The sequence below is a fragment of the Talpa europaea genome, assembly GCF_964194135.1.
Source record: "Talpa europaea genome assembly, chromosome: 16".
Taxonomy (NCBI): Eukaryota; Metazoa; Chordata; class Mammalia; order Eulipotyphla; family Talpidae; genus Talpa; species Talpa europaea.
In genome coordinates, this window is record NC_140084.1 from 20187223 (window position 1) to 20312854 (window position 125632).

General features: G+C 50.6%; 3 protein-coding genes across 3 annotated transcripts in view; 1 reads left to right on the forward strand and 2 right to left on the reverse strand.

The window, feature by feature from the left end:
- MEAK7 (MTOR associated protein, eak-7 homolog) overlaps positions 1–7704 on the reverse strand; it is a gene marked incomplete at both ends in the record, with an annotated part of 10916 nt that extends 3212 nt beyond the window's left edge. The window contains 4 exons of the mRNA XM_084257459.1: positions 2783–3211; positions 5278–5422; positions 5747–5977; positions 7552–7704. Coding sequence (XP_084113585.1) covers positions 2783–3211; positions 5278–5422; positions 5747–5977; positions 7552–7704 — 958 coding nt within the window. The remainder of the gene's footprint in view (positions 1–2782; positions 3212–5277; positions 5423–5746; positions 5978–7551) is intronic.
- A 47076-nt stretch (positions 7705–54780) lies between these two features.
- On the reverse strand, positions 54781–94190 carry COTL1 (coactosin like F-actin binding protein 1; the record flags this gene model as incomplete). Its single annotated transcript, XM_084257460.1, has 4 exons — positions 54781–54923; positions 71785–71942; positions 93809–93891; positions 94114–94190. The coding sequence occupies 4 exons, from the start codon at positions 94188–94190 to the stop codon at positions 54813–54815; spliced, it is 429 nt and encodes a 142-aa protein (XP_084113586.1). The 3' UTR covers positions 54781–54812.
- A 14235-nt stretch (positions 94191–108425) lies between these two features.
- Positions 108426–119610, forward strand: KLHL36 (kelch like family member 36; the record flags this gene model as incomplete). Its single annotated transcript, XM_084257344.1, is given in 5 exon segments — positions 108426–108444; positions 108447–108556; positions 114215–115288; positions 116768–116925; positions 119055–119610. Coding segments are annotated over 5 exon segments (1917 nt in total).
- Positions 119611–125632: the final 6022 nt, after the last annotated feature.

Consider the following 125632-nt stretch of genomic DNA (forward strand, 5'->3'; position numbering starts at 1 on the left):
GCCTGGAGATGCAAAGGGCAGGACTGAGAGCTGCTCAGGCAAGGAAGGACCACGAGGATACAGGCGCAGGTCTGCAGTAACAGGGGGCCACACAGGAGGGACGGTGAGTGCTGGCGTGGGGGAAGAGGGGAGCAGGGCTGGAGTGGTGACCTGGGGCCCACAGAGGGCTTCCCTCCAGGCTAAAGACTTGGACTTAATTCCCTGGACTCAGCAGCCCAGAAGGTGGGGGGTGATTCTAGACACTATTACCTGCCTGATTCCCACCCTGCTGCCCCCCCTCCCGGGCCTGTGGTTCCAGAGTATCACTGCGCTTTGCAATTCTAAGCTCGCCTTTTGACCGACATTTACAGGGTCCCACATGCTAAAGGAGTGGATAGACCACAAAGATGGGCCCCTCAGCTGTAAGGGACCCTCACTCTGGTCTCTTAGGGCCTGCTGTCAGTGGGGAAAGTCACATTCTTGATTCAGGGGCAAGGACCCAAGGGGTCATTTTCACCTGCCCAGCAGCCAGGCCCACAGTGAGCGACCCTCATGTGAGGCTCCCTATCACGGTGCCTGAAAAGCTCAGGGCCAAGGTCATCAGCACCAGTCTCTAAGGTGCTTCCCAGCACAAGAGACACTTCACATCTCCCAGGGGAACTGCAGTCCCTGGCCCAGCCTGGCGCCCAGTCTGAGGCCGCTGCTCAGTCCAGAACCACTGGTAGAAACAGCAGCAGAAATGAAGCAGCTGTGACTTCACTTCTAGTCCTGCAGGTCAGAAATGGCTGTTTCCTTGAGGAAGGATCAGACTGGCCCCAACCTCGACCTGATCTGAGGCAAGTCTGCCCTCTGCTGGAATTCCACCGCACAGTTCAGAGCAGAAAGAACTCAGGCCTGAAATCTTGGTAACCCCAGTTTTCTACCATTCTATGGGAACATTTATTCTGCTTGCTAATAAACCATGAAGACCCTGCAGGGTCACCCTGAACAAAGTTAAAATTGAAGAAGGTTCCTTCCCACATCACTGTGACAGGGTAGGGGGTGCAGAGACAGCCCACAGTGACTGAGACGGCCATCCAGAGAGATAAACTGTGAGCTGGACCCTGGGCTGTGGTCTGGGGACTTGGATTTAAACAGAGTCCCATCACCCCCAGAACTGGTTAAAAGTGGCCCCAATGCTGTGTCTGTACAAATCATGTGGCTGATGCTGAACCCCTGTTTTCCTTCTGGGGGTCTGGAATTTGGAGGGTGTGCCAGGCGGAAGGGCCTTAGGGACCAGCCCCCACCCCCAACCCTGGGAGCTGACTCTGCAGGGAGCATCTCTGCTAGACACACTTATTGGGGAGCTAATTAGTTATGAGTCGACTAGATGCAGAGCCCTCAGAATAACTGAAGTGTCAGGTGTCACCCCCTGACATCATGGGGAAGGATTGGTAGCAGCAACTGGATAAAAGATCTGAAACATTCTGAAACACTGAGAAAATCAAATCCCAAAAACAACAAGGTAGAGGAAGACAAGTCTTCATTTCATGCTTCCTTCCACCATCCCAAGCAAATGGCCACCCAGGCTCCAAGAGCTGACATCTCCTCAGTGCTGGTATACTGCCCCAGGACCCAGGTCCCTGACCAAAGATGCTCTGCCTAGCAGAGGGGCGACAGAGACCACTCCAAGGTAAGTGGCACCACAGGGAAGACATGGCCCTCAGGGGGTTGGGAAGGCTTCCTGGAGGAGGTGACCCTGACTAAGTTCCCACAAGGAGCTGGTGGTACACACACAGGTTGGAGAGGGAGGGAAGGCAGCATGTGCCAAGTCGCCACCTGCCCCAGAGCCCAAAGAAGAACAGGAAGACAGCCTCAAGAGGCAGATCAGGCACTCAGGTTTGCTGGGATATGACAAAGGGATGAGGGCAGCTAGAAGGTGTCATGCATGCTAGAGTGAGACGGTGAGAAGAGGCTGAAGGGACAGGGCTAATGGTCACCAGTCTCTGTGCCAGAGGAGCAGGCAGCCTTTCTCCCCATCTCCTGAGTCTCAGAACCCGGGGTCCTCCATCCATGGACCCAGCCAGGGGTGGGGAGCATTAGCACATGAGAGAGAGCAGGCCTGGATCTGGTCTCTCTTGGAGACGCAAGACAGAAGCCCCCACACCATAGCACATAGGGCCTCTGAGCAAACAGACTGGGCGGCCGGCTGCACCCAGCGCCAGAAGCTCAGTGCCCAGGAGGGGAGTGCTTCTGGAACGTATCTCTAAACATGTTCATCAAAGTATTTTTCTTGGAGGAAGAGGAAGAATTTACTCAGAGCCCTTTTTCCTAGGACATTTAAAAGGTCAACCAAAGAGCTTCCAACTTTCAACAAAAGTCTTAAACCACAAAAAATAGCAAAAGAGAAAGACAAAAACAGCAGAGGAGCTACCACCAGGGATCAGTCCCAAGAAAGGAAGATGTGTGAGGGAGACAATTGAGGTCCCAGGGTCCCTAACAAGGCATCAACCACCCAGCCTCTCCCACAGCCGGGACCTGGCTCCATTGGCCATGCCGAGCTGCTGTCTCCTCTCCGGAAATGCAGGGTGAGAATACCTGACTTGCTCAACTCACCCTGCTGGCAGGACCAAAAAAAAAAAATTCTTGAAGCATCGAATCACCACAAAGAGGGCAGTCTGACACCAAGAAGAGCCCCACGAAGGGAAGATGCAAGCTACCCTTTCACTCAGGCCCTTCATCCTTGCCGAGGCTCCATGAAGCAACCGTCTCACCACACCCCTCAAGAGCGCCGCTACCACCTCGGGTCCGGGGCCAGTCTTACCTTGAAATTGAGGCTTGACCTCCCAGGAGCAGGAGGCAAACCCACCAAACACATGGCCGTCATGATCCTCCAGGAGTGTCACGCAGGGCCCCTGATGCACGATGTGCCCAAGGAGCTGGGCGAAGCTGTGCCCATGGAGCTCGGATGCAAAGAGCAGACGCCAGCGGTGCCGCCGCTCCGCGGGCAGGTGGGAGTTGATGTACAGAAGCGATGGCACATCCAAGAGGCTTTCAAACTCCCTCCCTTGGGCCACCTGGCGCTCAGGGACCAGGGTGGCCAGGTTGAGGGACGAGGGCAGGAGGGAAAAGCCTCTACGAATGACCACGCTCAGGAAGGTGGCCACGTGGGGGACCCTGAACACCCAGTCCTCGATCACAGCTTGGTCACAGTCACAGTCCTGCCACTGGGGCCCCGCAAGCTTCTTGCCACCTAGAGAGGGGGAAACAGCGCAGGTGAGGCGAGACCCACTGTCTGATCTGCACTGGCCACCGCAGGCGCCACACACAGCTTCTGAGCCTCGGCACAAGGCTTGTCTGAGCTGAGAGGGGCAGTGAGTACAAAACACTCACCCGATTTCAACAACCAGTGCAAAAAAAAATGCAAACTTTCTCAAAGCTAAAATATTGACCACAAAGTGAATTTATATTTTGGACATATTCTTTTTTTTTTTTTTAAGATTTATTTATACAAGAGCCAGGGTACAGGCCAGATGCACGGGAAGGTGAGAGGTTTCAGCAGAGACAGAGTGGTAACAGAACAGGCAGACTGACGAAATACACTGCTGAGGGGAGCAGCGGGTGACACAGGAGAGGTCTGCTCGCCATGTGGGTTGCTCCAAGGCCGGCGGGGATCGAACCGGCACTGCAGAGGCTGTGGATTGCTTCACAGCGCTGCGCTCAACCACCTGCGCCACCAGGGAGGCCCTATTTTGGACATATTCTCAAAATTAATTGAGTCCTCCCACTATTTGAATCCTGTCATTGGAATGTTTAGATTGCGTGTGTGGCGGGCAGTGCTCATACTTAATCTCTGGGGGACAAAGCACCCATGTCAACGCTCTTCTCTGTTCTCTCTGATCAGGCCCAGGGGACAACTATGCCCTCACCCCTGAGCCAGGCCCAAGGCCCCCTTTTCAAGACTTCCTTAGACCACTATCTCGTTGCAGGCTTCTGCGCCAACACAGCCACTTGGGGAGGCGGTAGAGGTGTGCTACTCTTCGTGCCAGTTGGGGCAGTAGCTGCCACTTACTGGGCACCCCTCTAGTCTATCTGGGAAGAACAGGCTTTACTAACCACAGGTCACACCTAATTGTTCTCAAACAACAGCCACAGTCCTCTTCCTACTAAGAGTGAAGGTGGCCTAGTTTGTGGTCAGGGGGTCTACCTCGTGGTCACCTACTGCATCGTGGTCAGGGGAGCCTGAGGCCTCCAACCCTGTCTCCAACTATGTCTCACCTACTAAGAGTGGAGGTGGCCTGGTGGTGAGGCTGCCGAATCAAATATACAAAACAGTGCATACTACGTAAATTTATAAAATGTAAAAAATAGATACACGCATTATTAAATGTTCTACTGTGTCATTCTTTCCAAATTCTAAATACCTTACTTAAATGTTTTTTTTGAAATAACCTATTTTTAAACTACATTTAAAAATCCAGTGTTGTAATAAAGTTGTACCACTTTTACAAAACAAGTCTGTTTAACAAGAGATTCAACGGGAAGTACTTCTCACACCCAAGTGAACTGACATGTATACCCATTTCTCACCCCCCAACATAACACACTCTCTTGCACACACGAGTGTTCTCCAGGACAGACCCCCAATCAGACCATGAAACACGCCTCAGTAAAGGCAAATGGAAATCATGCAAACTATGTTCTTCATCCAGAATGGTATGAAATTGCACATCAATAACAGAAGGCAACTTGGGAAAACTCACAAACATGCAGAAGTTAAACAACCACTGCTTAGTCAGGTTTAGGGGGCATTTATGATCATAAATGCCGAGATTGAAAAGAGAGAGAGATGGCAAATCTACAACCTAAGTGTCCACCTTCAGAAACAAGATCAAACTAAACCTAAAAGAAGCAGAAGGAGGGAAATAAGACATGAGCCAAGAAAAATGAAAGAGACCAGACAAACAACAGAGAAAAATCCACAAAGTCAAAAGTTGGCTCTTTGAAGATATCAACAAAAAATTGATACACCTTAACCTAGGCTGGCCAAAAAAAAAAAAAAAAAAGACCAAAACAAATGAAGTCAGGAATGAGCGTGGACCCATCGCGGCCGGACTGGCAGAATCAGGATTACAAGGAAAAACCATGAACCACTGCCTGCCAACCCGCTAGCTCAGCCACAACAGGGTTGAAGGCCTCAGGCCCCCCAACCACGATGCAGTAGGTGACCACGATGCAGGCTCCCTGACCACAAACTACGGTAGTTGAGACAGAAAGGCTCCGCCCACAACATGCAGGTCCACATCACTGGGCACTTGCCTTGAAGCTTCACCTCGGAGAGCAGCTGTGCGGCCAGCACCGGGATGCGGGAGTTGGCATCTGTCATGTCCCCCCCAGCCCAGCCTCTCAGCAACTTCCTGTAGTGCAGCACGTGCACTACAGAGCCGACCAGGTCCTCTGCAAACTGGAGACACAATTTCACCATTAGCAGCATTTCCACCGGGACCTGACACCTACCTCTGACCAATGTGGGGATGATCAACGTGGGGATGGGCATTTACTTCTTTAATGCCAACTGTGATGATGGGGCACAAGGTGGGAAAAGTCATTTGGGTCTGTACTTATTTTCCTAATGATGCCCTCGACTGCTCTGACCTCAACCAGTCAGCTATGCTGTCAAGGCGCTCCTCCCCGCCATGCCTCCACCGGCTGCTAACTCATCCTCAGTGCCCCATTTAGGGTTGCCCAGACTGCCCGGGATGGCTGGGAGGGGCCCATGGCCAAATACCTTCTGCACTTGTCCTGCTTTCACAGGATCTTCTGTGGCAGAAATCATCTTCAGGATCACCAGGCCCTTCTCCTCAGAGCTCCCTTTCAGCAGGTGGGACATCGACACTGTGAACTGCTCCTGGGAGATGCCGTCACTGGGCCTCTGCACCTTGCCCAACAGGTCAAGGGACTTCATACCATTATACAGCCTGGTGACCATCTCTGGGGGAAGGGCTTTCCCGACATGCCTCTGTTGGGGACAGAGAAAAGGCTGGATTTAAAGGTGGTAGAATCACAGGAAAGGAACTCATTAGGAGTCCATGGCTTCCACCAGCCTTAACCTTCCTACATCCCACAAGCCTCTCCCCCAGGGAACGACACACCACACAAGGACCACGACCTAACTGGTCCTGACTTCGCCACTCTCCCCGCCTGCCCTGCAAACTTCCCAGTCTCCTGAGGGGCCACGTCTTTCCCCGTCTGCTCTGCACTCTGCTCAGAACATCTCCTTCTATCTAGACTCCGACTGCTGCCAAGTGCATGTGCAAGTTTATTAACATCCAGAACAGAACAGAATGTCTGTAGATAGCTGATGGCGTATCTTCTCCAATCAGGGCCTTCTAGACATACCAGAGAACTTCCAATTCTTATCCTCCGAGTTCTTTGTGCTCAAAATACATTTTTAATTCATCTTGCTTTAAATCAAATCTAATTTTTAGTGTCGTGACAGTGACATTCTGTAAGCACAGTTCTCCTTTTAGGCCCCCACGTCAAATCTGACTTGGTGCAGGGATTACAAATAAACGAGCAAGAGCAAGTAACAGACTACAACTTGTGTCTGGGATGGGGCTGAACCCCAGGTTCTCCCGTCCTAAGTCGCATGGAGGGGTCTGCACAGTGACAAGATCTGTGGCCTTGTCCTCATAAAGCAGTGTCCACTCTCACTGCTGTGAAGAGCATCCCCATTTCTAGGGTGTGCTCACTGGAAAAGCAACACTTCACCCCTCCCCAGAGGAAACTTGAGTTGCCAAAGCCCTCCCATCGACTTTTAGTCATATTTCTCTTGATCAACACTGTGGATGTTGTCACCCACTGAGGTCCAGCCTTCCATTGGCCTGTCTGGTCCTGTTTGTTCCAGATTAGTGAGTTAGAAGACCAGGGGTCTTCTAATGGAAACACACAGATGCATACCTGCACACGTGCACCACAGCTGTGACTGTGATAACTTTCCTGGTGGTTTCTCATCTGTGAGGTGAGCTTGACCCACCTCCTTCTCACTCCCAGGAAGATGAGCTGATGTCTCTTTGCCAGTGTCCTGCTTCAGTCTACTCACCCAAACAAGCAGTTAAAAGCCCCATAGAATGGGATAGGGTGACAGTCCTAACTCCTTGTCAGATGAGCCTTGAATGTGAAACCTCATTGTTTTGTTGGGAGCACCCTAAAATCTCTAGGACAGCAAATACATCCAAATCCTTTTAAACGCAAAGGTGCACTGGGGACTGCAGTCGCTGAGCCCAGGAGCCTGGCTCAGGCAGCTGGTCACAGTCTTGGGCTCGGAGGGTGTGTGGGAGAGTAGTGATTCCAATGACAGGAAGCAGGGCAGACCCAGGTTCAGGCTGCAATAAGAATGGTCCCCAAGCATCTCCCTGCTAAGGCAGAGGGGAGCAGAGCCAATAACCGTGGACCCCCCACTGAAGCACTATGTACAATCTGCCCTTACTGGAAACAGACCATGTGGAGTCCACAAGAGGGTCTAAACAGGACAGCGAGGTGGCCGAGGGCCAGCGTGTGCAGACCCCTTCTGCAGGTGGAGGCTGCGCTGACCTTGAGGGCCTTCAGAGAGAAGGTTCGGAGCGGGGACCTGGGGCTGGCTTCCTCCGCCGAGAGCACATGGAACAATCTGTCGACCTCTGCCTGCTCCTCAGGGAGAAACTGGGAAGTGAATTTGTGCTGCAAGCCACTTCTGCTGTTCCCCATCTTCCCTCTGATCCGGGGGGGGCCTATGCAGAAGGAAAAGATGCCACATTAGAGAGAAAGTTCAAGGCACGGTTGTAGCCTGGAAAACAGATCTCAGATGGGCTGCAAGATGCAGTGGGAACACAAGAGTTATGTCACAGGTTTCAGCATGGTGGGACCTTGACACACAGGGGGCGGGAGAACGGATACCGGGCCCCATGATCCCAAAGCATCATGAGCCACTGCCCACCACGGGTATGTTCTTTGACAATAGTCTCCGAGCTGAAGCAACTAAAAGGTACAAAAAAGTCAGTAGTTTCATCCAAAAAGTTGTCTAAATAAACAGGTGTGAAAAAAAAAAATCTGTAAAGCTGAACCAGTGCCTTGCAAACACCCGGCAAAGCCAGCCTGCCGTCCATTGAGTGTCTCCTCTGTCATACGGCTCTACTTCCCTACAAGCTTCTTGAACAAGCCACTCAGATTCGACTTACCCATCTCTAAATTGGGAGTCACCACGGATCTACCTCACAGTGCACCAGGACAGTTTAGTGAGTTAATCATCACTGGAGATGCTAGCAGAGAATGGCACCCAAAGCCAAGTGACCTTTGGTGACCTTTGTTCATAGTCACAGACGTCACTACAGAAAGGAAGCAGGTACCCACAGACTGAGAGACTTGCAGGGAAGAGCACAGTAAGGGAAGATCTCCTACAAGGCGAGGCAGGTGCTGTGCTCCTCAACCCATCCTCAGACCTGACCTGCACACTCGCAGCAGTGAGCCTGCTGGAGAGACAAGCACAGTCTCCCCGTCTTTCACTGAGATAAGATTCACCTAACATCAAGTCCATGGAGTTCACCATGTTCTCGTGAGGCCTACAGCTCATTCTCAGTGTTGTGCAGCCACTATCTCTATGCAGTTCTGGAATATTCCACTACCCCCATAAGAAACCCCACACCCAACTCCTGAGGCCCTTGGGCATTTCATGGGGATGGGCTCCACATGCCTGGCTTCTCTCTCACAGAATGTTTCCAAGGTTCACCATGTGGTGGTATGTGGCTGCCCACCATTCCTTCTGTTGGCTGAACAATAGTCCAGTATGTGGAGACACCCCCATGGTCTGCCTCCTTGTCTCTGGATGGACTCGGGGTCTGTCACCCTCTGGGAACCATGAAAAGTGTTGCGGGCAGCTGCCAGGCACATGTCCTGGCTGGAGCCCCTGTTCTCAAAGGTGGAGGGCCTACACCATGGAGGAACTGCCAGATCACAGGATAATGCAGGATAATGCAGCATGTAACTTTAGAGGAATGGCCAAACGATCTTCCATTTCCCATTCAGCAGCAAAGTCTGGGCTTCTGATGTCTCCATATCCCCCACAACATGCCTGTTATTTTTCTGTCTTCTTTATCATCCCAGCGGGTCAGTGTCCACCCTGGACAGGGAGCCTCCAGCAGAGGTACCTGTGTGGGGCCACTGGCAAGGCACAAATGAGGGCTGATGCCACCCTGTCACTCCCAGGTTATGTGATTCCAGAAGCTTCCATTCATCGAGTTTCTCAACAGAGTAAGAGCCAAGAAGGGAACCCTCCCGCCCTGGGCTCAAAGCCCAGCCTGCATCAAGGCCCGGCTCCCTCATCTCTAAGGGAGTGGCACAGGGTGCCCTCTGGGGACTGGCTATCCTCTGTCCACTCTTCTGAGAGCTCCAAGAAACCATGGACATTTTAAGCTTGATTAGCCAAAGCTGTTATCATTTTACTTTTTACTGCCCACTGATTCTGGAGGAGAGTAGGGAAGCACACAAAGAGAAACAAGAGAGAGCAGGCATCATTCATTCCAAAGCTAACTTAACACAGTCACACCCCTCATAGTAACACACAGCTGGACCAGGCTGGACCACACAGCCCAGGCATGTGGGCAGCTGTGGCTCCTCCGTGTGTGTAGTTACTCTCTAGGCACGTTGACATCCCCGAGAATGTATTTCTCAGAAGGTTCTGGGCCCTGAAGTGAAGCATGAATGTGTAGTCTAACATGTGATGTGCCGGCCATGTGGCAAGCATCACTTACCATCCTCAGGCAGCACTCTGGAGCAACTACAGAAAACACATCGAGGGCCTCCCTGGTGGAGCAAGAGGTCTCAGCACTATGAAGCTATCACCAGCCACCAAAGCACAAGTTTGATCCCCAGCCAGGGAGGTGACCCACATGGTGCAGCAGACCTCTCCTGACTTACCTGCTGCTCCCCTCAGCAGTGCATTTCAGTCAATCCACCTGTTCTGCTCCCCACTCTGTCTCTGGTGAATTCTCTCACTCCCTGTACCTCTGGCCTACACCCTAGCTCTTGTATGCATAAATAAATAAATCTTCACCAAAAAAAAGGAAAGAAAGAAAACACATTGACGCCCACCAGGCAGGGACACGGGCTCATGAGGATAAGCCACAGCATGGAAATGTGGGCATCTCAATCAAAGTGTGGGGGTCAGGATGTCTTCTGTGATTTGGAGGAGGGGGCCAAGGAGGGAGACACTCTGGATGGGTACAATTTAGTGACTGGACATCATCATCATCTTTGTGAAAGATGCAGGAGAAGCAAGGAGGGGTGAAGCTGTAATTAGGAAGGACACAGTATGCCTAACACTGGTCAGGAAAGAGGGCTTGGGGTCCTCTGGGGAGCTTGCACCATGATCTTATCTTTGTGTATACAGTGTGGCCTTGATTTGCTTTGTTCCTTCATGGTGACCAGTGAGGCCATGATGGTGTTTGCATTCAAAGGACATCCTACAGTTACCCTGTGTGCCACCAAACACTGGCCAACACACCCAGTATTGGGGCTGCCTCCTCTCTGAAACATGCCACAGTCGCAGCTTTACCAGATCTCTGGTAAATCATACCAGCTTGAGCCAGAAGTAATTTCAGCTACATAATTGAAATTGAAGTTTTTTCTTAAAATCTCTGTGACTGTACCAAGTCACCAGAAAACACATTTTCTCCCTTGCCCCCACCCCTGCTAATATCCTGAAAGTGGTCAGTATATAAAAATTCACCTGAGTGAATTCTATTTCTATTCTATAGTCCATTCTATAGTCTATTCCGTTCTACAGTATTCTACAGTGTTCTGTTCTATTCAATTCCATTCTCTATGCTATTCTATTTGTATACTTGTCTTCATACCAAAGACACTTGCACTTCTAGAAAACATCAAGGTGAAAGAGGCTGGTCAGGAATCGAACTTGTGCTGCAGTGGCTGTGGATAGCTTCATAGGTTGCGTTCTTAACCCTTGCGCCACCAGGGAGGCCCCTGCCAATATTACTTTCAATGACAAAAAGCTGAAGGCCTTTCCTTTAAGATCAGGAACAAGACAAGGATGTCCTCTCTCACCACTGCTCTTCAATATACTACTGGGGGTCGTAGCCAGGGCAATAAAAGAAAGACATACAAGGACTCCAAATAGGGAAAGAAGAAGTAAAACTATCACTATTTGCAGACAATATGATAATATAGTAGAGAACCCTAAAAACTCCACAGAAAAACTACTCAAAATAATCAGCCAGTTCAGTAAAGCAGCAGGATACAAAATCAACACACAAAAATCAGTAGCCTTCCTAGACACAATCAATCTGAAGAAGAAGAAATCAAGAAAACCATCCCTTTTATAATTGAAACAACAACAACAACAACAAAAAAAAACACTTGGGAATAAACCTAACAAAAGAGGTGAAAGACCTATACAAAGAAAATTATAAAACACTGTTAAAAAAAATAGAAGACACAAAGAAATGGAAAGACATCCCCTACTCATGGATTGGAAGAATTAACATTATTAAAATGTACATCCTACCAAAAGCAATATACAGATTCAATGCTATTCCAATAAAAATCTTAATGATATTCTTCAAAGAAATAGAACAAATACTGATGAAATTATACGGAACCACAAAAAAACACAAAGAGCCAAAGCCCTATTGATGAAAACAAAGGAGAAAGGAGGTATCACACTTCCAAACTTCAAGCTATACTACAAAGCCATAATAATTAAAAGTTTGGTATTGGAACAGAAACAGACACACAGACCAATGAAACCGAACAGAGTCCAAAAATAAAACCACACTTGTACGGACAACTGATCTTTGACAAAGGAGCAAAGAACATGCAATGGAACATGGACAGTTTGCTCAATAAATGGTGCTGGGAAAACTGGACCACCACATGTGAAAAAATGAAACTAGACCACTACCTCTCACCATGCACAAAAAAATCAACTCATAATGGATAAGAGAACTGGACACAAGACCTGAAACCATAAAATATATTGAAGAAAATATAGGTAAAACACTACATTGCAATAACATCTTTAAAGACTAATCGCCCAAAGCAAAGAGAGTCAAGGAAAAGATAAACACCTGGGATTACATCAAACTGAAAAGCTTCTGTACAGCAAAAGAGACATTAACGAAAACAGAGAGACACTCCACTGATTGGGAAAAAATCTTTGTACTCCATTCAACGGATAAGAGACTGATCACAAAGATATACAAAGAACTCACACAACTCAACAAAAACAAAATAAATAATCCAGTCAAGAAATGGGCAGAAGAGGGGCCTCCCTGGTGGCGCAGTGGGTTAAGCACCACACTATGAAGCAGTCCGCAGCACCAGTTCCATCCCCAGCCGGCCAGGAAGCAACCCACATGGCACAGCAGACCTCTCCTGTTTCGCCCGCTGCTCCCTTCAGCAGTGTATTTCAGTCAGTCTGCCTGTTCTGCTCCCCACTCTGGCTCTGGTGAATTCTCTCACCCTCCCCCATCTCTGACCTGTACTCCAGCTCTTGTATGCCTAAATAAATAAATCTTTAAAAAAAATGAACAATGATGTAAAAAAATTAATAAAAAAAAAATGACAATGCCAAGGCTTGTAATATGGGGGAGGGGGGAGGGGCGGGGAGGCAGGACTCACCTAAACCGCTGTGAGAGATGGCAGTCTTCCCGAAACCTGGGAGGGGAAGGTTTTTGAGAGGTTAGCACAGCATCACCCCCCGGACCACCTGCACCCTCCAGGCCACCTGAGCACCAGGCCCCACAGGCAGGCATCCAAGGCCGGCCTTCCAGGTGCAGGGGTCCACTTGGACCTCAGACTCCAGTCCCTCTGGGTAGCTCCTTTCTGCACCTCTTCTGGCTCGGAAGCCCTTCCCACCTTGCACACCTCACCGCCCTACTCAGACTCGAACTGCCTACTGCCCTAATGGCCCCAGAGCAGGCCCTCCTTGCTGGCTTTGCACGCACCCCTCCCCACCCCCATCCATGCCCCACTCAACCCCATCCACTGACCCAGCACCTGGGCCACTCTGGCACATGGACATTTGTGTTCAATGCATCACTCTCAGGTGAGCTGGCACTCACCTGGCCTCCCAGGTGCAGATTTCAGGCCAGCCCGACCCAGGTCCTGAGAAAAACAGGTCCCTCTGTTTTTCTCCATTTTCTCTTGGATCTCCCACCCCAGGACCCGTCCCCTCAAGTATTTCCTTATCTCTGTTCCACAGCCCACGGTTGGGACAGGGCAGGGGATCAGAACTTTAAAGGCAGCGAGTGGCAGAGCACACCCCACCTTAGAAGAACAGAAGCCACCAGGGTGACTGACTGCAAGGACAGGACAGCAAGGACGGCAATGAGCTGATGCCACCTCTGGTCTCCTGTCATGAGAGGTCATTGAAATGCTGCACCCAGAAACCCCAACATTCCAAAAGCTTCTCCCTGACTCAAAACCTGGGGATACCAACCTCTCTAAGGGGGGATTTGGGCTAAAAGGCCACCACCATTTAAATGTCACTCCTCAGAAGCATATGGATGTACTGTGGTGATGGAATCGTTGTGCCCAGGGTTGTCCCTAAGAGCCTACGGCTCCACCTCCTCAGGGACACTGGCCCCTGATACCAGTCTGTACCTCTTTTCCTTCTATCAGTGGCTATGGGCATCTAGCCAGGACATCAAAGGATGGACAGAGATACTGTGGAGGTTAGTGGCCCACAGGGAAAGACACACGAGCTCTCTACAGAACTCCAGAAGACCTGGGGCAAAGTGGCCTGAAGGACATGTCCTGGATGGGTCTTCAGGTACCAACATGGTTCATCTGGGGAGTGGGGACAGGAGCCCAGAGACATGGGGGTGGAAATGAGGAACAGCGAGGTGAGTAAGGGAGGAGGGAGATTATATAAAGAGGGCTGAGGAATAAGAGGCACCCATGCAGTCAGTCACACCAGCCTCCTACACTGTTGTCTGCAAACAGAGCACAGGGAGGGCCAGACCTACCCAGGCCCCACAGGTTGTGAGAAAGCTGGGTGAGCCGCCAACAGGGAGGACAGAGGGCAGAAATGCACAGGAGAGGTGGCACCTGAGGTGGCACAGGGAAGCACCAGGAGCAGCCACCAGGAAAGGCTGGAAGCAGCTGGTGACACAGGGTTTTCAAGGAGGAGGAAATAGGTGTGCAGCAGCCTCAAGTCCCAGTGGTGGGAGGAAGGGCAGTTGCTAAGATCAGGCTCCTGCCCACCGTTCTTAACATCTGGGGGCCAGTGGGCAGGGGGCTTATTTCCAAAGAGCTCCATGGACCACTTGTCTCCTTTTATAGACTGCCCTGACAGGCAAGGCAAGAGGTACAAAGTATTCCCAGCTAATCCACCCTGCCCTCCATGCTTTAATCACACCAGAACTCTCTTTGATCAGCTTTGGGGAAGAAATGAAGGCCTTCAAGGCACACCAACTTCTCCCCAAATGCAGGCTCCTGAACTTTTCTCTGGCAACAGTTTCCTCACAGGCCTCCCTAGGCTCACACAGAACAGAGAACAGCCATTTTTCTGGAAAGTCATACTTGAGACAACCCCACGCTGGCCAGAGTCTTCTGGGGGTTTACACATATCAGGTTCGCTGAGTGTTGTTTAAAAATTGTTTACACCAGTGGATCTCAAGTGGGTGAGTGGGTGGAGAGTGATGATTTTTAGCTGCTGCACTGGGGTGCAGGTCCAACTAAATGTCCTAGGATGCACCAGGTAACCCCCACAACAAAGGGCTGTTTGGCCGCAAATGTCAGGCGGGCTTAGACTGAGATACCCCTGCGTCCAAGGACAAGGCTGTTGGCAGAGTGTGGGCATCCTGAGCTGAGGTTCTGAAGTCTGAGGAGAGCAAAGACGGGATCTGAGTTCATATTCTGCCTGTGGACTAGCTACTAAGCTTCCTTGAACCTTGGTAAAATTGGGGAGGCACTGCCAGGCCCACAGTGAGGTAGGAAGGATTAGATGAGGCGAGGAAGGACTCTGCTTTCTGGAAGCCAGAGACAGAAAGATGGTCCAAGACAACGGAGGCTTAGGACAGGCTCTAGGGTGGAAGCCAGTCTTTAGAGACAGGACTGCACTACCTGCTGGCACCTGGCTTAGCTGAGTCAACCCTCCTCAGCGTCCTGGGGGCACCCTCCACTCCTGCCTGCCAGTCTCTAACCCTCTGCCTCCAAGTGGCTGGCCTGGCCCTCAGCCCCCTCCCCTCTGGGGGAGACTCCAACAGCCTCATGTGGTCAGGACTCCAAGCCCTGCATGGGGCACAGGAACTGCAGCCCTTCTGTAAAGAGCCAGATTGGGCTGGGCCACCCTTGAGACAGCATAGAATCTCTGCTGGCCAGAAGGTGACCTGTCCAGGGCCTGTCCGAAACCTGCTTGCCCCCCCACCTCAGGCACCAATCTGCAGGGGTGTCAGCTGGGTGTGCTTTCTTTTCCTCTCCCTTGTCCTGAATTTGACTCAGGACCTGGGAAAAGCTAGTGAGTTGAGGTCAGAATACAAGAAGGAAGCCCACACCCGCCCCACACTCCAGTCACCCCCAGCCTGCCGCTTCACACGGCTGCTCCCCTGTCTATCCCGCGTCTATACCAGCTCTGTTGCTCAGGTCCCTCCCGGGACCCTCTGATCTGACCAGGCCCCTCTGAAGGTGCAGGGGAATCTGACCCGGCGACCACCCCAGCAGACCCTCTCTTCCCTCCCCCACCCAGACACCAGAGACAGGGCGGCAGCCGGAATGGGGCAGGGGCCGGGCCCCCTCAAGCTCCCTTCGCTCTAGCACCAGAGCCACGGCCCCCGAACCCTACCGGATTCGGGCTGCCGCTGCCCAGGCCGCCGGGCCAGCGCCTCCCACTCAGCTCACCGAGGCCCAGACCCCCTTCCGGTCCAACTGCCCGAGGATTTTCCCTGGAGTGGCCCGGCCCCAAGGCCAGGCGAGGGCACTGACGGGCGGCCCTTTGTCCCAATCACAGAAGCGGAAACTGAGGGGGCGGAGCCTTGTAAAGGAGTTGACCAATGACAACGCACCTCATGGAGCGTGCCAGCGTGGACTGGTGAGGGCGGAGACGCAGGCGGGGCCGTGGGCGGGGCCGTGGGCGGGGCCAGAGGGCTGTGCCGGCAGGAGCGCTGGGAGGCGTGGCCTTTCTGCAGGTGCAGCTGGGGCGGCGCTGGGAAAGGTGCAGGTGGCGAGGTATGGAGGCAGGTGGCGAAACAGTGGAGGCTGATTCAGTTGAGGAACCAGGGAAGAGCACCTGGAGAGAATGGGGGTGTCTGGGCTGAGGTAGAGAAGACTGGGTGGGTAGTAGGAGAAGCTGAGTGTGGCTGCAATGAGGGAGTAGCTGGGAGACAGGTGAGGGGGCCCAAGTGGACACAGTGAGAAAAGAGAGGCAGCTGATTGCTCCGTGGATTAAGACGGAGACACGGAGCCCCCCTGCCGGAGCCCCCTCTACTCTGCTCCAGGACCTCCTTCCATGGACTCAGTCCCCTTCCGGCATTCCCTCCTAATACCAGTCCTTCCCACTAGCATCTAAACAGGCCTATACTCCCCTGACCTCCAGGCCTTTCTCCAGTTAGTATTCACTCCCCCATTCACTCCAAAATGTTTCAACATTTCTTCACTTCCCATTCATTCCCCAAACCACTGAGACCAGGCCCCAGGACCCTACAAAAAAGCCAACACCACTTGCCGCCTGACATGTACTGGTTCTCAGCTGGCACTGCCCATCCTCCACAGTTCTCCTTCCTGGACTTCTGGGTCCAGCACTCCCAGCTTTCTCCCTCTCTCCCAGGAGTTCTTGCTCAGCCTTCACTGGCTTCTGCACCACCCAGCTCCTCATGCTGCCCTCTACAACCCCTCTTTTCACTCCACTTGTTGCCCTAGATAACGTGCTTCCTCATGACTTCAAGTCCTACCTGCCTGCTTCACTTGCCCCCAAACACATTCACCAGACATCTGCTTAAGACTGCACCTCTAACTCAGCTCAGCCAAGCCGAAACTCGGCCTCTTTCACCCAAAACCATTTACTTCCTTCCTCAGTGATGTCACCCACCTCCCATGGTCTGAGTTGGACACGTGGACTCCCTTGCTCCCATATGCCATGATTTATATCACCTGTTTTACTCCAAGGCATGACCTGGCCTCCCCTCTTCCATCCATTTCCCCAACAGCGAGGCCCCTCCACCCCACCCCGGTCCAGGCGAAACCAAAGTAATAACCTCTTTCTGGCTCCTTTGGCTCCTTTAGCCCTGCCCCCAACCCCTGCAATGCCATTAGTGTTCCTAATACAGGGATCAAATCCCTGCCTTGCTCCTACACTGAGTCACTGGACCAGTCATCATAAAGTCCCTGCAAAGCTCACAAGGGACCATGTTTCACCAGGACACATAGCTGCCCCTGGAAAAGGAAGGACTATTTACCTCCTCACTGTGAACTTGTCTCTAAAATCACAGAGGAGCAGAAGCTTGGCCATTTGACTTTCTGTCAGTCAGAATGAAACTGGGAAGCAAGCTGGCAGTCCACCCCAGGCCCAGAGCTGCAGAGAACAGCATGTCCTGAAACCAACATTGCAACTAGACACCTGGCAGCTGAGACCCTGGCAACCCAGATCCCCCTCTGCCCCTTCACAGGTAACCCTGCTGGGGACCTGACCTGAGTCATTTTGACACACCCACTCCTCCACATAAACTGTGAGAACAATACCTGACGAGGTGGGCTGTCCGAGGCTTCCTGGTGTGATGGGTTAAAGGAGCTGAGGTGTCAGACTGTGGGTTTAGGCTAGTGGGGCCAGGACACTGGAAGTTCCAGAAGGGCGAGGGCAGCACTTACTTGTGCCTAGAGATGCCTACTGAGCCAGCGATTAGACAGCAGGTGAGACAGTCCCTGCTCTCAGCACAGCCTGTGCTTCCTCATCAATCCCCACTCCCCCAAGGGGGACCACTAGATGAAGGGGGGGTGGCTGGGAGGGATGGTGGGGAGTGAAAGATTGTTTCAGGTTTGCTACTTTAACTGTCTCACACAAATATATGGGTATTCACTTTCTCCCTTTCTTCAAAGAACACATTAATGAATAATAAAGTATTCATCTGTCATCTTTTCCACTTTGGGGGCTGTAATATTTTAAATTTTTAAAAGGTTTCTACTGGGATGACAGATACAAAGTCAAAGGACATTCTTTACTCTCTTTATTTCCTCTTTGACCAGTATAATTATTCATTCCATTTCATGATTATCTCTGGAAGAAATTTTGTCAAATAGAGGAAGTGACATCACCCCGATGGCTGCAGATAACTTAGGTCCCCATGGGTGTAAATGGGCTGAGTGGCTACTCCTGAACTGCTGCCACACTGTTTAAGAAGTTCACAATCCCATCTGCTCACGGGCTAGGAAAGTCTTGACTTTTCTAAGTGGGAGAAATTAATATTACTTGAAATTTGACAAATGAAAAATTTGCCTTTGTTTTCTGTTTTCAGTATATCCTTCATGATTACATACCTCATCACCACTCCCTGGGATGTGGCTGCTGAGCTGCCCCCCAAGGCCAGGTCCTGTTTAGGGGCCTGTTTAGGGGCTGCTTCTGTTAGGGGGAAAAATGTCCTGAGCTAATCCCATACAGGCTTTGTGGACCCCACTCCCACTCCAGACCAAAGCCATCAGGACATTGGGAAAGACAAATCCCATCACCACCATAGGGAAGGTGGCTGGGACCTGAGGGTGGAGTTAAGCAGCCAGGTTGGGTATAAAAACCAAACACGTGGACCTTGGGGTCGCTCACTCAGTCTCTTGCCTCCTGGCTTCACAGCTCCTGGCTTGCGGCAGCTCTCAGAGTGCCATTTGGGATTCCAGATCGGCGGATTGGGTAGGACACATTTAAAACTCTGTCTCCCACTTTTCTCCCTGAGTTGTACATTTCCTCATTTCCCCTCCCCTTGTAAGTAAACCTTTTATTAACCTTCCGTGTGTGCCTGCAGTAGAGTATTGATAAGTCCTTATAAGCGCGCGGGTGAGGACCCACAGTCAGGCACCCCATTTTGTATCAGGGCTGCCCTATAACACTTCCTCTTAGTGCCCAGGGTCCTGTCATGTGTGGTGGTATCTCTGCCAGTGCCACCCAGTTGGGTCTTCCACCTAATTCTCCCACCTCCACAGAAGAGCCAGGGCTCCTGCCAATTTCCCTCTACAGCAGGGCACCCACCATTGCAGTCCTCAGGTGCCCACCTGAATGGTGCAGAGAACCCTGCGGTTTGAGCCACACAGATGGGACAGCTTCAGCCAGGTCCCTTCGGCCTATTCTTATTAGCCCCGCCTTTGTGCAGGCAGGCCCTTCCACGTGACCTGGAGCTCGCATCTCCATTCCTGTTAATCCCCCAGAGGCCCAGGAGGCAGCACTGGGCGAGGTCAGGGCACAGACTTCTCATTAGGAACCAGAGTCCCAACTCCATCATCACTTAGAAACCTCGCAACCTTGGCCCAAGAACCCTGAATCTCAGAGTTTCCGTGTCCTTGTGGAAAACACATGATGATAGCACCCACAGAGTATGTGCATTACCCCAGAGAGGATCCTGAATTGGGCTTTGGAACAGAAACATCAAAATTTAGTAGACGCTGCCTCCCAAAGGCACAGCCACTGGCTCTGGAACGTTCTGCAACAATGCCAACATCTATATCCACAACACGTGATTGAGGAACCTCAAGCCACATACAGCTTGCAGGGCAGAACTGAGGTTTTGATTTTTGAATGTGCATCAATTTTGATTTATATTTAAAGAAGCATGGGTGGCAGGCAGTCACACTGCAGGGTGCATGCTGGGCCCCAGGCAGCATTTCAAAGTAGAAAACCAAAAGCAAAAGCACATCCCACCGGCCAGGATGGCTAATCTGAAAAAAGACAACAAGCAAGCGCTGGGGAGGATGTGGGTCTGGATCACTCTGCCCTGCTGGTGGGGTCTGCAGGGTCCCAAGTGAAACAGAATCACCACGTGAGGCAGCAAAGCACCCCCTTAAGTTCAAAGCCCCCCCCACACAACTGAAAAGGCATTCAGACAAATACTTGCACATGTGAATAGCAGCGCTATTCAAACCTCCCAAAGGTGGACGCCGGCCAGACTCCATCAGGGGATGAATGATGAGCAGTGTGTGGTCCATCCACACCCTGGACTATTGCCCAGTAGAAAAGGCAGGAATGCCGATGCCTCCAATGTGAGGGACTTGGCCACAAGATCCCAGAAAATGAAGCCAGATACCGGGGCCACATATTGTCATCCCATTCCTATGAGCTGTGCAGAAGGCGCACCTCTTTGGAGACAGATGGTAGACTTGTGGGGACGCAGGGTGGGGAGTGGCCTTGCTAAGGGTACAAGGTTTACTTTTGTGGTAAAGAAAATATCTTTTAGAGGCGACAGCTATACAGACTGTTAATATACTAAATGTCATGGATTTGACACTTTAAAGTCATTCGTTTTATGATATGTAAATTTCACCAAGACAAAAAACACAATCCTTTGAACCCCACACCCAGAAGAGTGGCAGGGGGGCTCTGGAGAGAGATTTGTTGGAGGGCTGCACCCATCTCCCCCATTTGACTGGGTAGGGGTGGGGGCCTTCCTGTGACATCTGGGCCAGTTGGGGGTTGGAATATAGTGGCTCCAGCCCCTGTCCATGTCACGTGGCAGCAGCCAAGGGGATGGCAGAAAGGGGTAGGTACCAGGCAGTGACCCCCACCTGCCCCCACCCCGCCACCCAGGAGCCAGTCAGAGGTTCAGGGTCTGGGACAGGATTAAGGTGCAGTAAGTGTGGCCATCTGGAGTCAAGATAAAAGGGATTCCTTTGGGTCCAGAAATGACAGGTAGCTGGGGTGACAGCCAGCTTGGGGCAAACTGGGAGCTGCCTAGCACAGGGGGGGCATTGCCCAGTCAGTGGAGCTGCAGCAGGCAAGGAGGCACAAAAGTGGCCATGAGATCCAGGCCGGCCTCAGACATAGATGAGGCACCACCTGGAGAGGCAGAGTAACAGTCCCCAAAGATGCCCGTGTCCTAATCCCCAGGCCTGTGCCTATGTGGCCTCACATGGCCAAGGGATCTTGGCAGATGTGATTAAATGAAGGGCCTTGAGATGAGGGGATGATCTGGATTATTAGGGTGGGCCAATGTCACACCTCCCTTATCACAGGGCGGTAGAAGTTCAGATCAAAGGAAGGAGATGTGACAATGGCAGCAGACTGGGGAGGGGGCAGAGGGTAGAAACTGGAAGATTCCACACTCCAAATGGCCACACTGACCACGCCTTCTGAATCCTATCCCAGATCCTGAACCTCTGGCTCCTGGGTGGCAGGCGGGGTTACTGCCTAGTGCCCACCCCTCTCTGCCATCCTCTCCCCTCTACTGCTGCCACTGGACAGGGACTGGAGCTTGTGGAGGGCACAAGATAGAGGGACGATTCCAAGAATCTGGACAAGGAAGGGCAGAGGATCCTCTCCATAACTCCCAGAGACCGCACAGCCCTGCCCATACCTTAATCCGACCCTATGAGAGTAAGCTAATGTCTGAAGACACTAAACGTGTGGTGATATCACAGCAGCTACCTCCACTGCGAGCACAGAGGGGTCAGAAGTGGGTCTGCAGATGTAACAGTCAGGGACAGGACATCCAGTGGAATCTGATCAGAGAAACAGTGGAGAATCCAGTATAAATAGCCCCAAATGTTGCATAAGACAGATGTAAAGACAAATTATCCACTGCTTATCTGAAATACAAATGTAACCAGGCATCCTAATTTTATCAGGCAACCGTAGCCAAAAGTAGCAGCTGCAGAGAGGGGAGCAAAAGACAAAATCCACATTCACCCTGATGTCCATAGCAGGTCCAGAGGGAAGAGGAGATTCCATATTAAATCAAGGTCCAATGGGCCTCCCTGGTGGCGCAGCAGTTGAGCGCTGGGTTGCGAAGCTGCCCGCGGCCTCTGAGGCGCCAGTTCGATCCCCGGCTGCTCCCCGGCCACCAGAGGAGGGTCCCACATGGCGCGCAGACCTCTCCTGCCGCCCGCTGCTCCCCTCAGCAGTGTACTTCGGTCCTTCTGCCTGCTCTGCTCCCCGCTCTGGCTCTGGTGAATTCTCTCACCCTCCAGCGCTTCTGACTGTACCCAGTGCATGTATAAACAAAACAAACAAACAAACAAATAAATAAATAAAACATGCCTCTATTAAATAAATAAATAAATAAATAAATCAAGGTCCAAGATTTCTTATCTCAGTCTGGAATTTTTAATTAATAAATTGAGGTTCCTGGACTCAACTTCCTAAGAATGGAAGGTGTGGGCTTTACACTCAGGGACAGGAGGGCAGTTCTCTCCCTCTTCTGCCGAGCAGGTTAGAAGGACAGCAGGAATGGACAGAGGTAAGGAAGTGGGTGGCTCAGTCTCCAGGCCAAGGTCAAGGTGAGGGCAAGATTGGCTGCCTTGAGGAGTCCTGCACCCACTTGCCATCTTTCTCCTACTGGGCTGGGAGCTTGTGCAGAGCAGGACCCAGGCCTCCTCTGCTCCCCAAGCAGAGTCTTTGCAGCCATCCCCTTCTTTCTGGGGAGACCTGCTTGTCTAATGTGGCCCTGTTCCCACAAGGTGGCGCTCATGATCACTACAAAATACGTGGCTACGGTCATGAATTTTAAAACAAACAGAAGAGTTTTGATCCACCAGATTGTTGAGAATATGCCCAGAGGGCTCCTGTGCATCCCACACCATCCTATGTATCCTCCATCAGCCCGGTCCACTTGTCACCCTTGGTGAACAGATCTCCATCCCTCGGGCTCCAGCGCAGAGACTGTTACAACGAACTGGGAGGACCGTGGCAGGCTGGTGGGGGTTCTGCATGGAACCCAAGGCAGGGCAACAAGAAGGGAAGGGGAATAAGGGCAGGATGACACCACCTGCCCTATAAGCAGCACCAAAAGGCAACACCCCTCCCCACCCCAGCTTGGCCAGCAGGAGGTGCTCATTGGTGGCTGCTGAATGCAGGAACATTGGTCGCTCCCCTTCCATCCATGCCAGCCTTTGTGTGACCCCCACACCCTGGGCTAGCCGTTCCCCACTGCCCACGCATCACATCTCCATTCTTTCTGGACCCTTCCACACCCACCAGGACAAGTTGCCCCACTTTTTCCACTCCTCAGCCTCAGGCCTCAGCTCAGAATCCACCTGTGGGTTGTGGCGAGACACCTGCCTGCCCCTCCCCACCCCCTCAAGTGCCAGAGGAAAAAGTAGAGGCAGAGAGGGATGAGATCCTTTGAAGATAGGACAGGTGCAAGGACATGTGGGAAAACCTAACTGGCCTGCAAGTAGGAAAAGCCCCAGGCTGAGCCCCAAGACTCTGGAGGGCCTTGGTTTCAGTCCTGCATTTGGTTCCTGCAGCCGCCTTCTTGCCACCTCGTGGCAACCCCAGAGACATACACAACCTCCTTTGCATTATTTTGTGAGCCAACCGCCTACAGGGTCCTTACAGGCTAGTTTTGCAAAAATGTTGCTATGAGGTCACCCCCTGCCCCCGTTTCTCATCACCATGCAGCCCTGTGGTTCTGTGTTTTGTTTTTTTCAGTACACTGGTCTCGTTCTTACTCTAAAACCATAAAAGGTGTCAAAATCTCATTGCTAAACTCCTTGGTGCTCTGGCTGTGTTGGGAGTGCCTTTGCGGCTGAGGGAGGGCCTGCAGCTGCCACCCTCACCTGGGTCCCAGAGAGGTGTCAAGGGACTGCCTTATATGGTGAAAGCAGATGCCGGGCCCCAGGCTCACAGAGGAAGCCCTTGGTTTCAAAAGCTTGCGGAATCTTTGCAGCAACACTGGCCTCCTCCCAGCCCTAAGCAGCTCATGACCTTTCTGGAAGGGGCAGGGTATTTACAGCAATAGGTATTCGTGCCAAAGACATGGGGGAGGTGTCAGCAATTAAAACCAAAATTTGAGGGGGGCCTCCCTGGTGGTGCAAGGGGTTAAGCACAGCACTGTGAAGCTATCTGCAGCTATCCATGGTGCAAGGGGTTAAGCACAACACTGTGAAGCTATCCAACATACAAACTGAAGCACCAGTTTGATCCCCAGGCGGCCAGGGATCTACCCACATGGCGTAGCAGACCTCTCCTGTTTCGCCTGCTGCTCCCCTCAGCAGTATATTTCAGTCAGTCTGCCTGTTCTGTTCCCCTCTCTGTGTGGGTGAATCTTCTTAACCCCTATACCTCTAGCCTGTATCCCAGTGCTTATACGCATAAATAAATCTTAAAAACAAACAAACAAACAAACATTCAAGGGAGTTCAGGCCAGCAGAGAGGGAACAGCTGCTTCACAGCATTAGGGGACCAGAAGCTGCCATGATGGATTCAAATCTAGTACAGATTGTCCTCCACCAGGGCCTGATGGGCCTGGCCCCGGGGAAGGACCCAACACACAGCATCTAGTTGAACCCTCTCAGCAAACCAGGAGGTTAAGCACCATTCTTAGTCCTCCTTTATAGATAAGTAAACTGAGGCTCAGAGGAAGGTACTGACATATCTAAGGGAGCTGGCTACCCAATGACCGTAAGCAGGACAGGCCTCCAAAACCCGCCAGTGCTGGGGTAAGCAGCAGTGCTGTCCAATGCAGCAGCCACAGCCCTATCAGGCTGCTGGACACTTGGACTTGTCCAAACTGATGTGTGGTCAGCACGAAATGTATGACCAGAAACCGGGCATTAAAACCCATTTTTTATTTTAAAAATTTAGGTGTATATGATGGAAGTAGAATTAGCCTACCTTAACATAACAAGAGCCATAGATTACAAACCAACGTAATACTTCAGGGTGAAAAACTGAAAGCTTTAAGATCAGGAGCAAGACAAGGACGCACAGTGTCACCACTTCTGTTTAATTTAGGATTAGAGGTTTTAGGTAGAGCAATCATACTACAACAGGAAGCAAAAGCAATCCAAATCAGAAAAGAAGTAAAAAAAAAAATGCTCAGACAATAAGATACTACATACAGAAAACAGAAGATCCCACCAAAAAGCTATTTGAAACAATCAATGAATACAGCAAAGTGGCAGGATATAAATCCGACATACAAAAATCTGCATTTTTATATACGATGAACTAGAAGAAAAGGGAATTAAGAAAATAATTCCATTCACAATCACACCAAAAAGAATCAAATGCCTAGGAATTAACCTGACCAGAGAAGTGAAGGCCTTTATAATGAAAACTAGATGTTTCCAAAGGATATTGACCATAGCAAAAGGAGGTAGGAAGACATCCCACGCTCACAGATGGGGATAAACCATACCATCAAACTATCCTACCAGGAGTGCTAAGTCTAATCCTTATCAAAACGCCAGCAATAATCTTCAAAGAAATTGAACAAAATTTATTAAAATTTGTATATCGAACCATAAAAGTCCTCAAGTGGGAAAGCAATTGTGAGGAAAAGGAGCAAAATGGGGTCATGTTACTTGACTTTAAATTCTGCTGTAAAGCAACAGCACAGAAAACAATTCACACTAAAGTAGACACGTGACTCAATAGAACGGAATCAAAATCCCAAAAATAAATGCCTGTGCATATCAATACTTAATTCATGATTTCAAAAAAAGCTACAACCATACAATGGGGAAAGGAGAGTCTTTAACAAGAGGTTTTGGCAAATCAGAATGCTCATGTGTCAAAGAAGGAACTTGGATCACTCCTTAACTCCAGGCACAAAAGTAAACTCCAAATGGATTAAAGATTTCTATATAAAAACTGCAATAATACAATATATAGAAGAAAACATTGACAATACATTTCATGACATCAATGATAAAAGATATTTTTGGAAACCTGAACTCCATGTGGCAAGGGAAATCAATGCAAAAAATAAAACACAAAAAACAATTGAGATCACCTTAAATGAAAAAGCTTTTACACAGCCAATATAAGTAGATTAGAATGGAAGTGAATGGGAGAAAATATTTACATTTACACAACTGGCAAGGAGTTAGTATTCAAGATACATTTAAAAACTTAGATATTCAATGATTAAAAAATCCCAAATCAGTTAATGAAATACCAGTTAATAAATGGGGATTAAAAAAACAGTTAATAAATGGGGAGCAGATGTAAACAGACAATTCACCAAAGAGGGTATCCAGAGGCCAATAAATAAATGAAAACTTGTTCATCGCACTCCCATTAAAAGAAATGCAAGTAAAATCACAATGCAAGTAAAATCACCTCACACCCATGGGAACAGCCCATATTAAAAACAACAACAACAGGGGCCTCCCCGGTGGCGCAGCGGTTGAGCGCTGGCTTGCGAAGCTGTCCGCGGCCTCGGCAGCGCCGGTTCGATCCCCGGCTGCTCCCCAGCCACCGAAGGAGGGTCCCACATGGCGTGCAGACCTCTCCTGCCGCCCGCTGCTCCCCTCAGCGGTGTACTTCGGTCCTTCTGCCTGCTCTGCTCCCCGCTCTGCTCCCCGCTCTGCTCCCCGCTCTGGCTCTGGTGAATTCTCTCGCCCTCCCGCGCTTCTGACTGTACCCAGTGCTTGTATAAATAAATAAATAAATAAATCTTTAAAAAAAAAAAAAAACAACAACAACAACCCACAATAAGTGTTGGAGATGGTGTGGGGAAAAAAGGAGTCCCGTGACACTGTTGGCAGGAATGTGAGCTGGTGCAGCCATTCTGGAAAAGAATTTGAATTTGCATTAAAAAAATAAAAATGGAGGGCCTCCCTGGTGGTGCAGCGGTTGAGCGCTGGGCTGCGAGGCTGCCCGCAGCCTCTACAGCGCAGGTTCGATCCCTGGACACCGGGTGAGGGTCCCGCATGGCGCGCAGACCTCTCCTGCCGCCCGCTGCTCCCCTCAGCAGTGTACTTCATCACTCTGCCTGTTCTGCTCTCCCCTCTGCCTCTGGTGTATTCTCTCGCCCTTCCGCGCCTCTGACTGTACCCAGTGCTTGTATAAATAAATAATAAATATTTTTTAAAAATAAAAATAAATAAAAAATAAAAATGGAAATCCCATATGACCCAGCAATACCACTCCTGGGCATCTATCCATGGACCATGGAGCCACCAACTCAAAAAATTATATTACGGTATTTATTGCAGCACTATTTACTATACCCAGGACATGGAAGCAACCTAAGTGCCCACAGAAAGAGGATTAGATCAAGACAATGCGGTCTGCCCACACCATGGGCTACTATTCAGCCATAAGGAAAAATGAAATGCAGCCACGCACGGCCACGTGGAAGGCGTTCCAGGGAAGGACATGAGCAAAGTATGTCAGAGTGACGAAGACAAGTTTTGGACATTTACACAGTGGACAATACGACAAAGAGAGATACTGACAAAGGAAGAGAGGCTTCCGAGGCTAAGAAGGAAGGGAAGGAGAAGGGTGAGAGGGAGTTAAGGGGTGGTGATGGGGAAAATAATTCTTTGAAGCTAATATGTAATTTTTTAAATTTTTTAAAATTTATTTTAAAGGTTTTATTTGCTTTTGTGTAGAAGAACTGGGATACGAGCCAGAGTTTGGGGGGGGGGCGCGGGGGAGGGTGGTTGAGTGAGAGGATTCACCAGAGACAGAGTGGGGAGAAGAACAGGTAGATCTACTGCTGAGGGGATCAGCGGGGGAGACAGGAGAGGTCTGCTGCGCCATGTGGGTTTCTCTCTGGCCAGGGATCAAACTCAGGCCATCACAGTGATAGCACTGAGACTTAATCCATTTGCTACCAAGGAGGTTCCCGATAGGGAATTTTTTTTTTTAAGAAAGAAGGCATGGGGACACAGACATGCACAGATGTTGCGAAGACATGAGGAGACCAGCCAGCCCAGAGCAGAAGCCTCCAAGGAAACTACCATGGTTAACACCTTGATCTTGACCTTCCAGGGTCCGGAAATACAAGATAACACACTGCTAAGTTTAAGCGCCAAAAATGTTTGATTCTAAAAATTTCTCTTTTTTTTTTTTTTTGTGGGACCCTCGCCGGTGGCCGGGGATCGAACTGGCTCTGCAAAATTTTTTAAACTTCATTTTGAAATAATTTTAGGCTCAAGGGAAGTTGCCAATAGCGTGGGGAACCCTGGCCAATTTCCTGTGTAACCTGGTAGGTAAGGATGCTAGAGACAGACATAGGACCATGTGGGTAATTGTACATAGATTCACGTAACTGCCACTATCAACATTCAGAACCACTTTTTCACCACAAAATTCTCCCTTAGACCTCCTTTCTAAAAATTTTTAAAAATACAGATATGTTGAAAAAACATCCTGGCCATTTTTGGGTTAAATAAAATGTATCATTCAAGCCAACGTTGCTGTATCTGTGAGATGACTTCTAGAAAGTTTCGCACACAGCTCTACCTCCCAATCAGGGCAGTGAGGAAGCCAGCGCTGGACCCCAATGCCATCTCCCAAGCAGTGCCCTCCCCATCTGTCATTTGTCCATCCATCCCGCAGGATCTTAGCCCGGTGCACAGAATCATCAGGACAGCTTTTCTTTCCATGAAAAATTTCTAACATGAGGAGAACACAAATAGTACAGCAAACCCTCTCCTACCATCCCCGAGATTGAACCATTGTTAACATTGACTTTATTTGCTATTGTTCACAGGAGAATTTAAGAGGACGATAGTCATCCTGACAGCTCAGCCTTTAAAAGGTCCATCTGTACCTCTTTATAAAAAAAAAAAAAAAAACTGACTTGTTCTCACCCAACCATCAACAATGCCATTAGCAATAATTCCTTAAGAGAATCTGACCCGGGGCCTCTCTGGTGGCGCAGGGGGTTGAGACGCAGCACTGTGAAGCTATCCACAGCACGAGTTTGATCCCCGGCCAGGGACTTGGCCCACATGGCACAGCAGACCCTTCCTGACTTGCCTGATGCTCCCCTCAGCAGTGTATTTCAGTCAGTCTGCCTATTCTGCTCCCCACTCTGTCTCTGGTGAATCCTCTCATCCCCTGCATCTCTGGCCTGCATCCCAGCTCTTGTATGCATAAATAAATAAATCTTAAAAAAGAGAGAGAGATTCTGACCCTAGGGGCCTCCCCGGTGGCGCAGTGGGTTGAACGCAGTGCTGTGAAGCTGTCCGCAGTCTCTGTAGCGCAGATTCGATTCCCAGCCGGCCAGGGAGCAACCCACATGGTGCAGCAGACCTCTCCTGTCTCGCCCGCTGCTCCCCTCAGCAGTGTATTTCATCAGTCTGCCTGTTCTGTTCCCCGCTCTATCTCTGGTGAGTCCTCTCACCCTCCCGCATATCTGGCCTGTACCCCGATTCTTGTATAAATAAATATATCTTTAAAAAAAAGAGAGAATCTGACCCTAGAAAAAACAAAACTTTGCAAGCTGGCCATAGATCTGTGACAGACAGCAGGGCACAGGGGAGGGAGGGGTCAAAACAAGGGAGCACTCAAGGACCGGGGTGATGATTCACGGGTGCTGTGGTGGTGGGAGAATTATTACAGGGACTACACAAGAGGGAGAAATCAAACACTGTCCAAAAATTAACAGTGATGTAAGAAATTAAATAAATAAATAAAGGCGACTCCAGCCCTCCTCTCAGGCCTCATCTGGGCTGGCTGACTCAGCTGGGCCCTGAGTAGCTGTCGTGGCAAGCCTGCACTGGGCAGTCCAGGAGCCTTCAGTGGCTTTTTCAGGCTTTTAATGATCTTTCTACACCAACTGTAGTGCAGCAACCAGGCACAGGGCTGGCAGGGGCACCAGGGGAGCCAGGAGGCTGGCAGGCATCCCCATCCCCAGTAAATCTTTACTCTCTCTGGACTCTGGCATTCTCTCATGGTTTCTCCACTGCACACAGAGGACAATCTGTGACACCCCCTTATATGCCCAGTCTCTCAGCTCAGGTGTGCCCACTTACCCACGCCCACGCCATACTCCAGGTGTCCCTGGTCAGGACACCAAACCATGCTCCCAAGCGCCTCCTGCATTCAAGGCCACAGGTGATAGGCACAAAACAAAGCCCAATCGTGCAAAAGCCTGAGCAATCTTCATTTACCCTACGGTAGCTCACATGCAATTCCAGCTCCAGAAGCAAATTCACCGCTAGGGGACTAATCATGCCCTCCAAATTCCTGTGCTGAAATCCAAAGCCTCAGGACCTTAGAATATGACCTTATTTGGAAATAGGGTTACTGGGGATGTAAGAGGTCACACCAGAGGAGGGGGTCTGCTTCCAGTGTGACTTGTGTTCTTACTTAAAAGTCACAGACACGGAGACAGGCGCCGAGAGGGCGGATGTGTGAAATGACGTCACAAGGCTGGAACAAACGCTACCCTCCTGGCCCTGGGAAGGAACCAGCCCTGCTGAGAGCCACCTGGATGTCCCACACTGGCTCCAGACTGAGAGAGGAACCACATCTGTGGTTTAAGCCCCCCAGTCTGTGGTCCTTTGCAGACGTGGACACTGATGCACTGTCCATATTCAAAGTCCACCCACAGGGGGAGAGAGGTGTTAGCTACCCAAAAGCTGAGCCCACGCCAAAGGGCCTGAGCTCACTGCTGGGGTGAGACAGGCTGGAATCCCTGGTCAGCTTCCCTGGTTAACCAGGAGAGAGCAGGCTAATGGGTCCACACGAGGAAGGGCTGCAGGTTATCTGGGGAGAGAAGACCTCCACGTGGAGCCCTGATCCTCCTGGGGTCATGGGCTGCGTCAGCCTCACCTGGGAGATGGGACACATGCAGATCCTGGTGGAGCAGGCAGACTCATGGATCAGACACCCTGGGGTGGGGGTTCAGATCCAGGAGGCCGTGCTTCCGGCAGTCTCCATGGCGATTCCACTGCTGCTTTTCTGACTGGAGAACCAGAGCTTTTAAGAGACTCCCCTCAGCCCGTGGAGGTCAACAGCCTGCACCTGGACCAGCCCGTGGGGGCAGGAGGAGCAATCAACTTTAAACTAGAACTTTAAAGTTCCCTATGCTCCGGTGTAAAGAGGCAAAAACCCACCAGTTTAACGGCAAACACGGCGTTTCCTTCCTGAACCTTCCAACTAGCTTCTATGGCTCCCCAGCACCTAACTTGCTTGTTGGACAGTAGTCATTTCAAATAGTCCAGAGAGGCTGTAACAGAAAAGCAGTCTCCTCCCCACCTTGGGTCTTGGGTCCCAGCCCTGCTCCCCAGATGCAGCCACTGGCACCTCTATCTCCCTGAAACACACAGCAGAAATCAACAACAGTTTTATACATTGCCTTCATCCTCCTTTCAACAATAAGTCACAGAACACATATTCACCTCCATTTCCAAAGCACCTCATCATCCAAGACTATACAGCTAGTGGAGCCAGCCCCACAGATGAGCATTTCAATTGCTTCCCATCTTTTGCTTTTAAGCACAAAGCTGCTATATTTAACATCCTTGCATGATTATTTTTTTACAAATGTTGAGTTTCCAGATTTGTGGACTTCACAGACCAATTAAAACATCAAGGGATGGATAAGAGGCTGCCTGATACTTATTTTACCAACTCAGGATGTTAATTTTTTTTAATTAAGATCATTAATCATCAATTCTTTTCATAAGTAAAATCACTTTAACATTAAATCAGAGACAAGATTTTTTTTAATTGAATCAATGAAATCACAATTTCATAGAACACAGATGTTTCTCGTGTTACTACTGACCTAAGATGACTTCTTGATGGGCTGGTTTTCGACAGATTCCAGGGAATGAGTGTAACAGAAGGAGGGCGTAGGGTAAGTGAAGATTGCTCAGGCTTTGCCGTTGGCCTCTGTGGCTATCACCTGCGGCCTTGAATGCGGTAGGCGCTTGGGAGCGTGGGCTCGGGGCATGCGTGCCTGGTGGTGGACACCTGGAGTATGGTGTGGGCATGCGCAAGTGGGACACCTGAGCCGAGAGACTGAGCATATAACAGCAGCGTCACACAGAGGACAGCAGGCTCAGTGGCAGACCAGCTACAAGAGGAAGAGGCCACGAGAGAACGCCAGTGAGCCCAGAGAAAGTAAAGAATTGCTGGGGGCTGGGAAGCCTGCCAGCCTCCTGGGCCCCTGGCTCCTCTGTGCCTGGTTGCCTCACTAGAAATGGTGTAGAAAGGTCATTAAAAGCCTGGAAAAGCCACTGCGGGCTCCAGGACTCTCCTTTGCCCGCTCTGCCTGCTGCCTGCCGGCACTGCACATGGAATGCGGTGATGGGATGCGGGTGCTTCTCAGAGGCGGTGGGAGTTAAGCTGAGACTGAGGATGGGGCATGAAGAGCTGGACAGCCGGGAGAGAGGGGAACACAAGGGTCCAAGTCCGCCCTGTTCTAACCACTCCGCTCTCCCCCCTTCCTCAGCCTGGTGCCGTTTATGAACCTCGCTCACCTGTGCATGCACGTCCATCCACTGGGCCATCCTGCCAGGCAGGTGGGTGGGAGGGGCCGCATTGTCTTTTGAGAATAGGTCACATTCTCCTCCACCCCGGGGCCAGTCTGGAAACTCCCGGAAAATATGCTCTCCATGCCGGCAAGACAAAACTCAAAGAATCAGAAAATGTCACTGGCCCACAAACATGCAGGCAACCCGAGCTGCAGGATCTGCATCTTTAGCCAAGCATCCAATGGTGCCCTCGGCTGCAGCCACTCTGTCCTAACCCCTCATTCATGAGCCTCACCAGCTGGTCACGGGGCCAGCAAGTATGACGCAAGGGATGACCTTTCTGAAAAAGAATGGCCTGTGGCCTCCACATTCCTGAGGAGTGCCCCAGAAATGGCTGAGGGCCTTGGGACCAGAACAGGGCCGCTCACCCTCGCTTTGTACATGAGAGCTCTGGCCTCTTGTGGCTCCCATGGCCAAGGCTTGATGACAGGACACCCCAGTGCTTCCAGCACTTGGGAGATGGGGAGGTTCCAGCCACCTCGGCATAGGGAGTGATGTTGGAGCCAAGAAGAAACCCCACAGGTGAGCAGCTATGACTGCGGCACCCGGGTCCTGACCTTATTACCAAGATAGTATGGCAGCTGTTCGTCACTCAACAAAATTTAAGGAATATTTATTTGTTCCTAGAAATAGAACTACCTTCCAGGAATGACAGACAAGAAACACACACACTGTATGGGGTCTCCCAGACCAAACCCATGCTCGAAGGTTCCATAGAAAGACTCCTGGGTTTCAGCCCATGGTGAAGATTTATTTACAGATACAGAGTCAAAACACAGACAGATCACAGGGGAAGCCCCCAGGAGCAGAGGCTAATCTGAGTCCCATCTAGGCTCATATGTTGAAACCCTCCCTACCAAAGTGATAGCATTTGGAGACAGGGTCTTCGGGAGGTCTAGCTGAGGACATGGAGTGGGGGCCCTTTTGAGAACATGTTAGTGGGAAGGATGTCCGGAGCAAACTCCATAGAGGCTTTGTGGACTCTACCCCCACTCCATCAAGACACTGAGAACTACAAATCCCATGATCACCAAAGGGAAGGTTGAGAGGACCTGAGGGCAGAGTTAAGCCACTAGGTTCTCGGTTTGAGTATTTATCTGGCCATGCGGCCGAGGGTCGCCCTCTTGGCCACGCAGCATGCTGGGTTTTTCACCAGCTCGGCGGGTCATTGGGATTCCAGGTCAGCGGAATGGGTAGGACGCATTTATGAACTTATCTCCCTCTTTTTCTCCCTGAGTTATTCATTTCCTCACATCCCCCTCCCTTGTAAATAAACCTTTTATCAACCTTTTGTGTGTGTCTGCAGTTTAGCATTCATAAGTCCTCTTTAAGCACGCAGGTGAGGACCCACAGTCAGGAAACCCGTTTTATATCAGGGTTGCTCTGTAACAAACAGACCAGGACCCCCCTCAGCTGTCACCTGAGCACCAGGGACAAAGCCCTCAGCAGGAACCCTCAGGTTCAGACTCCCACATCCAGTGTGAGATAATGGGGCCTGCTATGAAAGCTGCCAGGCCTGCAGGATCTTGTCAGAGCAACCCAAGCTCACTCAGAGGAGGGGTCTAGAAGAATCCACACTCATCCTCCCAAGGGGTCACAGGGGTGTTCTCCCTGCAGTGATTTGGGAACCCACAGAGGGCCATGAGCAACTCCACACTGTGAGGGTATCACTGGGGGCAGCACACCCTCTACTGGCCACGCACCAAAATTCCCCATTCCATAGAGAAAGCAGGATCCAGCATAAACCAGTTTTGGGGGGCAGGGACGTACTCCCAGGCACCAGCTACGGGCCCAGGGAAGTAGGTCTTTCTACAAGGGCCGTCTCAGGCTGGACACACTATTCTTTTCCACTCACACCCACACACACACACACACATACACACAACCGTAACACAGCCCCTACTAGCGCTGGCCCTCCTTTCAACACCGGGCAAGAGTCTAGAATGGATGGATGATCTAGAAACTCGTAGTAAAGAAAAACAGTTGACCTTGGAACAACATGGGGAGTAGGGCCACCAACCCCCATGTCTAAGTCAAAAATCTGACATCTGGGTGCCTTCCTGGTGGCCTAGGGGTTAAATCTCAGTGCTATCACCTCTACGGCCTGAGTTCGATCCCCAGCCAGGGAGCTAACCCACATGGCACAGCAGACCTCTCCTGTCTCACCCACTGCTCTCCTCAGCAGTGTATTTCAGTAGATCTGCCTGTTCTGCTCCCCACCCTGTCCCTGATGAATCCTCTTATCACCCCCCCACCTCTGGTCTACACCCCAGTTCTTTCATGTAAATATTAAAAAATAAAATTTTTAAAGTGAAAAAAACAGATCTATAAAAAAAAATCTGACATCTGCAGTTGCTTGAACACATGAACAGAGAAGCCATGATAGAAAAGAATCTATGGGTAAGTGAACCTTCACGGGTCAAACCCAAGTTGTGCAAGGACCACCTGTGGTGATGATGTTAGGAGCCAGCACAAAAGAAAACAATAAAAATTTGCAGCTTTACGTCATTGCCTCATATCTTCACAGCAACCTCGTGGGATAGGAAACAGTAGTCCCATTGGACAGCTGAGAACACAGAGGCTCAGAGGAGTTCCAGGACTTGCCAAGGTCACACAGCCCTTAAGTGGAGATGCTTCCATTAGAATCCAGACCTAAGCCCGATTGCCCTACCAGCAGGCCCAGGGCGTCACGTCAGCTCACTTGTGACTCTTCCCAGCAAGCTCCATAAGGTGGTATGTGGGGAAAGCGCACAGACACAGAGATGTGTGGCACAAGAGAAAGCTCTTGAGACTTCCTGATATTGGGCCCCATTAGGTGGCTTCTGATTTGGTGCAAGACAGCCCTCAATGGGAATATATAGATTCATGAGAAGGACGGATGATCCCCGGGGTGGCCCATCACAGCTGTGGTACCTCCCTCCTTGCATCCCACAGTTCATCAGCCCAGCACCTGGAAGGTAAAGATGGCAAATGAGCCACCTAAGGGAGCCCCTGAAGAACACTGCCCGTGCCCCAATCTATGCCTTGAGCCCCAGCAACCAGGCTGGGACCTGATCTAATCCACAGAGTGAAGAATGACGTTTCCTCGCTTGTTAGCTGAGATGTCATGAAGGCTGGGTGGGAACTCTGAACCCACAATAGAGCACGAGAACAGTGTCAGTTAGTCCCACTGTTCATCAAACACGCCAGCACCCAAGGACCAGTGTGCAGAGGCCTGTTGCACTTGTCAACTTGTCTCCTTCCTCCAGGGGGGCCCTTGGCTGCACTTGGCATTGAGAAAGCACTCTCTCTATGCTCTGATCTGGTCCAGACTCCCCAGCTTACTGTTATGTACATTGATAGTCTCCTTTGGGGTTCTGGGGCTGCACTGCTGTACCCTGGACAGGTCTGTCCTGCCTGTACCTGCTCCCAGCTCCACCTGCCCAGGGCTCTATGACATACCTGCCCCTAGAATGCTTTTCCACTTATGTCATTTCACCAGGACTCTCCTCTATGGTTCCCCTTCTATAGTGCCCCTTGATGCCATTCCAGGTAGATGCAAAGACCACCTTTCCAACCCCTTCGGGCTGTTGGACTAACCACCACAAACCAAGGGCGGCCGGCGCTAAAGCCAATGCACAGGTCTCAGAGGCCAGGCTTGGAAGGGGTCTGAGCTTGGTTTCTCCCCATGCTGTCATCCCCTTGAATTCTGAAAACTGTCTGACTAAGGGGCCCAAATTTCCCCTTGCACTGGACAACCCCTCCCAGAATGCTGAATAGCCATTCTGGAGTCGCAGATCACTAAAAGGAGATTAGAAGGTCAAGGGATGTCTCAGGGAGCCCAAAGCAAGAATGTGGTTGGGCCTGGCAGGACTGAAGGTACACACAGTCTGTAAAACCAGCCGGAGCCAGTAGCTCAGCCTCTGTTTATCGGTCTGTCTGCCTGTCTGTATTTTTGTCTCACCCTTCCTCCTCTCTAAGCAAGTCGATATGAATGCAGCCCCACCCAAGACCTCATCTCCTCTGTTGCAGAATCAGTCCCGATGGCGATGTCACGGGACTGACATGCTGACTGGCCCAGCTTGGGTCAGGCGCCAGCTCTGGTGCAATCCTTCCTGGTCAATGGGTCAGGATCCCAACAGACCAGCAGGCTTCCACATGGAAGCAGAAAGCAGAGTCAGCAGCTGGCAAGCCCAAGTCGGCCTGAAACTCCCTGGGAAACTCTCAGCAGCACCCCTGCAGCTGGGGTTTCTGCCTTATCTCCTGCTGGTTCTCTCAGGGTTTTCCCTTCCAGGAGGGAGGTCCTGAGCATGCAGTATGGGAGTCTCCGGTGGACTTCAACCTCAGTCCATTTCCAGCTGAGCTGCCCACTTGGGGAAAATCTTATGTCCTCCTATCCTGTTCTTTCTCCTCCTGTTTAAAAGCAGACCAAACCAGAGTAAAGAATCACACATCTTCACACAGAGGATGGGAGGTGAACGAGCGTGTGTCTGTGCAAATGGCTGGTCTGGAAAGAAATGTCTCACACATAATAGAATGTACATTTTCTACGACTCCATAAGCAAGCTCTATACCTTTGACTCTGCAAAGACTGACCCTTAGTAATTCATTGCAAGGAATTCTCTGGGGGCACTCAGACTTCTGTGGGGCCAGATAGCGGCCTCTTCAGGGGAAGCTGATTAGACTCGGGAAATAAATCTTCTTTGCTTCCTTCCCGGAAAGCTCTCCCTCCCCTCACCCCCGAGGCTACAGGAACAAAGACCCAGTGTCTGGCGGGGTGTCCCCACCAACCTCTTATGAATCCGGACCTCATGAACATTTCATAAAGCTTTCCTCCACACTCGGAAACAGCCCCTGCCCATCCTTGAGCTGCCCCCTGACCCCTCCCGAGCTGCCCCTCACCAGCCCAGGGGACTGCCAACCCCCACCCTAAATGCCAATCAGGCCTTCTGCTGAGGCTCCCAACTGCCCTTTTCCCCAAGTTTTGCTTTCCCAAGACCAGCTCACCCTGTCAGCGTATTCCTGACCTGCAGGCATGCCAGAGACTCCAAGGGGGGTGGGAGGGACAGAGTGGGAGGGAAGGTGGCGATGATGCTGATTTCATAGAGCTGGTGAGAAGTTAAATGTGAGCAATGTGTGAGCACTGGGCAGAGAGCCTGGGCCACAGGGAGTGTGGGCCAAACTCCAGCGTATCACCCGTGGGCTGGATGCCAAAGGAAAATGTGCAGCTGCTTGCAAAGACAGGAAACCCCTTTTCCTCTTTTCCTGCAATCTCTCTTTCTCTCCCTCCCTGCCACGGTGTTTTTAATTTGTTATTTAATACCCTACTCCCTTGGGGACAGGATGCTCTCCCCAGGAGTGGGTGGAATTAGGAAGAACAGAGGAGGGGACAGAAATCCCCTCTTCAGGTGGGGATGGGGGAGGGCAATGAGGACCTGGAGCCCCTGGCATGCTCTGTGGACCCATCACACCGCACTGACAGAACACCAATGCAAACCCAAACCCATTATGGATTTCCAGACTACAGAGTATTAAACCCAAGGGCAGGCTGGGCCCAGGGGATGTGGGGCTACACCCACGGTGATCTGTGGTGCAGTGTGACAGAGTCTGGGTCAGCATCTTAAGCCCCTCCATGGCCCCCGAACTGGGCATGTTGGATGTCATGTTGGACATTGACTGTCTAGTGAGGTGTGATGTGTGCAGAGGTGGGCACACATCTGTGTCTGGCTCACACAAGGAGCACAGCCTTGGGATCTGCTGAGTCCAGAAGCCACAGCCTGGGGATCAAGATGTAGGGTGAATCCCAGAGGCCCCCCTCCACCCACCCAGGCTCAAGACTCACTGGGAAGGGGCTCTCTTCATCCCTTAACTCCTATGGACTCAGTGGCCCTCCAGGGCTGGGCCTGGGGCAGTGGCCACCTCCTGGAACTTGATCACGAGAGTGGTGCCTTTGTGCCAGTGTGCTGTGACCTTGGCAGGAAAGCTGCCCGGTGTGAGTACCCTCTCCATGATGTGTGCCACAAAGCTGATTCCCCCACCCATTCTCCCACTAGAGAAGTCACTCACAGAACAGACATGATAACCAATGCGAGTATCTACCACAGGTGGCCCCGCTGGAGCCCTGGCACTTTCACTCCTTGCTGTGCCCCCCTCAGGCACTCGTACATGCATGGCACATGGGCCAGAATGTTCTGAGGCGCCCATACCTCCAAGCCCCACGATAGAAAGAGCTAGATCCTATCAACAGGAGAGCGCATCCATGAGAGTGGGCTACACGCGCTTTTACAACAACCCTGGCCATAAAGCGGCTCAGCTGAGGAGGGTTCCCGGTTCCTGGGCGCAGGTGGGGGCTTGGCTGCTCACTGTGAGCCCCAGTGCCTTGCACTGATCTGCTCCAAGCAGGTGCTGTGCTGCCAGAGCCGGGTCTTCTTCCTGGTGCTGCGCCACCAGGTGGGTGCCTGCATTCTAGATGCACTGAAGGCTGGAGAAAGGGGTGCCCAGTGCAAGACAGAGTGCAAGGTCTGCACGGCACCCTTGGCAAGGAGATCAACCAACAGCTACATGTGTACCTTCTACATAATGGCGTGCAACCCACTCATCAACACCTACATCTCCTTGGCCAAGGAGAACTGCATGTTCAACTGCGCCAGCTTTGTGGCACACGTCATGGAGAGGGTATTCACACCGGGCAGCTTCCCTGCCAAGGTCACAGCACACTGGCACAAGGGCACCACTCTCTTGATCAAGTTCCAGGAGGTGGCCACTGCCCCAGGCCCAGCCCTGGAGGGCCACTAAGCCTATAGGAGTTAAGGGATGAAGAGAGCCCCTTCCCATTGAGTCTTGAGCCTGGGGGAGTGGGAGGGGCCTCTGGGATTCACCCTACATCTTGATCTCCAGGCCGTGGCTTCTGGACTCAGAGCAGATCCCAAGGCTGTGCTCCTTGTGTGAGCCAGACACAGATGTGTGCCCACCTCTGCACACATCACACCTCACTAGACAGTCAATGTCCAACATGACATCCAACATGCCCAGTTCGGGGGCCATGGAGGGGCTTAAGATGCTGACCCAGACGCTCTGTCACACTGCACCGGGAAACTGTGCCTGGGCACCTTCTTGACTTATTTACAGTACCCATTTTGGTTCTGCACCAGCCCTACTATGAGCCAGCTGCTAGGAACATAAGGATGAAGATGTTGCCCAGAGACTCAGGCAGCAGGAGCAGTAAGTTTACTTGGGTTCCCCTCACCCCAAGTCCCACAGGAGCAATAGGAAAGGCCCTGGGAGGATGCAGCACACACAGCATGCTCCTCCCCGTTGACAAACCCTAATCTCGGGACCCCAAGGCCCTTCTGCTGGCAGGAAGCCTGCCTGACCTGCATCCTGGAAGGAGGTGTCGCATCCGACAGAAAATAAGCTTCCCTTCCATGTCGAACAACCGAGGATGTTTGCTTTGTAAACACACTTTAAAGGATGGCCAGTGGTCCTGCCTGCAAGACACAGAGAAACCCGAGACCCCCACGGAAGGCAGTCTCCCAATAGTAACATGGAGACATTTGGGGATCATCAAGAGACAGGTTCCAGGGGCCTCCCTGGTGGCGCAGCGGTTGAGCACTGGGTTGCGAAGCTGCCCGCAGCCTCTGCAGCGCCGGTTCGATCCCCGGCTGCTCCCCGGCCTCCGGAGGAGGGTCCCACATGGCGCGCAGACCTCTCCTGCCGCCTGCTGCTCCCCTCAGCGGCGTACTTTGGGCCTTCTGCCTGTTCTGCTCCCTGCTCTGGCTCTGGTGAATTCTCTCACCCTCCCGCGCTTCTGACTGTATTTTTGTATAAATAAATAAATAAATCTTTAAAAAAAAAAAAAAAAGACAGGTTCCAGCGGTTCGTGAGCTGCAATCTTGAGTCATGGGTATGTTCACATGCACACTACGTACATACTAACGTGAGACAGGCAAAACGGACCCGTCCTTGTCCACATGGGTCTTGGGGGCTCCAGAGTCTCTAAAACGAACTTGTATTACTCTTACACAGAAAAGAGAAACATAAAAAATACCCATGGCAGTACACAGGCTGCACCACCAGCCCTTGCTGTGTGTTTACAAAATGCTAAGACCTGTTCCCAGCCCCTTACAGGTGTCACCTCCTTTATCCTCACACCCACCTACAAGGCAGCCTCTCTTTGTTATCCTTATTTTCCAGACTAAGCAAACTGAGACCTCTATCAGCTACACAGTGGAGATCAGTGAAGCAGGGATTCTAAACCCAAGCGGGGTGGATGCTGCTTTATGTTCTTCAAACCACTTTTCTGTGGGGCTCGAATGAAGCCTTATTATGACGGGAGAAAACGCCCTCTTACCAGCAGCCTTTTTATTTATAGATGGAATGATAAATCTAAAAATAGTAGACTTGTTTTCTCTCTACCCAGAAAATTAAGTGAATCTAAAACCCTAGTTAGATATGAAGACTGTGTAATAATACAGCAAAAGCTTATGATGAAGTCCAAAATGCATAATATATAATTTATGCAGAGTGATATTGCAAATTTGTAAACAAAAAAAACCAAAAAACAAACAACAAACAAAAAAACCACATATGCACAAGGGAGAAAGAGCTAGAACAAAAGATGCAAAGATACTATGTGTTTGCTTGAAGAGGCCAAATTTTTGTTTTTTTTTTTTTCTTTTCTCTACTTTCTGAATTTTCGGTAATGGGATTATAGTTCTTTTATAAAGAAAAAAGTTATAAAGGCTTAAGAGCAAGACAAAATACAAATGTAATCAATCGTAGGCTATTAGGACTCATAGAGAAGGTCAAGCCCAAGCTGAGCTGGCCGCCAGCCGGCTGAATCTGCCCAAAGGATGTTTTACTTGGCTGAGTCTGTTTAAACAAATATCCGTTGCTTTCTGTCACTTTACAGTAGGGCGATTTCAGATCAAACCCATTTTTCTCTGAAGGCCGGTCTTCCTGTGACGCAGCAATTCCACTCCTGGTGGATTCCTCCTGGGGCCAAGCAAGAACCCGTGTATCTTTTTAAAAAATACGAAGTAATGTTAAGGCAGCTGCCCAGGAGGTCTGGCTTCTCTCCATAACTGGATTCTAGACTAGGAAAGGGCACATTTAGCCCTGCTTCTAAAGACAATGTTTTATTAGCCTCCTTGTTTTGAATAAACTTCCTTTTGTTGGGCCCATCTCCCTAACAAAACCTCACAAGCTGCTGTGTCCTTGGGCTTCCCAGTGGCCAGCAAATCTTATGGTTATTTGTCCCTCTGCAGTGCTAGGGATCAAGAAGAATCTGAGACCCTGCAATGGAGATTAGGGGAGGGGTGTCTGAAAAGACGAGGCCCCCAGTGTATGGGTTGGGACCTGAGGGTGGGGTGTTGACAGAACAGTTGGGGGGTGAACTGCAGTGTTCATGGTTTGCTGTCTGACCTTGGACAAGAGTCTTCTGTCCCTGGGCCTATTTTGTGAAATGAGGGGCTGGACTCAGAGGTGCTCAGCTCCCTTGCATGGAAGCTCTATAGACCCAGAGAAGCCCAGCCTCACTCATGGGCTTCCACAAGTGGCCCTGGCACCCCTTCATGTAGCTAAGAGGGCGAAAGAGCAAAGAACAGCTCCATCCTGCACCTTCAATGGCTTTTGTTCACCAAAGCAGACGCAGAAGCGCCCTCCAGACATTCATACTGGGAGAAACTAGAGCTTTTAAAATGTGGATTAATTCCAACACTGAAAATTGGGGGATTTCATATAAAATCCAGATTTCTGAAAACTCTTGAAATACTAGATGATCTGGTAAAATTGAGTCACACTCCCAATGAGGCGAGGTCAGCTGTCACCTAAGGGGGAACACTTGCCCTGCAGGGCACCCTAGTCCCTACATGGGGGGCAAACAGCCTGGAATTTCTTGGAGTGTGGGCCTTCCAGTTTTAAACCCAGACAGTCCTGGGGGAAAGTGGGTTGGTGGGTCACCCTGGTCCCTGTCCAGATCCTTTATCCCTTGTTAATTATAAATTAATGACATGTTAATTCTATATTAATCACAACCCCATCTCTTTGCCCCTCTAGCCCAGACTCAAGTTGCCTTTATCATATGATGGCCCCACCTGGCCTCCACCAGCAGCACCCATGTCTCTGCCTGGAGACTCTCTCTGGTTGTGGGATCCACTTGGCCCACCTGTGAGGTTGCTGAGGGCTAGCTAACACTTAGAGGTGCCCTGGGCCAATGCCAAGGCCCTGGAGAGCCAGGAGGGCCAACACCAACTGCCTTGATCTTGGGTGGGGAACACTGCAGGTATGTCCTGCTGGGTGGCTTCCAAGGTCCCTAGAGGGACCAAGTATTGCCCGTGGGTGTCATTATCTCCACAACCCTTCCTATTCTAGGCTCTTTTCTTCCCTGTTTCCCTTTGCCCCCAAGTTTCTTCTCTACCCCAGCACCTCCAAAATAAACTCTTTGCACTAAATCCTTGCCTCCGGTTCTGCTGGTTGGGGACCAAACCAAGTCAACCAAGAAATGCCCAGCACCCAGAGTCAGGCACATGTGGATGCTCAAAGAGAGATTCTGGAAAAATCAGGTCCAGAACTCCTTTCCCTTGGGGGATGAAGGCACCCTGCTGATGGAGACACAGTGTGCTGTATGTAAGCAGAGAGACAGGCTTTGTAGGCAGACCTGAGTCCAGTCACATTCATGTACCTGACTCAGGTTCAGAAGGGCCTCATCTGTGGCTGGGGCATCGTAGACTCACCTGGGAAGGGACATGAAGATGAGGGAGCGTTCAGGTCTGGCATGGGGTGAGTATGTTGTTCTTATGATTACTGGTATCCCGGACTCCCCCCCCCCAGGGGTGTGGACACCTGGGGGTGTGGACTCACCAGCAAGAGACTGTGGTGCATCCACCAGAGTGAGCCCCATTCCTTCACAGTGAGACTCACTGGCCATAGCTATCTGCACTCGACTGCACATTTCCAGTGACTGGTGCAGAGGCAGAATTCTGAGAGGAGCCCAGGGAACATCCCAGAACAGTTTCTGGGTCTCAGGATAGAGCCTGGCAGGGAGGTAAGAGATCCGTGGTGATGGCCCAGCTCTAGAGACCCCAGTTATCTATCCAGCAGGAGGCAGCTGTGGAAATGACATTGAGTGGGTATGAGCTCTCTCCACGGTTAGTGATGGAGACACTCCCCGCATGCCCAGGGCTGGCAGCCATCTGTCTGTGGCCTAAACATCATCTTCCACTGTGACTTTTAAGGAATTGAGATCAGAGAGTCCAGTGTTTGACTTGTAAATTCTCCATGATTAGCGTCCCTGGACCTCAATCGGCTCATCCTTTAAGTGCAGACAATCCTTGAAATGTGACTTAAGCAGTTAACTCCCATGACATGTCCAGCACATCAGGGCATGCAATCAACACTGATCCCGATCCTGATTGACATCTCCATGGAAAAGGCTGCATAGCATCCCTCCAGGATGAGAAGGTAAGCAGAGTTCCATTAAAATGCTTGACACACAGTAGGTCCTCAATCAAAATGGTAGCTGCTCCTCCTACATTTAGAGAGTGGCTTCTTGCTCCATTCTCTAAACCACTCCACCCAGTTCTTGTCTCCTCACTGAGGCTTCAGGCTCCCAGAGTTCCCAGCTCCCCCTACCCAACATACATGCAACCTGAGACCCTAAATCATGTAAGGCAGCCCTTTGGGCCATAATGACTTATCATCATCAGGAGGAATCTTTAGAAAAACTTCCAAGCAGGAGCCAGGTTTTAAGGTCTCTGAGGGCTCATTAGAGCCAGTAGTCCCCAAAGCCTGCACCTCCCCCCTCCCCAGAGGTCTCCCTCGCTCCCCCTGGCACCACCGTCCCTCCTTCACAGCTGTGACCTGAGCTGCTCCCAAAGGCCAGGCCTTAGCAATGGGGTTTCATCTCAGCCCAGAAACAGCCCCTGCCCCAAGGCCATCTCGGCACCATTCACCAGGCTGGAAGGTCAGGACCCTCCCACAGCATCTGTTCAGGAGACCCATAAATCTACCAGAACAATCCCTGCCTAGGGCTTCTCCATGTCACAGGGTGGGGATGCTAGGCCCAAATGGGGGGCCACAGATGCTCCAAGAAAGCTTTTCCTCAGATGCCTGCCAGTGCTATGGAAACAGCACCAAGCACACAGACAACTGAAGAGAATGTTCTAGAATCTTAAAAGGGCCTAGCAGGAGGCATCTGGGCCTAGAGATGGAACCAGGGTATCTCTCCGGGTTTGTTCAAACTTCCAGCAACCTGGGGACCGGCTGTCCCCACGCACATCTTGTTCTCTGGTAAGGGAGCCAGGCTGTGGCAAAAAGACTCCTGCTCCCACAGCCCCACTTTCTATGAAGTCCAAAATCAGAACATCCTCTCTAAATGAGATACCAACCACTTATACATAAATACCCAAATTTGTGGAAATCAGAAGATCTGGGCGCACGGGAGCCTTTGTGGCAGGACAGCTGTCCTCTAGCAGGCTCCTCTGCCCCGGCCACAGTCCCTTCCATCTCCTGGACACCCAGCCTCCCTCCCTCCTTCCTCAACTCGCTGTGCTCTGTTTCATGCAGCAGATATTTTGAGCAACCTTATAAGGTGGGCAATGTTACTGGTTTCATTATTCGAAAGTGATGAAACAGACTCAGAGAGGTTTTGCAACTTGCCCAATGTCACACAGCAAGTGAATGGAAGAGTCAGAACTAAAACCTATCAGCTACCATTGTTCATCTTTGATTTTCTTTTTAAATGAGAAAAATTCCCAGTTCCTAAATGCAGTTGTTTGGCACAGAACCGGTCCAAAATATGGAATGCATAGGGAGGTGATAAAAGGAATGTTTTGTGGGGGAGGAACCCAAATGTACAGCACTAAATGGGTCCTGTGCTCCCTTGCAGAGCTAACATTCCATACTAAGAGCATGCCTACTGATCCCTATTGTCACACTGGAGGTGACTCCCTGGGGTCCCAGCTTCTCGAAGACACTCAGCCACCCCCACCCCCAGCAACCCACATTATGGTCCCAGAGTTGTCATAGCAACTCCCCATTGGGTCCATTTCAAAGGAATAAAGGAAGCATCTTCTGTCTCTATGCTATTGTGGCAACGAAAAGTAATTCCTACATTCATCCAACAAATATTGAAAAATGTCATCCAGCAGTGGCAAACTCAAATGCTTATAGGAACCAGGTATAAAGGAGCTGATGTAAAAGGTTGTGGGGTTAATTGGAGAGTTGGGGGCTATAGAACACACACACACATACAGGCAGTCATAACTCAACCCCAGCCTCGGAGTGAGCTGCAAGAATGTAATCCTAGTGTGACTGGAGTTTTGGATTTGTCAGGAAATGTTAAGAACTGGGTTTTTATATGAAATCTTTTGATCTTTGAATATTGGCAATCCGTTCAAAAATTTCTGGGTGCTGTTGTACAGGTCATGCACTGCACAACTCTGCGGTGCCCAGGTGCCCAGTCTCATGTATATTCAGCCAGCAGTGCCCCCTGCAGTTGTGCTGTGGTAAACTGTGCGGCCATACATGCAGTCCGATCACATCAGGGGGGCCAAATCTGGCTTGTGGGTCACCAGCTTGCCAATTCCAACTCTAAATGTCTATCAAGCACCCAAGTGATGGAACAGAGAAGTTTGATGAAGGCTGATCAGATGGGGTGGTGAGATGAAGTGGAAGGATAGGGGAGGTGAATGCCCCTGGGGTCTGGAGGGAGGTAGCCTTGTGGTGGGGGTGGGGGAGGGTGGATATAAATAGGCATTCGGGAACATTCCCCTCTTTTTAAAAAAATTATTTTTATTTTTATTTATTTATTTATTTATTTATTTTTAAAGATTTATTTACTTATTTATTTATGCAAGCACTGGGTACAGTCAGAAGCGCGGGAGGGTGAGGGAATTCACCAGAGCCAGAGCGGGGAGCAGAGCAGGAAGAGCAGCGGGCGGCAGGAGAGGTCTGTGCGCCATGTGGGACCCTCCTCCGGTGGCCTGGGAGAAGCCGGGGATCAAACTGGTGCCGCAGAGGCTGCGGGCAGCTTGGCAACCCAGCGCTCAACCCCTGCGCCACCAGGGAGGCCCTATTTTTTTTTTATTTTTGCATAGAACTGGAATGTAGGCTAAAGGTGGGGGGTGGTGATGGTGAGAGGATTCACCATAGACAGAGGGGGGAGCAGAACAGGCAGATCGACTGAAATACAGTTAAGGGGAGCAGCAGGCAAGACAGGAGAGGTTGCTGTGCCATATGTGGGTCACCTCCCTGGCCGGGGATCAAACTCAGGCAATATCGGTGATAACGCTGACTTAACCCCTAGGCCACCAAGGACAGCTGCAGCAACCCCTTCTTGATCTTTTAGACCAACTTAGTTCTTGGCAGCAACCAGCCTCATGTCATTGGTGTTTGATCTTTAAACTCATAACTCACCTATTCAGCAGCCAACTGTCTTTTCTGTTTGGGGAGGGAGGACCTCTGTGAGAACTGAGCACTTTTTCCCTTAGCTTCAGCTGCTTCTTCCCTCAGTTCTTCAGAGGAAACCACCTGTTCCAGAGAGCAGTGTGGCATGGCAATGTGAATTCTTTTGTCTGTTTTTAAAAAATTCTAAACAGCTCTATTCCAAACACGAGAAAATAAGCCTGTGACACAGATGCTTACATTTTATTGTACATATTTCCTTCAACTCTTTTCAAAACAAATGAAGCCTGGTAGACACACCTGGAGTCTCACCTGACACTTGGCCTCCCTCCCCAGGCCCCCCACTCATTCTTAGGACATCCAGTATATTTTTACTCCTGAGCCTATAATCAGAACCAACAAGTCATTATTTCATTTGAAACCTCAGCTCCGGGTTAGTGTTCTGTCTCCTTTATCATTCTGCCAGCTGCCTTTCACCTCCTCCTTTATGCACTGGGGTTTGGGGCCCTCCAGCCCCCCAGCAGCACCTGCACACACCCTGGAACTGCTGGAGAGAGCCAAGCTGGGAGCATGCCATAGCCCCATATTCCCCAGAACTGACCCGGCCAGATTATATTCCATCCGTTTAAAGGGGCCTCTTTACTCCTTACCTCTCAGCTACAGAGGCAGCTCCCCCAAGCCAAGGATGGAAATGGGTTCCCTCCAGGTCCAGGGCACCAGCAGACAGAATAGCCCCCTCCCCAGGTTCTCAGGCCAACCCCAAGGGGACCCACAGATCTCCACAGGCTGAGTCCTGTCCAGAGTCTGGACCAAGGTCCAGAGTGTAACCTTGGCCTCAGGAGGACACCTGGCCTGCTTGCCCACCCAGGGAGCCAAGGCCTCACAGCTGCCCCAGCCAAGAGCACACCTTAGCCCCTGCGGTGTCTGGAGACTCCTCCAGAGACAAAAGGGAGTAGTCACAGCAATGGAGTTAAGGCCCTGGAGGTGAAGGAATTAGATGGGTGCATAAGTGGCCAGATGGGGGTGGGGGTGGGGCTCATATATTCAAGATACACACCTGCCCTTCAGGGATGGGACTGAGGCAGAACCAGAGGTGGGAGCCAGCTCCCAGGTGCAGGAACCCAGGAAGTCCCTCCCCCAGTTAGTGGGGGACGGGGTAGCCAGTGGGGAAGCAAGTTTCCTGGGGCTTCTGTAACAAAGGACCATAAACTGGGTTCCTTCCAACAACAGGAACATATTCTCACGGTTCTGGAGGCCTGAAGTCTGAGATCAAGCTGTTAGCAGGGCTGTGTTCCCTCCAGATGTCAGTGGGAGGCTCCAGGGAGGGTCCTTCCTGCCACATCTAGCTGCTGGGGGCTCCAGGCTTGTGGCCCCCTCCCTCCAGCCTGCCTCTACCCAGACCTGGGCGCTGCCCCCTCTGCCCGTATTTAGTAAGAGGCCCAGCACCCCCTCCCAGCCCACCCTAAGTCCAGGAGGGTCTCATGTGGAGACCGTTAATTTGGTCACTTCTACAAAGACAGTTTCCCAAATAGGTTCCAGAGCATGATGTTTCGGGGACCACTTTTCAGTCTACTACAGAGCGTGGGAAAACCCCCTTAGCAGAGCAGGTGGGCACAGAGCCTAGTCTGTCCTGAGAGGAAAAGGGAGGACACTGAGCAGGGGGTTATGTCTGGTTGGAGATACACACAATTTCCAGCCCAAGAAATTTATTTTTTTAAGATTTATTTATTTATCTATACAAGAACTGGGGTACAGGTCAGAGGTATGGGGGTGAGAGGATTCACCAGAGACAGAGTGGGGAACAGAGCAGGCAGATTGACTGAAGTTCACTGCTGAGGGGAGCAGTGAGTGAGTCAGGAGAGGTCTGCTGTGCCATGTGGGTTGCTCCCCGGCCGGGGATCGAACTCTTGCCGCAGTGGCTGTGGAGAGCTTCTGAGGTTGCAGTTTAACACTTTGCGCCACCAGGGAGGCCCCCAAGAAATTTAAACTTGATCTTTGGCAATGATGTGCTGAGGTGGGGGTGGGAGAGTAGCAGAGGGCTGATAAGGAAAGAGCTGCCATTTGGGGAGCTAAAGTCTCTTCTAAATTTAAGATGAACTTTTCTGGGCTAGAAAAGCATGCAGTGAAAGCATCATCTTGAAAAGAAAAAAGCTTGAAAATTGCTTTTCTCTTAGTGTCATGCCTTAAGAATTTATAGTCAAACAAAAACAAGGGTCACAGGCCCCCAGCTGTCAGGCCCGTAGAGGATCCAGGCAGGGGTGGGATAAAGGGGGGCAAAGCCAACAACTTAAAGGGGTGTGTGGGGTGACCAGCTTGCTGAGATTCTCCAAGTCACGAGAGGACTTGGCAGGTATCCCCTGTGGCAGGTATCCCCTGTATGAGTCTTTGTGGGGTCCTGTAGCCCAAATACCTTCAGCCTTTCTCTTACTCTGTCCCCTGAGATGCGAACTGGCCCTGGGCTTTAGAGGCACATCCACACAGAGGAGCAGGGAGATGGGTGGGGACCTAGTACCCACACAGCTGTCCCCACATCCGAGTGGAGGGGGCACCCGGGTTACAGCCAAGTGTCACTTTGTGCCTGCCTGGCATTCCTGTGGACATCTGGGGGTGCCTGTGCTTTGTCCAGATTCTTGACTTCTCTGGGTCTGGGATGACGGTTTGTGTGTTCTGACCAAGACAAGGAGAACCGACCTTTGGGCTACTGCACCACTACAAGGCACATCACGGGTGTCTTCCAGAGAGGTCCTACAGGTCCAACAGGCCCCAGGGGACATCGGTGGCCCCACAAGACATTAATTTGCTCTTGTCTCAATTGAGAGGAAAATGTATTCGTGCTGTTGTGGGCCCTCGGCCATGATGTGTTTGGCTGCCTGGAGAGATTCCTCTTTGTTCCCACGGCAATGTCTGGTCACTCTCTTACAGCCAGGAGGGACCACTTGCTGAGGGGCCTTGCCCTGGCCAAGGGCAGCTGGGGACCCAGGAGAAGCTAACCGTCACCTCATCTTAGGCAGAACGTTGGAGCTCACTCATTCATTCATTCCTGTGGGCTCATTCATTCATTCCTGTGGGCTCATTCATTCATTCCTGTGTGCTCATTCATTCATTTCTGGTCAGACCCTACAGCATGAACTCGTGAAAATATGCTTAAGTCCAGGACTGCCTAGGGTCACATCCTGGCTCAGCCACTTGTTCGGGGAGGGGTCAGGGACTCTTTCTGTTCACCAAGGCTTGGTGCTGTGTCCCCACCCCACACTGGGCATAGCTGCATGTCTTGCTCTGGCTGTTCCTCAGAGAGGTCAGACCTCTTACCTGAGCTCATCCAGCCTGTAAGTGGGGGAGCTGGATGAACCCCTCCGCCTTGCCCAGCACTGGCTTTCAGTGTAAGGGCCCCGTCTTCATCGGGGGGTCTGAGATCCAGGAGTCAGCCTGTTCTGGGAAAACACTTCCTAGAGGCACTTGGGTTGTCAATGCAACACCTGCCAAACCCAGAGTCATCGTGATAGGCCCATGGGTGGTGGTGCTGGCAAGCAGGCTGGAAAGATCTAGATGGTTCCACTGGTGTCAGGCTGGAGGCTGTTTAAAACCCAACACTTCCCCAACTCAGCCCTCAAAACAGATGTCAGGGCGATGCTGGGGTCTGAATGTTTGTGTTCCCAAAATCTATATGTGGAGTCCCAGCACCTAAAGTGATGGTGTTAGGAGGTGGGGCCTTTGGGAAGTGATCAGGGTCTGAGGACTGGGTGCTGTAGAGGGGTGAGTGTCCTCTTGAGACCCCTCTTTTAGGGAGGGATGAGCTCCCTCATTCCTTCCAGTTTGATGACATGTAGGTGACCAGAAGCGATCCCTGGGTGACCAGATGGCCCCTATCCCACTTCTCACCTCCTAGTGTGAGAAATAAATGTCTACTATTTATAAGTCACCCAAGCGTTGGTGTTTGGTGACAGCAGTCGGATGGATACGGCGGTGAGGACCACCAACCTGGGTCTGGTTTAGGGCGAGGATACTGTAGCTCTGCAGGGAGGGACGCAGCCCCTACATCCGGTGATGACCACTGACCTCAGGCCTGATCCTCGCTACCTCCCGCCCCAAGTGAGTCATGTCTGCTAGTGACCTTCTGAGTTGTGGGGCTTGTGTGTGGTTTATAAGAAATGGGAACAGGAAGCAGCAGGGGCTGTGATGAACAAGGAGCACCCATGGGGGGCAGGGAATAGCAAAGCTTCTCCAGAGCTGAGATCCCCTTTCCAGCCTCAGAGAGCCCCCTGGAGTGCAAAGCTGAGAAACTGAAGCCTTCCCAGGGGTGCAATCAGCTAGGAACAGCAATCCTCCCCTGGGATCACACAGAAATAGGCTGCAATTATTGGCTTGGTTTACTTCAGAGCTTGCCTCTGCTCCCAAGTCCCCCGAGGGTGAGGCACCCAGGACCAGCACTGCCTCTGGGCATAGCACATGTTTCCCTTAAAAGAAGGCCATAGGAGAGCTGGCCCTCTCCCCATTTTCCCCCCACTGGAGCTCAGCTCAAGGCAGATGCTGCCTGCCATGTGACCCCTGAAGCTTGGTCAGAAAAGGCCAGACAGCTTCCTCTTGGGTCTGTGGGCAGGCTCACTCTGGGGACGTGGCACCCTGTGTGAAGTCAGACAACCTTGAGACCATCCAGCTGAGGGGCCACAGCCCTGCTGAGCCCCCACCCCAGACCACCAGCATCAGCCGCCGCCACATGAGAGGGCCAGCTGGCGGCAACCACGAGAGATCCCTACTAGACAACCACCCAGCTGAGCCCATCCTGAATCCCCACCCCACCGAGGGCAAAATAAAATAGGGGTGACTTTATACAACTAGATTTGGGGTAACCAGAAACAACTGTAGGTGATCAACGAATAAGGAATTCAAAGAGTATCTAAGCAAGAGATTTGAGTCCCAGCAGTTCATCCACAACCCCTGCCAGGCCCTGCTGGAGGCCAGACTGGGGTGCTAAGGCCTTGGGCAGACACAGGAGCAGGGGGAGGCAGGTATAACCAGTGGGGTTGGTCTTCCCCAAAGCATCGGATAGAATTTCCTTAATGTGCCTAGAGTAGGCCTCTGGTCACCTTGATATGGGACCTAGAAGTCAACTGAGGCCCTGTGAGCCTGAGGGGGAGAGATGGGGGGGGGGTCCGTTACCATGACAACATGGATTGTTTTATCAATATTTTGACTCCAGCGAGATCCTGAAGGCTAGGAGAAATCTGTCCTTACTATCTCCTTCATCCTTCCCTAATTGAAAGAGACTGTCACTTCTTAAGTTTTTTCCCAAGAGGAGAAATAGTCACTGCTCCCCCTTTTATGACCTAGAAAAATGTAGTTTAGGGGAGTTTCACCCAGGTTTAGGTATATGAGTGAACATGTCCTCTTGAGAAGTTCATCTTTTTACTTCCAGAGTGGAGATCAGCACTTCTTTGTCTGTCATATGAAATTTACCCCCTCCATGATACCCCAGGTCCCTAAATGCGGGGTAACTATCCCTGACTGTCCCATTAGTCTTTAGAATTCACAGTCATGTAAATCCTGCTTATGTATGTTATTTTGGCTTTTTTTCCCTACAAGTCTGTCTGATGTTAGTTTGTTCATCTGTCATCCTCAGAGGAACCCAGATGGGATGGGAAAATATCTCCCTAGCCGCCACCCCCCAACACTAGTTACCTCTTAGGTGTTAGTTATGGGAAGACAGAGATGATAAAGGCAAGGCCTGTGCCCTTGAGGAACTCACCACCCATCAGACACCCTCTGATACCCCAGCAAGGCCTAAGCCACAGCTTTTGATTAAAACCAGGCTCTTAGACACACAACCCAACTCCACCTTCATTGCTCTCCTCCTCAGCAAGCACCCTCAGCAATGTTTGTCCCCCTTCCCCTACTTCACCCTTTCTCTCCTGCAGTTCTCAGCTTAGGTGTCACCTCCACAGAGACGCCTTCCTAGATGCCCTGACCAGGTCCAGTACCTGGCTTTTCTTGACTGAGAGAATTCCTTCCAGAGGCCAGGAAGTCAGAGACCTAGTTTGGCTCCCTCTGTTCTAAATACTGGAAAAGCTGGGGCATGCTGAGCTAACCAAACCTCGTGCCAGCCCAATGTAATGAGGACATCTTCATAATCCTCACTGCTCCTCCAGCTTCCCGACCTATCACAGTAGGTAATAGTGTTGCCTGTTTTGCTGATGAGAAGCTGAAGTCCAGAGAGGTTAACTAACTTGCTTAAAGTCACACAGCCATGAGCAGAGGAGCAGGGGTTAGAACCCAGATGTGGCTGGGGTAGGCCTGTGTCCTTGTGGGCAGCATCGCATGTCCTGGCTGCACCATGCAAAAATCCTTCCAGCCTTGCTCCTAGCTTCAGCTCTCTCCCACTTCATGCCGGCTCTTCCAAACCCAGTTGTCTGCATCTTTGAAACGCCTCCAGCCTCATCGTGAGTTCCCACTAGACCTGGCATGCCGGAATCCAGAATTTCAGCTCAGGAAAAGCTCCGAAAGGATGTCATGGCCCAGCTGAGGAGGGTGCTTCAGCTCAATTTTTCCTGAAAAGAAAAGGGTACTGGCCGCTCTAGAGATATTCTAATTTGCTGTTGCTTCACTATCACAAATCCAGGCCCTCCTTACTCCCCTCATCAGCCACAGATCCAGGGGCCTCAGGAGACCTGGGTTTGAGTCCCATCTCTGCCACTTCCAGTTGGGTGTCCTCGGGTGCATCTCTGAGCCCAGTTTCCATAAAATGGGGCCCCAAACAGCACTTATTCCTTAAGGTTATTGCTACAAATTAAGTAACTGAATATGAATGAAGCTCCATGTAGGCTGGTTAAATTAAGCCTGAATCCCAAGACAGCTGCCTCTACAAGACAAGCCAGACACACTTGTTTTTTGAAAAACAAAATCAACATTTATTCCTGTATCTTTTGGGGGGCAGATGGTCGCCCCCCAGCACAGCACAGGTTTCTCCCGAGTGTAATGAGCAAGGAAACAAAGAAAAAGAACGCTATAAAATGTGCCCATGACGAACTAAGCCAATCCCATCTTTCTTTGAAAAGAGAACAAGAAAATCCCTTTGCATGTGTGGTGCAGACTGAGAATTAAAACCACAGAGTTTCTGGTCCCCCCGAGGCGGGGCTACTGCTTACCCCACAGGGAGCAGGCCCTGGCCTGGCCGGCACAGCTGTTGGCGGTGGCCCTTCCTGACCATCCGGGGCGAGTTCCAGTTCTAAAGTCCCGTCTGCCCACCGGGCCATGCTCCCTACATTACTTTGGGAGCCCCTGAAGTGAACCCTGAATGATCCTCCCATCCAGTCTAGACTCAGACCTTTGCCTCCTCTCCTGGCCTTCAAGCGATGTCCATCAAAAGGCCAAAACGGGCCATTTCAGACCACGTGGCTTTGCCAGGCAAAGTTTTAAGGCAAATGTTCTCTCTGTTCTGAGTCAGGCCTAAACTTACCACCGAGCACCATCTCTGTCGGACATGGAGCTTAGGCAACTTTGAGTGGGGTGTGGGGAGGGGCCTGGGGCATGCTCTAGTAGCTCTGAGCCTGAGGAAGGGATGGATGTGTGGGCCCTGAAGATGGCCATCTGGCACAGCCCCTGGCACCTCAGTGGCCAGTAGGCCAGAGAGACCAAGAAGGCGGCACTGGCCCAGCAGCAGCATGAGGCCATGGTGGAGGCCGGGCAGGCGCATGAGCGACTTGCCAGAAAAGGGGGTGACCGCAGGAGGCACCTTAGATCTGATGATGTGCATGACCTTGGCATCAAAATGATTTTTCTTTAGAACGAAAAATAGAGAGGATAAAAAAACAAGAAGATAAAAGAAAGATGTTCAATGAGCTTCATGAGATAGGACACAACAGGGCCCAGGAGGGAAGCGGGGAAGGGAATTGGGTGGCAGGGTGGCAGGCGTTGCCTCTCATTGGGTCTCCTCTCCGTGGTGGGTGGCAGACCCACCTAAGAGGTTCCACCTAAGGTCCCACCTAAGAGGTGGGCTGGTAGCCGAGGGAGGGGTCCCCTCTCCCGGGGAGCAGGCAGATGACTTTGGCAAGGGGCGGGGAGGGATGGGGTTACTCGGCCTGGGCGTCGTAATTGGCTCCCCCAGCCTTCTTGAGCTCATTCTTGATGAAATCTTCCTCCAGCTCCTTCCGATCACTGATCACAAACTCTTTAGCGAAATTCTGCAAGAACAAAAACAAAACACAGAGTTCCTGGTGAGGAGGGACAGCAGCTAAGCATTGCCCAGGCAACATGCCAGGAAATCTTGGCACCTAAGATGCTAAGAAATAATCAAAATGGAAATTGGGTGACAACATGGGCTGGCAGGGAAAAAAAACCAAGATGTAAGAAGAGATGGGAAAATGGGGGAGGGGGCCAGTGTGCAGTCCTGGGACCATGGACCTGGGCCAAGGTCACATGTGGGTTTGAATTCTGGCTCTGTATTTCATGGGCGTGTGACCCTGGGTCAGTGCCTTCACCTCCATGTGCCTTTTCATCTGTGAAAACCATCATGTCAGGAGAATAACAGAAGAGGCTGGAAAGGCAGACTGGCAAATGTTTAATCCTAGACTCTCAAAAAAAAAAAAGAGGAAAAGGGAAGAAATCCAGGTTTGTAGCTTTTGCCCGTTTCTATAATGTAAATAGTCCCAGTGTGGTCATTTCAAGCTACAACATGACATCACCGTGGGTGGATTTGGTATGAGATGCATGGCCGGCGTCATAAGATGGTATGAGCTAGCTCTCGCCCTGGATGGTAAGGACACCATGAAGGCACATAAGTGTGTCTGGGCTCTGCAGCTATACTCAGTTACTTGTTTTCATTCATTTAACAAGCACTGCCCCATGTGATGGGGCTACAGTGAAGGGAAAAATGGATACGATCACTGTCCCCTCATAAGGGGTGCAGGTTCTACTATAAAACCTACAGCTGAGGCTCAGTAAATGTTGGTGGCATGAAGGAGGTTATCTGGCTTATCGGATAATTGGGCCATGAAAACTAAAGAGTTATTTCAATATGTGAATCCTAATATGTCAATAAACAAGAAAAATTTCAGGTGGGTGATAGATGGGAACACAGAGAAATCTGCCAAATACAAGTAACATGTCTGAAGGTGAGATATACCCTATGTAAGAAAAGTCCACAGAGGGGCCTCCCTGGTGGCGCAGCGGTTGAGCGCTGGGTTGTGAAGCTGCCCTCAGCCTCTGCAGTGCTGGTTCGATCCCCGGCTGCTCCCCGGCCACCAGAGGAGGGTCCCACATGGCGCGCAGACCTCTCCTGCTGCCTGCTGCTCCCCTCAGCAGTGTACTTCGGTCTTTCTGCCTGCTCTGCTCCCCGCTCTGGCTCTGGTGAATTCTCTCACCCGCCCGCTCTTCTGACTGTACCCAGTGCTTGTATAAATAAATAAATAAATAAATAAATAAATAAATAAATAAATAAATAAATAAATAAACAATGTACATTTGCAAAAAATCTCTGAATTATATACTTGGAATGAATTAATTTTGGGATATGTAAATTATACCTCAACAAATCTGATTTTTAAAACACTTGTAAGATGATCAATATTTGGAACTAGGTAGAGGTGAGGGTTGCAAAATGTTGTGAATGTACTAAATGCCACTAAATGGTTAATTTTATGTTGCCTGAGCTGTACCTCTATTAAAAAAAATAAGAATACAAAGAAAGGTTACCACAAGGACAGAGCAAGAGAAGGCTCAAGTTCAAGGTTTACAGTATAAAGACAAACCTGTTCCATGCCAAACCACCAAGAACACTCCTATGGGAGGAGAGGTTAATATTTATTAGGGTAGCTAACATGTACCAGGTGCAGCCTCCTACATGGTCTATTCAGTGTATTAGCTTTTGGATTTTTTGAGAGATAAGATCCGCAGGCTGGGTTCAGAGAGACTGTGTAACTTCCCAGAATGTATGTCACCAGTGCAATGAGAGAACACAAGTTAGATGTAAAAACCATAAAGAAGAACCAAGAATGAATGTGTTTCTCAACCTTGAGCCCGGCAGTATGGGGGTGGGGCAGAAAGCCACCCAGGAGGAAGCAAGAGCCCCATACAGAAGGAAGTCCAAAGTTCCTCTGCTTTGTGATAGCTATATATGGCAATCTAAGAAATAAGAGTGCTCCTGTTTGTGTCCGTTGGCCATTAGAAGAACTAGATTAAGAAGTAAGTCAGATAAGATCTAAGAAATTTACAGTGAAACTGTACAGTCAGTCCAATTTAAAACCACAATTACAGAAGAAGTCAAATGATAGCCAAAATAAGGAGCAAGCCAGGTCCTGAACACACTAATGCAATAAATGTAAATGAGCAAAATTGCCTTTTTAAAAAAGCTGTGTGTCACACTGCAAAAACAAAAGAAAAACCGAACTCTATGCTGCATACCAGAGATACATTTAAAATCAAAGGTTTACCCAAAAAATGATTCTATCAAGACCAAAGTATGTAGAAAAGCAGCCATATGACCTCTGGGAGAGTTTAAAAGCAAAGTGACTCTAAAGAGATAAACAGAGCCATTAAACATGAAAGGGTACCCTTCCCATCAGCTGGGATCCTTTTCTCTCTAACCAGCAGGAACTAGAATTAGACAATCATTTTGCCTGGAGACATGTTTTGATGTCACCGCCTAAAAGACAAGTAGCTAAGCATTCCAATTACTGTCCCAAAGCAAAGAAAGGCCACAGAGCAAGGGCTTTGAACCAGCTTTCAGTTATAAGTCCTGTATAATCCCAACATTTCATGTCCAATTCATGCTTCGGGAAATACCAGATCTAGATTGTGCAAAATTAGGGGTCCTATATCAGGACTGATGAAGACCTTAGCAAGCCCAACGATGTGGTGAACTGCCCATGCTCTGGAGTCCATTACAACCCCCAAATTGTTTTTGGGAAGGTGCCACACTCTGCTCCAGATGTGGGTGGGATGATGGTATACAGAGAGCCTAACTGCCCTCACCTGTGGGCTGGCTCAGGGCTGATACCTTGGGCTCCCGTACCCTGTCACTCATGATGTGATCTGGCTCCCACTGCAGCTGGGCGCTGTCCCCAAGCTGGCCCAGAGAAGGGGATTTATGGATGACACCAAGGGGACAAGCCTCTTGCCCCCCCATCTCCAGCTCTTCCTTCTGCTCAGCTTGTGACTCTGCCCACCTGATCATACCCCCTCCTTTGCCTGCAGTACCTTCCAGATAAGGTGTCTGTATCCCCACTCAACTTCTCCCTGGTACTAGCTCCCACCTATCACCTTATGGACAGACCCGTCAGGTACAGGGAGGTGTACCCATCAGGTACAGGGACAGTGACAGGACAGGGAGGTAGACAGCAGATGAGGAGGGCCCATCACAAATGGTAGTAACATTCCTGATGCAGCCAGGAAACCAGGACCAGGCACCAGGCAGGGAACCGCACCCGCCCTCCCAAGGATGAAGGGACAGCGAGGAGGTGATGCCCTGTGGTCCTGTCAAAATTCCCTGCCACTCAAGGATGCTTGAGCACCCCAGAGGCTGGAAAGCACCCCAGAGGCTGGAAAGGAGAGCTGAGGCTTTCTGTTCAGAGTATGAACTTGACAAAAAGCCCCCCAAAGGTCTGTGTCAATCTAAAACCCCCACCTGGTCCACCTCCATTCCTTTCCACGGCCAGGCAGAGAGCTCTGGGGAAGACATGTAACTGTCTTTTTTTTGGTGAAGATTTATTTATTTATGCAAACAAGAGTTGGGGTGCAGGCCAGAGATGCAGGGGGGTGAGAAGATTCGCCAGAGACAGAGTGGGAAGCAGAACAGGCAGATGTACTGAAATACACTGCTGAAGGGAGCAGCAGGCAAAGCAGGAGATGTCCACTGCACCATGTGGGTCAGCTCCCTGGCCAGGGATCGAACTCCTGCCGCAGTAGCTGCAGATAGTTTCATGGTGCTGTGTCTCAACCCCTTGTACCATCAGGGAGGCCTGTAACTGTCTTTTTTAAAACAGGCAGAAACAGCAAAAAACCTTTCACGTGGGCAGCCAGACCCTGAACTGGAAGCCATACACAAGACCGGAAGGTGCCTGCACAGACTTGTGCTAAAAGACACCAAGAGCACATCTGTGCAAAGCCTCCAGATCACACCCCCACGCACCACCCAACCTCATGGGTACAAAGGCAGGTGACACCCAAGGCTGTGAGTCTGGGGCACAGTGGGCTGCCAGGCCCACAGCAACACTAACCATGTAGAACTTGAAATTTTCTAGCAGCCACGTGGAAAAAAAAGGAAAAAAGAAACAGGTGACATTCATTTTAACAGTATTTAGTCTAATTCTATACATCCCCCAAACTGACATCTTAACATGTCATCAATACACAAAGCGATTCGGGAGATGGCTGCTCATTTCTTCACTCTAGGTCTTTGAGAACACTGCGATTCTCAGGCACACACAGCAGCACACACTTCAAGAGCTCAGCAGCCACCAGGGCTGGGGCCAGCACAGGGCTATTAGGACAGCGGCTAGAAGAAGCCAGAGGGCCCATCATGAGACATTATTGCTGATCTGAGTCAGGGCTGGAAACCAGCTGTCTTTGTCTGAGTGGTGGTTTTGCAGGTATATAGGAAAACTCTACATGTACACCTCATAAGATTGTGCTTTTTTTTCCTCTATGTAAAGTTAACCCAAAAAAATGGGGGAGGGGGGAGATAGAACTGAGAGTCCTGACATTCACTCCCCCATTCAAGAGAAAAGCAGCAAGTAACCCAGAGAGAGGGAGCAATTCATCCTGAGGTACACACCAACCTCGTGGTGGGTGTGGGGGGCCTGGGGACAGGTGTGGCCTGCCTTCTCTCCTCCATTCCAGGCTGCACCCTCTGCCCCCTTTATTGGCATCTCTCATATCCTAAAGGCTGCCAAAGTCAAAGTCACATGTCTTCAAAGCAAAATATGCCCATCTGGGGGCCTGGTCACCTGGGGTTCTAGAAAGATCTTCTCAGTCATGTTAAGGAATACTCTGTCCCTGGCTGACTCTCTTTTTCCTGCCACAACAGGCCTTTTCCAAGGAAAAGTCAGCTAAATCTGACTCCAGGACAGGCTGAAGACACACATTTTTATACTATGGCTTAATGCTTGAAAGATGTAGACAGACACCTTACAATTCCAGAGAAGAGCTGGGTTAGGAGCTGGGGCTCTATACCTGGCTGAGCCTCTTCTTTTTTTTTTTTTTTAAAGATTCATCCATTTTATGCATACAAGAATCAGGGTACAGGCCAGAAATGTGGGGGGTGAGAGGATTCACCAGAGACAGAGCAGGGAACAGGAACAGGCAGAATGAACTATACTGCTGAGGGGAACAGCGGGGCGATTCAGGAGAGGTCTACTGTGCCATGTGGGTTGCTCCCTGGCCGGCCAGGGATTGAACTCGTGCTGCAGTGGCTGTGGACGGCCCCATAGATTGCATCTTAACCCCTTGCGCCACCAGGGAGGCCCAGGCTGAGCCTCTTATCTGCAAGGCAGCTTCAAGCATAGCAGACATATTTTTCCTATCTTAGATTTTAAATCACCTCACTTTTAAATAACCCTACTTTTCAATGGCTCCCAATGCCTGGGTCTAAACCTCAGTTTTGTCCTGCAAGTGCTGGCAGTGAATTTGGGCCAAGCTGTCCACATGCAGCTCCAGAAGCTCAACCTCCCAGGGGCTCACGCCCCAAGCCTCAGTCTCCTCATCTGCAAACCAGGATACAAGAGGACCTATGTTCTAGCGCTGTTGTGAGACCTGAGGGGGGTGCTTGTGCACATCAGTGCTCCGATATGATTAGGCGATATTTTAAATGATCTTTTTTAAAAAAAAAAAAAAAGATTTATTTATTTATGCGTATAAGAACTGGGGTATAGGCCAGAGATGCGGGGGGTGAGAGGATTCACCAGAGACAGAATGGGGAAGAGAACAGGTAGACTGACTGAAGTATACTGCTGAGAGGAGCAGCAGGCAAGACAGGAGGGGTCTACCTCGCCATGTGGGTAGCTCCCTGGCTGCCTGGCTGACCGGGGTCAAACTCGTGCTGCAGAGGCTGTGGACTGCTTCATAGTGTAGTGCTTAACCCCTTGTGCCACCAGGGAGGCCCTTAAATGATCTTGGGTCACCTTCGCACTCAGGATTGTTGGGGGAGCCTCAGATATAGATATTTTCTGGAACCTCAGAGTGAAGGCACAGTCTCATCCCATGTTGAGTTCTCCTTGCCCAGGTTATTTTTAAATGAAGTCCCAGGAAATCCCCGGAATTACCAAGGCAGGGACATTAACTTCTCCACATCTGTGCAGTTGGCACAGTGGAAGAAGCCTGTTGGGGTTTCTATGTAGATCAGGTGGGTCTACATGGAGAGCCTTTCTTGTTACGTGGTGTCAGCAATGCACTTTTTGAGAAAGCAGGGAGGAGAGGTGAGCTGAGCTGTAAGCCAAAGACGAGAGCTCTTGCAATTCGTTCTTCCAACAAATACATGCTCACAGAACATTTACTCAATACCATGCTCTTTCCCAGCAAGTGGGTAGTCAAAATTCTGATACTTAGGGGTCTCCATGAGTCTGAGAGCAGAAAAAAAGGGAGGGGAAGCTCTCACACCATGAAGGAAGCAGTCGATGGCTCTGGGTCCTGGTCTCTACCTCTGTGCAAGAGGGTTGGACAGAGCGTTCCCCAGCCCTTTTCACACCAGCCACTCATGGATTTGTATCTAAGCCTCTGTGCAAGTGGGACAAAGTTCCACCTCAGATGCGGAATTCAGGGGGGCAGAGGACAAATGGTACAGAAAAGCCAACTTTGGGACCACAGAATGGCTTGCAAATGGAAGGTGTATGTTAGCTTCAAGCTCATCCCAAATACTTGCCCAAATGCAGGGATAGAATCTCTCCTCCCACCGTTGTGTGACGATGGCGGGGGGGGGGGGGTAAGTGGGTGAGACACATGCTGGCCACAATAGTGCCTCTTTACCCCAAGTGGGCGAGGATCAATTCTAGAGCAAAGACCCAGGAGTGCTGAAGAAAAGCGGCCTCCTGCACCCTCCGGGGAACAGGAGCCAGATGACAATGCTTGGCATGAAGCCTGCTGGGCATGGGACCGTCAACCCCACCTGGGCCCCCTCACTTCCCCTCCTACAACCATTCTAAAGCACTTCAGAGAGCAAGATTTTAAAAGTCCTTCCAGAGAGGTATAATTGACTCAAAAAAAGAACAGGTTCCTATAACTGGCATGAGTCATCAATGACAGGGGGGAAAACAAACATCAAAATGGTATGGTCCAGCATTTGACAGATTTTGGGGACAAAGACATCTGCGTCACCATCGCTGTTCAGAAATGACATGACCCCACTGCACTTCAAGATATGCATCTCGGGGCCTCCCCAGTGGCGCAGCGGTTGAGCGCTGGGTTGTGAAGCTGCCCGCGGCCTCTGCGGCGCCGGTTCGATCCCCGGCTGCTCCCCGGCCACCAGAGGAGGGTCCCACATGGCGCGCAGACCTCTCCTGCCGCCCGCTGCTCCCCTCAGCAGTGTACTTCGGTCCTTCTGCCTGCTCTGCTCCCCGCTCTGGCTCTGGTGAATTCTCTCACCCTCCCGCGCTTCTGACTGTACCCAGTGCTTGTATAAATAAATAAATAAATCTTTAAAAAAAAAAAAAAAAGATATGCATCTCGGCAAATGGTCAAGGGAGGCATGCAGCTACATTTCAAGTGGGTGAGGGTAATCTTCAACATGGGTGGATAGGCAGGAAGCTGTGACATCCTTGTGCAGGTGACCAAAACCATATAGGCACTGTGGTCTATATTCCTGGAATCCTCACCCTGTGCAGGGCCCCCCACCTCTTTTAGCATTCGGGCAACTGCCTACTCTCTGACCTCTGTTGTCCTGAATTTTGACTACGGCTACATGCAGCTCAGGGATGGTAAGAATGTGGGAGACATACTCCTCTCTCCTGCATCCACAGCAGGCATCCCAAAGGAAGCATCTCTCACACTGAGTTCACACTTAACCTCAGAATCCTTCCTAACCTAGAGCTCCAACATGCCGGGGCTATTGATCAACTGACATGCAAGATTAAACCCACAGTTATCTCTAAAACATCTGTTTGCTCAAAACTATGTCCAGCTTTTCTTGTTCCCAGCCACACCCTCCTTTGGGAATGTCTCCCAAAGAAATAATTCAACGGAATTTTGTTAAAGAATACAACACACAAACTCACAGATGTTCATTGTCAGTAAATACCAGACTGTTTTCACTTTCCAACAAAAGCAGAATAAATAAGCAAGCAGAATTGCCACTGAATATACTTCATATACATCAGCCACTTAATATACACAATATTATTTCATTTTCATAGCCATGCCATGAGTTAGATATGACCATCCCAAATTTTCACAGGCAAAAGCTGAAGGTCAGGGAAGTAAAGGAGCCAGCAAAGGGTCACACACAAGGAAAGCTCAGGGGTTGGGGCTGAACAAACCCAAACTGACCTCCACAGCCAGGTCTTTACCAGGAGGGTGCGCTCCCACGCATGTGCACACAAGTACATGCGTAAACTCCATTCACTGAGCTCAGGCCGAGAAAATGATGAAAATTGAAAACTTATTTACTCTACTATGATTTGTAAAAGCAGGGACCGTGGGGGCATTTAGCAGGTCATTGAAATGGAGGACTGTGGCTGATCATTATTTAATTCCTGAATCTGAACATTTCTCAAACCCATCATGCCCTGGGATAAGCCACCACCATGGGGGTGAAAATGGAGATCTGTGGAAGGGAATCTCAAAAGGCAGAATGTCCAGGGGCAAAGGATAACAAGAATCGGACAGAAGTGGGGGCAAGGCCCAAGAAGGGAAGAGAAATAGGAAGAAAACATTGGAAAGAGATGTAGAGAGCAGGCAGCTTCCATCCCAATATGCAGCACAGGGTATGCATTTCACACACAAGGAACATCAGGATCAGCTCCGGGCTCTTGCAGTTAAGACCTGGAGCATTCTAATTGGGCGTCCCCATAGCAGGGAGACTGCATACTCCGGACAGTGTTAAAGATCAGGCATGGGGTGTCAGGCATGGGGGGCAATCAGGCAGGAAACATGCCAAGGATGGTTGGTCCAGGCTGGGATCCATCTGAGGTTGTGTGAAGGGCACCCAGCCCCAGGGCACTGGGCAGAGCTCTGTGCTTCCATTTACATCCCAGCTCAACCCAGCATGTGGGTGTCTCCTTTCTCCTAAGTACTTTTACTTCTCAGAAGCTGGAGCAGGAGCTGGCTGCAGGGCTTCCCACTGGCTCCCCGCCATCTGGCTTTGGTTTGGACATTCACCTTGGCTTAAGGACATGCCCTTTCTAAGTCTTGGTTTTCTCATCTGAATACTGGGAGCAGGCACAGCAACTGGCTCACGGATGAGCCAGGTGACATGCCAATACTCAGCTGGCACCCTGTTCACAGGCTGCTTGAGAACTATTTATTTTTAATCAGGTGGTCTGAGTTTTAAATATTTGGCATGAACATCAAAAAGCCCCGTGCTTGAGCCCAGGCACAGGTGTGGCTTTGAAAAAAATTAAAGGCTTCTCCATGAACCACGGGCTTGAAGAGGTGTAAACACGCCCCATGAAAACAGATGGCTGAAAGCCTTTGGAGGGCGATCCTCCAGAGAGCCAGTGGCAACTGATGCTCTGCAAGGGGGAGCAGTAGCTCCCCACATTCAGCTCCCCACATGCAGCTTGAACTGCAAAAGCAGCAGCTCTGGAGATTCCAGTCCACCCCCAAGCCCTTCCCTGCATGTAACTAGTCCCCACAATTTAATTCAACCCAAAGAAAATTATTGAACAGGTATTAGCTTTTGACTTAGGAATATCCAAAGAACAAGATATATCTAGAATCTATCTGAATAGACTTCTTCAACTTTTAGCACCTGTTTTAATGCTTTTCTAGGCACGAGGGTTATTGCTTAATCAAGATGAATTATAATTCAAGGAATCCAGACCAGAGTGGAAACAGATAAAGAAACAATTCATTCTGAAGGATACTGGAAGGAGAACGGGGTAAAAAGTAGGGCTCTAAAGGATGAATAGGAGTTTACCACTCACCAAAATGGAGAAACCCTTTTCACACCGATTGCTTTGCTTTGATCCTTCCAACCGCTCTGTGAAAAATAGCATTGCCTCTTCCCTGAGTGAAAACAGACTCCAGAGATAAAGCGACTTGTCCAAGATCCTCAAGCCAAGAGTTGATGAAGCTGCAATGTCATCTTGGATCTCACTTTCCCTCTAACCCCAAGCCCTGCTCTTTTCATTTGACATAGCATTTTTTTTCTTAATAAGCTCAAGTAATGACATCCAGTGATCAGTTAAAAAAAAAAAGAAAAGTTTCCATCATCAAGGAACATTTGAGAACTGATAAATGTAAAAGGTTTCCTGCCAAACTATCCAAGTGAGCCTGAAAAAGTAAAGTCTCTAGAAGGCCTGTGGCCCCAGAACATCTTTCCTGGTGCTGGAGGGCTCTGGGGGATGTGATGGTGTAGGGCGTTGGGACCATGCGGTCCTGGCTGCAGACAGAGCTCCACCGCGCGCAGGCTCTGGACAGAGCACTTGACTTCCCCAGGCGCTCACCTAGGAAGTGGAAATAGTGGGCCAGCCGTGTAGTGAGCCCAGCCATGTAGTGAGAAGTTCTCAAAAGCATCAGACACGTGGACACTGCTATTACTGTATTCCCCTGCTGGCACATTAAAGTGCCCCTGGAGGAGCATTGGGTACATCTGTCCTGGAGGATGGGAAGAGGGCCAGAATTTAAGGCAACCCTGCTCCTGGGGCTTAGATGAGGACTACATGCTCAGCTGCCCGCCATCCCTAACACATGTGTCCTGCCAGCCTCTACTTCTCCCAGAGGAAATCGCTGCCATCCTCTCTCACCACCGCTGAAAGCTAAGATGTGCCTTCTGGGTATTGGACTTGTGAGCTTTTGCATGGGGTTAAAAACAAAATAAAAGCATCTGGTGACTAAGCCAGTAGGGGCAAAGCAAGCCCGATGCATCACTGACGGATGCTGCTCTGTCTCAAGACGCCTGACCCGCCCAGCATGGGCACAACCCTCACAGTGGCATCGTCCACATCATCCACAGAGGTGCCAGAACAGGAAGGTGTTTTGCCCCAGGCACCAACTGGGCAAGTCTGTGCAGCAGACGACAGCGGGGACTAAAGCACCATGTGTGCTGTCCACTGGGCATATTCATGGGTTCAAGTCCAGGTGTCCCTGTCACCCAGCAGCCTCTGCTGCCCGTGGCCCTGCTGGCCTGTGTCCAGTTGTGCATCCTCCTGACCCCACTCCCCAGTCATAGAGGCAATTCCACTTCTCAGTGTGTGACTCTGAAAAAAGGCTAACAGACCTGACTTTTAACTCCTCGGGGCTCCAGGCCCACTGTGCTGCTCATTAGCGTGTTAATTAGGACAAGTCCTGTCACTGCTCTGGGCCTCAGTTTCCCTGTATGCCAATGCACCTGTGTGGCAGAGCCAGGTGAGGTGTGACTCTTTGATGCCAGCACCTCCCGAGTTGCTGACAGTCATGACTCTGGGACAAGCCCTCTTCAAGAAAGTCAGGCAAAGGCCTCCCTGGTGGTGCAGGGGTTAAAAGTCTCAGCACTACCAAGCTATCATCAGCCACTGCATTACGAGTTTGATCCCAGGCCAGGGAGCTACCCACATGGCACAGCACCTCTCCTGTCTCACCCACCGCTCCTCTTGGCAGTGTATTTCAATAGATACACCTGTTCTGCTCCCCACTTTTCCTCTGGCGAATCTTCTCACGCACCCCCACAACTCTGGCCAGCACCCCAGTTCTTGCATGCATAAATTTAAAAATACATACATTAAAAAGAAAAAAAAGATAACCAGGTAAAGTGGTTCAACAAGAGTCTCGGCCCATGGCTCAACGTGTGGGTCTACCATCTCCTAAGAAAAGAACCCACAGGTACAAAGCCACACATGGCAGAACTGTTGCCAGTGGAAAACTGGGAATAACAGCTACTACTTCCCGGTCTTTACAGAACATACTGTTCTAGTACTTTCTCTATATATGTTGATAAAATCCCCACCACAGTCCTAAGACCTCTGGGGACTGAGGCCCAGAGAGGGTAAGCAATGTGCCCAAGGCCACATAGTACCAGGTGGCGCTGAAAGCAAAACCCAGGTCACCTGGCTCCAAAGGCCAGACCACAGCAGACACTGTCTCTTTGTTGACTAAGTAAAACAGGCTTCCTTGAAAGGTAATAAGCCATCAGAAATGAAGTACTGCATTGTTGAAAAAAATCCCAGAATATGTCAAAACAGAATATGACACAGCAAGTCAACTTATTCCACTCATTTTCTATAAGGAGGACCAGGAAGGGAAGGCGACTGGCCCACTGTCAGGCAGGCAGCAAGTGGTGTAAACATCCATCCTTCTTGACTCCAGTGTCTCCACACCAAGTGACACATTCTGCATTTCCATACAAAGGAAGAGATGTGGGAACAATATGTTTATGACAATGAAAGTCAAGGGTGTGTTAAAAACCTTCAACTAATAGTCAGTCCTTTTATTCTTCACATGGAAATAGTAGCAGAAGCAGCTGGGAAGGTGACCGTCCCAGACATGGAATCCAGGATGACCAGTCTGGAAGGTTCTTCAGGGAACAGCTGCTCTGCATCCCCTGGAACAGAGGGCAACTATCTCAAGTGCAGCATCGGCAGGATTTTAGCCACTGCCCAAAGATCCCATTATGTGGACATAATTGACCCTTTGTAACTTCAATGGCTATTTTTGCAACCATAGTATAAATGTGAGGTCTTGCAGCTTCAGACAAAAAAACCTTTTAAAATGCAGAGTGGAAAATGCTAGGGGTGATGGTCAAAACATTCTACTGGACCTGCAGTTCAAGCAGTCTCCCTCCCCTACCCAAGTGGAATCTGTGCTTTTCAGCCACTACCATCTATTTCTTTGAACTGGGATCACACCAGAGCTGTCAATCATGAAACCCCCACCTCCCTCCCAGATGTACATGTGACCCAAGTTGGGCCAATTGTGTCCCTTAAGGGAATGATTGACACTGAGGGAGGAGGTGTCTCTTCCCTGGGGATCAAGACCCAGAAGAACCCCTGCAGTAGGCTGGACCTTTTCTCCTGCTGCCTGAGACCAAACCCAGAGAAAACAGATGAAAGGAAAACACTGCTTGAGTCCTGGATCCAGCCATGCCTAAAGCGAGCAAGCCCTGCACTTCCCAGTTCTGAGAGCCAGACAATTTCCCTTTGGCTACAACATATTTGAACTCGAACAAGTGAATTATAAGCAATACTCCCAGCTGAGGGTTCCTGTTCCCACCCAAGAATCACATTTCCTCCCATCATCCCCTATCACTGGCCCACTTAACCAAATAGAGAAGAATTCTAGATTGTAAGGAAACTCTGCTAGCTGCTGACGGACACACGATTTCCTTTGGGGGTGATGAGAAAGTTCTGGAACAAGACAATGGTGATAACTGCGCAGCCCCAAGTGTAGTAACACCCCTGGATGACACACTTTAGAATAGCTAAAATGATACATTTTATGTTATGGTATCTTGCCACAATTTTTAAAAGGGAAAGGAGATAGGAGCACCTGAAGATCCCACAGACGATGCCCAAGGACACATCTGGCAAACTCTCACTCCATGTACCTTCTCTTGGCTACACCCTGGGTGGCCAAGGGGAGGGCTAAGCATGGAGGGGGGCAAGTCAGCAGGAGACCCCCAAAGCTTGTTAGCCATAAAAACCCAAACTAGCCTGGAGAAAAATAGCCTGTTGGTAGAGCAGGTGGTCCTCCAAAGCCAGGGTGTCAGCACTGACGGGGTACAGACAGCAATGGTAACTTTGCTGAATAGAATGTGGAATAAATGCCATTTAGCGAGTATCTATTATCTCCCATGTGTAGTGCCAACCTTTTTGAAGGCCATCAGACAACTCATACCTTTTTAAAGACATCTTCACACCTATAACTCCAGAACCCGCCTTCCTGAAAATGTATTCCAGAGGAATAACTCAGTAGAAGGCAGAAAGGAGCCACGTGCATTTCAATGTTGGTTGGAACTTATTTATAAAAATAAAAATGAATGACAATTCAGGAGCTGACAACAGGGGAACATGTAGTACATTCTAGAGCTCTATGAAACAGGACATTCAATCACCAGAAACACTCCAAGCCACACAATTAATGAAATTATACTAAATGAAAAAACAAGCCAAAAAAGCTACAGACTGGAGCATGATCTGCAGGCTGCAATGAAACTCCAAAGAAGGAGTTTCATAGCAGAGTGGGAGGGAAGATGGAGAAACAGGCCATGATAATGGAGTGGTAGCAATTCTTTCCTAGGATTATATTTTAAATAAAAATTTTACTAACAATTTTAAGTTTACCAAAAAGTTTGAGACAGTAGCACAGCTCCCATGTGCCCTGCACCCCATTTGCACAGTTGTTACCATCTTCATTCCTATGTGACAGGTGTCACGGCTAAGAAGCCAACATTGGATCATTGTTATTAACCAAGCTGCATACGTGGCTCTGAATTTACCAGTTTTTCTATCCCGGGGGCCAATACAGGATACCACACTGCAGACATGCAGACAGCCTGTGCATGCGTACGTGTGTGTGTGTGTGTGTGTGTGTGTTTTGTTCCTGTTTTTATTTATTTATTTATTTATTTTTAAGATTTATTTATTTTTATACAAGAGCTGGGGTACAAGCCAGAGGCACCGGAGGGTGAGAGGATTCACAAGAGACAGAGCAGGGAGCAGAACAGGCAAACGACCGAAATACACTTCTGAGGGGAGCAGCGGGTGAGACAGGAGAGGTCTGCCGCACCATGTGGGAATCTCCCTGGCTGGCCGGGAATCGAACCTGCGCTGCAGAGGCTGCGGACAGCTCCACAGTGCTGCACTCAACCCACTGCGCCACAGGGGAGGCCCTTTATTTTTTTAAAGGTTTATTTATTTATTTATGCATATAAGAACTGGAGTACAGGCCAGAGGTACGGGGGGTGAGAGGATTCACCAGAGACAGAGTGGGGAACAGAACAGGTGGATTGACTGAAATACACTGCTGAGGGACATGGCAGGAGAGTCAGGAGAGGTCTGCTGCACCATGTGGGCAGCTCCCTGGCCAGAGATCACACTCATGCTGCAGTGACTGCAGATAGCTTCGTAGGTTGCATCCCAACCCCTTGCACCACCAGGAGGGCCCCTGTTCCTGTTTTTTAAACTCAATGGCTTTTAGTCTATTCACAGAGAAGAGCAACCATCACACAGTCAATTTCAGGACATTTCCAACATCGCACAAAGAAAGAACACCCCTGCCCCTTAGCTGCCACCTCCCAGCCATGGGTTTTGAGAGGGCCTTTGCAAAATGAAGGGCCCTTTGATAAAGAGATAATTCTCCCTCACCTAGCCTTCCCTAGCCATGCCCTTGGTTTATCTTTCCAGAATTCAGATTTCCCTTTTTTTAATTTAAATTTTATTGATTTACAATGTAATATAAATTTGGGGGTTACACCTTCACCTTTGTGTGTGAATAAGCCTCACCTCACCCACCACCAAAGCGCTAGTGGCCTGCCCGCTATCAGATTGTCCTCCTTTTCCTTTCCTCTCCTCCTCCTCTCTGGTAACCACCACATTTCACACAGTCCAAGGGCTATTTTTGCTGTGATCTGTTCGTTCCTTTGCTCTGTTGATAGTCCACATAGGAGAGGAACCATCTGGTAATTGTCTTTCTGACTGATTTTGCTTAGCACTATCCCCTCAAATTCCATCCGTGTTGTCGCAAAAGGCAAGAGCTCATTTTTTTTTTTTTTTTTACTAGCTGAGTGTGATACATAATTCAGGTTTTCTTTTCTTGGCATGACTCCAGGTCCCGGTCCCAAATGAACCACTTCGGAAGTTTCCCATAGAGTCTGTTTTCATCATGGCCAGAATGAGGGGAAAAAAACCTTTACCATAGAGAATTCCACAAGTATACCCACCTCCTGCTCTTTCCTTTCCGTCTAATAGGGGCTGGGGAATAAGTAGACCTGGGCCATGCTCAGCCACCCAGTCTGTGCCACTGTCTATACAGCCTGATTATTCCATGGCCATCAAATCATCAGTCCTCTGCTGGTCCTCATTAGGTTGACATTTATTCATTTATTCAACAAATGTCATCAGCACCAAGCCAGGCAGTTCAGAGACTCAGTTTTCCCATTGGGTCCCCCGGCCACCAGTGGAAGTCAGCCAGGACTGTCAACCATCCAGCAAATGGTTACTGCCATTTTGGTCATCCCCAGTCACCTTCTGCAAAAGCCCCCAGCAGGGGGGCCCTCCCTGGTGGAGTAAGGGGTTAAGTCTCAGCACCATGAAGCTATCCACAGCCACTGCAGCACAAGTTCGATCCCCAGCCAAGGAGGTGATCCACATGGCACAGAAGACCTCTCGTGCCTCGCCCGCTGCTCCCTTCAGCAGTGTATTTCAATAAATCCACGTGTTCTGCTCCCCACTCTGTCTCTGATGAATCCTCTCATCCCCCGCTGACTTCTGACCTGTACCCCAGTTCTTGTATGCATAAATAAATAATATAAATCTTTAAAAAAAAACCCATCTGGTTGATACTTAGCCAGTCAACATTGTTACTATATGCCTACTGTGTGCCCAGCAGCTCAGAGGGGCATGCATGAATTTTCCCATTGGGTCTCCCTGGCCACCAGTGGAATCATTCATGATGATCAACCATTCAATCTGGTGGCTGCCATTTTAGTCATCCCTCCATTTACCGTCCCCAAAATTTGCCTGCCCCCACCCCCACAGGTAGTCTTGTAGATGCCATATTCTATGTGACAGTCAGGATCCCAAACTCAACTACCTGCCTCCTAGTTTGTACCCTGAAAACAATTTTGGTCACAGTTTACTCGTGGTGCTAGTGGACCAGAGAAGTCACAGACCCAGAAGCCAAACCCAGCCCCTCTGTCCATGCCAGAAAGTGACACTTTGTAGGGTCTGACCCCCTCCCTCAGGCCCTAAGAAAATACAGTACCTGCACAACCTCCTTCACCAGGGTCTTGTCCGTGCCAGTTTTGGCCCGCTGCAGCCCACTGACATTCTCGCCAATCCAGGTAATGAGCGCGAACTTGGACCTCTTGCTCATGGCGTCCCCAGTGGTGAAGCGCACGAAGGCAAACAACCGCACATCATCTGCAGCAAAAAAGAGGGCACCATGCTGGGTTAAACACCCACAACCAAGTCCCCCAGGACAGCCTGCATGCACATCCAGAGCAGCACCACGGCAGCCCTGACCTTGGCCAGCGCGCCCTCCTTTAACCCTGGCTAGGGTGCTGCAGGCTTAGAGACCCGTTCCACAGGGGCAAAGGGAGGTGGCCAGGGCCACCTGACACTCCCCAGGTTGCACAGTTGTTCAAGAGCCTCCTGCCTTCAGATAGCCCAGGCTCCAAGTCTGGATCTCACTGGGAGAAAAGTTTGTTGGTGATTCCTATGGGCAATCTGGGAGGCCCTGCTGGGAACTGGATAGATGGGAAGTAGCGCTGGTGGAAAATGGACTGAGGAGAATCTCTATGGGGCTGTTCTATGGGGGCTCTATGGGGCTCAAGTAGTTCTATGGGGCTGCTCTCGGCCCAGCATCACAGTTGGACGTTCAGCCCTAAAGGAATCTGCACACGTCCCACCAGGTGTGCTATGCCAGCAACTCTTGTGGGAACACTAGGGCTACGTGGCTGTACTGGGCTGCGTATACAAGTCAACTTACTTGCACACTGCCTTTATGATTTTAGAATCTCCAGAGATTCTCCTGCACCACTCCACTGCTCTGCTCTACCAAAACAGTGTGGGAATACGCGTGCACATGTGTTAATGCTGGGGCTGGATCCTTCTTTGGTGGGGGGGCTATCACTGCAGATAGTGAGCAGCATCCCTGGCCTCCACCCCCTCAATGCTGGTGTCCTGCCCCCAATCCAAAATGACAGCCCAAACTGTCTCCAGATATGGCCCAGTGTCCCTGGGAAGCAGAGTCGCCGCCAGTTGGAAATCAATTTCTAGACATAGTTTGTGTCCCCGTTTAATTGGAACCCCCTTTGTGTTTTCCACCAAATTCTGTGCTCAAGTCTTCCTCAACTCAAGTCCTAAATATTTCCTATTTTAAGGGCAACTTCGAGTGAGACTGCATTTCCGTCCCTACCTGAGATGGCTGGCACAGAGCAGGCTGTATGTTTTTTGTTATTTGGGTACTAGCCATTCTGCCCAGCTGTGTGATCTCAAAGTGACTTCAGCGCTGCCTTGAGGCTGTTTCAGGGACCCAGTGATATTGCGGGGCTTCTGAGACATTGTGTGCATTTGTTTGCTCGTGGGTCTCGCTACCACGCAGGTCTCGCTACCATGAAGGCTGATTCAGCAGCTGTGGGATGGGCCCCGGTCTGTGTTTCTAATTACATGACGCTTACGAGGCTGAAAGGACCACTTTTGAAGTTTTTTGATTTAAAAAAAAATCAAGATGGGCCTCCCTGGTGGTGCAAGGGGTAAAGCACAGCATTGTGCAACACGAGTTCAATCCCCAGCTGGCCAGGCAGCTACCCACATGGCACAGCAGACCTCTCCTGTCTCGTCCACTGCTCCCCTCAGCAGTGCATTTCAGTCAACTCTGCCTGTTCTGTTCCCCACTCTGTCTCTGGTGGATCCTCTCACCCTCCACCCTGTACCTCTGGCCTGTACCCCAGTTCATAAATAAATAAATATGCATAAATAAATAAATCTTTTTTAAAAAATCAAGATGCCTCACTTCCCACAATCTTTCTAGATGCCCCCATGGATACACAGTGCAGGTTTAGACCAAGGTCCCAGGTCACAAGCCCATGGGCCATAATGGAGATGTGTCTGGAGCTGATGAAATCACCCCAGTTACTATCTCTAACCCTGTGCACATCTGGGAAGAGCTGCACTGTCTGGTGAATGGCCACCTGCCCCAGAAGGTCAAACCCTACCATCAGGCAGGATGCCACATAACCTAAAAGGAAACATCACAGTGACCATTCACAGAGGCATCTGCTCTTCACAATGAGGTTGCAAGAGGGTGAGGGTCGACACCAATGTCACCTTCATCAACACCCAGGTCACCATTTGGTAGGTGAGGCTCAGAAGTCCTGGGTTGTGCCCCAGGTAACACATCAGGCCTGACATCGAGGGCCGGCACAGCAATGGCTTGTCTGTTCAGCCCCCTTCCTTTCGGACACTGCCCCAACAGGCCACAGGAGTCTGGTGGTGCCCATTATGGGCCTTGACCAGGGTGGGCGTCCCTGGTGACAAGGAAAGGGGATGGAGAAGAAAGAATAGTCTGGGAGACATTCCTCGCACCACATCCACAGGATTTGGTGACTGCTGGCCATGGGGAGGAAGGAAGGTAGGAGAGACCCAGGGGGAGGAGACCATGTGTGGGTGAGAGCTCCCTCTTTCTGCCCTAGAAGGCTTAATTCCCAAGCATCTGAGCCTCAGCTGCTCATCTGTAAAATGGGGTGATTTTGGTTTATCCTTCCGACATTTTTCCCTTCTTGAGGTAAAAGTCAACAGAAAATTCACCATCTTAACTACTGTAGCATACATTCAGGACCTGTAGTATATCCACAGTGTTCTACCACCATCACCACTCTCTAGGTCCAGAACATTTCTATCACCCCCAAAAGAAACCCATACCCATGAGCAGCCACCCGCCTCCACCAGCCCTAGGCAACCACACATTTGCTTTGTCTCTGAATTGCCTATTCTGGACATCTCCCCAGACGGAATCCCGCACTCTGTGGTCTTGCTTGCTTTCTCTTTCCAAGGCGCGTCCATACTGAGTGTGAGAAGCATATATTCCTTTCTGGCTGAATAACTCCCTAGTGTGACTGTTCAGACTGTTTTCTCTCTTCAGCCAGGAGGAGAACCAGAACTTCCTCCTGCCCAACCAGTTTCAGAACCTTGTCCAGGTTGGGGGCCGAGCAGAGGCTTCAGACCACATGGGCAGACCTGCAGGTTGTTCGTCTCAGACTCACTGGCCTTCTAGGCTGGGCGGGAGCTCTATAGCAAACCCATATGTGCATAATGTGCCTCTTGGGTTTTCCAAAATGTCAGCCATCTGCTGGCCAATAAGCACCAAATAGTCACCAGGAAAACCTCTGTCCTGCCACAGTCATTTCAATAATGGCAGCCTGTGGTTCTGGAAGGTCCATGAAGGCCAGGTGTCCCATGTCCGGGGTAGCAGGGGCAGGATGTATTGTGCATCTTATTCTGCCAGGTCTGGGGCAGGAACTCAGGACACGTGGTTTAATTGGGAGAACACCCTTGCCTCCTGAACAGCCCGAGGAGGTGAGAGGGGCTTTTCCTGAGAGGAGGTGGGGCAGGTCCAAGGGAGGGGAGGCATGAGGGAGAATCGGAGGTGTACACAGGGGTTGGCCAGAGGGGTGAGGAAGAGTTGGCAAGTGGCTGGAAGGAGGGTTGGGGTCTCCAAAAAAATGGCACCAGCCCAAAGCAACAGCATGTCTCCACGTGCCAGTGATGGGGTGCTTGGGATCCAAACACAATCACAGGAACCCAAACTTCCAGGCTGGGCAATGTAGAGACAGGAAATAGAGTGGTTGCCATGGAAACAGACTGCCAGTTTTCCTTTGCTCCAGTTGCTTCAGCATGAACCAGTCAGGAGGCAGCCATGGGGCCCCCGCCTCCCCCTCAGGTCAAGGCTGCAATTTAATTAAACACGTTGGGCTGCCCCTTCTCCTTTTCTCCAAATATACTGGCTCCAAACAGCGCACCAACTTCCCAAACACAACCATGCCAGAAAATGCTCGGAGACCAGGGGTTTCTGTCTGCCCCCACCCCAGTATGCACCCCCACATGAGGCTGTGTAGGTTTCAGTTCCTCTGTAGAAGCTGCTGCATTTCTGGGATCAGCACCCACCTGCAGTCCCTCTTCGACTGCAGCTTCAGGGAGAAGTTTTCAGCAGGTTGGCCGGGTGAGTTTTGCACTGATCATGTTGAATCCTCAGGGTCAGGTGATGTGGGGGAGGGGGGTGAAGCCACCCCTTTTTGGAGACATACTAAGTGTCTAGCCATGGACATTTGGATAATGCCCAGCCATGGACATTTGGATGAACAGGGCATGGCACATCCATACAATGAACTATTATTCAGCCAGGAAGGAACAGAGCTCAGATCACGCTGTAATGTTATCTGGAGCCCAAACACAGCCCCACAGCCACAGCACAGCACTCACCAGAGTGGACACACCAGGTTGCCTGTGTAGCCCCTGCTCACACCATTCACAGGCCAATGTGGGCACAGCCACCAACAGGCAGAGCCCACCCTCATCACATGTGCATAATGTGTGTCTCTGTGCACGTGTCATGTGTGTGTACTGAAGGTGTACGCATGCATTGTATGTGTGCCCCTATGTGCACCTGTGTGTACACTAAGATAACAAAACTGTCTGGGAGAAGGTTTGTACTTGAGGCTGCTGTCATCCCCAGAGTGCCATGTGGTCCCCTATGAGGTCAATGACACATCTTCTCAGACCTGAGGCTGAAGAGCTGAGGGTACAGCTGTGGATCACCCCCATGGGGGACACCAGGCAGGACTTGATCCCACACTCACACCAGGAGGCAGATACCTGAGCTCCTCTGCTCAGCTGTCCAGCTCTAGCTGTCCACCTTCCGCCCAACAGCATCCAGGTACTGAGAAAAAGTCCCAGAGTCCACCAGAAGCCCAGACTCTCTTGGTACCCACAACCAATTCCTGAATGTCCATGAGCCTGTTTACTCATCTGTAAAGTGGGTCAAATACCCACCTCGTCAGGTGAAGATTAAGTGAAAAAAACAGACACAGGGCTGTGGCCGATGGGATTGTGGCTCTTTTCTACCCCCACCTTGCCAGCAAAACTGCTCCTCTGAGGTTCATCACCACCCCTCTGCCAAAAGAGAACAGCCCTGGCTCCCACCTTCTGAGCACCAAGCTCAGTCACCCCTCTGAGTCTTCCTGTAGGCCCTCCTAGACACACACCCAGTCTAAGGCAGGCACTAAATGCATTCCATGAGCATCTGGCCAAGGCCAGGTACAGTGGCAGGCCCTGGAGGACCCAGCAAAGACCAACAGGCGTCCTGGAGATGACAGAGGACCCGCTCTAGGTGTGCACAATGCGCCGATGCTGTTCTGAGTGCTTAAACATGTTTGCACGCGGGACATCCCTGGTGGCCTAGGGGTTAAGTCTCAGCACTATCCGCATTATGGCCTGAGTTCCATCTCCAGCCAGGCATGGCGCAGCAGACCTTTCCTCTCTCGCCCACTGCTCCCCTCAGCAGTATATTTCAGCGGAGCTGCCTGTTCTGCCCCCCACCCTGTCTCTGGTGAATCTTCTCACCCCCCACACATTTGGCCTACTACACCCCTGCTCTTCTACACACACACCAAAAAAAAAAAAAATTGCATGTTTCTTCCTCCACCCTCTCCCCCCAAGATGAATCAGCATGGCTCACAGTCCCGTATCACAGATGAAGAAACTGAGACTCAGAGAGGGGAAATGACAAGGTGCGATCTCCCCCTGTCAGCTGGAAGTTGCCTAAGTCTAGAGCTGCAGTTCTCAGCATGTAGTTTCTTAGAAATAAGAATTCAGAAACTCAGGGAAGAGGGCCTGAACCTCCCCAGGGGGATTCTGATGCCCCAGGGGCTCCAACCACAGATTTAAGGAAAGTGTGGGGCTTTCCACCTGGAGAACTCCTCCAGCCCTGCCAGAATACAGGGAGACAAAGGGTCTCCTGGGCAGAAAAACTAGCACTCAAGGTTCAGCCTCCACCTCTTCCACCTACACACACCCCTTTCATTTTAAGGAAGTGTAGAGGAGCGTGTAGAGGGGCTTCCTGTCTTCTCAGCACGGTCACCTACAGAATGAGAGGCATCTGGCATGGGTCCTGAGCATCTTCCCACCACAGACACCGGGTTTCCCCAGAGACTCTCCCCTACCCGAATCCCACAGACCAAGAAAGCTTCATGGCCTGGGTACAGGGCTCCTTCGGTCACCTCTAGACACCTCTCTGACAATGAGCCACGCTAACTGGGACTCAGTCTCGCACAGCTCCAGCAGAGATGGCCACCAATGACAGGACAAGGTTAAGACTCCGTCCCTACCAACTGTCAATGCCACCGTTCACGGCCTTCTGGCCAGCACAGGGAGATCCAAGGCAGAACTGATCGCACACTTGGGGTCCCCATTCAGGGTCCCCACTCAGTACTGTGGAAACCTCCCCTTCCTGCCAGGTGAGAGTCGTGTTCAGGAAAAGACCATCCTCCCACGGCATTAACAAATGCTCTGTGAGATCATCACAGGATGATGACAGACTTCCGGTGCAAAGGTGCTCCCGCCATCCAATCCTACTAGCTTGAGGAGCTCATGGGACCCAGAAACCCCTCAGTTCTGCTGGGTTTTCTTTAAGGCTACAGGCTCTTCCTTAACCAAATAGGTCAAATACAGCAATAAGAGGTCACTGATCCTGTCTGGGGCGGAGCAGGTGCTCAGCAAAGGGGGACTGTCTTTCTGCAGGGTCCCCTCTGCTGTCCCCCTTCACAGGCTTCCCTCTCCCCCTGCTGACTCTGAATTTCCCTTCTTCCTCTGCTGTGCATTGCCTTTACCCCCCTCTCTCTTCCTCCTGTCTGTCTTCTTCCATCTCTTCCCTCCTCCTGAGCTAAAGAGGAGGTGAGGGCTCAGGAAGAGAGAAAGGGAAGGTGGAGGAGAGGGTCCTATCACAAGGAACAGAACATCGGAGGAGGCAAAGGAGGATGGGGAGCAGGATCAAGGGGTGAGATGAGGCAGTTCCAGCTAGGAGGCTAGGAGGGTATAGAAGGGTGGGGAAAGCAGCAGAGAAAGGGGGATCCCTGAATTACTTCTCTGGAATCCCCGAGGTCATCAGCAGGAACTGCTCCAATATTTCCCCTTGATAAAAATGTCATAAAATCCCCACAACCTCTCAAGGACACGTAATCACCTAAACCTGAAATCTCCCAAGGCTCAGGCAACCATGGAGAGGCAGCTTCTGACCAACGCCGCCCAGAAGCAGCACTGATCATGGCCTTCGCTGTCTCTCAATAGGGCCCCTGTCTTCCCCTGTGCCTGCCCCCCAAAGCCAGGCCTGTCTGCAGGACACCCCTCCCCCCAGGATCTGTGAAGGGCCAAGCAGCTGAGATGGGGGTGAGGGCTTTGTCACTTTTGCAAATGCTTTGAAGGTTTTCATTACACATGAAACACATTCGGGGTGTGGAATAATTAGAAGTACAAATGAGCCCAAACAAGGGCCTCACCACCTAAGAGAGCCCTGCCAGCTTCATGGCTTACGGCCTGTCATCTTTTTAGCTACTTTCCCATCCATCTGATTCTTATGCCTCAGAGAGCCAGGCACCCAGCAGGCACCCAGTGATTGCGGGCCAACAGAAAGAAAAGAGAGAGTACTGATCATGTCATCATTTCCACCCAAGCTGAACTTCAGAGCAAAAGGAGAAGATGGGGCGGAAATTGCCCCAGAGCACCAGGGCTGCAGCCGATTCTAGAGCCTTCCTTACCTTATATAGACTCCTAAGAAGTTATGCAAACAAGGCTCAGTAAGGAAGAAAACAACCCACACACTAAAAAAGCTGAGCTGTCAGCTCCCACCCAGAGAGTTCGGGCAGCAGGTTGGAAAGGCAACAGGAAAGAATTCTAACACCCTGCATCCAGGGCAGGGGAAGCTGGGCAGTAGCCATAGCAACGGCTCCCTCCAGGCAGGCTGCAGATGAAGGGACCCAGGCAGAGTCCAGACAGGGACCTGGTGGAAATGTCATCTGGGACACAGAGGACAGAGGTTTTGCTGGATACCGCAAGGAAGGGAAAGAGAGGCCTGGGGTGAATGGAGCCAGAGTTCCACCCATCCCACCCCAGGGAGAGCTCTCCTTACTGAAAAGCACTCTGCCAGTGGCCCTTTTTCAAAGTGACTGCTACTGTTTCCCCTAATGGATAAAACAAAAAACAAACACAAAACCCTTCCTTGTCCCACTCAAAAGACTTCTAAAATATATTAAAAAGGATCAGAAAGAAGACTCATGAGCCCAAGAGTGAACCCCCTGTCTACATGCTGGTTTATTCCCACAATGGATTAGCATGATTCAATTTACATGATCCATACCGTATGTGACAGATGTGTAGGTATGTAGTATCTGCGTTGAGTCACACTGGGCATGCTGTTTGCTACTACATGCCACCCATTCCTCAAAGCAGCAAATTTCTCAAATGTTTCCTTCCTCATTGAATTTTCATTAAATGCTGAATGACCCAGCTTTCAGGAGCTTGGCAGAACATAAGAAAATGGAGTACAGGACAGCCGGAGGAAAACGAAGCCCTCAGGGGATGGGCTGCTCTGGATACCCAAATTACAAAGCTAGCTAAAGGTTTTCCCCCAATGAAAAAGCACCAGAACTTTAAAAAAAAAAAAAAGATTACTTTCACTTCCTTAAAAGGAATTCAGTGTGTCAGGGCAGACTCCACCTTCTGACTTAAAGAACAGCAGCTAGAACCAGTTCTTGGAGGTTGTGAGTAGATGATGTCAGATGATTTTCAGATGATTTCAGTAGATGGACAGTGAGACACTCCAGGCCACTGAAGGATTTGGGGGTCTTTGTGCCTGAGCACTAAATGTCCCTGGTGTACTGGCCTCTGCATCCTTGTATCTGCTTTTTGTAGCTATGCTGTTACTTCCAGTGCTATCAGTTAGTCATTTGACAAACACTGACAATCTACAGTCCAGGGACTTTTGCTGAACAAGACACAAGTCTCCCCTTCATAAATACACAGTCCAGCAGGACAAAGTGTGTGAATAGAGGGGAGTTAGCACTAGAGCAACATGTTATCACAGAGCACAGGGAACCTCAAAGAAGGAAATGAACTCTGCCTGGGGAGTGGGGGCAGGGAGTGCTGAGGATAGGTTTCACAGAGGAGTTAATATTTGATCTAGGTCTTCCAGGATGCCCTGATCTCATCCAGCTAATGGGGTAAGGATGAAGAGGGCTTGTGTGAACAGCCTGGGGGATGGATTTGGACAGAACTCTACAGACAAACCAGTTACCATGGGTAAATTCAAAATCACCTTCCTCCACCAGCCCTCTTCTCAATTTATGACTTGCTGCCAGCAAGAGGGGCAGGCAATCAGGCAATGATCATGCCAGTAGAATGTGTAAAGTAAGGGTTCAAAGGCTCCTATGACTCACCCACCCCTGCACCTGGAGCACAAGGACCCTGTCTCCTCTCACAGGGCAAGTGTCTGCCACACTGTTCTTGCTCAAGAAACTTCTCTTGACTTCTGCAGCCACTCAGAAGCTTTTTAGTCCTCAACTGTTCCCAATTCTCACTGCAACCAGCACAGCAGGAGGTGCCATTTTATGACTAAAACCAATGCCCTTCCCTAATTTTAGAGGTGTTCCCCATTCCCAACAGGGGTGAATAGGTACTAATCAGATGCAGACCTACAGGTAACAATGGACTGGCCTTGACAAATTCACTCTTCAAATGGAAGTGTGTGGGAAGGAAACTCCAGTGCCAAGTCTCCAGAACCTGCATGATGTGACTTCTCTTCTGTCCTATATGCTCACGACACCAGGGATGGGGCCTCAGAGGTGAAGCAAACTCTGACTCACTCCTGAGGGAGCCAGGAGACTGGCTCTGCCTCTGTCCACTGTGTGACTGTGACCCCAGGGATCCCCTTCTCTGATCTCTTTCTCTGAGAGGGAAGTGATGGCTTCTCCAGCTCTGTCCCAGAGCCTTGGGTGGTGGGGACAGAACCCCTGGGCAGTTTCCATCCCTGGGACTCTCAAACTTAACCACACATTATGGCTGATTCACATGTTCAAGGTTCATCCTTTCTGTGGCTCGAGAACTTTCCTCTTGAATGGCTGAAGAACTTCCTGCTCTAGGGATGCACTTCATTTTGTCTATCCAGGCATCACTTGATGCACATTTGGGTGGTTCCCATGTTTTGGCTACTGTGATTAAGGCTGGTAATGTTAGGGGGAAAAGGATGTCCCAAAGCAAATTCCATATAGGCTTTGTGGACTCCACCCCCACCCCAGGTCAAAGCCAAAGACACTGGGAACTCCAAATCCCATCACCACCAAAGGGAAGGTGGCTGGGACCTGAGGGTGGGGTTAAGCAGCCAGGTGGATACAAAAGGCAGACACGTGGGCTTTGGGGATCCCCCATTTTTGGCGCTCGGCCAGCTTGCAGCCTCTGGCCAGCTCGGAGAGGGACTTTGGGTTTCCAGGTCATCGGATCGGGTAGGACGCATTAAAGACTTTATTTCCCTATTTTCTCCCTGAGTTGTACATTTTCCTTATTTCTTTTTCTCTTGTAAATAAACCTTTTATTAACTCTTTTGTGTGTGTCTGTAGTAGAGTATTCATAAGTCCCTTTAAAGCGTGCGGGTGAGGACCCACAGCCAGGAACCCGTTTAATATCGGGGTTGCTCTATAACAGTAACACTCACGAGAGAGTGTTGGTGTAGACCTGTGTTCTCATTGCTACTGGGTGGATGCTAAGGTGTTGGAATTGCTGAGTCATGAAGCAACTCTATGCTCAGCCTTTTCAGAAACTGCCAGGCTGTCTTCCACCATCCTTCTCCCCCCACATCCTCTCCACTGCAGGGTGTGAGTGGCCCAATTCTCTTCCTCCTTGCACAGGTCCCCCCACCCCTAATAGGCCCCCCCATCCCTGTGCCTGTGAACTGAGAGTCCACCAGATTTTGATTTGCATTTCTCTACTCATTCACGAGGTTGACCATCTTTTCTGGCCATCTGCACACCTTCTTTGGAGATATGGGTATTCAAATCCCTCGCCCATTTTTAATCAGGTTGTTGCTTGCTACTGTTGAGTTGTAAGAGCTTTTTATATATTACACACCATTACTGGATATATGATTTGAGGGCCTCTCCTCAGCTGGGTCCACTCCTTTCCCCAGGAATGCATGTCTATCTCCTTCTGATTCTGGTCCTCCCTTAGGGACACCTCTCTTGAGGCCTCCCTGCCCACCCTGGCTCCTGGTGGCCTTCCCCTCGTCTCTAACCCATTGCCTCATTTCATCTTTGTGACACTCTTATTGTGCTGAAATCACATTTGCTGACTTATCTCTTCTGCTCTGCCCACAGAATGTAAGTTCTGTGCCTTAGATAACTCAGCTTCCTCAGTCCAGACTGCCAGGCTCATGGTAAGTCCTCCTTGACACTTGTTGGAGAAGAGAAGGGCCTCCCCAGTGGCCTAGCGGGTTGAGCGCTGCGCTGTGAAGCTATCCACAGCCTCTGTAGTGCGGGTTCGATCCCAGCCACCCAGTGAGAATCCCACATGGCGCGGCAGACCTCTCCTGTCTTGCCCGCTGCTCCCCTCAGCAGTGTATTTCGTCAGTCTGCCTGTTCTGTTCCCTTCTCTGTCTCTGATGATCCTCTCACCCTCCAGAACATCTGTGCCCTCCAGCTCTTGTATAAAAATAAATAAATCTTTGAAGAAAAAAAAAAGAAGAGAAGCCAAACATATCCCAGTCCCAGGCGGTGAGGGGGAGGCCATGAAATCAGCCCTCCTCTGTGGAGCAGGGCCCATAGAGACTGTAATTGTTTGGTTCACACAGGCGCCTGGCTCATTTCACACACACACCCCAGAAGCCCCAGTGTGACCCAGAGAGGCCCCCCAGTCTGCCTGAGGCGGCAGCTTCCTTCATTTGCAAACCATGAACAATAGACTGCACTTCACAGGCCGGTAGAGTCACAGCCAAAAAAGGGAAGAAAACTACTTTCGGGTCAGATCAGATGACCCCTGAGACATCCTTTCAGACAAAAGTAGCAAAGTCTGAGTTTGTCTGGAGGAGGGCCAGGGCCCTTGGATCACACGGAAAGCTGTTCCCCAGACATCTCGCAGGTTATCTCTCATCATGAGGCAAAAAAACTACCTGTGAACACCCCCACGCAAGGTGCCACTGGCCCAGGTCCAGGCGGAGGTGGTCCCCAGGCTTCCAGGAGCAGGCCTGCTGGCAGTCTGCCTCCCTTCTTGTAAAAGAATCTCAGCTACACAGTTGAGCCACCATGAGTGTTGGAGACCTTGTCCTAGTCTGTGAACACATGGCCTGAGAGGGGAAGGGATGCCCAGGACCTGTGAGGGAACGCTCTGCCTCCATGCCCCCTGGCATGCATGGTGTCTGTCCCTGTGGAAAAGAGAGCTTGCAAAAACACCTCACTTTCTTCATAAATTAGCTCTGAAACTACCCTGGAAGAAAAGGGGAGCTGCACCCGCTTGTACAGCTCAGGGAGCTGACTGTCACATTTTCCCTACTCCATCCTGTAAAAGTCACATTGGAGTTTGAAGTCAGCTGTGGTGGGAATATTTAAACCACAGAAATATGCAAATGCTACAAATCTCATTGATTTATACTCTAGAGTGGCTCCTTAAAAAATCATAATAAACATTTAGAGGGCTTCGCCTAATCCCAGGCACTGTTCCAAAAGCTTCCATTATGAAATCGGTTCCTCTCCAAACCCTGCAAGGATGCTTTTTCCTGCCCCCACCCCCCCAATTTCCAGTTGAGGACACTGGGGCACAGTGGGGTGAAATGACTTGCCCAAGGTCACACAGCTCATAAATAGAAGAGCTGAGATCTGAACCCAGAAGGTCTGAGTTATCCTCTTCAGCAGGAATTAAAGGTATGATGAGGGCCTCCCTGGTGGCGCAAGGGGTTGAGCGCAGCTCTGTGAAGCTGTCTGCAGCCTCTGCAGCGTGAGTTCAATCCCTGGGCAGGGAGTAACCCACATGGTGCAGCAGACCTCTCCTGACTCACCCGCTGCTCCCCTCAGCAGTGTATTTCAGTGGATCTGCCTGTTCTGTTCCCTGCTCTGTCTCTGGTGAATCCTCTCACCTCCTGCACCTCTGACCTGTACCCCAGTTCTTGTATGCATAAATAAATAAATCTTTAAAAAAAAAACAAAGGTATGATGAGCTGGCCCTGGCAGGAATGCCCATCATCCAAGCTTCAAGTCCATACAAGGGAGTGGCACTCCCACAGGGGAAAAGAGACAGGGGTGGGGACACTCCACTGAGGATGCCACCACTGGGGAGACCCAGTTCTTCTTTCCAGGACCTTGCATTAGAGTTGAGGAAACAGATACACTTAAGCACCAAGCAATGTGGTCGTGAGGCACCATAAAGGCAAGGAGAGCAGCGCAGACATTTACAGAGGGCTTTGAGAGGTGCAGACAAGTCCTCCAAGAAAGCAAAACAGATGAGGGCAGTGCAGGAAGAGGGGAGGCACAGGGAACAGGAGGGCAGGGCAGCATAGTGCAGGGGGAAAACTAGAGCCTCAGACACATTTCTGAGTTCAATGTCCGCTTCTCCCACAGACTGTGTATCTCATGCCAGAGACTTGGTCACTCCCAGGAAACCATCCAGTCCCACACCAGTACAATGGGAGTAACTCCCACTGAAAGGGGTCATTGTACTCAAGACTCTCAGAGACAGAGAAGCCAGATGAGCCACTTGAAGCACCGGACACCTGAGGTATCAGAATCAAGTGTGGGGCACGTGCATTTGAACCTGCTGGACAAAAGGTTCTTTGGGGGACAGGGCACAGGAGTTAATGTGCCATTTACAAAGTTACCTCTGGCCTAGACTGCCAGCCGTCAGCCACAGGCTTGGCAATCAGGAGGTGCCCAGCAACCGTCCTGGAGAAGCAAAGGCCAACACTCAAGGGTGGAACCCTAGGAAACACCCACACTTAAGGAGCAAGAAGGGAAAAGAGAACCAGCAGAAGGAAGTGAGAACAAGTGATAACAGACATAAAAGGAGAACCAGTGCAGGCGAAGCACAGCAGCAAAGGAAGGGGGCACGAGAGTCTCAGTAGGCAGCGGGCACTGACGTGTGGTGGAGGGAGGGAAGTAGAATAAAGGCAAAGAAACAGCCACTCAGTTTGACAACCAGGAGATGGGGTGCCATGCTTTGGATATGGGGAGCACCACTGAGGAGGAAAATCTGAGAAAGTGAAGAAAAGGTGGGAGGCAGCAGGTGGGGCTGACATCTAAACAACCACAAGCAAGGCTTTCAAAAGTTTGTACTAACACTAGCGCAAACACTCAACTAAATTCAACTAATATCTATTAAGCATTTTTTCTGAACAAAGGACACACAACCCATCGGGAACCTTCCCCACGGGAGATGTGGCCACAAACACAACAGTAAGCACAAATGTCACCAAAATGCCATTTAACAGGCACTGTCACAAAGCCCGTGCACCCAGTGACACAAAGAAGTCATGTGATGTGGCTCAGGCAACAGGTGTGCGGAGAAAGACAAAGGGAAACTGGATATTACAAGAAACATTCAAGGTAAAGGCTCAACAGCCAGTCAGGGTGCCCCTTAAATATCAGAACCTAACATTGTTTCTGGAACAAAGCGGTGCTCAGTGTTTGTTGACTGCATGACTGACTGGCTCTCTGATATTTCCCGTTCCCTTAGACTCAGACAATTTATCTCCTGCCCTTCAAACCCATATTTCTGGGGGAGAAAATCCAAGGACAGAACACAATAGACAGACTGCCAATTGTGTGTGTGTGTGTGTGTTGTGCAACTAAGGCACAGAACCACAGACAGGAAGAGCATCTGTCTCTTTTGTGTCCCCAAGCCCCTTCTTTCGGTAATGACAGATTCTCTCCTTTACCAAACTCCAATCAGGCTCTTTTGAGTTCTTCTTTTTATTTTCAAAGAATTGTTCCTGTATTGTAAGATTTTTATTTTATTTATTTATGCATAGAAGAACTGGGGGGTAGGCCAGAGGTGGAGGGGTGGAGAGCATTCACCAGAGACAGAGCAGGGAGCAGAACAGGCAGACTGACTGAAATATACTGCTGAGGGGAGCAGTGGGTGAGACAGGCGAGGTCTGCTGTGCCATGTGGGTCAGCTCCCTCCCTGGCCAGGGATTGAACTCAGGCCACTTTGTTGTGGGACGGCCATTGCCTTGATAGTGCTAAGACTTAACCCAGAGGCCACGAGGGAGGCCCTCTTCTGAGTACTTTTTCAACTAGGTCTTGACTTTTGGATTTCTGTGCTCTTCTCTGCATTATCTGATTTTAGCAAGAATCTTGTTGAGTTGGTTTAGCCAGAACCACCCTCCGTACTCCAGCCACAATAACCCTATATATCTCAGCAGGTTCTTGTCCTCACCGCACCCCACCCCTCAGGTGATGTCTGATGGCCCTGGCCTGAACTCAGCAAGAATCCTGCTAAGTTGGTTTAGTCAAAAGCCCCCTAGCCCTGATGTTTCCTGGCAGTGACTGTCCATCCGCAGACCCTCACATGATCCTTGCCTAAGCATTCCTACTCTTCCCGGTGTTCGGACTTGAGTGCAATCTCACTCTCCTGCTCAAAACTCCCACTGAGTGGCTCCCATACGGGGCCTGCAGTCCCTGTGAATACAGTCAGTTCTATAAATATTGGATGAATAATTTTTTCTTTAATAGTAAACGTACCCCCATACCCCTTTGGCACTATCCGATGCCGCTATCTGTCCCTGGCAGGGCTGACCATCACCAAGAGGCATAGCCCAGATCTATATTAAAGTATTTTGTCTCCCCTGGGAACAGAATACCCAGAAAAAGGGGCTGTAGGAGAGAAGGCAAGTGTAGGTCAATCCCTTCCTCAAACACCTGTGCTGAGTGACCCAGCAGGCTCTCCTGATTCACCTCCCATGATAGAGGTCTCACTACCTCCAGGGGACGGCCCAGTGGATAGTTCTTCCTCAGGTCAACCCAAAATCTGGGTTTGGTGTTTGGTTCTCTTCAACCACATAAGACTGGGTTGGGGTGGGGGTGGGGGGCAATGCTGAAGAAGTCACACCATCCCCGTGACAATCCCACAAACATCTGAAGAAGACATTTATGGGCCCGGCGGTATCTCTGCTCCAGGTCAGATTTCCTGGAGGAAATGTCCTCAGTCAGTTCTCAGATAAGAGGTTTTGAATCCCTTGCCTAGCCTGGATTCTCCTCTCCTAGCTTGTTCCCAGCTGTCTATCCTGGGACGGTAGCCAGAACTCTTTCAGGTGGAAATATAAAGAACCCACTCAAACTGGCTTAAAATTTTTAATTGGCTTGTGAAGGTAAACAGTCTAAGGAGAAAGCTTCAGTTATGGCTGGAGCTAAGAATTTAAACTGTGACATCTGGTCTGCAGCCCATCTTTGGCTCTGTTCCTGAGTTCTCAGATGGGCTTTCTCTACTAATGGTGGATGGGCCCTGGAAGCACCAGCCTGTCCTAATGCTTCTAAGTCTTAACCCCAAAGAGATAAAAGGACTCTCTCCTAACAAGTCTGTTCAAATTCCCAAGGAGGAATCTGATTAGCTTCACTTAAGTCACATGGGCCCAACCCTGAACCAATCAACTAACAGATGAGATGGCTTACCCTAAATGGTCAAAGCGGGTCATATGTCCACCCAGAGAGGTGGGGCAGAGTTGGCCACAATGGAACTATGTCTGCTGAGCACAATTATTAGGAAATGGGAGAGAGAAGTTCCCCCAAAGAATGGGAGGCTGGATACACAACATCAACCCACATATTTCTCTGTGAGTGATGTTTTGAGGTTCACCCAAGCATCATGGGAATATCATCTGCCACCCCCAACCATCATCCAGCCAACATCACAGGACATCTGCTCCAAATCAAGCTACATGCTGACCCTGCCTTGCATGGATGACCTTGTCTGGTGACCCCTGAAGACATCAAGTTTATTCAATCTCTCCATTCACAGGCAAAACCTTCCAAGAAGGTGCTCCGTGAACAATGGCCCCATTCACTACACTACCACAATAGCCACTGCGCTAGAGCTGTAGGTGTGTCTCATCAATTGACACACCTCATTGTCTCATCTCACACCGGGCCTGTGCCCATGCCATCACTATCCCCATCTTACTAACAAGGAAACAGAGGATCTGAGAGACCTGTCCAAGGTCATGCAGCACATGAAGGCTATAGGTTGAGGCAAGACACCCTGGCCCCACCTTCAACATTCTTAAGCGGTCGACTCTATCAACATTCTTAAGCGAGAGACTCTAAAATCTGCACCAATAGAAACCTGGACTCATTCCCAGATGCCTAGATTCCTAGTTAAACAATGTTACATTTATATGAGAGAACATTATGTAGCCATTTTAAAGGCTGGGCAATGACACTAAAAAGTCAGCTCAGTGAGGACAGGAACCCTCTACTTCTGTCCATGCCCTATATGTATCTAGGCAGTGTCCTGCGGAGTGGCCACTCATGTCTATTGAATGGATGGATGGATGGATGGATGGATGGATGGATGGATGGATGGATGGATGGATGGACGATGGATGGATGAATGGATGAACAGAGAAGGAATGAACAAAAGAGCGAATAAGCTGATTTCTGAGTGGGAAAACTATATCTGAACTATATCTGTTCTTATTTTCTTCTTTTTTGCTTAGTCTTGCTTTCTGAATATTCTATAAAGCACATGTATTGTTTGTAAGGTACAAAACCAAAATGGGACTTCATAGTCAGCTCAACTCACTACCTCATCACATCTACATGACTTATAAGCGCTTTCTGCTACAATCAGAGAGACCACGTGTCCAGCCAGTCTGGCAAATGGCTCCTTTCCCATGGCCTTTGCCAGCTGAGCCCTGGCTCCTCCTGACTCCCTGACTGTGTCAGGGGAACAGGAGGCCTTTCAGCGAAGCGAAGCCCCCGTCTCCTCCCACCATCTCTTCACTCTCACACCTTTCTGTGCCCTTGGTGGGCTATTCTACTTCCTCCTCAATTAATACCACCAGTGAGATGACAACCGGAGTAATTAATATTGACAGAGCATTGACTATGTCCTCGGCACTGCAGACGCGCTTCTTTAGTCCTCCTAACCACCACATTATAGCAGAAGGCTGACCAGGTCATTTGGCTGGTATCTGAACCAGGCCAGCTGATGCCTTTAACCACTATGTCAACTGTGCCTGCTGCATGCAGAACGGCTCCAAAGATCTAATGTATGTCCACAGGGGGGTCACATGCTTGGTGCCAATTGCGGGCTGGCACTGTGGGTCATGTGGAACTGAGTACCTAATGTGTGCAAGCTGGGGCATGCACTAGAAATTTGAAACAGAAAGCACAATGGTACCCTAAGAGCTAGAAAGTAAAAATAATGACATAAAAAGTAATGATGATGGCAGCCAGTGTGCATCAGGGGACTCCTCTCTTTTCAAATGCTCTGTTGCAGTTAACCATGCAGTCACCCTCAGAGACAGGCACTGTCAAGACCAGAAAACTGGAGCACAGAGGGAGGGATATAATTGCCCACACAGCGAACGAGAGGCAGAGTTGGGATGTGACTCCAGAGCTTTTCTGATTCAGTGTCCTGGCTGTTGAAACAAAGGGATCACACCCATCTAGGGTAGGTGGCTGAACCCTAGATGAAACTCCACCTGAAGGGAACATCAAAAGCAAAGATTTCCAGGGTGGGAGTGTCACATGGTATCAGGCAGCAGGTGCACATAGGAGGGTGTGGAAGCTACTGGGCAGGAGATGTGGTGGGATGAACTGATGAGAGGCTGACCAGACAGCCTGTGCTAAACCCAAAGGGCAGAGGGGCGCCAGAGAAAACTCATGAGCAGTGGAGGGATTTGATTACACATGTGCGTTAGGCAGTTCCTCCAACAATGGGTAGTATGGGGTAGAAGAGACATAAGACAAGAGAGAGTTGTAAGAGATGTGCAACAGAGGACAGAGGGGGGTGGTCCTGAGGGGCACTGGACCTGTTTTGGGCTTGCTCCTCATCCTGAAGCAGGTCTTCTCCCCTTAGGAAGCTGCCATCCTCATGGTCTCCTGGTCTGGGTGGGGCTGCTCCGCTCCCACTCCAGGGTGGCCCACCAGAGTCCCAAGGGTTGGTTCAGGGCAGGCACAGGACAAAGCAAGGAAGGTCTGTCATTGTGGGGATGCACGCTACAGTCACCAGCCAGGGGCTCTCCTCACCCCTCCCCATCAGGTCAGCTCCGCCTCTTGCCTGGAAACCGGGTGGTTGGCAACCTTCTGTACCACCACTTAGGGAGAACTTGACCTCTTGCCCCAAGACAGGCGAGAAAGGAGGAAGGAGGGAGAGTGGAAGAGGGTGTAACTGAGTTCCTGCCCTGGACTTTGCTACCAGGGCAGATACAGGTTGGCTTTTTGCTGCAGCTAATCTACATCTATATCTGGCTTTTCTTCCACACCTGAGATTGCTGGCCAGCCATATGTACTAACAGCAGGACCTGAAGCAAGATTGGAGTCCAGAAGGAGGGCCAAGTGAGTCCAGCACCAAAAGAGCCAGTGGGGGGGGCATGAGCACTCCAAACCCAAAGAAACAGGAAGAGGAGCATCCAGAGACCTTCAAATAGAACGTTCTTCCAGAAAACAGCTGCTGTGGACTAGGGGAGGCCAGCCAGGGGCAGAGGACAGCTGACAGGGGGAGGTGGAATCAGGTAGACTCCTTTCTGGAAAACTCTGAGGAAAGGATGGAAGAAGGAAGACTACAGATGAGGGAAGTTGAGAGAGAAAGGCATGTGCTTCATGAGAAAATACTGAAGAGGGAAAGAAAGAAAGCCCAAAGGACAGGCTCACATACACCCAGCCCCTCTGGCCCGCCCCCAGCCCATGGAGAACACCAAGTGCTGCTTTACCACCAAGTCCCCTGCACACCTGTGAGAAGGTGTTTGGAAATGGGAAGCCTGGGCCTGGATGGGAGCCTTTCTTACACATAGGGCCCTCAGGCCAGTTGGACGCCTAACCGCAAGAAGCCCTCCTTGCCTCACGCAAGCAAGAAACACGTCACTTGTAAGTTGCAAGCAACCCCACAAGCCCAAGCCAGAACCAGCTACATTGCTGAAGAAGCCACATGGTCTGGAGAGGAGAATCAAAACCACTTCCTTAGAGCAAAGAGGCCAAGGGCATGAGTCTCAGAGCCAGCCTTCTTGGGAGAAAGCCCTAGTTCTGCTGTATGACCTTGGGCAAGTCACACCACCTCTCTGGGCCTTGGTTTACTCAAGTATCAAAGGAGAACAATCTCTGAACCAGAGACACAGCAGGTCAAGTGTGGTGACAGACATATTGAAAGATACTAATCGAAGTTCGATCCCTTTTCGCTGGGTCATGAGGACAGGTGGCGGGGTTTAACACGTTTTTCAAAGAAGAACAAGAGCAGACAGTGCCACCAAAAGTCGCTGATGCATTTGTCCAACAGATGGCCGGGAAGGAAGGCAGACTTCCAGCTGAAGCAGACGGAGCCCTCAGCTCCCACTCATATCCCACAGCCCATTCATAAGATCAACAAGCAGCAGGGAAAGCATTTTAAGCTCCCCCTCCCCTGCTGGCACCCCCAGCTCCCATCCCAGTTGTTGGGGGCAGGGTCAGAGGAGAAAACCCCCGCAAAGCCCAAGGGAGGAAGGAAGTGCTCGCTAACCGCATGGCTCCCAAGCCCTTCCAGGCTGGCCCAGGGGCCCGGAGCATCTGTTAGGAATCTATCCACAGGATGTTCTCTTTCTTCCTGGGGTCACCTTCTCCACTTGGTGTAGAGAACAATAGCTTCAGAAGCAGAACCGGGTGATAGGGGGTGGAGTGATAGATGGCAGGCAGGAGCAGAGAAACTTTGGGTTTACTGTCCCAGAGTTAGGAAGGAGGGAAGCTGGCCCAGGAGACAAAGTCTCAGCAGCTTGGAGACACAAAATACAGCTGAAGTTCCTAATCACAAATTAAATAGGGGAAAGCAGGGATCAAGAGTTTGTACTTACTCCACTTGCAAAAGCATCCACCCCAGTGGCTGGTGGATAGAGGTCATGGACAGATAGGATTTCTGAGTTCAAATCCTGGCCCCACTAACTCTCCACAAATGCCCTCTCTGTACCTTATTAAACATCAGTTGTTACAGTACTTTGTGCTTCCGCTATTTTAAACCAATCCTTTGGAAAGCAATGAGTGACCTCTAACAGGCGGCTCTCAGGAAGATGTTTAAGTAGGGAGAACATCTAAAATAGAACACCTTAGTACCCTCCAGCCCACAGCAGACATTTTGTAAATATTCATTGAATTCAACTAAATGCAAAATATCACTTGATTAAGAAAGCCATTAAGAAAAGGAACAGTCACATGATGTTCATGTGTACAGCACAATGTGTGTACAGCACAATCCTGTACTTTTTCATTTCTTTCACAAATGACCATGCAGCTTGCCTCAGCGTTTTACACTCACTTATTCTAACAACAGCTCTCTCAGGTTATGGTTATGGGGTGAGGAAATCAGGCCCTGAGAGGTTAAGCAACTTGTCCCAAAACACACAGGTAGGAAGTGGCTACTTCTGGGATTCAAACTCACCCAATCTCCGCCCTAACTGCCAGGCTGTGCTGCCTTTGTCTGAACGTATGTTTCCAAGCTGGAGATCAGAGATGGGGAGAGTCCATTCTCCAGTCTCAGCTTGAAAGGGTCCATTACCAATGATGCTGAGCCTTTACTTCTACTGTGGGCCCAACCAGGGTGGGACACAGGTCAATGGTTCCACACTCCCTGGGGAAGTGCCCAGAGCGCACATCATTAAGGATGTGGCTTGTGACTTCTCATTTCTATATACACCTGTGTAACCACCTCTCAGATCAAAATATGGGACATTTCCAGCTGCCTTCCCTGCCCTAGCTTCCTGTGCGCCCCTCCAGCCAGCAGCGATCTACCCCAGAACAGACGGCTATTCTGACCGCTCACGCTACAGATTAGTTGTGCATTTTCTGCAACTGTCCCTCCTGGAGAGTACTGTGCAGCAAGAAGGCCAGGCAGTTACCTCCGGTGGCTCTGTAAATCCAAAGTCTCTCTTAAGAGGCTTGGAACCGCTCAAATCTGATTGCCTCCGTCGCTCAGCGCCAAAGGCACACACAGGGTGTCCGCGGGTGGCTCCCGGGGATGTTGCCAATTTCCCCCAAAGATCAATAGTAAGTCCCCCCCCCCCCCAAGGCGTGTCTCCCTACCTGTGCACTGCTGGATGAAGTCCTGGTATTCCGCTCCCTGTTCGCCGGGGACGATGATGGAGCCATCATATTTAAAAGTCACCCTTTGGGTTGAGAGAAGAAAAACACACACACACACACACACATCAGCGTTGGCAGCTGCCCGGGGCAGGACCATCTAAGAGATGCTCTGGCTGTCCTGGGTTAAGGATGCAGACGACAGCAAGGAAGGGCCCTTATCCTGCCGATTTGGATGACGGCTCGGCGCCCCGGGCCCCTCGCGAGCTCGGGGACAGGGGCTTGGAGAGCAATGGGAAGCTCCTCACCAGATGACGGCCGAGCCGTCGTCGCGCACCAGGTTGTACGCCGTCCTGCAAGCCTCTTTGTCAATCTTGGTGGCCATCGCCTCCGGGCCTCAGCGAGGACACGCTGCCCGCAGCGACCGTGCACACCCCGGGCCGGCCGCAAGGACTGGAGCGCGGCGAGGACGCGCCGAGGGCAGGCGGGCAGGCGACGGCGACCGCGGCTGCAGCGAAGCAGAGACGCGCGCTCCAAGCACCCGGCGCAGCGGAGGCTCCCAGGGCGCACCGAGAGCGCGCGCGGCCCGGGCCGCGACGCCCCGCCCCCCAACGGCCATTGGTCGCCCGCGACGTGGCCCTGCCCATTGTCCATTGCCATTGGCTGCTGGGCCGAGGGGCGGGACATCTTCACTTGCCGTCGGCCAATCCCCGCTCGGATGGGTTGCGCAACACCACGGTGGGGGCAGGAGAGGGTTTTTTCGCCTTGTTCCACCTCTTTTTCTTGTCCACCCTCCCCCCTCCCTCCTCTCTGCTCCCTCAGTCGCTTCCTTCTCCCCTCCCCCTCCTGTCCTTCCACCCCTCTCCTGGTTCTCCCTTTTCTCTAAGCCCTTATCCCTCTCCCTTCTTGCTCCAACCGTCTTACACTCTGCCTCTCTCCACCACCCTTTTCAGTACCCCCACCCCAGCTCCTTCCTTGCTACGCCCTCTCGCCCTTCCCTTACTTTCTCCTTCCCCTTCCCTTTTCCCGGCCTCCTCTTCCCTTGCCCCCCACCCCAGGTGTCTGGGCTGTTCAAACTCCACAGCGCCACAGGGGACCTCCAAGTGGAGAGCTTGACCTTTGGAGGTGCCCCCACCCCAATGTTTGCCTGGCGGCTGCTAGTTGGAAAGAAAGTGGAAGGAATTAAGCGTGTCAAATAGAAGGGGACAGAAAGTGGACCGCTTCCAGAGGCTGGTGGGATCACTGTTTACTTTGTATTCTGGTTATTTGCATTCAGGTCTTATCTCTCCCTTTGGGTTCTCAGAAGCAGGAGCTGACTCACTCCTGTCCACTCCTACACTGACTCATTCATTCATCCACTGCTTCCACAAAGACCAGTTACAGAGTCAGGGCAGGTAAAAATGCCAGACCCTGGAGAAAAGGCTTTTGAATTTCGACCTGTTTCTAACTTGGACTCTTGGGTAAGCTTCAAAAACTCCCTGAGATTACTGTTCTCGAGTGGTGTAATCATAGTATTGACATCGTAGTTTTCTTTTATGGTTTGATTGAAGTGATATGTGTAAACAAAAAATTAGACATTCAATAAAAATGTTTGTTAATAGGTAATTAAAATAATCCTAAATAGAAACCCAAAAGGTCAGGAACAATATCTAATTGATTATAAAATTCTTGGCAAATTAAAAAAAATCAGTCTGGGGATGGGTAAATGGGTGAATAGATGGGATCCCACTTTCAGAAAGAGTTTGAGCAGATATTGCTATAAATAAAAAGGTAAAAGTAAGAAATCTATTTGGAATATTATGTTAAAAGTGGCTTCCGTCCTGAATTTGACTCATGGCTAAACCTTCCTGAGGGTATAGTTTGGACACATTTCCCGTCTTACTGTTGTTCTCTTCTATTCCTTGTTGCTGTCGCCCTCTACTGGACTGAAATTGGAAAGATTGGGTATTAAACAGAACCCTCCTTTTGAGTAAGCTGAGATCAATTTGCCCAGCTAAGGCAGAGAAATAAACTGCACACCAAAAATGAACACTGTGTGTAAATACTAGTTTCGATTGAGATCCACACAATATGTGAAGCAGACTAATTCAACTCATGTTTCTTTAGAAGAAAAACCAAATGAAACAATTTGACATTTACTATGTGCTATGCACTGTGTCATAAATGGGGAGAAGGGTGTAAGTTCATTCATTCGTTCATTCATTCATTCACTCATTCATTTACTCATTCCCAGCATTAAGTCTATTGCTTGTCCAAAGGTCAGGGGGTGAGTTGGAAGGGAGTGTCACAAACTGACTTGCCTGTAGGGGGCAGACACACAATGTCAATGAGCCTGTAAGAAAAATATTTCTGAAAATGTGAATCTCTTCCAGGTGATTCATCTCAGAACTGACATCTAAAGTGGCCCCTGGTTCTCAGCTGTGCCAGAGTCACCATGGGGCAGAAACACAAGCATGACAGTGCCAAGACTTGCAGTGGTCTATGAATCTGGATCTTTTTGTGAAATCCTTTGATTTTTAAACTGAGGCAGTAAAAAGGCTACATGTCAGAGCTACCTAAAAAAAAAATACCATAGAAAGAGAAAGCTGCCTGTGTCCAAATGTGAACCAGCCAGAGCCTTGAATGTCTAATTTTTTGTTTCCACAAAAAGCCAATTAGGCTTACAGCCTAATTGTGGGACAAGGAGTCCCACAAGGTCAGTGGATGGAATGCCCAGAGTGAAGAACATTCAGGCCTGTCTGAACCACAACTTTGTCTCTGTCTTTCTGCACGTTTCTATTCTGCTGTCCTTAATGTATAGGTTTCATCTTCAGGTAATGCTGCCCCTCTGACTGTCACACCCTGCCCCAAATTCTACTTGGTTGGTCTGTCCTCAGCCCTCACGTCATAGACCTCAGAGAGGACTTTTGAGCCCAGTGCCAGGCAAGTTAGGAAGTTATATGATATATATGAATTTATTATAATATGATATAGCATCAGTAAGTATGTATCATTTGCATTATATAGTAGCTCTAAGCCGTACTAATAATAGGACTACTACTGGGCTGTGTTTTCCGCACCAGGCACAAAGCAAGTGCGTTCCTCTATTTCTCAGGTATTTCTCACATCAGCCTGAGGTTGCAACAGTGCCTGTGTTGCAACCCCTCCCACCAACACCAGCATAGATGAGGGATCTGAGGCACAGAGAGGTGAAGCCATCTCCCTAGGGATGCACAGTTATTACACTGTGGAAATACTATTTGTTTTTTATAAAGACTAAATGTTCAGTGCTGTTTATTACTCACCAGGAATTTCATTTGTAAAAATTATTTATTTCATTGAGTTAACTTTGGTGTACTGTCTGTGTTTTAGGGGTATAGATTCACACTTCTTCAACTGCATGTTGTCACACTGCAACCACCACCAAAGCTACTATTTCCCTCCACCTCAGTCCTCTGGGCACCCTCTGCCCTTGGCTTACCACCCCACCTCTCTGGTAGCTTCAATTCTACAGTCAGATTTCAAAGTTTTAGTTTTGCCTGTTTCTTTGTTTTGCTGCCTTGTAGTCCATATATGAATGAAATCATCCAGTATTTGTCTTTCTCCTGACTTGTTTCACTAAGTATAATCCCCTACAGATCCCTCCATGTCACAAATGGCAAATGTTCATCTTTTTATGGCTGAGTAGTATTCCATTGTGTCTATAAACCACATCTTCTTAATCCACTCTTTTGCCCTCAGGTGTTCAGGTTGTTTCCATTACTCAGTTAGGTAACTAGTGCATATACCCCTTAGGTTAGTTTTTGTGTATTCTTTGGGTAGATACCTAAGAGTTGAATTGTTGTTACATCTATTTTACATCTATGTTACATCTATTTTTAAAACTTTGAGACACCCCCATGCTGTTTCTCAAAGGGTTTGGACCAACCTACATTACAGATATGATGGTACAGGCAGTCTGACCTTGGAGATCTGGCTGTCCCACGGAGAACTGGAGTTTGGAAACCTGACTGACCCAGGGTTGCCATGTGCTCTGAGACAATAGAAAGACCTGTGCCAGTGTTTTAAGACCATTGTCTCTGCTCTGGCTTTATTTCTTTATTTATTTCTTACAGACTTGAAAGGTCAGTGACCTGGTTTCTAATTTCCCTTGGAGCTATGAATTTAAAAAAGGAAGAAAGAAATCCCACCTCCGCTGCAATTAGAGATGGGAATAAAACATAACCCTGAAACTTGCTGTTCTCGCAAGGTGGTTGTCATTCTGAAGCAGGTGCCTTCCACAGAAGGGATATTTATAGCAGATGATATTTATAGAATCTGCGCTGAGCTCACTGTCAAATCACTGAAAAGAAGCTCCCAGGGGCCTTTGGAAAAGGAAGACACTGAGCCACTGACTGCAGGAGTATAAAACAGCGCTCCTGAATGGTCTTCCTCGGGAACTATGAGTGGCTCAGAGAGAACTGTGCTCCGGGTCCAGAAATCCAGCAGTATGACATGACCTGGTGTTTTAACTGCTAGTGAATAAGGGCAGAGGGGGGACCAGAGCACGGTGGGGAGGGAGGGTGGGACAGCAGTGTGGTTCTAATAGTTAAGGGTATGGGCAGTTACTCACCAAATCCTGACTTTGCCATACCTTTCCTGAACCTCACTTTCCTCTTCTGTGAAATGGGCACCTTCCACAGAGGAATTACTTGAAGATCACACATGAAAAAATGCATGCAAAAGAATGTAACAACAGCTGGTATTTTAAGGGCCAGCCCCCCAAATCTGTGAGCAGTCTTAAACTCCTAACCTGAAGTAGCAGGCTGCATGCAAATCTACTTAGAAAATAAAAACTCTATCAGACAAGTACATAAGTAACAAGAATTGAAGGTAGGGTATTGGCTACACCAGGTCAGGAGAGCTGAGAAGCCCTGCAGATGGGTGAGGCACCCCAGAGATCAACCACAGCTCAGACCACATTCCATGGGCCACCAGCCCTGGAATGGAGGGACAAAAAAATGAATGGACACCAGAGCCTGGGGTAGGGGTCACCCAGGGGAAGTTGGAGCTATTGAAGAATTGCTCAGAGAGAAGGATAAGTACCTTAGTCTTTTCCCACACCTCCCAGTCTCTCACCAGTGTCTCTCAGGGCCAGACCAGCGAACCCTGGAAAATACAGCCTGCGGGGAGTTGGGGGGAGGGTTACCTCCACCCCCCCTCCACCCCCTGCCTTGTGATTTGGAGCAGAAGAGGGAGAAGGAGGCACAGATCCAATGGGTCAGGTTGGAGCAGCACTAATGCCCAGAAAAGGGAGAAAAGACATGCTCTCTCCTGAGCTGGTCAAAACACAGCTCAGGAATTGGGTTCTGACAGAAGGTAGTGCTCAGGGCTGGGAGGGGATGGGAAGCCAGAGTGTGCCTTATGCTGAATCAGAGAAGCCTTGTGGAGGACCTTTACTGTCTCTCCATCCAGAGGGGCTCTCTGTGCGGCAGGCCTCAGTCTTCTTATATGAACCTCCCAGGAGCAGGTCAAAACCAGTGATGGGGAGACAGAGTTGGATTAAATATAAAGACATTCTTGCCAACGGGGATGGAATAGGCTCTCTGCAAGGTGGTGAGCTCCCCGACACAGTAAAGAAATCATGAGAGTTCACTCTTCACCTAATGATTGCTGCCTTTCTCAGCTGGCAACCTTCTCCTTCTGGCCTGTCAGAGAAGATTCAGGAACATCTTACCTCATCAGTCAAACTGGCAACATTCTCCTTCTCAACTGGAAACCTTCTCCTTCTGGCCTGTCAGAGAAGATTCAGGAACACTGAGGACCTTACCTCATCAGTCAAACTTCTAAACTTGCTTTGTAAAAACCCTTTCTCTGCCCTATTTCCCTTTGCCAAGCTGTCAGTTCCTTACCAACAGGAGCACGTGTGCAGACCTGCTCTGCCTGACAGTAACTTTGCCTAGCACATTAAATAAATGTTTTTTCCCTGAAACATTTATTACATGCTGAAGAAGGGAAACTATTATACTGACAAGGCCCACAGAGAAGGAGAAGGAGAAATTAATGTGGACAATATACAAATAAAAAGCCACGATTGTCGGCAGTATTTTAAAAGTAAGCATCTTTTGGTGTTAAGCAGCCTGTAACAGCAACATGCTGTGGGTAAAGAAATATTGTCGGAGTTAATTAACAGAGAAAGCCCCATTTGATTCATTAAATAGAATCAATTAAAGATCTCCAGTTCCACATTGGGGCATTTAATAACTAGAGAAAAAGGAAAACAGCGCTAGAAGCCACTTTGAAAAATGATGGGTACATGGATTGAAAGGCAGATGTCCCTTTCAAATAGAAAGGGAGCAGTGTGCAGCTCCAAATAGAAGGCACAGGGGATGGAATTCTAATGGGAATTTAAATGAGGAACTATTTAGCAAGCTGAGTTACATCCAGCTAGGTTTGTTAAGGTAAGAACGGAGCTCCCCCACCTGGCCTGAAGACACAAAGGCAGGACAGCCTGTTACAAGAGCCTGGGGAGGATTGCAAAGACTCTCTGACCAGAGGAGGCACCTCTGAGCCCTCTTCTTCTTCTTCTTTTTGAGGATTTATAATTTATTTCTGCATACAAGAGCTGGGGTACAGGCCAGAGATGGGGTGGGGGGCAGTGAGATGATTCACCAGAGACAGAGTGGGGAACAGAACAGGCAGATTGACTGAAATGCACTGCTGAGGGGAGCAGCAGGTGAAACAGGAGAGGTCTGCTGCACCATGTGGGTAGTTCCCTGGCTGGGGATCGAACTTGTGCTGCAGTGGCTGCAGACAGCTTCATAGGTTGCATCTCAACCCCTTGCACCACCAGGGAGGCCCAGTTCATGGAATTTAAATTCCTGTGCCCAGCTCAGGCTGATCCCCATCAGTCTGTCCTTGTGGCATTCACACTGTCCCCTCTTCCTCATGTTCCCCGCAAGCACCCCATGTTCCAGCCATCCTGGGCTCCCCCTGGGCTCCGGCTGCTGCTTCACTCCTCCAGGCCTTTGCACACCGTTGCCTCTGCCTGGAATCCGCTTTGCCCTCGCTTCTGTCTGATCACCTCCCACTTAGCTTCTCAAACAGCTCAAATGTCACTCTAACCCAGAGTTACATGCTACCACCAGATAAGGTTTGTCTCAGGGGTACCAGGAAAGTTTAGCATTTGAAATACAATTTTTCAGTTCATGGAGCTGATTTTTCCATTCCAACAGAGTAAAAAAGAAAAACCTCTGGGGATCGGGACATGAGTGTGAGTGTCACGAGCAGTGAGCCTACATCAGCAGGTATCACGACTAACCATGCACATTTTGAGCCTGCTCCATGTCAGAACTCACTAAATCCTCCCTGCAACCCTGGACCAGGCTTATCATCACCCCATTTCACAGAGGGGAAAAACAAGGCACAGAGAGCCTGGGTAATTTTCCTAAGGTCACACAGTCTGATGAGTGGCAGCAGCAAGGGCTGACCACAGACGTGTTCACACCACATATGGCTACCACATGCTTACTGGGTGAATGCCACCAGCAAACCAAAATGATGCCAGATTCAGAGGGAGGACAGCTCTGCTGAGTCAGGTCACTCCCTGAAAGTAGGGGGAGACAGGGCTGGGACAGGCAGTTCAAAGAACCCGGCTGCTGATGGTGAATGTGGAGGCGGTGATCAAGGGTGCACACTTGCTCCATTCAGCAGACACCCAGGGACCCAGTGTTCCGCCCTCCCTGGCTCCCCTCGGCCCTTATCTCACCATATTGCAACTGTGCCTTCACGTGTCCGACTCTCCCACTTCCATCTTCCTTGAGCAAAGGAGGGGAACAGGATTCAAAACTCCTGGAGTCCTGGTTTGAACAGAGCCAGACCCCACCCCACTCCCTGCGGCGGCAGAGCAAGAAGCCAGTTCCTGGCACAAGGCAGAACAGGATCTGTTTCTTAGCTGACAAGGTAATGATCAGGCACTTGCGCTTTCCCCTGGGGGTATGGCCAGACCTGGAATCTTAGCTGGAACTCTACAGACAGGACCCAAGAGTCCCAGCATTCAGGCTTGAACTCAGGTGGCTCAGAAGGGACCAGGGAAGTGATGTTAAAGACAGTGATTGTGAGTTCTGAGAGAGTGTGTCTGGGATTTGCTGTGTGATACCCTGTTGCTAGAATTCTCGTGCTGTGATTGATCACTAATGTCTGCCATGGGGACTACGGAAGAAGGAGAGGCACATGTGTTAGTAGTCAGTCTGTGGTAAAGAAAGCTGGGCAGATGACAAGTAATAGCAGCTGACATTCAGAAAGCATGTAGAATGTGCTAGGCACCTTGTTCAAAGCTTTTCCTGTTCTGTCTCATTTAATCTTAACACCAATCCTAGGGGATGAATGCTGTTTTGTTCCTCCTCTAAAGGGCATCTCCATGAGGGCCATGATATTCTCTGTGTTTTGTGCCATATCCCCAGCATCTAAACGAGTATCTGGTATAGGGGCTGCACTCATAAGTGTTTGCCGTTGGGCAGATGCACTCTCATGGTGCAGATGAGAAAACTGAGGCACAGAAAGGTAAGTCACTTGCCCTGCTCCAGGGCAGTATGTCCTCAAGACCTTTCTATGATCCGTGCTGTCCCATATGGCAGCCACTACTTGCATGTGGCTGTGGAGGGCTGGCTAGTGTAACTGAGACAGTGAGTTGGGGGCTGGCAGTGACTGTTTTGCAAGCACTGTTCTGGAGCCCCAGGCCTTGATCACCCAAGAAGGTTACCAAAAGCCCAACTCAAAGAACACATAAGAATACACAGACTTTTAAAATTGTAATTCCTTCCTGAGGGGGGTGGGGTAGGGGTAACCAATGAATAAATTTATAGCAATTTGCATTGTGCTCTTCCAACCCATGGAAACCTGGGAAGAGGAGGGTGTTTTTCTCTGTGTTGTCTAGTTATTTACAGAAGAGATTTGAAGGTTCCAGAGAAGACACAGCTCACTCAGGTTTACGTGCTCACTTTGGACCTAAGCCAGGTTGGCAACCCTGAAATCCCAGGCCCTCTAGCACTTCCTTCTAAGAGATGACCAAAAGAACAGCATGGTGGGGTGGGGGGTGGGGGGGTCTGGCATGCCACAGAGGAGTCAGTGGGCAATGCCACTTTTACTAGGGACCCCAGAACTGCTGATGAGCAGTTCTGATACTGCAGGGCCCCAAGTCAAGAGCTGCCTCCAGATAACACTGTGACACAGTAGCCTCTGGTATATCCTATACCTGGTAACTGCCTCCCCCTCTCATTCTCCCTACCTCTACTGAGCCAAAATGTGATTTGAGAAAGGGCTGGAAACTGATGCATGCGAAGCTGTAAATGGCCAATAAAAAGAGTCCATTTCCAGACAGATTTCTATTTCAAAGATTGATTGATTGATGATTGATTGATTGATTTATACAAGCACTGGGTATAGTCAGAAGTGCGGGAGGGTAAGAGAATTCACCAGAGTCAGAGCAGGGAGCAGAACAGACAGACTGACAAGATACACTGCTGAGGGGAGCAGCGGGCGCGGCAGGAGAGGTCCACACACCATGTGGGACCCTCGCCAGCAGCCGGGGACTGAACCGGTGCTGCAGAGGCTGCTGGTAGCTTTGCAGCTCAACGCTCAACCGTTGCGCCACCCGCCACCCAGGAGGCCCTAGATTTCTCTTTTAACAGAATCTAAGGCATAAGCCAAAGAACAGCTGTCCGACTGGTAGGGGCTCGGGCATCATCTTGTACTTTGGGTGCTTTAGGTAACGGGCACTGTCAGAAGAGGTTGCTGTGTATTAATTCATTGAGCTCTCCATGGACATCAGGTGAGAGGAAGAAGCACTATCAGGATGGAGGTGAGGAAACTGAGGCACAGCGAAGTTCAGGAGCTGAATCAGTTCACATAGCTAGGGTGAGCCAGTCAGGCTCAAATAAAAAATAGGAAGAAAATCAGGGGGGAGGTGAAGTGAAGAGGAAGCACATAGGGCCAGTGGAGAGGAGGCCTTTCTTTAGCCAGAGATAAGGATGCCCAGGAGTGGCCAGTCTGATACTCTGGAGTTATCTGTTGCTTTTTGTGCTCCCTCAAAGTTACAAGTTTACAGGAGTGACTGGCCAATAATTCTGCTTGCAGACGTGATCTCTGTGAGTGACCTGAGCTGGCCCTGAGACTACCTCTTTTGTGCTGGGCTGCAACTTTTCTAGATTATTCAATTTTGGGGAGGAAAGCTGGGTCAAGGACAAACCTTTGCTAAGAAGAGTATAGTGTTTAGAAAACTGCCCCCCCTCCCCTCCAGGAACCTCTGGAACCTGGAACCTGGAACCTGGAAACTCCTGGAAGGGTTGCCCAGCTGGCAGCAGTTCTCAGGCCCCCACCACTGCCAGGCCCAGCTGTTCTTGCCACCCACCCCTGAGCACTGGCTGCCCCCACCAGGCAGGTCAAGGCCAAATCAGGAACCTGAAAGAAAAGCAACTTTCAGCCCTTCCCTCAGCCTTTCCTTGTGTCGGTTAACTGATTAACTGATTAACTGGGCACTAAACTTGCATGCCCTGGTTTCCTCATCCTGGTTCCTGTACTTTATGGCTGTGTGATACCAGATGAGTATTCAATTGTCTAGAACCTCAGTGTCCTCATCTGTAAAGTGGGGTCAGCAATAGCATGGACTGGTAAGTTATGGTGAGCACAGGGCTGATGCATGACCTACAGTTAGCTAGTGCCTGGCTCTCCTATCTGCCCCCTCCCCAAATTGTTCCTGGTGTGCATGACATTCTGTGTGTCTAGACGATACGCTTCTCAGCACTCTGCTGTGATAGCTGGTTTTTGAATCTGGCATTGAAGAAATAACATGAGCTAGTGTGACAATTTCTTGAACGACAATTTCTATTGTTGCATTTAGGGTCAACTGCACGGGCACCCCGCCTCATGTTTTCAAGGTTCACTCATGCTGTAAGATAAGCTTTACAATTGAGAGACTGATGGGTAATGGTTACATTCATTTACTCCACAAATATTTACTGAGCACCTACTGTGTGCTTGCTAGGGACCCCATGGGGAATAAAACTGAGGTAAACCCGCACCTGGAGGATTCCTAAGGGGGAAAGGAGACAAACTACAAGACTGAGAAAATGAGTTGGATGATTCGCCAGTGGTAAGAGCTGACCTTAAGGATAAGCTGGAAGTAGGGTAGACAGAGAGGGATATGACTTTAACGGGTTTTTTTTTTTTAAGATTTATTTATTTATTTATACAAGCACTGGGTACAGTCAGAAGTGCGGGAGGGTGAGAGAATTCACCAGAGCCAGAGCGGGGAGCAGAACAGGCAGACGGATGAAGTACACTGCTGAGGGGAGCAGCGGGTGGCAGGAGAGGTCTGCGCGCCATGTGGGACCCTCCTCCAGTGGCGGGGGAGCAGCAGGGGATCGAACCAGCGCTGCAGAGGCTGCGGGCAGCTTCGCAACCCAGTGCTCAACCGCTGCGCCACCTGGGAGGCCCTAATGGTTTATTTTTTTAAAAAAAATATTTATTTATACAAGCACTGAGTACATTCAGAAGCGTGGGGGGATGTGGTGTGAGAAAATTCACCAGAGCCAGAGCGGGGAACAGAACAGGTAGAAGGACCGAAGACTCTGCTGAGGAGAGAAGCGGGCACGGCAGGAGAGGTCTGCGCGCCATGTGGGACCCTCCTCCGGTGGCGGGGGAGCAGCCGGGGATCGAACCGGCGCTGCAGAGGCTGCGGGCACCTTCGCAGCCCAGCGCTCAACCGCTGCGCCACCAGGGAGGCCCTAACGGTTTATTTTTTATGCATGCAAGAACTGGGGTGTAGGCCAGAGATGCGGGGATGTGAGCGGAGTCATCAGAGCCAGAGCGGGGAGCAGAACAGGGAGATGGACTGAAATGCACTGCTGAGGGGAGCAGGGGGGAGACAGGCAAGGTCTGGCTTTAAACCCAGGGATCCAGAGACCTGAGGAGACAGAGCCTGAGGAAGCCCAGGCAGGAGGGAGACCAGACGCGCCCGGCGCACCTATTTGTCCCCCGCCGGCCAGCACCGGCCAGTCCCGGGCGGGCAGGTGACCCCCAGCCGGCTTAGCGCGCGGCGCGGGGGGCGCGGCCCGGCGGGCAGGTCCGGCACCCGGGGTGCGGGCGGAGGGGGGCGCTCCGCCCCCGCCCCGCGCAGGCCCCGCCTCGGCGCCGCTGGGCCCACCCCCTCGCGGCCGCCGCCATTGGCCGCGCGCGCCGCCTCCGCCCTCGGCCTCGCACTTCCTGGCGGAGCCATGGCGGCGCACCCGGGCGGCCCCGGGACTCCGGCGCCCGGGTCCCGCCATCGCGCCCGCCCGGCCCCGCCGCCCCGGGCCCCCGCGCCGCGGCCGTAGCGCGCCCTCCGGGTAGGTCTCCGCGCGCCCCGCCGCACGGCCCCGCCGCGCGCGCCGTCGAGGGGTCCCGGGCCGGGGGGCGGGCCTGCCGCGGAGGGTCCCCGCCCCCACGCCGCCCGGGCGCGGGGGGTACGGGGGCGGGTGAGGGGGGCGCCGCGGGGCGCCGGGGGGGCGGGGGGGCCGCCGTCGCCTCCGCGGGTGAGCCAGGTGCGGCCCGCCCTGCGCGGCCCAGGTGAGTGTCGCCGCGGCCCGCCGCCCCGGACGCGTTCCCGCTCCACGTCCCCCGCCGCCCACCGCCGGCTCGAGCCCGCGCAGGCGGCCGTTGCGCCGCAGTTCCGCCGGGGTGTCCTGGGTTCGAGCGAGCGACAGCGGTGTCCGCGGAGACCCTCCGGGCGAGACCCGGGACGGGTGAGTGCCGGCGGTCTCGGGGCCCCCCGCGAGGACGCTGCGCCCCCCAGCCCTGAGATCCGCCGGTTGCGAGTGGAAACCCGGGCGGGCGCTGGGAGAGGCGGCTCCCGCGGGACCCTGCAGCCGGCCGGACGTGGCCTCGGGCCCGGCGTGTCTCCAAAGACCTTTTACGCCGCTGGGGGTCGTCGCTGGCCCTGGCAATGGCCTTGAGCCCCCCTCAGCAGCCTCCAGAAAGCACTGGAGGCAGCGACACCCACCCCTCCTTAGAAATCGGCCCCAACCCACTTGCCTGGAGACAAAAGGGAGCCTCCGTAAGGGAAACGCTCTCTAGCAATATTGGCCTAGAAAAGAAGCTGAGCCCTGGCTGGCTGCCTGGGATGGTGGAGACACAGGCACCTACTGTTTTCTGGTGTGTGACCTTGGGTGAGCCCCTCCACCTGAGTCTGGGTGTCAGAAAGGATGGAGTCGCTGTCTCAGGGTGAAGGGGAGAGAGTGTCAGGGGTATGCCAGAAAGCTGGTTTCCTTTTCTCCCCCAGCCTCCCAGTGGGCTGGAACAGTCAGGAAGGGGGGGGGGGTGCATCCAGCTGGTCATTGTCACAAAGTTACTGGGTTGTCAAGAGGAATCTAATCCCCCTTTTTTCCCGGAGCTGGACAGAGTGGACTGTGCCGGACCTTATTCTTCTGGTGAGAACACTGGAGACCCTTATGCGTGGTCCTCACTATTTCAAGATAAGTCAGTGCTGACTTTTTATCACATAGTTTTTCTATTTGCAAAGACCATTTGTTCAGTAGGTAACAAGTTGACTCTTCTCAACTCAGCAGGGGAAAAATTCCTCCTTAAAACTCTCACTTCTAGTATGTGACTTTTGCCCTGTTGCTGGCTTAGTCCTTCCTCTGTGTGCCCCATACCCAGGTCCCCTAGGGCCTGGCTCTTTGCTATTAATGAGGTGCTAGCCATTTTGAATCTGGAAGAAATACTAACACCGGCCCATTCCATTGCTGTGATCCCGAGGTCTAGAAAGGTGAACAAATTGTCCAAGTTTATACTGGATGTTCCAGGTGAGGACATGGCCCCACCAGAGATTTCCTGCCTGGAGACTTTTTTTAATGTCCAGGTGATAAGGCCAGGGAAGAGCATGAAGGCCTCCCTTGTCTGGAACCTCTACTCTGCTTCTTTCTGACTGTGTAATACTGGGCAAGTGACTTCATCTCACTTTTACCTGCCTCCTGATACACAGATTGAAGATAGACATAGTGCTGACCCCATGGAGGGTGTTGTGGGGGTGAAGTGAGGACACAGGAAGGCAGTGAGGCCATTGCAGGTATCTCAAACAGTGTATCTTCAGCCATCACTGCACCACATGCTCAAGTTCATTTTGGTGTTTTCAGAGCACGACTTTCTCAAAGACTAGGGAACATTCAGCAGAGGATCACTCAAGGGCCAGGTTTGACTCTACCCTATGCTAGCCCAGTGCCTTGACCTCAGTGTCCCCATCTGTAAAATGGGATAAGTGACATCAGCCTGGCCAGGTAGTGGTGGGAGCTTAATGAGATGAAACATGTAATACTAACTCAGCTTCACTGCAGTTTGTAGCTAGCTCTGAAATGATACTGAACTTCATTATAACCTTGATCCAGCCAAAAGACCTAGATGATGTCAAGCATGCCAACGTAGGTATTTGTAAGAAATGAGCAAAGAGATGCGATGATGTCAGCATTTAGGTGATAAAGGAACACTTGTTAAAGCTTCTCTTTCCGACAACCTGATTTTTTTCAACTCAGCGTGAAAGAGCCCTTTGTAGTGTCCTCTTCTGTCCCTCTTGCCTCCGTGGGACTGTTTCTGCTCTTGTTGTCACTGGTATCTCCAGCAGGGCCTGCAGCGAATGAATGACCGAGCGTTGCTACTCACACTCAGAAATCCTGTTCTTGTCTTAGGGCAGCAGTCTCTTTGACGATGGAGGGAAGCCGGCAGACGCGGGTGTCTCGGCCCTACAAGATCAGCGAATCTTCAAAGGTCTGTGAATGACGGCTCACCACCTGTGCAAATTGCCTGGGATTTTTCTTTTTTTTCTTTTCCTGATGAGCTCCATATTAATGTGCAGATTGGTTTCTTGTTCTCACTGTTGTGAAGGGAAGACGTGGCAAAATCAGAGCAAGTTGGAGTGTCAGGATGTAGGAGATACAACCAGACTCCTTTATTCTGTACCTCAGCCCTCAGGGGTGGATGGGACAGGTCAGAAGCTTGGGCTTTCTGTCTCCACCTAAAGGCCCAGAAATCCCCGAGAGGTACCCAATGGGTAGCCAGTGTCCAACATTCTGGTGGGATGTCCCCATGGTGTTGCTGGATGTTAAGGGTCCAGAGCTCTCTCTTGTTAATGTCTAAGTTTGTGGGACCCTTACCACCCATTGAGGGTGGGGCAGCAGAGTCACTGGGGAAAGTGTTCCAGTAAAGTGTCTAATTAGAATTGCATGTGTCCCTCCCCCCCACAAATTTAAAACCTGGGGATCTATATATTCAGTAAACGCTTGGGGAATTGTCCCCAAGCTGTTGTCTATAAGGATCTGGAGCCAATTTGCAGATCACTGTCCTCATTATGAATATCAGTAACTTGCTTTTCTTTCGAAGTGTCCCTTTTTGGAGATTGAACTTTGTGATTGTTATAGATTATGCATTCTCAGTAGGACAGACGTTGCCCCCAAGGAAGTAAAGTTGGTTCTTGGGGCTGCAGAGAATTTTACTCTGTATGTCTAAAGCATCGCTATCCACACAGCCTACATGCAGATATGCAGACTCTCTGCTGTGTTAACATTTCATGGGCGATAGTAGGAAAAAATATTTTGAAAGGTTTCGGGGGCCGTGGGGAGCAATTGAAAAAAGATTGAGAAATGGGCCTCCCTGGTAGTGGAAGGGGTTGGGATGCAACCTATGGAGCTGTCTGCAGCCTCTCCAGTGCAAGTTTGATTCCCCGGCCAGCCAGGGAGCAGTTGCCCACACGGCGCTGCGGCTCTCCTGGCTCACCCACTACTCCCCTCAGCAGTGTGCTTTGGTCGGTCTGCCTGTTCTGTTCCCCACTCTGTCTCTGGTGTGTCCTCTCACCCCCCCACACCTCTAGCCTAAACCCCTGCTCTTGTATGCATAAATAAATAAATCTTTAAAAAAAAAATTGAAAAGATTGAGAAATGCTGCTTTGGATTAAGGGAGTCGTGAGCAGCCTATAGATTGGAGGGGAAAAAGAGAATTGAAAGAAATCCCACAGATGTGCATGAAAGAAAGACAGGGTATCATTTTCAGGAGAGATCTGTCTCCCGTTTCCATTTGCGCTTACTGCGGAACTCCTGCCAAGCCTGACTTTATCTGCTGTGAAAACCCAGAAAGGCCTCGAGCTGTCTCAAAGGGGCTTTGTCTGGGAGCTGGGCTTTGGGGACAGTGCAGCTTTCTAAGTTTGAGAGCCTAGAAATCTTTGTCCCTGAAAGCTGGGTTCTGAGTTTGTTTCTTTCTGAATCGAAGCTTCTGGGAATAAGGTTTTGTACCCCCCAGTGTGGGGTACTTTTCAACTTTTTTTTTTTTTTTTAGATTTATTTATTTGTGCAAGAGCTGGGGTACAGGCCAGAGGCATGGGAGGGTGAGAGGATTTACCAGAGACAGAGCAGGGAGCAGAGTAGGCAGACAGACTGAAAGCACTGCTGAGGGAAGCAGCAGCGGGCGAGGCAAGAGAGGTCTGCCGCGCCATGTGGGATTCTTGCCTGCCGGGATCGAACCCACTCTGCAGAGGCTGCGGCAGCTTCACAGCACTGCGCTCAACCGACTGCGCCACCAGGGAGACCCTTAACTTTTTTTTGTTTTAAGATTTATTTATGCATACAAGAAGTGGGGTGTAGGCCAGAGGTGCTGGGGGTAGTGAGAGGATTCATCAGAGACAGCATGGGGAACAGAACAGGAGGATCTAATGAAATACACTGCTGAGGGGAGCAGTGGGCAAGATAGGAGAGATCTGCCATGCTATGTGGATCAGTTCCCTGGCCTGGGATTGAACTCATGCTGCTGTGGCTGGCAGTAGCTTGATAGTGCCATGTCTTTAACCCCTGTGCCACCAGGAAGGCCCAACTTTTTGTTTTTATTTTTTTAAAGATTTATTTATTTATGCATACAAGAGCTGGGGTATAGGCCAGAGGTTTGAGGGGTAAGAGGATTCACCAGAGACAGAGTGGGAAACAGAACAGGCAGAATGACTGAAATACACTGCTGAGGGGAGCAGTGGGCGAGTCAGGAGAGGTCTGCTGTGCCATGTGGGTTGCTCCTTGGCTGGCCGGGGATCGAACTTGTGCTGCAGAGCCCGCGGACTGCTTCATAATGCTGTGCTTAGCCCCTTGTCCCACCAGGGAGGCCCCCACCCCCAACTTTTGATTTTTAAAAAGGGCCCAAGTCAGCAGCAGATCGTTGATTTTTGTTTTGAGATATTCATGACCCCCACAGAACCATCACCCAAATAGAAAAAAGAACATTACCAAATCCCATCCCCACTCTCCCAATTTTCTGCCCAGCCCCTTTGCCTGCCTGTGCACTTTATGTAAAAGGACCAGAGGGTAGGTCTTCCCACGGCCTGGCGCCTTTCACTCATTCTGTGCCTCTGAGCTTTCCCAGTTGCTCCTCCATGTGGTGGTGTCTTCTGAGTGTCTGGCCATTGATCAACTGCAAGATGTGTTGGCCCGTTTTGATGAGAAGTTCTTTTTTCATATAAAATTCCCCAGCCCTGCGGTATCCTCTCCACTGGTAGCTGCAGAATACCTGTGTTTCCTCACCCACCTTCATGCAACCTCTGATTAAGTATCAGTGTGGGAAATGCGGGCCAGGGTTCAGTTAATAGCTTTTCAGTGTGTTCAGGTCTGAGTTCTAAGTCACACACATGCCTGTGGTTCTCACTCATATCCCCGTAAAATTGGGAACTTGTGTTTGGTTTTTGACCATTCCCATCTCTGAGGCTTCACCAAACTGATCAGAGCTGTGCTGTTGGGGGGACCAGACAGGGCCCAGGATGCCTTCTGGACCTGGAGACCCAGCCTTAACAGTGTTCTTTCCTGCTCCCTCGAGCAGGTGGTCCCCACAGCTGTCATCTGGGACTTGCCCCACCCTACCCCTTAGGGCTCTTCCCCTTTTTACCCCCCAGCTTGGAATCATGTGTACCCCACTGGTGTGTGGTAGTTTCAGCATCCCCACCAGCTTAGGAACCACTGGCCCCCTGGTGCCCTCTCTGCTCCCCTCAGCACAAAACCCAAATGCTCTTTTCTTTCCTTCCTTCAGTCCACACCAAGAGCAGCCCCAAGCCTATGTGCACTGGAGCCCAGACCCCACTGTGCTTAATTATAAGCTCAAACTATGCCAGCCTGCTCTGTGTGAGTCACCGGAATAAACGAGAATCCCTGTGTTGGACCTCTGAGAACACCCCGTAAGGTGAGGGCAGGAACCCCTGGCTGGTGTCCTCAGACAGCAAGGACCTGCCCACTCCTGGAATACAGAAGGACCACTTGACATTGGCCAAGTATGGAAGGACCACAGGCAAATAGGCATTCCACTTACAAATGGCCAAATGCCAATTACAAGTTAAAAGTGCCTCAGTAAAAGGCAGTGGAGGGAAGGGGGAAACAGGACTGCTGATGTGGGACACACTGAGGAATAACCTGTAAGAATTCAGGCAAGCATAAGCCAGTTATAGCTGCCCGGTCCTTGTGAGCCCTCTGTCCATCTGTCCTTCCACCTCTGTCTCCCCCTTTTCAGGCGTCCTGCGCAGCCAGTCCTTCCCGGCGGTCACCCTTGAATAGACTGGCTACCTGGTTGATATTTTTGAATGGTCTGTTTTTCCCTATATTGAATTTTCTTGTCATTTTTATGGAAAATAAATAAAGCAATGGACAGTCTCCTGAAAGCCCAGAGCATAATTATTCAGCCCTCCAAGGATTTACAAACTGTTGTCTGGGTCTGATACATCTTGGATCCTCAACAACACCTGGCAGGCCCGCGGCGCTCTAATGCCTACCAGCCTGAATTTATTGAATGTCGTCATATTTATTATTGATATCAATTGATTTGTTAATTCCACGGTTGCTCGGTGACTGAAGGTCTGGCCTTTGCATTCAGACCTGGTTCAGATCGCAGCCATGCCACACAGGCACCATGGGACTTGAGGCAGAGTTCTTCGTCCCTTTGAGCCTCAGTTTTTCCTCACCTGGAAAGGGGGGAGGTTATAACAGATGTGTCCTCAGAGGGTTTTCATGACTCAAGCGAGAGCATGCAGGCCAAGTACAGAGCACAGTGTGGGGTGTGTGTAAGCCCCCAAGCAGAGGCCACATGCCTGCATCTACATACGGCATGTTTCTTTTCACCCCACCAATGACTGCTGATACTGGTTTTTGAACGACGACCCCAGAGCACCTTCGTCCAGGACATCACTAAGTGTCTGGGACCCGCCACACCCCTGGGCCGGCCAGTGGAAAGAAAAGGCTCGTGGCATGGCTGTGCACTGGCACTTCAGAGCTCTTGGCCGTGTCTATTTCATTAACTCCCTGAACGTGAGAGATAAATGCCCTCATCCTCATGGGGGAGAGGAGGAAATGAAGGCTCAGGCTTCTCATGACTCACCCAAGATTACACAAGATTATTCGTAAGTGGCAGAACCGGTGTTCACACCCAGAGGCTCTCTGATTTTAGAGACAGCACCTCCGCCAGCATTTCTGTCCTGATAGGGCATTGTTCAAATGTATGTGTTCATGACCCACAAGAAGGAAGGGAGGGAAGGGAAGGGGAGTGGAGGAGCGGAAGGACCCTCTTAGGAGTTATATTGATAAGGATGGAAGGAAGAAGAGAGAGAGACAGAACATTGTTACAAATTGTTTTCATAAAGAAGGAAGGAAACAGAAAGGAAGAAAGTGAACATAGGTATTTGCACAGAGAAGCACCCTTATTTCCTAGGACATAGTCTGATATTTATTTGCTGTTCTCGTTCATTTCCCCTGAGTGTAAGTGCTGGTGGTGAGGCACGGCATTGCTTCCAGGACCCTGCAGGCCGTGGGGGCAGGTGTTACATCTAGAGCTCTAACTTCCGTGAAGTGGGGAGGTTTCGCTTGGGACTTAAGCCAGATGCATAGAACGTGGCATGGTTTTATCAGGAGAAATCCACATGACAGTAATGTAAGCATGCAGTTCAATGAGTAACAACATAAAGGGGGAAAGGTAACGGTCCTTGGTAAGGATCAGGAGACTCGCGCCACAGGGTGGGCAAGATTGGTCCAGAGAGTTCCTTGCATCTGTGGGCCTGCAGGGAGGGCAGTTGCCACTTCTCAGAGTGAGGGACCCAGGCAGCTCTCTGCAGAACTTTAGTCCATAGGCATCTCAAAATCATGTCTGTATTATACCTTTCCAAAGGCGTAGTATCAGGACCACCTGTCAATTTTAATTTACGAGGGACCTCTCAGTACAGACAGCTTTTTATCTGTCCTTGCCTTTCGCAAGTCTGTTTTTTGGTGTTTTCAGAAATGAGTGGTTTAGCTTATTCTTTGATATCTGTAACTAGCTTCACTGCACTCCCCCCTCTGCCCCCCGACCAAATCCAGGGCTGTTACATCATCAGTAGATAGGCTGCTTCCTGGCCCCCGGCTCTGACATGTGCTCTCCCGGCAGGTGTACCGCTGGGCCGACCACTCAACCACGGTGCTGCAGCGTCTCAATGAGCAGCGCCTCCGTGGCCTCTTCTGCGACATCGTCCTGGTGGCCGATGAGCAGCGCGTGCCTGCCCACCGCAACCTGCTGGCCGTGTGCAGCGACTACTTCAACTCCATGTTCACCATTGGTATGCGCGAGGCTTTCCAGAAGGAGGTGGAGCTGATTGGCGCCTCCTACATCGGCCTCAAGGCCGTAGTGGACTTCCTGTATGGTGGGGAGCTGGCGCTGGACGGCGGCAACATCGACTACGTCCTGGAGACAGCCCACCTGCTGCAGATCTGGACGGCAGTGGACTTCTGCTGCGAGTACCTGGAGCAGGAGGTGAGCGAGGACAACTACCTGTACCTGCAGGAGCTGGCCTCCATCTACAGCCTCAAGAGGCTCGATGCCTTCATTGACGGCTTCATCCTGAGCCGCTTCGGCACACTGTCCTTCACGCCGGACTTCCTACAGAACATCTCCATGCAGAAGCTGTGCGTCTACCTGAGCAGCAGCGCTGTGCAGCGGGAGTGCGAGCACGACCTGCTGCAGGCCGCCCTGCAGTGGCTGACACAGCAGCCTGAGCGCGAGGCCCACGCCTACCGGGTGCTGGAGAACATCCACTTCCCGCTCATCCCCAAGAATGACCTGCTGCACCGCGTCAAGCCGGCCGTGTGCTCGCTGCTGCCTAAGGAGGCGGACTGTGAGGGCTTCATCGAGGAGGCCGTGCGCTACCACAACAACCTGGCGGCCCAGCCCGTCATGCAGACCAAGCGCACGGCGCTGCGCACCAACCAGGAACGTCTGCTATTCGTGGGCGGCGAGGTCTCCGAGCGGTGTCTGGAGCTCAGCGATGACACCTGCTACCTGGACGCCCAGAGTGAGCAGTGGGTCAAGGAGACGCCCCTGCCAGCCCGGCGGAGCCACCACTGTGTTGCCGTGCTGGGGGGCTTCATCTTCATCGCCGGCGGCAGCTTCTCGAGGGACAACGGAGGGGATGCAGCGTCCAATCTTCTCTATAGGTATGACCCCCGCTGTAAACAGTGGATCAAGGTGAGATTAAAGCCAGATTACTTCTTTTCTCTCAAGGACTCTGTTGCTCTCCCTGAACTAGCCTTGACCGCCCCTACCCTTCTCTTGGGCCTTGGCCGGTGTCCTGCTCCTGAACGAGGTGTGACCAGGCTGTGTCATCACACATACTGGTCCCTCCCTCCCCATGCCCCCGCCCTGGGAGGGGGTGGGAAGGGCCGTCCAGCTGCCTTCTGTGAGACCATCACCAGCCAGGGCAGTACTGGCCAATAGAACTTTTTGGACCATGATGTTGAGTACAGTAACCGCCCACCACCACCACCGCCCACCCCCCCCACCATGGCAGCAGGGGTCCCTGGCATGTGGCTTGGGGACTGAGGAACTGAATTTTCTGTTTTATGCCATTTACGAACTTAAATTTGAGCGTAGATGGTCAATGAAGCTAGTGGCCACCATTTTGGATGTTACTGGTTTCAAGGTTTGACTCACTGTTCAATGCCCCACCACCCCCATCACCAGCCTCCCCGCCCCCAGATCCTCCTCTGCATAGGTTAGAGGAGCTCATGGAGGCTCCAGCATGCTGGAAGCTCTGGCCCTCTGGCAGTGTGGACCCCAGGGGGGCTGTGTCTGAGTTCACATTCCAACGTAGCTAGATCCTAATGGGGGTTTCAGACCTGTTCCTTGTCTTCTCTAAATGTCAGCTTCACCCCAGGAAATGGGTGGGAGAAACTGACCTTCAGAGCCAGGAGGTGGGAGCCAGGAGGGGGGCCAGGGAAGGTGTCCCTTCTCTCCTAGGAACACCCATCCTGACCCTCATAGCTCAGTCTTTATCCTCACACCTCAGTGTGTTTACTCATCTCAGTATTTATATGAGCTCAAAATGTCAGAAGGGACTCTGATGCCACGCTCCAAAGTGTAAGGCCTGCCCTGGCCAGGCAGAAGCCCTTGACTCGGGAGCCCGTCCTGGCCAGGGTGGCCGCCCAAAAGGACAGCCTTCTCCTGCAGGGTCCTGTTCATTTGTGTATTTGATCTGGATTCTTGAAAACAAAGCTTTTTTTAGAGGGTCTTATGCTTTTTTGTGTCCTGCTCCATGGTACTTCTGCATGCTGACGTGGATGGTGGTCAGCGGTAATTTGCAAATACCTGCTCTGCTGGGGGGTGTGGTGAGGGCATGGATGGGTTTTTTGTTTCAGGAAACCACTTAACCAGCAATTTTGAAAAATGTCCTGCACAGCTCTAGACCCACGGGGTCAACCTTGTAGCCAAACAAGTTAGGTGGACCAAATCATCCCTCCCCCTGGTGGGGATTTGTGATGTCTCAGGAGCTTAGAGAAGTTTCCCCTATTTTCCTCACATCTGCCTCCCCCTCCCCCCAACTTACTTGGCCACAGCCTGGCCTCCCTGGGCTACGTGGCCCGTAGAACGTGTTTGGGCACCCAGTGCCAGATGTTGACTCTGCCCCGCTCTCGGGGAAGGGAAGGTACAGGTGTCTCACCTCCGCAGGTGGCTTCCATGAACCAGCGCCGCGTGGATTTCTACCTGGCCTCTATCGAAGACATGCTGGTGGCTGTTGGTGGCCGAAATGAGAACGGTGCCCTCTCCTCAGTCGAGACGTACAGTCCCAAGACCGATTCCTGGTCCTACGTGGCTGGCTTGCCCAGGTGATGGGGGGGTTTGTGGCAGACTCTTCCACCATGACTTTTCTGGGGTGCCCCCTCCCTCCAGGAATAGTCTCCTATTCATGGGCTCCACAGGCAAGTGTCAGCTTAGCGGGACTCAGGCATCCCTCTCCAGGTCGCCTCACCTCCCAGCATGCAAGGACTGAGTGTGCATGCAGGTGGCAAGGGGGGGGCCACCTGGCTGTCTCTGCATCTGCGCCGCAGCTGTGCAGATGTGGGGAGAATGCTGTCCTGGAGCTGAGGGCCAGAGCAAGTGTCTCCTCCCACTCTGCCTTCATTCCCTGCGGGGAAGGCCTTCCCTTCCTGTACGGAGGAAGAGTTGATGAGATGCTATGTGTGAACCCCACTCCCTCAGGCAGGGCTCGAGCTCCTGTATTCATGCTTTTCAGTTGCCCTGCATCCTGCTGTGCATTTGCCTCTGTTAGCATCACGAGCTCAGGAGAAGGTGCACACCACTTGCTGACTAGTTCCCTCAAGCTGAACCACTTGCCTGCCTTCTAAACCTGCCCTGTGGTGGGACATGTCCTGGCCTCCCAGGGACTTTCATCCCCGTACACCCTATTTAGAAGGGCACATGGGTAAGCATCTAGACATAATCCTCTGCTTCTACCCCTAGTAGCTACCAGCTTCATATGGAAGCCAGGGAAGCCAAGAGAGTACCATCTGGACACCTGTTGATAAGGCCACTGGACAGTCATGACAGCAGCACCTAGGGGCCAGGTGCCAACTCTGGGCCGAGGGTCTTATGGGATGTCACCTGTGATGGCCATCAGCACCTGTGGGTTGAAGGCCAGCACCCATGTGACTGATCACCCTGAGCAGGGTGGCAGAGGGCAGAGGGCTTATACTTAGACTAAGATAAGCCCCGTCCTGGGCAGACTCAGACTCAGAGCTGTGGTCTCCCTGGGTCTGGGTAGTTTACCCCATTTTACAGATGGAGCTTGCAGATCGATAATGGCCATCTGCCGCCACTGCTGGTGTGATTTATATACCTTACATGCTCCAGCAATGCTATGGATTTTTCTTTCCAGATGCACCTTAGGTGTGTGGTGTTGGGATGGCCATAGTCATGGTGCTGGCCTCGCTGATGGAGGAGTCTCATGATTCTTTCATCTCTTCACTCATCTGTTTTCATCTGTTGACTTATTTGTATAATGGGGCCTCTGTGAACCCAGAGCCCAATCCAAGAGCCCAGACATGAAACCACAAACAGTGTAGCCCCCAAATGCTTTGCTCTCCTGGGACATCGACCTCCTTTGTTTTATTCACCTTTGTTTGCACTTTTGCCTTTGGTCTGGACATAGGCTTCATATTTTTGGAGTAATATTAGGTTTATAGAAAATTGAACACAAAGTCCAAAGGTCCCATATAAAGCCGGGTTCCTGTGCACCCTACCCCCCAACACCCATTGTCCCCCATTTTATATCTTAGTCCCAGCCGATGAACCAGCATTGGGACGTAATTATTACCTGAGTTACGTGGTTTGCGGTAACTTCACTCTGCCATAGGTTTGCACGAACCTGACGTGTGTTTGCGGTCACCACGCATCACAGAGCGGTTCCCTGCCCCAGGATCCCTGTGCTCCACCTGTGCATCCTCCCCTTGCCCCGAACTGCGGGCCACGCTGCTGTTCTCCATCCTTCTGGTCTCGACTGAGGCCATTTAATTGGCCTTGACTTTGTTCGCGCCACCCTTGATGTGCAGTAAGATCAGTTCCACGTGTGCCCAGCAGATGCGCTACGGCCCATCTGAGAAAGAGAGAACCAGTCTTGGGTTCGCTTCTCAGCCAGGGAGACACAGAGGGCGTCTGAGCCTGGTGACCCCTGTCGTTGGTAGAGCATCCGCCAGGCGCCCTCTCCCTGCATTATAGCCTCAACTCCTGGGGCCCTCCCAGGCCACAGGGTATCCCCATGTTGTAGAGGAAAAGACAGGCGGGACGCAGGGCTCCGACCACAGAGCTGTTCCCACCTGGGAATCCTCGTCTGGTGACTGGTTTCTGCAGAATCCCATTTTCCCCTGGGTGGTAATCCTCCCCAGCCCTAGAAGGCTATCAGCCAGCAAGGAAGGCCCAGCCAGGCTCTCGCTGAGCTCCTCTCTGCCCATCTCCACAGGTTCACCTATGGCCACGCGGGCACCATCTACAAGGACTTTGTGTACATCTCTGGAGGCCACGACTACCAGATCGGCCCCTACCGCAAGAACCTGCTGTGCTACGACCACCGGACGGACGTGTGGGAAGAGCGGCGGCCCATGAGCACTGCCCGCGGCTGGCACAGCATGTGCAGCCTGGACGACCGCATCTACTCCATCGGGGGCAGCGACGACAGCATCGAGTCCATGGAGCGCTTCGACGTGCTGGGCGTGGAGGCCTACAGCCCGCAGTGCAACCAGTGGACCCGCGTGGCGCCACTGCTGCACGCCAACAGCGAGTCAGGGGTGGCTGTGTGGGAGGGCCGCATCTACATCCTGGGCGGCTACAGCTGGGAGAACACCGCCTTCTCCAAGACGGTGCAGGTGTACGACCGCGAGCAGGATAAGTGGAGCAAAGGCACCGACCTGCCCAAGGCCATCGCCGGCGTGTCCGCCTGCGTCTGCGCCCTGAAGCCACGGCTTGAGGACAAAAAGAAGAAGGGCAAGGGCAAGAGACCCCAGGACCGCGGCCAGTGACCCCGCCTGCGTCCCGCCGCACCCTCTTCCCCGCCACCACCCCGTAGACCAGCAGCAGCTTGGTAGAATCCTCAGCCGTGACGGACTGAGCAGCTTTTTCTACTTTTATGATTCTTGGTATTTCTACGATATCACAGTAACCGATTAAATAATCTATATAACTTGATATATTATCTCGCTTGAATAATTAAACCTGCACCCAGGCAGGAACCTTCCCCTCATACCTCTGCAGGGCTCCTTCCCACATGACAAATCCCCATGCATCCTCCCCAAACCAACCCCCTGAGGTAGCTAGAGCGGGGATGATGCAGAATTTTCATAGTGAAACTTTGATGGGACATGGCAGAACCTCTCGTCCACACCACCCCCCTCCCCAAAGCCCGACTGAGATTTTAAAAATACAGATTCCTGGATCCTGCCTCAGTATTGCGCAATCTGAAGCTACTGAGGAGCAGGGTTCCTGGAAGCTGTATTTTTCACCAGTACCTGGAAAATCTAGGTGTCAGCCATGTTTGGGAAGCATTGGCAAGGTCAAGCTCATTTGTTTCATTAAAGGGGACACAGAGACCCCCAAGGGGGTGAGTAAGTGACGTGGGACTCCCTGCCACAGAGGTGTTTCCACTGGGGTTTCCTGTTCAGGTAACTTGTTTCTGAGGGATCCTGTTTTTCCTGGGTGATAATCCAAATCCTGCCTGGGAGAAGGGGTGGAGTGTGAAGCTCTTCTTAAATGTGACCCTATTGTTTGCTCTTTTTTTGCTTTTATTTTCCTGCATCCACTGTTTGTTTTGTCGCCATTGTACTAAGCCCCCTCATCTGTGTTCATTTCCCAGGAAAGAACCTACGAGCCATCAAAGTTGCCTGGTTATCTGTGCCTCTTGCTCCACAAGGTTCTTGAAAAACGCCCACGCCAGTGAGCACGGTTGGTCCCTAGAAGGTTGTCCAGTCTCACTAGCTCGGACGACAGAGCCAGGTCCCTGCTGGCTGCTGCTGAGTGGTGTCGCAGCACTGGGCAAAGTCTATGACGAGTTTGCACTGTTTCCTGCTTTGTTAAGGGACCTGGTAAGGTGACCTCAGCCCTCGGCTTCATCCAGGGGTCCAGCCCCTTCAGTCCAGATAAGCTATAATTGTAGCCAGCATCTCCCTGTGCTGACGCCCATAGTTACCAGCCCAGGCACCCATCACGCATCCTGGGGGGAGAGCCCAAGACTGCCTTGCAAGCCCCTGTGTGAGAGAAAAAGGGTACAAACCAGGCGAAGGTGGGAGCGAGGGGATTTCGTGGTGAGGAACGGTCTCCTCCTGGCAAAGATGCAACTGTGGAGCTGAGGTCCTGTCAAGACTTATTGTTACCAACGCCATTGGGAGAATCTCAGTTAACATATTTCCCTTTTTGTTGTTGTTTTCCTGTCCTGCCGTCCTTTACCTTCAAGGTCTTCTGATTTTTGTCAGATCTGTTTCTGTAGAGACCAAGAGAGCCCAGAGTGATGGGAGTCCACAGCTTCGGTTCCCCAGTTGTCCCCCAGTTAGCTCACTTCTTGCACATGGAAGTCCCCGGAGGCTCACATGCTGTTAACAGGTCCTGCAAGGCTTGCCAACATCCAACCCAAACCCTGGAGACCCCTCTTGTCGGAGCTGCACCATATTCCAGCACCTGCAGGCTCTGAGGAGGCATGTGCTTATGCGATCTTACCCAGCATTTCCAAACTGCTGAGCTTGAAACTCTTTTCTCATACCTCATCCCAGACCTCCACCCAGTATGTTTGCATGTCTAGATAGTCTGCCCCCCTCTATTCTAGGAACGACTTCATTACCTGAAGACTTTGTAACAGGCACAGTGTATGTGTAGGGACTGAGCTCGGAAGAACCTACCAGAACCTGTGGTCTGTTTTCCCTAGCTCAGTCCGGGTCACCAACAGAGAGGTGAAGTCAGGGGGCAGGTAGGGGCGAGCACACGGGAAGGCTGCCTTTGTGGATAGCAGGATACTTTTGACCTTGGGAAAAGGGCAATCACTCATTTTTCGCCTCAGCCAGCATTTTATATTTGACTTCCAGGATGTGTCCCAGGGTGCAGGTGTGGTGCTGGTTCCTGGGCTGCCCTGGTTTTCTTGTGCCTTGTGGGCTACACGCTGTGTCCCTGTACCTGATGCTGTGTGATGTCTCTCCTGCCTCAAGGAAGCGGGTTTGTCATTTCTGTGGCTCTGAATGTAATATCACTGAGGTTGGTTCCTTGAAAGGTGGGGTTAGTCTGTGCCAAGAAAGGTTTTTGAGCTCTTCGGGGGTTACTGTAAAGGAGTGTCATCCTGACCTGTCAGCAGGTCTGCCAGGATACAGGAGCGCAGGGCGTGGGGGACATGCAGGGCTGTAAGATGGAAGTCACTGCCCGGCATGCCAGCTGAGACGGGAGAGCAGGCGCAGGTGAGGTGCAGGGTTGGTGCTTGGCCAAGCTGCTCTGCTTGAGCTGAGAACACCTAGAGCTTCTAATCTGTCCCCCTGCGCCTGGTGGGCTTTTATTCCAGTTTCCATTCTGTCTTGTTTGTAAAGAACTTGGCATTTTCATTTAGAGTTCTCTCCAGGTTTTGAGTGTTGGCCTCACCCCAATTGGAACCCCATTTGCTTCTGACACACATAATGAATGGAAGGAGAACGGAAAACACGAGGGGCCACTCATGGGGCCTTTCTGCTCTTTAAAATATAGAGATTAAAAAATAAATAAAATATAGAGATTATCTTAGCTGCATGCTTGGCCACAGATTGGCAACTTTCTGCCATTTTAGAAAGTCTTCCAGGTAGGGCTTCTAGAAGGGGATCTGTATTCATTTTCTGAATGCCACTGCATGAACAGGTAACCTCTTTTTGACTTGGTAGAAACCTCAGAAGCCAGCCCTAAGCGGTGTTCACTTTGGGGAGGGGTCTGAGACCCTGGAGGGGAGTAGGTCCCTCCTCCAAGGCCAGGGCCTTGCTCTGCAAATTCAGGTGTATTCACCAGTGGTTCAAAGCCCCTGGCACCTGAGCCAGGGGTGACCTTTCAGTGATTTGCAGCATCGTGGGAAATGAAAGGACTCTTAGCCCACACCCACGCCAGGCTAGGGTTACCAGCCTCACCTTCGCCTGGCTCTCCAGGTACGGCGTGGTCAGAGCAGTGCCTTGAAGGCCTTTGGGTATTATCTCAGATCTCTGGCCCCAAACTCAGAGGAGCAGCTCCAGCTGTGGCCTGAACATCCTCGTTGTCTCCCTGGATTGTATGTCTTCAGGGGCAGGGGAGGGGCGGTGGCCTGGCCTCTAAGATCAAGCTCTAGAGAGCAGTTCAGCTCCTGGGGAGGTGGAGATCCTGCCCTTTGCGGCTGCCAAGCCTAGCTGTTTTTAAAGATTTTAGAAATGTTTTGATACTTTTTGATACCATTTGCTAATGACCATTTTGTAGGTTGTCTGCTGGAGTTTTCTGCCTCCTTCCCTAACCCCCTTGAGCTTGCACCAGACAGCAAATGTCCTGTGGTCAATGCCGGGTCACTCCCCTTGTGCCTGTGTCGGGGATCTCACTCTCCATCATGGTTACAGACCAATATAGCTCTTGGATTTTGTAAGGTCACCGTGGTCACACGTGGCCCCCACCTGAGTGAGAGGCACTGGTTTACCAGAACACTCACTCCCTTGAGATGCACTGTGTCCCTTCCCGAGCGCCTACCTCAGCAGCGAGCATAGTCAAAAAGGATCTCGAGGACTGGCCCGTATATACAGCACCTTTCCTGGGGACATTTCTCCACCCAGGGTTTGGCTGGTGTCCCACCCACCCTTTAAAGACACATGAAATCCGTAAAAATCTGCAATAGTGAACCATCTGCATTTTAAAGGAACAATTTTGTCAGCTTTTCAGGTTCCTTTCTTTGGTGTTTTTGTTCTGTGTTTTTATAAACACAGAATCTGTGGCTTCCAAGGGTGCTTTGGGTCTCAAGAAAGTGTCCTTTGGTTGCCTTAGTTCAAAGAGTTGAATGAATGTAGACTTTGGTGGGGGGCTGGCAGAGGAGCAGAGGGGATAGAAACTTCCCTGTCAGTGTTCCCTGACAAAAGGAGCCCCACCTTCTCAAAGTTCTTTGAAGCTGTCATGTCGGTTCTCTTTCCATGGAAGGAAAAGGTCAAGTCCTTTGGAGCAATTCAAGTTCATCATCACCGTCATCAGCCACCCCCCCTTTAAAATTTAGTAAGATTTCTGAAGATTAAGTAATTCCCTGGGATGTTGTGTTACCAATGTTACCAAAACCTGTAATTGTGTGGTTTTTGATCGTTGCTTTGCTTTTGTATTTGTAATTTTATGACCCTCCATGCCTTATTGTCTGACCTCTTTTCAATTAATTTTCTGCACGTTGGATTTTTTCTCCCTTTGCTTTTAATTTCACACAGAGCATTCGGCTGTGGAAACAACATTAAAATGATTTGCCTGCTAGGGTATGGTTTATTTTATAATTACATTCCTCGTCTTGTGTGGTTATTATTATGATGTTCAGTCCTGTTTTCTCTGCCCAGATAAAACAAACAAACAAAAAAACCTTTGCATATATTGAGCCCAAATATAATTTGGAAATTAACCAGACTGCCTTTTAGCATTAGACTAGGACATTTCGATTCTGATTTCATCGTACTTCTAATTACTGCATTTTACCAAGAATTTCATTCAGAGCCTTGATTGCAGCACCCCATCCCATGACCTGAAATGAAATTCTTTGCTTACATTTGTGTCTGTGGGGGTGATTTGCTTAAAAAAGAAAAATAGAGGGACCTCCCTGGTGGTGCAAGGGGTTAAGCGTCAGCACTATGAAGCAATCTTCAGCTACTGAGTTTGATCCCTAGCCAGGGAAGTGACTCACATGGTGGAGCAGACCTCTCCTGTCGCACCAGCTGCTCTCCTCAGCAGTATATTTTAGTCAGTCTGCCTGTTCTGCTCCCCATTCTGTCTCTGGTGAATCCTCTCACCTCCCCACCCCTGCTTCTCTGGCCTGTACCCCAGTTCTTGTATGCATAAATAAATAAATCTTTAAAAAAAAAAAGCACAGCCAGTGAAGTATGAAATGATTGAAGCCAGAAGAGACAAGAGAGCTTTCAGGAAGGAATTAATCTATAGAAAAGTCAAATGTGATAAGATCTAAAAAAAAAAAAAAACAAAAACAAACAGAAACCAGGCAACAAGTTTATGATAAGCAATTTATCTTTATCAAAAAGATACACTCAGTATCTGTAAGATTCCACTCCAGTCTCCTTTAAGAAGAGAAACTTGCCCCCCACACACACATCCCACTCCACCCTCCTGCCTGCGGGGTTTTGCCAAAGGCTCACAGACCAACCTAGACAAGGTCACTGTCAGGCACTTTGTCCTGAACCTTTTGCAGTTCGCTTTGGGAGGGCAATGGGAGGTAACTGCCAGGCCCAAATCCCAGAAACAGGATTTGAATCTGTCTCTGAGGCAAAAAGGACCCTGCTGCCAGATGCTCAGATGACCCAGGTTTATTCACTTCAAACTCAGAAGTATCTTAGGTTAGAATTATCCTATTCCCGGGCCTCCCCTGGTGGCGCGGTGGTTGTGCGCTGGGCTGCGAGGCTGCCCGCAGCCTCTGCGGCGCCGGTTTGTTCCCCGGCCTCCGGTGAGGGTCCTACAAAAAAAAAAAAAAAAAAAAGAATTATCCTATTACTATTTTGTAGATGAAGAAGCCACAGCTTGGGTTAATTCTCCTTCCCAAATTCAGCCACCTGAGCTACCCAGCCTGGTGGACACTGGGTTGGTTTAAGTTCCTTTGAATGCAGAACTGAGATGAGGCTGAAGGGACAGGTCATTTCTAAGGGTGCCTGTTCCCAGGCAGCTGGAACAAGACAAGGAGGAGAGGCTGAATGATACGTCACTACCAAGAGTGGTTTAAAACAATAATCATGGTTTATTTTGCTCACAAGCATGAGAACTCAGCTAAGCAGCTCTCACCCAGGTGTTAGGGTCTCCAGTGGCTCATGAAGACACACTTGCAAGATGGGGTGTTGGTGGGGT